We start from the raw sequence: 144,179 nt of genomic DNA on the forward strand, positions 1-144,179 counted from the left end.
ACTAGCACTTCATGTGATCTTGATTCTATCCCTCTGCTAATGCAGCCTAGAACTGTGTTGGCTTTTTTCACACCTGCAGCGCACTCTGGCTTATATTTAAGTGATTGGCCAAAAGGTCTCCAAGATCCCTCTCACAGTTACTACTATTGAGCCAGTTACCACCTATACTATACCAGTGCATTTTGTTTTTCTTGCCTAAATGTAGAACCTTGCTTTTTTCACCATTGAATTTCATTTTGTTAGATAGCACTCAATGTTCAAGTCTGTCAAGATCCTTCCATATCTTAAGACTATCTTTTGGAATATTGGCTGTTCCTGCCAGCATGATGTCTTCTGTAAATTTGATGAGTTCCCTGATCATCCAAATCATTGATGAAGATGTTGAAGAGTACTTGGCCTAAAACATTGGCATAACGAAGTAGGCAGGAATATGTTACTTAAGTAGCAGTGGCCAGAATACTTTGCTTCCTCCCCCCACCCCAGTCTGTTAAGAAGATGATTATCGAGAAAAGGAATCTTCAGTCTTCAATAGTATTGGGTATACACTGCAGTTTACATAGATTTCTGTGTTAAAATGGGAAGAAACCATCCTGAACTAATGTCACTGAAATATGGATGATGATTGGAAGAAACTCTGGGAAAGATGAAAAAGGCAGGATAGAGGATTGGATGTCATAGGGGCTTTGGGATTGAATATTGCTCTTTTATAGTTTAAATAGTTCAAAATGTGATTGGGAAAGATTAAATGCTGAAACCTATGACATTGTTTACTAACAACCTTATTTGCTATAAATAAGATTTAGACATCTGCATATATTTCATTGATCTGCCTAGGGAAGATTGTAAATGGATCCATTATGGAAAATTCAACAATCCAAATTTCCAGTTCAGTTCATTCATATCCATCAGAATTCCATTTGCCATTTGTAACCTGCTTCTGGCCAGAATATAATCACTTTGCTGATTTCCTTATAATTTCTATTATATTTGATATTGCTGCTCAGCGAGTCTAGCTCAATTAAAGGTAGGTTTTGAATGCATCAAATAAAAAAATAACTTTCACTAAATCTCTTTGGTTAATAATGTGATTTTAATTCTGAAGGGTTGCTTGAATCTGCTTTATAAGCATAATGTGAACGTTCCCCTGGAGTCACAAAAAATTAGCTTTGCATATCCCATATCTATTTAACACTATGTACGTTCCTTGACTCTTTATAATTTATTCTGGTGTGGCATGCATGAGAATTTAATTGGAAAAATAATGTAATATTGGAATCAACGATATGAAAAATCTGTTTTTCTCTATTTGAATAATATTACCATACATTTTAAGCACAGTGGATTTTCAAAAATTATATAGGTATAAGAGATGGCTGATGCAAAAAAAGTACATCCAGGAGAACCTTTGAAGTCAAACATTTCCTTTCTTGAATGTTTCAGAGATGAGTTTTTATATTCATTCTGGAAAATTCTGTTAACTTAAAGTTAGCAATGTAAATTAGTGCCAATGCTAATGCATGTAGCTTTCTGCTTTTAAAACAGCCTTCCCATCTCAATGCCCTTCAGTTTTTGTAATTATAACCACATTTCTATTCTTGCAGTTTAGTGGCCATAACATCTAAAGCTCTTCTATATTCACAAACTTGTTTTCCCCCCAGGCTTAAGTCCATCTTTACCATTGTTTCCTTTCTACAGTATATTCCTCACAAAGAGGTCTGAGATAACTATAATTATTTTCTATTGGCTTCAAAACACTGAAAATACAGAGAAAGTACCACTAGCCAGTCAAAGTCCACTTATGCGGCTTCCTGTTGCCCAATAGGAGACTGCAAATAACTTTACCCAGTCAGTATCCATTTCCTGATCACCAACCTGCAACAGTAAAAATCTTTTCCCTCCCCAAATAGAAAGTAAATAAATAGCTACTACTTCCTCCTCTTTGTTTTCAGTACATACGTTTGTGTGTGTTTTTCTGACATCAACATCGACCTCCATAATAGGGAGCTTATGCAAATGAGGACTCAGATTGTTGGGGGCAATATGCTGATTCTGTAAACCGCTTAGAGAGGGTTGTAAAGCACTGTGAAGCGGTATATAAATCTAAGTGCTATTGCTATTTAAGTTTTTCCAAGATTTCCTAATCACTTTGCTGCCAATCCTCCATTGCATTTAAAAGACCCTCTGATTCATGAATGTTCTCCTGTTAATGATTTTGAAACCAGGAGTTTTTCCTAATAGCTGTGACCATGGTTACATGCTGCTACCATGACTGACTTGAGAGGGGAGGAGATAATTTCTTCATATTATTTAGTGGGAGAGATACACTTCAAGGGCAGCTTGCTGAACTTCTCTGGTGACAGGAGGGTACAGTAATGGTTGACTTGAGTCTAGGAACCAGAAGGCAAGAATGGGTGAGAAAAAGGACCATCTACAAGGTTTGCAGGGCCAAAATAATTCAGAGGAAAAGAGCAACTTTGCTGCAGTTCCCAAACACCAGAGCTAGAGTCAGAAATGGCTTGGCCCCCAAAAGCAGAGTGCAAAAACTCCAAGTCCCCAAAACTCTAAATGCAAAGCGTTGTGTTTGTAGTTCTAGATCAGGGGAGTCAAACTTGATTTCATTTAGGGCCTCATCAGGGCTGTGTTTGATCTCAGGGAGGGGGGGAGTGGCTGGGAGGGCATGACCAGCTTGATGTCACTCATTGAGGCTCCATTTTCTGCTGCGATGGCTCGCTTGGGCTCCATTTTTGGCTGTGATGGCCTCTTGCAGCCCTCTGCCATTGAAAACTCCATTCACTGGCAGAGATACCATGGGCCAGTCCTTTGCTGTTTTCAGGGCGGGCCTGTGAGCCAAATCTAAGCACCCCGCAGGCTGGATGCAGGCCATGGGCCTTGAGTTTGACACCCCTGTTCTAGATGTTCTAATGTCCAATTGTGGTGTACCATTCTGCTTTCTTTCAATGTATACATGATATAACGCTGAATTTAGATGCCTCTAGGGAACAGTTAAAAATGCTGAAGTCTTAGCATTTCATAATCCTCTGGTACAGTCTTTTTCAAAAGGCCTCGTGTGTCATTCAGCATGGTAATTTGCACAATGTTCTTTGTAGAATTAATGATGTCTATAGGCCAGTGGGTAAATGAGGAGTGTGCTATCATTCCAGTTGTTTTATGTAGTTACAAACCTTAGTTGATCAACTGAACTCATTCTTTGGCTATGCATGCTCCAGATTTTAATGTCTAGCATCTTTGTTTAATTTGCAATATCTTCAATTAAACTTGAGAAACAGCAAAAATGATTCAAAACCCTGGCTGAAACAGCTTGCCCAAAATCTCATTCAATACACCTTCATGTATTTAAATATTGGACTGATAATCTGATTAATCATTATCCTTAATAGTACATGAAAATGAGGTTCTTTTATTTTATTTTTATTTTTTTATTTTTCCTTTTATTTTCCTTTCTTTTGGGTTCCTCCAACAAGCTGACAGATGGTGGCTATTAAATCAACAATGCATAAAAAATTAAAATTATGCTGAAATAATCACAGAAAAAATAGTGAAAACATCATGATATAAAATTATTCATACATTTAAATAATATATATATAAATGAATCAGTTATAATTTAATGAAATGACTGCCAAAATGCAAGCCTCCTCTTTATCTATAATAATATAGATCTATACAAACATTTTTATATTTAACTATAAATCTCAGTAAGATTCTGAAATCTTGTGATTGAACAATGCTTATAATAAAAAAAACCTCTTCTATAACCCTGTAATCCCAATGCTTCCCCCCCAAATCACACTGACCTCTGCTTTGATAGATTCTTATTGGTTATTGGTTTCATCCTAGAGCCTATCAGTTAAAACTAACATTATATTGATAGCTTGTTAGACCAACACTTTATTTTCGTTTAATCCTTTGTTTTTTAACTAATTTACTTGCGTTAGACTCCTCTGTCAATCATGTCTTAAACTGGTTTATTTCAAATGTTATTGTCATGCATTCTCCTCCCCTTACTGGTTTTCAAAAGGATTGCCTTTTGAAGTCTCAGCAATTCAATTAGAGTTGAAAATAAAGTTAAAATATCGCTACACCTGCATCCCTGTGCTTAGTCATTCAAACCCAAGAGTCATGCTGGATGATTGCAATGCACTCTACATGGGGCTACCTTTGAAGAGCCTTTGGGATCTTCAATTGATGCAGAGTGCGGTGGCACAGGCAGTCTTTGGGGCTTCTAGAGTGACCCATGTTACACCACTGTTCTGTAAACTGCACTGTCTGTCAGTTTGCTTCTGGTTACAATTCAAGATGTTCGTTATTACCTATAAAGCCCAGCATGGCTTGGGTCCAGGTAACTGGAAAAACCATCTCACTCCTATGGGATAGACACACCTCACCCATGCCAGCAGAGGAGCCATGATTCCATCAGTCAAGGAATTCTGGCTGGCAGGGTCCAGGAGAAGAGTCTTCTCTGCTGTGGACCTGGACCTTTGCAAGTTCTTACCCACTGAGGTGACATCAGATCCCACTGTCCTGACCTTCTGCAAGAGCCTGAAGACCTGCTAGTTGGCTTAGGGCCCCCATGCAGAGGTGGGTTTCAGCAGGTTCTGACCAGTTCTAGAGAACTGGTAGCGGAAATTTTGAGTAATTTGGAGAACCAGTAGTAAAAATTCTGACTGGCCCTGCCTCCATCTATTGTCTGCCTCCCAAGTCCCAGCTGATCGGGAGGAAATGGGGATTTTGCAGTAACCTTCCCCTGGAATGGGATGGGAATGGAGATTTTACAGTATCCTTCCCCTGCCATGCCCCCCAAGCCACGCCCACAGAATCGGTTTCTATAGAAAAGCAAAAACATTTGCTTTTCTATAGAAAATAGTATATAGGGAATATAGTATATGAATATTATATTAGCACTAAGTTATGAGAAAAATAAGCACATCACCACAATTATTGAACAAAATTTAGCACAACGCACAACTATTTTTTATGTGGAGGTGCTTTAAACAAGTAAAATACCCCCCCCCTTTTTTTTTAAATTTGATTTATATGCCGCCCTTCTCCAGAAACTCAGGGCGGCTTACAATGTGTTAAGCAATAGCCTTCATCCTTTTGTATATTTATACAAAGTCAGCTTATTGCCCCCACAAACTGGGTCCTCATTTAACCTACCTTAGAAAGGATGGAAGGCTGAGTCAACCTTGAGCCTGGTAAGATTCGAACCTGCAGTAATTGCAGGCAGCTGTGTTAATAACAGGGTGCTTTAAACCACTGTACTACCAAGGCTCTTGGTAATTTAATTGCTTGTTTTATTTATTTCTTTATTATGGATGCCTTTATTCTGCTTTAGTTATCCCAATTCTAAATGGCTCAAGGCAAAGATATAATACATCACAGGAATCTGAAGAAAAATGTATACAGTATGTCTTTGACATTCATTTAGAGATTGTTCAGTTACAAGAGCACTGAAAAAGTGACATCACCACTCCTCAAACTTACAACCATTGCAACATCCCCATGGTTACATCATCAAAATTTGGGTGCTTGGCAACAGGCCTGTATTTTTGATGGTTTTAGTCTGCTGAGGTCATGTGATCACCATGCAACCTTCCCACCCGGTATCTGTCAAGCAAAGTCAATGGAGGAAACTGGATTTGCTTCAGGACTGTTGGTCCTTAACTCAGTGATTTACTTAACAATCATGGGATAAAGAATATAACATCCAGCGTGACTCATGTAACAGCTTAGCAATGGAAATTCCAGTCCCAATTGTAAATCAGGGACTACTGTACTCACAGAATACTAAAATAACAATCCTATTCCAGATCTAAATTATGGTGAATTGCAATACGTTATCTTCATCCTGTCAAAGTTCAGAACAGCATCCCATTTTGTTGAATATCTCTAGGATTCATCATGCATCATAAACTTTTTCAAAGCTCCATATGTCTGAACTGAATAGTGAAAGATGCCCAATACTTGTTTTTTTTTTTTTAAACCATCTTTGGTACAGACTAGGCTCCTGGACATAAAACTTTCAAATCTCTTGAAAGTAATTTTTGATTTAGGCCTTTCTTGTCAGAGGAAAGTTCAGCTCTGCTTCAGGCTTCAGATTCTAACAGGTTTTATTTTCCAACAGATCTGATGGCATCCTTCAAGCATGAGTTTGGTTCAAGCTTCATTTGATCCATTGCTTAATAGGCTCTATCTTTATCTGATGTTCCTTGTTTACAACATCAACAAATGGCTAGCCTAGCAGGGCACTGACATCCAAGTCTGAGATTATTTTTGATATGAGCCATTTCTATCCTTTTCAGTGGTTCATAAAACTACCGGTAGTAATGTTATTATGTTTGCTGATGCCACCACTCAGGTGAAATATGGTGCATGACTCTATTTTCTATTAGGTACACCAAGCAGAAGACTAGCTTTTGTGCATGGTTGCTAAGAAGGCAATAAAAGGACAAAATCACAGTGTGAGGGAAGCTCCTGTAATCATGCTATCAAGTTATAGATATTAGACAAAATATAAGTATTTTGCAAAAGGTACTGCACATATTCTGCATTTGCAGTGCTGTGCACAATTCAGAGAATATAGTAAGAAATCATGTGTCTCTCCAGTCCCAATGATGCTCTGAATGTTTTTGCCCTTCAGAAGAACAGCCTTCTATTTCTCCACTCTGATTTCTCTCTGCAGTCCTACGTAGCCACCATCTCTCTTCAACTTCCATATACTGTATTAGCTAATAAAGCATTTCCCCTTTCTGAAATCTCAGGTCTCCAATGCTCTTGCTTGGATTAGGAACTGCCATCCCTTCAAAAGACTAATTGACACTTCATGTATGGAAGTTCAGTGAAAAATTGTCTAAAAGTTGGGGAAATCCTGTCAAATCCTGGTTTGATAGCAAAAACAGACATCTCTTAATTGGAAGGCATCAGCCTCATGGGTGAAAATATGGAACAATCAAAAGCTGATGCACTGGCCAAGAAAGCCAAGATGCTGCCTGTTGATAATATGAAATCTTTTCATAAGAGAAAAGATCAGTATCAGACCAGATGTGTGGCTGCCACTATAATCCGTGCTGGTTATTGTGCCGGATATGCTGCTTGTCAAATCACATCACTCTCGCTCTAAACCCAAGCTGACAGCTACTGAATCAAATACATCAGCTATTGAATTAAAGTTGTCTCGGAAGAAATCATACCAGGGTTAAGTGTAATATATAGGAATATACAAATTGTGGCATGAATCTTTAGACTGATTTTATTTTAAACAGTATCAAAGAGCATTAGTTGAAATTATAGAAAACTAGGGAAATGTCTGTCTAAAAGACCAGGTATATCTGTGTGGTTGAAGACCTATACAATATAGAATTATATACAGGGAGAATCAGGTTGACAATATCCCTAGAAATTCATAGAAGACCCCTCACCTAGTCTTAGGGAAGATGGACTTTCCCCCCTTATTGCACTATTGTTCTCCTGTGGCATCCTACATTTTACATTTTACAATAGGAAAAAAAGTAAAGTTGTGTAACAGTGCTGAAATGTGACATTTCTCTTCCTTCCCCTGGTGAATCCAGTGAAAAGGGAGAAGGGGAATTTTGGCTGATCTCACTATGAGCCATTTGGGAAGTCTTATCTTTATGGCTCAGCATCTTTAATCTGTATGATTCATCCTTTGATTAAGACTACTAGTTCCAGAAAAGAGGACATATTTACATATCGATTTGTATAAAGTTAGTTTGCATATTGATTTATGAAGCATTCTGAGTCACTTCATCCTATACTTTTAGTAAAGTGTTACTGTTTTTTTTTATTTTCAATCATGTACAATTGTATTTTTCAAAAACAAAATTCTTTATTTTACTTTGGTCTATTCCTAAGAGGCCATCTGAAGATGGACAGGGAGTCCAAGCAAAAAGAGAGAAAAACAGAGGAAACAATGATGGATGTCAATGTTCATTTTGATGCAGGTGATGTTCCTCTTTGGTATGATTCACTGCTACTGGATGATGTGAGGGACAAACAGCCGAAAAAGAAAGAGGAATGACAACAAAGAGGAATTAAGTTCAAACAGGATTGCAGATACTTTTCTCTTCACACCATTACAGTGATGGACTTCCTCATTATTTTGGTCAACTTCCTTTCACATTTTGCTTTTATACTGTGCTAGCAATATGTCATTGTACTACTATCGTGTACTACCTACAGTATATAGGTTATGTTGACATCTCATCTCCAGTCCAGACAGTTTCAGTTTCAAAATAGCATTTCCTCTCTTCTCTCAAAAGTGATTATTTTTCTGTAGTTATGATAGAAGAGCCATGGTGGCATAGTGCTTAGAATGCAGTATTGCAGACTAATTCTGCCAACTGCCAGCAGTTTGATTCTCGCCGGCTCAAGGTTAACTCAACCTTCCATCCTTCCGAGGTTGGTAAAAAGAGGATCCAGATTGTTGGGCATAATATGCTGACTCAGTAAACTGCTTAGAGAGGGCTGTAAAGCACTGTGAAATGGTATATAAATTTAAGTGCTATTGCTATTCATTGATCATGTGGTTACTGATTTGGTTAGGGCTGAGATACAGACAACTATTATTGGCTCTTTTAGGCTGCTACGGGGACATCCCTATCCAATCTCTGACCATCTTCCATGGCTTTTTTGGCTTGGATCCTTGGCTTCCAGAGAGGCATCTACCATATGATGATATATAGTTGCTTTTTTTAAAAAAATATTGTGGTCTTCTTTTAAGCATAAAGTTGTGGGCTTCTTATAAACATACTTCAATCCTCTTTTGAAAGAGGATTGTAATATTCTTTTGAGTGAACATTAGCTCTGTGCTGCAGAGAAGGCTCTTCTAGACTGGGAAAAATAGATATGTTCTATTATCTCTATGTTGTTGGTATTGTCACCATTGGTGGCCTGACAAATGTTCTGCCAAGAAGGGGTTTCATGTGGCTCAAATTTTTACTGTTTTATTTTTTTTAGTGGAGTGAGGAGTGCCATTTTACTTACTCAATTCCAGCTCCATAACTACCTCTGGATGCTGCCAGTTAGCACAACAGAACAGGACTGCCATTCCAATAATTGTGGATGGAGGTTACTCATTTTGAATAACTTCCTTCCTGCTTTCCTGCTGGTAGGTGACATATGGTGGGAGGGAAAATGAAGCCAGGCAAATCCACTTTTCCTAATTTGTCCTGTATTAAGAGCATGGCCAACACCAGTCATAGACCTTGTTACTGAGGCAAAATAAGGTTTGGCAATCATGGTATCAAATTTCATGCCAACATATTTTTCTGCTAGGTTGAGGACGATGGATAACACTTAGCATGGCCATCTGACTGTGCCAATAGACAACTCAGATACAAATATTCAGTGAAATACAATGAAATAATATCCCTTGTATCTGCCCTGTTTTCTTATTTTCTTTGCTATTGCTCTTCTTTCTGTTAATCAGCTTCTAAAATGCTTCAAAAAACTATTAAACAAAAAATAATGTAAGGTTAAAATAGCACAACATAAAAAATACTAAATGGAAGAGTTGAATAGGCAAGGCAAAGCAAAGCAAGGCAATGCTATGTTTCAGGAAGCTCCTTCAGCTGGAATTGGATAACTCTCCCCATCCAACTCTCCACGGCCAACTTTCCCCATCCAACTCTCCATGGCCAACTCTCCATGGCCAACTTGCCTCAACCAACTTGCCACAGCCAACTCACCAAGGACAACTCACCAAGGGACAATTCAACAATTCAGTTTAATTACTTAAAATAATTTTTAAAATATTTTATTTTTTGTCATTCACATTTCATTTTGTCTTTCCTTTTGCAGCCTTTCCTGATTCTATGCCATCATTTCTTGTATATTTATGTAACTCTTGTCCCATAGCGAGTTGTACTATGGTGAGTTGGCTGTGGCAAATCCTATGGTGGGTTGGCTGCGGTGAGTTGCTCTGTGGCGAGTTGGCTGCGGCAAGTTGCTAGGCATTCATAAAGAGAATATCACAGTGAAAACCATGGGCTATGTCATCACATCAACTTAAAATCATGTTATTCTCAATTCACAGAAAACAGATGTATTTTTGGGCAGGGTTAGCTATGTTTTTCATCCTGGTACACTATAGGTTGGTCATTAAAGAACCTCCATAAACTGTTTTTTTTAATTTAAAACAATAAAAGAGAGGCAAGCAATCTGTCTTACCATTTGGAGGGCTTCAGGATGTACGTCAGGTCATAATTCTAACACAGTTGCCCAAAGCCCACTTATGCATGAAAGCAGAATGGAAAATGTCTAGCATTCCTGTAATAACCATGGGAAAATCAGATTATCAGCTTGATTTTGAAACCTCCTCACAACCTCTAATGCTTTGGGTACTTCATATCTCCAGACCAACCTTTCATGAGTTATCATAGATTGTTTCTTGAGATGATTTCCCATTATGGTATCCATAGGTTTAATCAAATAACAATCATGATATTACAATGTAAATCCCACCTCTATTGTACTTGCATGTGAAGTTGCAATACAAATACTTAAGGGCGGAGCTTTTGTTACAATATCACAATGGACATTTCATCATTTTGGTATCATCATGGTTAGGAATAGCAACTTACAATTTTAAAGATTGAACCTGGCACATTTTATTACACTCTGACATGAGAGAGCAACCAATAAATTTTGTGCATGACTTTTTTTCATGTGATTTAAATTCCTGGCTGTCCTAATCATCTTAAAAAGGCAATTCTCTCAATCAAAATCATTTTAAAGACAAATGATATGTATATCATTTTACAGTATGGACCCTGACTATTGAGAAAAAAGTAACTATAAGAATGAGTATATTGAGATTTTAAACAGATTGACAAAACAGGTAAGCTAATATCTCTGGAAAAAAGTAGCATCCAGGATCCAATCTCGGTCAGTCACCAGGACCAGAGGTTTTGTCTTCCAAGCTTTCGGACTCATGATGGAGCCCATCAGGGGTAGTATTCACTTACTCTCCCTACCGGTTTGCAAATGTGAGTGCGCATTTATGACATTGTATCTGTATTCTCTTTTATATAGTGAACTGCATAGAGTTCCTCTGGGGCCAGGTGGTGTTAAGGTTATTTATTTATTTACTTTCCTAATGCAGATTCTGTGATTTGTCTGATAATTCAGAACGTCCTTTCTGATGTTCATCAGACCAAGGGGAGACTGAATATGTACAATGATCATGAGAAATTTTGCTAGCGGATTCCCCTACCACAACTGAGAAACTGACTGCAAATATTGGGGTTTCTCTCATTTAAGAGTGAATGAAGAAGTGGGACACATAGGGTACATTTTGGAAGCTGAACTTCCTTGTACAATGACATAAAAAGAACCCTATGACCAAGTCACAAGGCCCATCTATCATGGTGTTTTGTTTCCACAAGTAGATGCCAATGGGAAATGGCAAGTGGCCAGTGTCCACAAGTAGATGCCAGTGCTACTAATGTGACATGAGTTTAAAAGACCACACAGGTGTATGTCCTTCAGCAACTGGCATTCAGAGGCATAATGCTCCAATATTGAAATGCTGAGTCTATTGTCATCTTGAAGAGTCTGTATGTGTATACACGTATTTTAATATTGGGTGTTCTTATGCTTTGAATCCTCAGTGAAGATGCATGTATTATCTTTTGTTGACTAGGATCACCTGTTTTAATAATAAGGCCTTTCAAGCTAAGCATAGTAACAGAAATTTAGTGCTCAGCCAACACATTTAAGCTCTTTAGAAGAATGCCAATCTGTCTAGTGATGCAGAGGCACAAGCAGCTCCTGCTGGGAGTAAATGTTGATGTTATTTGACCCTTAATATCCATGCCCAGATTTGAAATAACATCTAAGATTTTCAGAAAAGGAGGCTTTATATAGTTTTGTTTCACTTTTTGCCTGTTCTTCAAAAGCAAAAGATACGGAAAATTCTACTTCAAATAGCCAGTCCTTTGGAAAGGTAGCTGATTGTGTTAACCTTGCCTGATGGAGCTACTGGATTATCTGAAGAAGGACTGATCTATGAGCATATACCATTTATTTGTTTGTTTGTTTGTTTGTTTCCCCCTTTTATAAATAATTCAAGATGTGAATTATCATATGTGATGTCCAACACATCTTCCTCTTCCTATTTTCCCACAACAACAACCCAGTGAGGTGAGGTGAGCTGAGAGAGTGAGTGACTGGCCCAAGGTCACCCAGATAGCTTTCATGGTTAAGGCAGGACTAGAACTCATGGCCTCCTAGTTTCTAGCCTCCTGCCTTAACCACTAGGCCAAATTTTTGAAGTTTTGAAAAACCACCTTTGCTGAACTTACTTTGAAGTATACAATGCAAGTATTGGATTCAATCATAATAATAACAATTTTAGTAGTGATATAGCAGTGGAACTGAAAAAAATCATCAAATGATTCAAAATGCAGATTGTAGAAAGAAGCAGAAGAAACAGTAGATCATATATTCAGCTCATGCAAAAAGATTGCAAAACTGATTATAAATAATGACATAACATAGACACCAAAATGATTCACTGGAACATCTACAAAAATTATCACATGCCAGTAATAAAATATTGGTGGAAACGTAGAGTTGAAAAAGAAGTAAAAAATTAGGAGATTAAAATATTGTGGGGTTTCTGAATGCAAACTGATAAAGCCACTCAGAGGTGCATTGAACTGTGCGATGGGCAGCAAATAAATGTAATAATAATAATAATAATAATAATAATAATAATAATAATAATAACAACAACAACAACAACAACAACAACAACAACAACAACAACCTGATCAGTGGGTGCAGCAAAATTTCACACACTGACTACCTACAATGCCATGACTGCGTCGCTAAGATCATTCACTGGAAATTGTGCCAGAAGTTTGGATTTGAGTACAGCAAAAACCACTAGGAACATCAGGTTGAGAAAGTTTTAGAGAATGAGAAACTCAAGATCATGTGGGACTTTTAAGATTCAGACTGACAGGCACTTGGTCCACAACACACCTGACGTAACAATAGTTGAAAAGAAAAAAAGTATGGTTCATTGACATTGCATTACCTGGTGATGCACAGATTGAAGATAAGCAGCAAGAAAAAATCACAAAGTACCGGGACTTGCAAATTGAAGTTGAGCAACTGTGGAAAAAGAAATCGTGTGTTGTCCCGATTGTAATTGGAGCCTTTGGAGCAATACCCAAAGGGCTACCCCGCTATTTAGAAATTCTAAATTTACCGGACTTGAACATTTTGACTCTACAAAAAACCACCTTACTCGGTACAGCTTACATCCTCCGACGATACCTTAACAGTTCCTAGGTCCTTGGTTAGGACTCGAGCTGCTGAGCTATTAACCAGATAGTGCTCAATTAGCTGGAAAAATAAAGCACCAAATGGAAGATGATGAAAGAACACGTTTGCCAAAGCTGAACCAAGTGAACCGGAAAGAATTGAGAAATGTACTAAAAAAGGTTAATGAGGCTGTGCAAACTATTCGAACCACTACATTAGCCGAAACTAACCAACTGATGTATGCAGCAGCTGTCATAACCACCAAAGAACTGGGGTTGAAAATACAAAAGAACCAAAGAGGCAAGAAGGGGAAGCCTAAATGGAAAATTCGGTTAGAATTGAAGATCAAAAAAGTACGTGGAGATTTGAGCAACTTGAAGAACCTAAGGCAAGGTCAGCTAAAGAACAAGCAGGTCAAAAGCAGCCTGGAAGCAAGATACGATCTAAGGAATAAGGAGATTGCAGTAGTAATTGAAGAGCTGAAGCAGAGGGTTGTTGCCATCGCTGAAAAGATTAAAAGATATGAAAACCGAGTAACTCAGTTCAAGGAAAACTCACAGTTCAGAGCAAATCAGCACCAGTTTTATAAGAATTTAGAAAATGGAAACGGAGTAACAACAAATGAAAAGCCTGATAAAGAGAAAGCTCTGAAATTCTGGAAGAATATGTGGGAAAACAACAAGAAGCACAACAGAAATGCAAAATGGATCAAACAGGTTGAGGACTCTATTAAAGTACATAAAATGGAAGACATGAAAATAACAAAAGCAATGGTGCAGAGACAGTCAAGAAAAGTGAAGAACTGGAGTGCACCTGGACTGGATGAGCTGCATGGCTTCTGGTTAAAGGCACTTACAAGTCTGCACAAAAGATTGGCAACCCAGATGAACCAGATCCTAAAAACACCTGAAAATGATGGATGGATAACAACTGGAAGGATATTTTTGATCCAAAAAGATAAAGAAAAAAGAAAGGACCCTGGAAACTATAGGCCAATCACCTGCTTGCCAACAACATACAAGCTTCTTACTGGTATCATTGCAAACCAAATCTATGGATACCTGGAAAGAAATAACTTGCTTCCTGTAGAACAGAAAGGATGCTGCAAAAACTCAAGAGGAACAAAAGATCAATTGCTGATCGACAAGCTAATCCTAAAGAACTCAAAGAAAAGACGAACCAACCTGTTCATGGCTTGGATAGACTATAAGAAAGCATTTGATTCAGTTCCCCATAGCTGGATCAAGAAATGCCTGGAAATCTTAGGCATCAGCAGCAACATACAAAAATTCATGGAATCTTCAATGAACCTCTGGAAAACAAAACTTATGGCTAATGAAGAAGAACTGGGTGAAGTTGAAATTAAACGAGGCATTTTCCAGGGCGATTCCCTTTCACCCCTACTTTTTATACTCTCAATGCTACCACTGACAATCATTTTGAAGAAGATGAACTGTGGATACGAACTTGTAAAGAAAGGACTGAAAATCTCGCACTTGATGTACATGGATGATTTGAAGCTGTTTGGTAAAACAAAAGCTGAACTGAATTTATTAATTGAAAACACAAAAGAATTCAGCCAAGACATTGGTATGCAGTTTGGAATTGACAAATGTGCAACAATAGCAACCAAAGCAGGCAAGATCATAAAAGAGGATGGAATAGAACTAGAGAATGAAGAAATGATAAAGGCAGTAAAATCAGAAGAAGGCTACAAGTACTTGGGGATTTTAGAAGCCTCTGACTTAATGCATAATAAAGTCAAGGAATTAACTTCAGCCAAGTACATTCGGCGAATTCGTAAGATATTAATGTCCAAATTGAGTGGAGGAAACATCATAAAAGCCATAAATACCTGGGCTATACCTGTGATTAGATACTCTGCAGGAATAATTGACTGGACCCAGATGGAGTTAGACAATTTGGACAGAAAAACAAGGAAGCTTATGACAATGAATCATGCCTTGCACCCTAAAAGTGATGTTGACCGATTATATTTACCAAGAGCAGAGGGTGGTCGAGGACTCCTACAAGTAAAGCAGACTGTGGAAGAAGAAAAATGCAGCTTGAATGATTACATCCAGAAAATTGAAGAACCAATGATTAAGGAAGTAAATAAAGGAGGCCTTTTAAAGACAACTAAAACAAAAGCAGAATATAAGAAAGAAGTAATTGAGCAGCGAGCTGAAAATTGGAAACACAAAGCTCTGCATGGCCAATACTTGAAAAGTATTGAAGGCAAAGCTGACCAGAAACTAACTTGGAACTGGTTAAGATCAGGAGTACTGAAAAAAGAAACTGAAAGCTTTATTTTGGCAGCTCAAGAACAAGCCCTAGCCACAAACTGTATGAAGGCAAAAATTCAACATGTTACCACCAACAGCAAATGCCGCCTCTGCAATGAGAAAGATGAGACAGTCGACCACCTGATCAGTGGGTGCAGCAAAATTTCACAAACTGACTACCTACAACGCCATGACCGTGTTGCTAAAATCATTCACTGGAAATTGTGTCAGAAGTTTGGATTTGAGTACAGCAAAAACCACTGGGAACATCAGGTTGAGAAAGTTTTAGAGAATGAGAAACTCAAGATCTTGTGGGACTTTAGGATTCAGACTGACAGGCACTTGGTCCACAACACACCTGACATAACAATAGTTGAAAAGAAAAAAGTATGGTTCATTGACATTGCAATACCTGGTGATGCACGAATTGAAGATAAGCAGCAAGAAAAAATCACAAAGTACCGGGACTTGCAAATTGAAGTTGAGCAACTGTGGAAAAAGAAATCGTGTGTTGTCCCGATTGTAATTGGAGCCCTCGGAGCAATACCCAAAGGGCTACCCTGCTATTTAGAAATTCTAAATCTGCCGGACTTGAACATTTTGACTCTACAAAAAACCATCTTACTCGGAACAGCTTACATCCTCCGACGATACCTTAACAGTTCCTAGGTCCTTGGTTAGGACTCGAGCTGCTGAGCTATTAACCAGCCTCAAAGGCTGTGAATCTCACTAAAGATTAACCAATAAATAATAATAATAATAATAATATAGAAATAATAAAAATTATATTATTATTATTATTATTATTATTATTATTATTATTATTATTAATGTGTGGATAATTGATGTGGCAATATCAGGAGATAGTAGAATAGAAAACAAAGAATTGGAGAAGAGCAACAAAATATCAAGATCTGAAAATCAGAGTTGAAAGATTATGGCATAAACCGGCCATGGTGATCCCAGTGGTGATTGGAACATTGGGCGCCATATTAAAAAAATCTTGAATGTCATTCAGAAAAATATGTGCATTGACAAAATGTCCATCTGTCAATTACAAAAGGCCAGACTACTTGGATTACATATATACTAGACAAACATTATGACATCCTCAGTTCTTGGGAAGAACTTGTTGTGTATGAAGACCAACACCAGCTAAAGAACTGGCAGCTGTGATTTAATATTTCATGTATATAAGGATACTTTATAATAGAAAATGAAGCAGCTAAAGTGCTCTGGGACTTTAGAATTCAAACAAACAAGCCGCACAACACTCTAGATTTAACAACTGTTAATAAGAAAGACAAACGAGTCTGGATAGTGGACATTGCAATATCTGGAGACAACAGAATAGAAGAGTAACAACTGGAGAAGATAACAAAATACAAAGACCTGCAAATAGAAGTAGAATGACTGTGGCAGAAGACAGCCAAGATGACATCTATAGTAATAGGCCCCTTGGCTGCAATCCCAGAACATCTGGAACACCATTTGAATGCCATCAGCATTGACAAAAATCACAGTCAATTGCAAAAGATAGCTTTACCTAGAATAGCTTACATCTTGCAATGATACCTTCAACACATCAAACAACAGCATCTGTCTATTCCAGATCCTTGGGAAGGGCTCAACAGATGGATAAAAATGACAAATCCAGTATAAACATCTGGCTGACTGTGTGAGCAATTATAATTTATATGCTGTCCGACTCATAGTGACTCTGGACAGTTTCCAATTGTGAAAACATTTAAAAGAACAAGTAAAAATCCCCAGAAAAACAGCACAAGACAAATAGCAACAATGGCACACACACACACACACACACACACACACACGATCCTTAGAACAAAGGAGGAAAGGGGCATCAGAAGAAATGTGAAAAGGTTACTGGGGTGAGGAGTGGAGGGAAATGGGAAATTGGAGAGGAAATAAATAGCTCCTGATAATTTTTTATATGTAAAAGGGGGGGAAATGCCAGCATTCTAGCAACAAAAATACAAATAGCAGAGATGGTTAACAGTGATTCATATGTATTTCTGTGTTTTGACAGGGGAAATTTCCTATCAAAAGAGGAAATTCTAAAAGATGATTTAATGGGTAGTTGATGCATTTGTTGTTGCTATTGTCATCACAAAAAAGCGTCCTTTTTTATACAACCAGGGACATCTGTTTTGTTTTTATTTTTCTCCACCTAATGTGCTTCTAATCTCCGAAGCAATTTTGAAAAGTGGCATTTTCTTGCTATTCAGCAGATCATCTCTTTGAATCATTCGCAACCACTTATTTTAGTACTAGGGAAACCTTTAACAACAACAACAAAAACCCTTTAACAAAAGCAAGATAGACTGCAGAAAGCACAAGTGAGGTTACTTCTCCTGTGTGTTGTGCGATGGTCCTGTGCTATAATCAACAAAATGGACAAGTGTCTTCCTAACTGTAATCAGTAATTTGAGGACTGGAGCCTGGGGGTGAGGGAGGCAGGATGGTCATTAGAGGAAGCCAGCTCGGTGACAGACTGCAAACTGAGGAGCTGGTGGTGGAGTGGTGGTTCCAGTAGCACTGCCAATCAGCTATTTGCTGATCAGCTGATTGAGAGCATGTTGTTGCAGGACAACGATATGGTTGGCAGCTGAAGAAGTAGATACTCAGCCTTGGAAAAAACTCTAACCTTCATTGCAATGTCAGCAGTGAAGATAGGAAAGTTGTGGGTAAATACCTCCATTAGGGACTCTCTTGAGGCACCAAAAGTGGTGAAGTGTACTTATTTTTCCACTTTTATTATATCTGCAGGTAGCTAACCAGAAACCCTGTTTGGGATGGTTCTGTCCCTCACAGATTGAGTCATATACTGGATAAAGTTGCTCAGATTTGTTGAGAGGTGGATTCTGACTGAGCAATCCTATGGAAGTGAGCATGGTCTGACTCAATTATCTGGGGGAATTTGAGCCTGTTAATCCCGAGAAAGTGGTCAGGGTCCTTGGGGCTCTGAAACCTTGACTCCTGTATTTTAGACGCGTGTCTCTCCTGATTGATTAAGGCTGCCCAGCATTGGTTCTGGGGGGGTGGCCAACATCTGTTTGTAGAAAGGGTTCACAGTAGCTTGAAGGAAGCTCTTTCTTCAAGAGGTAATTGTTGGCTTCGATGGTTTTGGACAGGGGTGGGTTCTATTTACCTTTACTACCAGTTTACAATGGGAGCGTGCGCGCATGTGCAGATTGTACCTTATGATGTCCAGGCAAGTGAGCAGAGCCTCCCGCTGCTTTTACTACTGGTACGCAAGAACCGGACAGAACCGGGAGCAACCCACCACTGGTTTTGGATTTTTAGCTCAATCTCCAACTTTCCCTTTTTACTGAGAAGATGGTAGACTCACAACTCTAAAGTACCTGGGGAAAACTCTTTTGGACTCTTTTCAATCTCGGTTCAGTTCAAGGGATAGTACTAAAGTAGCATTAGTCATGGTTGAGGATGATCTCTACAATGGTGGGTTTTAAATTTTTTTACTACCGGTTCTGTGGGTGTGGCTTGGTGGGTGTGGCATGGCTTGGTGGGCGTGGCTTGGTGGGCCTGGCAGGGGAAGGATACTGTAAAATCTCAAATTCCTCCCCACTCCAGGGGAAGGATACTGTAAAATCCCCATTTCCTCCTGATCAGCTGGGACTTGGGAGGCAGAGAATAGATGGGGGCGGGGCCAGGCAGAATTTTTACTACTGGTTCTCCGAACTACTCAAAATTTCCACTACCAGTTCTCCAGAACTGGTCAGAACCTGCTAAAACCCACCTCTGGATCTCTAGCAGGACAGAGAAAGGGATAGGAACCCCATCTGTTCCCTTTTGACCTTTTGGAGGTTTTTGATACCATTGACTGAAGTATCCTTTGGGTCCAGTTTAGGGAATGGAGAGTCTCTCTCTTTCTCTCTCTCCCTGTCTCTCTGCCCATGAGCTGTCCTTCAGTGGTTATCTGCCTTCCTCTGAAGCTGCTTCCAGTTAGTGCTGGTGCAGTAAATAGTTTAGCCCTAGGCTCCTCATTTGTGAGTGCCTCAGGGTTCAACTCTGCCCTCAATGCTATTTAATATTTACATGTACTGTATATCTACTGGTGAGGGTATTAGCCTCGTCTCACCATTATTACAACAATACCCAGGGCACACAGGACAATTCTACACTTCCCTGCTGCTTTCAGATCTTAACCCTGCTATAACATATAATGCTGTCAGGTTCTGCACAGCAGTGCTTAAAATCCATCAGATGATGATGTCCTGTGCCATAAACTACCTCTAATGAGCACTGAGTTGTCATACTAGAATGCTCTGTATTGTGATAGATCTGGTCTGCCATACATTAACTCTTATGCTTCCATTACACCCATCTAATGCTCCTGCTCCTCCTCCTTTTAGATTCCTTTTAGACTTTTGTTTTTTACTTTGTTTTTTTAAAAATGTTTTAGCTTTCTATGATTAGTTTTAGACTCTAATGTGTTTTCTATGCTTTTAATTGACTATACCCCCACTCCGATTTGCCAAATATATTCATAAAAACTAAAGCATATTCAAAATCAATTCCTTCAGAATACGTTCAAAACATGGAAAAAGTAGGCCCCTAAATTAACAAGACACCCATCCTGTCTTCAGTTCTTTACACTTCATTCTTATTTTTATTTTTTTTTGTAATGTATACTAGATAAAATTAATCAATTCCATGATTGGGAAATGAAAGTGCATTATAGTTTTAAAAAATTCTTTACTACCCCAATAATTTAATTAATTAATTATTAATTTAACAGTTCATGATAACCAATAGAATTTGGACCGCTGAACAGGCGAATAATGGGAAAGAGCTGTGAAAACAGAAAAATGGTTCCCAGAATGGATGAAATCGAGCAACAGCTTGGCATTAAAAAAAAAAAATGGTTTCATGCTGCCTCAGAACAAGTGAGGGAGAATTATTTCAGCTGCATCAAACACAGCACTTTCCGATGTTCTCCTCTGCCCATTTATTAGTCCAATTTGTTTGATGCAAATTGAGCGTTTAACACAAGCCATATAATTGAAGCCAAAGGTAAAGGTAGCACAGTTTGAGGCCCTTAAATATCAAGCTTTTCTGTTTCTTTTTTTGGCTGGTAGAATGTAACCTTTCCTGGGATTTTCAGACTGATAACTAAAAGCTGTAACTCATTGTGGAATGAGGAAGGCAGAGTGGAACGAACAGGGAAAGTGGCACACACTAATTGAGCCATCACAGTGCTGTGTTGCCAAGATGGCAACAACAGCAGCAGATTTTTGAATGATTTTGTTTGCAGATGAAAACAACGACCCTCATTCAGGTCAATGCTTTTAATAATGGCCATGCTGTGGCTTGAAAAGCAATTTACACCTAGGGAAGATCTCATGGATGCATTCAGGATGTTTTCAGTATATTACCAGGGTGAACGCAAGGTGAATTCGGGAAGCTGTTTTCTGTCAAGTAACCGCACTGCTTAATAACTGCAAGTCAGATGAGTAGGAAATGACAAAGGGCCAAGAAATTATCCCTTCCGCTCACACAACTGGAATGGAGGACTGCTCCATGTCCTTTCATCCTTTAGCAACCATTTCCTCCATCATTCATACCGTGAAATTTAGTATTCTCCTGTTAGAGACCCCTTTGTGCTGATCTTTAATGTCACACGACAGAGCCCAGCTTAAGCCATTGACTGCCGATCCAACAGACCACTGCTGGCTTCAGGGCTGTCCATAAGGCAGTGAAGGTTAAAAAAAGTACAAGAAGGCAGCTATAACCACACAACACTTGTTAAAAAAATCTTTGATCACACTGCTGTGGCCTTTTTGATTTTACTGACCCACCCAGATCTTTCTGCAGGCTTCAGGTAATAGCAAAACCACAATGCAATTACTAAGAGAAGGGACATGCAGGATTAAAAACACCAGTGAGGTGAGAATTACATGATCTGGGCTTCAATGACATCTGCTCATTTTTTTTTAAATTTAAAGGTATTCAAATTATGCCTCACTCAGTTCTTGTCTTCCTCCTCCTTCAGTGCTCTGTGTCAGTGGTGAAATCCATTTTTTTTTACTACCGGTTCTGTGGGCATGGCTTAGTGGGCGTGGTTTGGCTTGGTGGGCATGGCAGGGGAAAGATACTGCAAAATCTCCATTCCCACCCCACTCCTGGGGGAAGGATAGTACAAAATCTCCATTACAACCCCACTCTGGGGCCAGCCAGAGGTGGTATTTGCTGGTTTTCTGAACTACTCAAAATTTCCGCTACCAGTTCTCCAGAACCTGTCAGAACCTGCTGGATTTCACCCCTGCTCTGTGTTGATTTCCTGCATTGTATTTCCCCCACTTAATTAGTCCAAGGATTTCAACATCTGGAAGTAGAGCCTGGAAATAGCTGCATTCCCAGCTGTACTATTCAGCTACCTGTAATGTAATATACATAATATTAAGCTAGTCATTGTGGTTTGCAATCATGGTTTATAGCTCACAGATTGAGGTAAAGTCAGCCAATCACAAATCAGCCAATCCACAAATTGGGGAATTTAAGGCTTACCGCAAAGTTTGAACCAGGCAGTTCTGAATCTGAAGAAGTCTAATTTAAACATTATCCCATTTCCTTCCTTGGTCTTGTGTTTCACCTGGCTTAATTCTCTAGGCAGACACTTGATCCCCTCCCCCTTTTTTTAATATAGCTTTGTAAAATATTATGCGGTAACAGTGAGCCGAAAGGTCCCAGTGGATAACTTTTAGATTAAAACTGCAAGACAAGGAGCAGGGGAAAAGAAAAAGACAAATGTTCCTTCTTTCCTTCATCATGTTACAGTGGCCGTTTAGTAGCTATACAGATCCTACCTCTTTCCTAATTTGCATTGTATGATATAATTTCCTGATGAATTTCGGGAAAAGAAAATGGCTGGTGAACTTGTTTGTTGCCACCAGCAATTGTTCTCTCCAGTTTTACTGCACATCACTTTCATTAGACTTGCCAAGATGCTGCCTCTGAATGCAGGGATAAAACTACAGAATGACTAGCAGTGTGGTTTATCATGCTATTAAAGATATAAAATAGAAAAATACTTACAGCACAAAGGCAATTTGGATTGACTTCAAAAAGCTAAGCAGGATCCATCTTGGTTAGTAGTTGGATGGAAGAGTGACAGGAAACCTGAGAATGATAGACTAGACAGGGAATCAGGAAAAAAATATCCTAGATTAGAAGACACTAACTAACCAATTCTGTACTGCGGCCAATAAAACTGCCTAGATCTGTCTAGAAATCCACTAAGTTTGATTCCAGAAATCCGTTACCTTGACTTTTGCTGCAGACTGTACATTAATGGTACTATATAAATCCTCATCTTTAACCAACAAAACAGTGAAAAACAAGCACAAAAGTTAGAAAGTGAACAGCTAAAGCCATTTTTGAATCTGGGCAGAAATAAAGTCAGGCATTGGAAAACTACCTTCTTTTTCTTCATTTCCCTTGTATAAAACAGGAACAAAGACTATCTAAAAAGAAGTGATCTCATATTTATAGAGAGTATGTTCTTAAGAGTGTAGTGGTTAAAGTACTAGATTGACACAGGCTCATGTCCACCCTCAGCCATGGAACTTCAGTGGGTAACTTTGGGTTGGTCACTCTGTTTCAGTCCAGGCACCTCACAGGAATAAAATGAGGGGAGATGTCGCTGGAATAAGGCTTGAATTCTTGAAGGCAAGGCAAGAAGAAATGGGGAGGGGGGGGTAAATATGCAAACAATAAAAGGCTATAGCTAAGAGAACCACAGAAAAAGATACTGAGTGTTTTTCTGGTGAAACCTGTCTGTCAGGGCAACCTGGTCTACCCAATTATGGAACGCAGCATACGGCTTCTGCTTTGGCCTTTCAGCCCCAGTCCAGGAGCCTTCGCAGGCAGTCGCTTTCACCACAAACTATTTTTTTTGTGTTGAATTTATTTATTTCTTTTCTTTGTCGGTAAAAATATAAATTCAACACAGAAAAAGATACTGTTTGGAGAGGTATAAAGTTGCACTTTACAAACATTTTTCCTTCTTTGTAGTAGTGCTCTCAAATATAACCGAACAATTTCCTGGCAGCTGAGATCTCACTTTGGTTATTTTTATTTTACAAGAATGCAGCGTGAAGGATAATAAAGTCTCTTCTTGTTCACGCTCTTTTCCTTCTTTAAGCTTGTCCCCTCTGCCATTGCTATTTTTACTACAGAACTTTGTAGAGGTAATCCTCGATTTACGACTGCAGTATTCTGCAATTTAAGCAAAAAAGCAAAGCAAAATTAGAGAACATTTGCATGTGCACCTATACTTAATATTTGTTATTAACACTTCTGTATGCAGCACTTCCTAATTAATTTTAACACAATTGTATCGAAGTGTGCTGTTATAATTAAATTTTGCATAAACTATGCCTTTCAAAATCCAGCTTTCCAAATATATGCCATCTTTATGAAAATTTTGAGTTGGGAATGAGATGCTACAAGGCTCTTCATTTCGGCTATCTATACTACCTGGGAATCTGTATTAGTAGATTAATCTATTTTGCTTTTAAAAAATCATGGTAGAATTATTTTGTATTCCTAAGTCTTACTATGGATCGATTGTGAAAATACAAATCAGATTGGTTTCTATTTGACCTCCTGTTTGACCACTGTAAGGAATAATAGATTACTTCTGATCTGATCTGATTCATGACAAATCTTCCTATAAATAAGAGCACAACAAATATGGCATTTTGGAACCAATGAAAACAAGCTATGGATAGAAATATAAATGGAAATATGTAAAATTCAATATGATACCGGTTCAGATTTCAGCTGTTTGAAGTTGAATTCAACCAGTTAAGCTGCTTTCAGCAATCTTGAGGACTAGAAATTTACATTTAGAGAATAGAGAATAGAATAGAGAATAGAATTCTTTATTGGCCAAGTGTGATTGGACACACAAGGAATTTGTCTTGGTGCTTACGCTTTCTGAGTACATGAAAGAAAAGTACATTTGTCAAGAATCATAATCGCAACACTTAATGATAGTCATAGGGAAACAGTCAATATAAATCTTAAAGATACCAGCAACAAGGTTACAGTCGTACAGTCATAAGTGGGAGGAGATGGGTGATAGGAACAATAAGAAGATTAATAGTAATGCAGACTTAGTAACTAGTTTGACAGTGTTGAGGGAATTATTTGTTTAGCAGAGCAATGGTGTTCGGGGAAAAACTGTTCTTGTGTCTAGTTGTTCTGGTGTGCAGTGCTCTATAGTGTCTTTTTGAGGGTAGGAGTTGAAACAGTGTATGTCCAGGATGCGAGGGGTCTGTAAATATTTTCACAGCAGTGTCTAGAATCACTGGGAATGAGAGCTGCCCTGTGAAATGATGATACCCCTCCTGCTGTGCTGCCTCCAGAGAGACCAAGATGGTGGAAATTGAAAGTGGTTGCTGCCCTAGAGGTGAAGTAATTGCTCTCCCTTTTTCATTCCTAACCAGATATCTTATTATATTCCAGTTTGGATAAATGGAAAGCAGGCTAAAATGGATATGAAGAAAGGGTTATCCCTCCCTGAATCCAGTAATTTTCTTAGCGGGTGGCTCTTGAAACGAGAATAAAAAATAAAGTTTAAAATCAGCTCAAACCTAATTTTCAGGATTATATTGAAGTTTTTAACAGATGAACGTAGTTGAAAAATGCCAATGTATTAAGATAAAAGTTTTTGGGATGCAGATTTAAATCTGAGCCAAGAAAGAATTTTATTTCTCCTGTATTCAGTATGTGTGTGAGTGGGTGGGGTTATTTGCAAGCAGGAAGTTCTAGATTCAATTCTTAGCAGTCTATTTGTGGAAAACGGAACATACATACAAATAAATCCATTATGGCTGTAATCTGCAGGGGGGGGGGGTGACTCCAAAATACAACCAATTGTATGTAATGGCTCCTCTAACCTCATTCCCCAAATTTTATCAATGGCCCAAATTGCATGAGATTATGAAGTCTTGCAGAATTCTGGCAATCAAAATTCTATCTATAATTTTTGAAATGATTTTTCAACAATTTTTTGAAAAATTGTTGTTTAAAAGCTATCTTGTTCATGCTTGAATACACGCAAACATCTTCATTTGTGGAGCAAATGATCAAATGGGCATCATGACTTCATAATCAAACCTGCAAATTTATTTATTTCCATCGGGACATCACTGCAAATGTATAATAATCTTTTGTCATTGTGGCTAGTTGAGACTCAGAATTTGCTTTGCTGAAATATTCAATAGCATGGTGCCATGTCCAATAGTTGCCTCTTTCACCTCTGCCAAAGTAAAACATTATTTTATGGAAATCAGTTCCCCCCTCAAAAGAATCCCTACCCTGTTCCCAAATCCATACCCACCTAAAATGATATCTCTCTTTCTCAGACAGCCTGGTTTTACTTCCTGGCATTTTAAATCAAGGAAGGAATAAAACTGAATGCCATGCTTTGTTTGGTGCTATTCCTCAGCACTGGTGCTAATGTTTTAAGCAGAGCAGTAAGATCACAAGAACAAGGTTAATGTTTCATATCACTTATTATTATTTCCAGGTGTCCAAAACACTAAGAATTTGCAGCTTAATTCTTTTTTTGGAGTGGAATTTTAGCTTCAGCTGTGACTTCCTGTCCTTGCAAATGCATGCTACATTTGACCATGTAGAAGATGCACCCTTTTCTGGAGGATATGTTTTTCTTTCTCATTTGTATGTATTTAAAGGAAGACCAAACCCAGCTGGATTTTTGTGCTGGCTGCATCCCTGGAATTGTAAATCAAAGGGAAACCATGGAAAAAGGAAAACATTCCCAGCCTCCCACTGGTTGCAAACTTGATACTTTGTATAGAGAATTGTTTTCAAAGAAGAAATGATTAAAATGCTCAACTGAGATTTTGGATGGATGGATGGATGGTAAGAAAAGCAAACTGAAACCGAATTCTACAACATTCTACCCTAGACATACAAATCAGCAGATAGGGAAGAGAAAAGGTTGCACAGGATGTCAGCGTTCCAGAACAACCCAACTCCAATGAAAAACTATGAGACAGGCATTATCTCAAAACTTCCATATATTAGAGTAGGTATACTGGCACATCTGGGAAAACCCGAATCTCAGAGTTTCGGGTTTTCCCTCAGTAAATCAAAACCCCAAATCCAGCCCCCTGCACCTATCAGTCCATCACATGGCCCAATCACCATCCGTCCCAACTTGAGCCACCACTGCAACCACTCCTCCTCCAGATGCAGGAGCACCATGACTTTGACCGAAGAGAAGAATTCTGTTATGTCTAACTACAATCACTCCACTAAATCCCCCCTCCTACTTTCCCAAGCGCAAGAAGGTGGCAGGTGGAAGCTTCCAGTGTTAATATGGCTTCCAGCCAGACCTTTTCTAAAAGCAAAAGCAAATCAAAAAGCTTTCAAATTCAGTACAAGCAAACTTGGATAGGTGGAATTTAAAGGATGGAATTACGTGTGATAAGAACAACTCCTAGAAAGAAAGTTTTTCATACAGTATGTGGGCTTGAATGGAACCTGTGGTTCCAACAATTTGCTACTATTCCTACTGTAGTAATTCTTCTAGAAATGACCATCTACCAGCTTGTTACTTCTAGATTTTAGAGAGGATGGTGAATTTAGCATGGAGGAATTCAGGAGTTGAATTGCCTCAGTTCAGAAATTCCATTCCCAATAGGACCAGATAGAGATTAAATCTATCAAAACTTTGATCCTGAATCATATTACAAATTTCTGTCATGCTGTAATATGTGGCCACTCCCTCTCTGGGTTTTATCTATTAAGTCTAAGTGACTACCTCAAAGTAGAGGGGGTCAAATTATCCTCCAAAGCACCTGAAGTCAGGACAAGAAGCAAAGGATGGAAACTAATCAAGGAATGAACCAACTTAGAAATAAGGAGACATTTCCTGACAGTGAGAACAATTAATCGGTGGCACGACTTGCCTTCAGAAGTTTTAGGTGCTCCGACACTGGAAGTTTTTAAGAAGAGATTGGACAATATAGGGCAGTGATGGCGAACCTGCGTGCCACCTCTGGCACGAATGCCATAGGTTCGCCATCACGGGTAAAGGGTCTCCTGCTTGGACATGGGGTTGGACTACAAGACCTAAGACCTCTGTTATTCTGTTAAGTAATGCCACCTAGCAGAACCCAGGCCTTCTCTCATGTACCTGCCCTCTAGCACAGCAATGCCCCAGAAATTCACATGGCTCCCCCTTATCAACTTTTTTGAAAATATTAAAAACATGGCTCTTTCCCAGGCCTTGGGTTAGAGCAATGGTGGTGGTGGGGGGAGACTTTTGTCGGTTTTTATCTTCATGGGTGGAGTAAAGTTATGACTGTTCTGCTTTGAATAATGCTGTCTTCTGGGATTTTATTAGATTTTTATTGTTCAACTGCCCAGAGTCATTGAAGTTGGGCTGCCTAGAAGTTTAAAATATAAATAAAGTTAGATAAATAAAGTCCCACTTTATCCCTCCCCACCAGGCTTTTGTCTTTATAAGGCTTTCAACAAAGTAAGCCATCAGCACATCGGATTCACTAGCAGATTTATAAGCCTCATATTTGCCTGAGAATGGTTTTGTGTGCTTAGCTGAGAAATGTGACTCTCTGTAGGTTTCTACTGAAATGCATAGGATTTCAAATGTCCTATTCCCCCTTCAATGGATTTTTATTTATCTATTAAATTTGTAGGGTAGTCAGTTCCATTACAACTTTAAGCACTGTACAATACAAAACCACTTAATATGAAGCAAAATTAAACAACACCATAAACACTTGGGAAAAAACCAGCACACTCTAATATTCATCTGACAAAAAGAACACCACCACCCATTCTAGTCTAAGGCCTAGAGAAAAGTGGATTTTAAGAGCTCACTTAAATAAAGTCAGGGTGGACACCATTTGAAACTCTGGAAGGATGCTAATTCAGAAGGAAGAGTCCTCTTTCTGAGTCCTTTAGATGACACTGTTGAATCAATAGGACTGCAATATGAGGATCCTTGCCTAATTGTACAAGATGGACACCAACCATGGAAGGCAGGTGGTCCTTCAGATAACCAGACCTATAAGACTAAAACTGGATCAGAAGGCAGAAGAAAATACAAATTACTTGAATTCTGAAAGAAAGTGAATCTCAGGCATATTTACAAGTATTCAAACATTAAGGATGATGGCAATGATTACCAAAAACATATCACCTATACAGGCTATAATCAAGTAAAAAATCCTTCCTTGGTTTACACTCTGCTCCATCTGGTTACAGTAGGCAGCATCATCTGGTGAGGTTGTTTCATTCCCACAAATGTTAAGCAGGAGTACCTAAATCACCACAAATGCCTAGGACTCAGTGTTATACTGCAAAGTCAAAGATGTATCCTGGAATAAGCCACTTTCACATGGCTACTAAGAAAACTGGATGAATGGATTTCTAAGGATCAAACCTAGGTTGAGGGAATCATTAACTTTCTTGACCAACAAGATTCACATCAAAATATAGTGAATTTAGTAAAAACAACAACAACACTGTAGTTGTCAGAGTATCACTGATAATAATATATTAATATGTAATAATTCAAATTTGTCATAAAATGTTAAGAAATTAAAATTCTTCCCCCTTAAAATTGAGAAGAGTAACATTGTAATTAATGGTGTGCCTCTCAATTTGGGATGTAACAGCCAAATAAAAACAATTGTTAATTAAGAATGTCAAAGGCAAACAGGAAATACACTTTTTGTATAAGAAGATTGTAACAGCCTAGTAAAAACCAAATAATTTACAGTCATAAATATATTTTAATTTGTGTGCCTTCTTTGTTTGATTTTCTTAGTCACATTTTTCTTAATGACATGGTACATGTGTAGCCCTAATTATAATACCAAGATGGGATTCAGTTCTTGAATAAAGTTCAAGAACTCAAAGTTCTTGAAAATCCCTAATGCTGGCGGGGAATTCTGGGAGTTGAAGTCCACACATCTTAAGGTTGCCACCCTTGAAAAACAATGGATTTTTTAAAAAACAGAAACTCTTCCAACTGCTGTTCAATTTCAGCCTGTTCAAGCAGCCTGCTGCCTGCCTTTTCACCAACAGGGGGAGTTCTGAGGAATGAGTCCTGGATGATCCAGTAAGAAAAAGAATCTCCCAACTTCTTAATTCTGGATTTATTTATTTTTTTTTTTACAGATTTTACATATATCCAAAAAAAAAAAAAAAAAAACCAAGAAGCATATGAAAGTATACATGCTGGTACAACAAGAACTTTATACTAAATTATTGAATGAACAGCCCAGTAACTCAACAACCTACCCTTCAAATAAATGCTTTAATTGTCTATGTCAATCTGTCCTGTAGCTTGTTGCTTTGGTCTTCTGCTGTTTTTCCTCATCCTCTTGCTGCTTCTCATGGCAGTAGTATTTCTTTCAGAAAGCCCCATGTCTTCTCTCCTTTACCCCTTGCTTTGGTTTCTGAACTAATTCATTCTTGACCCCTTCCCAAACTAGCTTCCTATCCTCCATCCTCCTCCTCCCATTGCCTCATTCTTAGGGTTGGAGCTACTTAAACTTTAACTGAACATCAGGACATTGTGCAGGAAAATCTTATCTCTTTTCAAAATCTGTACCTTCGTCTTAGAGCATCCTGTTTCCTGTTTCTTATCTAGCGACTTCTTTTTCAACTTTGATCTTTCTGGCCTTGCATCCAACTTCCCTACAAACCTGGGTTGCACATGTATTGTCCTTTATTCTTGAACAGACATCCAAGAGAAACTATACACAATTTATTAAAGAATCATTGGTTACAATTGCTGGGATAAAAAAATCTCATAATTACGTATATCACCGTGTCTTTGAAATTCAAGTGGGCTATACAACTCTCTTGGCATTTGTCAAAGGAAAACATAAACCCTCTCATTTTATCTCCCCAGCTAAAATGTTGTAACATTATGGCCTGGTTTTATTCTGCACGCTCCTTTACACAATTGTAAAAATGATTACACATTCTCATATAACAAATCTTCAACTAGTTCCAAATTATAGAGGGGTAGTTTCGTAGAGATTAATACAAAGTAGCTATATCATTCATAGAAAGTAAAAATGTAGCTATAAAGTCATCGAATTATAACCAAAATATAGATCATATTGAGTTATAAACTATAGTTTATAAACTATGAACTATAGTTGAAAACTCAATATGATCCAAGCCTTGGTTATAACCAAAGATCTTGAAATATTGTGGATTACTGATTTTGTTTTGTTTAAAATTATTATTATTATTATTATTATTATTATTATTATTATTATTATTATTATTATGTTTTGTCAAATAAGCAGCCAGATGTTAAGACTAGATTTGCAATTTTTATCCACACAAGGATCTGGATACATACAGTAAACTGATACCTGATTTATTAGAAGTAAAATGGAAGCTTATTGTAATGTTTTGCATGGAACTGTTTTCTCCAACCAGAAAAAAATATCTAGGTATAGAGAATATTTTTGTAGACTGGAACAGTTGTGGAGAGAAACTGGGTCATTTTGCCTTATGAGCTATTTGTTTTGTGATTGGCCATGTCATTCTGGCAAACATTTGGAGATATATCTCCCTTACAAAACTCATAACATGCTTTTAAAACTCCAGATGTGTTGAAAAATTGAATAATCATGAATGAGACATTAGAGTCATTCTTTGCTAATTTAAAGTCTGCTAAAGCCTTTGAAGACAATGCAGGAATGGATATTTGTGGTAAGAGACAGAGTAAAATTAAAAGTATGAATGAGTGTTGTGTTTAAAAAGAGTACTTAAAAGCTACTAAATCGTCATTCTCTCTCTGATTAGATTTAAAGTAATGAATAAAATAGTTTATTTCTGTTGATCGAGGGTAGATTATGTATATGTTTGAAAGAAAACGCAGGAAAAATGTTACTAATATTAAATATATGTATGGGACAATAAATGAAGGCAGCAAATAGCTATAATATAGCTTTTCTAAATTGTAATAGTTATGGTTGCACATCATTGGTGAATCATTATGATAAAACCTCATTTTACCACAATTTCTACTGGTTGCTTGGAAGTCTGAATACACAGGCATCATGATTTGAATACCCAATGCAAGGAAATAAAGCACCCACAAATGTATTCTTTTTGTACTGTTAGCAATCAGACCTTGTGTGCAAGTTATTTTCATACTGATACAGTATTGATAATTCGTTCCAAAAATTATCATGTAGACTATGTTTTGATATATTTGGTCAATGGCTTAAACAGCTTTGGGTATAACCGTGCAGAAATGACCGCAGCCCAGATAAAAAGTAAGGGTGAGGGCAATGGCCAGCTCAAAGAAAATAAATCTAACTCAAGCATTAGTCATTGAAGCTGGTAGAATTTTCTAAGTAAACATGTTAAGATGTTTAGGACTGAGCTGTGCAAATTTCTTGACTAAATGGAGGTACACAAAGGTGTATGGATTTTTCCTAACCGCCAGACATAATACTTGCCTAAACAGGTCGACTTATATTATGTTGTTATGTTCCATCTCCTTTCATTGGCTGTTAGCATTCTGATGCAGGCCAAATAACATCGTCCACAATCTGATGAAAAATCTGTGTTGAAGGTACCTGTCAATTAATTGTGGGATGGCCTGATTCATGTCTCTACTGGTGGCACTCCTTCATGATTAAGATGTGATCTGAGAACTAACAAAACGAAGGCAATTGTTGAGGAAAATGTATAAAAAAAGAGGGCTTAGCTAAAACATGGAATGTTTTTGCAGTTAATAAACCACAACCACTTGCTTCAAGCTTTTTTGGGGGAGGAGAAGGGGTGGTAAAGAGAGAAGCATTCATTCTGATAGCAGGACATTTCTCTTAAGACTGGGGATTGTTGTGATATGAATCTTGATTGGCTGTGGACCCTCAGGACGATACTGGCATTCAAAGGAAGAAAGCAATGACCAACTACTTCTGGAAACTTTGCCTAAAGAACTGCATGGAGTTGTTCATTTGGTCACTAGGAGTCAAGATTGGCTACCATGTAGAATTTCCAAGAGAAAATACTATTGAGAAATGAACATCTTATATTTAGAAGGACGTGCTACTTATTCAGTCTTCCAGGGGAATTCTAAACATATTCTAATAAGGCACAACTGAATCATCCTACTTTGCAAACATATCCACATAACCAGGTAATGCCATATTTTTTTTCTCAGAGGACAGAAATAAGAAAGGTAGAAATAGAAGAACAATAGTACACCTGCAAAACACCCCAGCTAAATTTATCAGCCTGCACCTTTCACATGCTTTAAAAAAAGGCAATCCATTTGGAAAACAATACCGAGGGCTGGTCGTTTTTGTGAGCCAAAACTATAGTCTTAAATACTGTTAAACATGCTGAATCACGCAAAAATTACCAGGATTCTCAAGCAGAGTTTTGATGAAGGCTGACAAAATTGCATGTTTATATTATATGGCATTTGTTTTTAGCACCATGCCAAACTTTTCTTGGAATTTCTTGGATTTTTTTTTCTTCTGCTGCAAAAGATGCTTCTGGTTTCCACCATATTCTCAGGCTGCTTGAGAAATCCTTCCAAAATTCTTTTGTTGGTTTTGAGCTTAATTTATTGTTAAGGGTAGTGGAGGGTACTTTTCTGCTAAATAGCCTGACTAGGTGGCTCAGTGGCTAAGACACTGAGCTTGTCGATCAGAAAGGTTGGCAGTTCAGCTGTTCAAATCCCTAGTACGGGTCTCCTGTGTGAGCAGGGGGTTGGACTAGATGACCTCCAAGGTACCTTCCAATTCTGTTACTATTACTTCTATGAAGTCTACCTGGTTGCTCAGTCTCCCCAGCCTGATTCGTCCATATCCATGTCAAAAGCACCGACGAAACTAACCAAAGGATGCTTCTGGATTTGCTGATGACAATACTGTTACCCAGGAAATGCCCAATTGCCGAAAATAATACAGTCTTTGGGGAGGCTCCATTCACGTCCCTCGCCTTCCAGTCTGATAACATCCTTTGAAATAAATTTTGTTGGAATGTTTTCCTTGAAAAGTAAGTGAAGCCAGAGAGACTATAGTCTGTTGGAGAGAGGATGTACAATGAGAAACAGACTATTTACACACATCCTTTTTCTGCCTTGTAGATGCAAGAATATCACATTCCTTCAATAGGAATTTCACCAAAATTCTTTTTTTTCTTTTTTTTTTAAAAAAAGTAGTTTTTCATCAGTTTTAATGAGAACTAATTAAAAAACAAATTGGGGGAACTCTTCTTGCTATTTGTATTCCTGCTCCAATTGTTTCTGGTTGTCACTGAAATATTTATTTATTTACCAAATTTCTATCATGCCTTTCCACCAGAAACTCAAAACACTCTGACCTTTGATTCCCCCCCCCTTCAAAACAGCAACCATGTGTGGACAGTTGGGCTGACAGAGCAACTGGCCCAAAGTCCTTCAGTGAGCTTCCATAGCTAAGGATGGGCTTGAACCTCGGACTTTCTGACCCTATTTTATCAACTTAACCACTGCATGATGCATAGCTTGGGCAGTTATATGTGGGCAAAAAGAAAAGCAAAAGGGAAAGTGTCCATAAAAAAATGACATCGATTTGTATTAGAGATGCATGTCTTGTGTCAGAATGCTAATTTAATCAGAAACATTGTGTTGAAATTGAAGTACAACATACTTTTTGTACTAGTAGGGAAGGCTGTAAGCAGATAAAAGGAATGTTTGTTCAATCTGCTGCTTGAGCTAAGTGTTGATGGATAACTTCAAGTCTACTTTTGATATGTATAAATCAGCTTTGTACAGGACAGCCTTCAAGGAGATAATTGCCCTCTATTTATTAAGCACAAATTGTTGAAATCTGTTCCTTCTTTGCATAAGCATGTTGAATTCAGGATATAATAGCAGGGACATTGTATTCCAGGGTGCAGCAGGAAAGAGTTGGGGCTCAGGTAATTCCTGCATTTGCTATATCTCAGCATGAGAGAAGGGAACATTCCCCTTCCTTCCTGCTTCCTTGAAAGACCAGGTCCCTTTGAATGGAAGTCTTGGGGAACCACCTATAAAATCCATTCCATTCCATTCTATTCCACTCTAGCCACTTGTCTGGAATGGTAGAGGGTCTCCTGCTTGAGCAATGGATTGGACTAGAAGACCTCCAAGGTCCTTTTCAACTCTGTTATTCTGTTAAATAATGGAAGTGAACACATTAGTGAGCTCTCCTTAAAAAAAGAGCCCCTCCTCCTCTTTCCTTTGAGACCGTCTTCTGCCACCAATAGCCTCCCACCAACTAGTCCGCTCCCACAGGGAGGGTCTCCTCAGGGTGCCATCGGCCAAGTTATGTCGGCTGGCGACACCCAGGGGGAGGGCATTCTCTGTGGGAGCCCCAGCCCTGTGGAATGAACTGCCCCCGGAAATACGTAAGATCTCCGACCTCCGGGTGTTTCGCTGCGCACTGAAGACCCTGTTGTTCCGCCAGGCCGGGCTATTAACATAATAATTTTAAATTGGGGTATTTTAAATTTCTGGGATTTTAATTGGAGCCTAATCTATTTAATGATTTTAAATTTTAATCGTTGTTTTGTTGTGTTTTTAAATAGACTGTACACCGCCCTGAGTCCTTCAGGAGAAGGGCGGTATAGAAATGAAATTATTATTATTATTATTATTATTATTATTATTATTATTATTATTATTATTATTATTATTATTTCTCTTCCTTACAGTACTTCAGAACTGATTGTCTGCAGAAGTCTTTTGAATATAGGCATCCATCACAAGCCATCATGATGTCACAATGACCTCTGCATCATGACATCCTCTTGCAAATGATGTACTTATCCTCTTGCAAATGATGTGACTTACATTCTGATGCAGGAATGTAAATCACTTCATTGCATCACAACAGATATATGATCATTTGCCTCCCTTTCCTCCTTCCTTAAGAGACATTTGTTTTTGAAATTAGGTCAAAGGCCTAAAGTGGTGCTTTAGCCCCTGGTTGCCAGTCCCTGAAACTGAACTTCAAGAAGTAAATAAATAATTAAAGTCCTGCACCCCTCTTATATGGAAACTCTGCTTTCCTTTACTTCTTTCTCAACCTACATTTCAAATCTTTTATGAAGATATTTTCTCCATTACTAGATTTTGCAAGTGCAGAAGTAAAATTTCAAACCTTTGCTTATTTGGGAATTGCTACAGTTAAACATATATTTCCTTTATGCAATTGTGTTGCTTGAATGGCAGAATGCTATGGCTTTAGAACTGAATCTCAGTTTACTTTGAAGACAGAATCAATGGTTTGTAAGTGCTGTTCATTATACCCCTTTCTCTTGAACAAAAGAACCTTTCAGAGAAGCCATTGCCGGGTTAATTCCCTTTTCAGAAGAGAGTACTCGTGGCATTTTTGGGATTCAATTACTGAAAAGTATAGGTGGAACATGAGAAGTCGACAAGTACTTGGAAAACAGTGGTAGTCTTCAAGGGTGACCTACAAAACAGCCAGCCACATTTCCAGCCAGCTATAATGCTTAGATGTATTTTCCCTTTGTTGGCTAAGTTCCAAGGCCAGGCCTATCTGAAGAGGTGAGAGACATGTCAAAGATAGTAGCTACTAGCCATCAAAAGGCATACATTCTGCCTTTCAGAGCATATTTAACAATCTGGTTTTTGCTATTATCTGCAAAAAAAGAACAATAATAATAAATCATATTTTAATCATCGGACACCCCTTCAGGAGACCGAATCCACTAAGAAGCTTTGATTAAAAGAGTCTTGAAGCTTTTTTCCCCCCTTAGTTCTGCCATTCTGCTTTAAACATGCTGATGATTGTCAGCAGTTTGTTAGCTTTCAGTCAGATGCAGAGGGGGCTTGATCTGCAGTCTTCCCTGAGTCAGCTATATTTTAGTATTATGGATTTGATTTACATCTAATATTTATTCTCCCATAAGAGGAGTTTAAGAGGTCAGGAATTATTTGCTGACATTGCCTCCCATCCTAAGAAATCATGCTACTCCATTTTACCCTAATGCTGGGCAAATCAAGGCAATTGATGAACATGGCATAGCAAGCACTCAGAGAAAAGACATTACAGGAATACTTCTGAGGCTATCAGGAACATTAACTACCCAATCTACAACCCAGGTTCTTAAACTAAAGATCTTATCTTTAATTCATATTAATCCCACTATTTCAAATTTTAGGGTTTTTTTTAGATTGCACTCCAAACTTCTTGCAGATGGAGAAAAAGTGGGTATTTTCAGAAAGACAACATTTCATTTAATGCCTATCTTAGTAGACATAGTCCATTAATGTCCACAAGGCACACTTGCCTTGTGAATCTCCATGAAACCTACATCCATTTTCCTTCACAATTTCTCTAGCATGATGATGGTTAAGAAAAATTTCCCAAGAACCCTTTTAATACAAATTTGCCTGATGTCATTTGTTATTATGTAAGTTTACCTAATGCAAACTTTTCTCAATATAAGGTTACTCTTTTTATAAGCAATTTTCAGAACTATTGATTTTTTTTCTAATGCATTTCAGAGATGTATGTATGTGTGTGCGCATAAGATTTTGCTGATAGATATTAGCACGCATGGTCCATTCAATACTGCAGTACATCCTACTCTAGTAGATTATGAAAAATTTCTACACTAGAATTTCATATTGAAAATGATTTTTTTAAACTGCCCCTCATAAACCTGTCCATTTATTAAGATCTTCTTGTGACAGATTGTGAGAAAGAAGGGAAGAAAAGAGGACCATTGGAAAAGAAAGACCTCAGCTCCAGGGAGGGAAAGAAGCATGAAAAACGGACTCAAAGCAACTCCACCTTAATTATGCTAAGTATAACTTGAGCTGGAGAATTGCTTTGACAGGCTTTCAAGATTCTGTTACCATACTAGCAATAAAGTTCTTTCCAAAAACCCAAGTAGTATTTGTTTCTTAAGTACATGAGACTTGCAAAGCTTTGACACTTCTGCTAAGGTCCTGTTTGAAGTGCTTTAATAATAAAAAATATTATTCATATTCTCTCCCTGGTAATGACAAATGTCTCATACAGGATTGTCTGCAGGAGAGGTTTTAAAAAGTCAAACTGATGGCTGCAATGCACATAAAATAAGATTGGGACTTTGATCACAGGGTCATGGCTGCCATCTTAACTTTTTTTTCAATTCCCTGTGAATTACTTTGGTCTCACATGTCAGCAGTAAAATATATGCATATATATGTGTCTGTGTTTAATGAAGAAACAGAATAATGTAATAGATTGAGGGGGAAAGAGGGAATTGCTTGTATTTGTATGGTAAATCAAAACACATTCAATAACAAATCAATTGTGAAAGGAGGATTTTCATATATTTTAAAGTGTTGCCATCAAATAATTATGTTATCTGAGATACTTTAGGTAAATCATTCAGATTAGATTTTTTCATACTTTTGGATTTGGTGTCAGAACTAAATTGATTACTTCCTAAAGATTAATTGAGTCTGACAAGAAACAATTGAGCACTCTTTAAGACACTTGATGATTTTCAATATATATCAGTTTCTCTCAGCAAAAAGTCATCTTGAGCCATATGATCCCTCACAGATTTTACAGAGAGAAACAGATTCCTCAGCATTAAAACAAAACTGAGTGGGAAGGTCACAAATGGTGATCACATGACCCCAGAATGCTGCAATTGTCATATATGCTTGACAAGCATATATGTCAAGCACCCAAATTTTGATCAAGGAGGATGGTGCAACAGTTCTAAGTGTGAGGATCAATTGCAAGTCACTTTTGCCAGTGCCGCTGTAAATTAAAACTGTCACTAAACAAATGGTTGTAAGTTTATATATTCTTCCGATTTTCCTTTCTCAGTTTCTCAGTTTGTATGGTAACAATTTTCCCATCTTATTTGCTAACTGAAAATTCTTTTGCATTGCAAAATTCATTTTTATTTCTGTCTTTAATCATGAACATAGAAAGCAGGTACTGTATATGTTTAATTTGTTGTGAGATATTTTTCCTTCTTACATGTCTCTTTAATTCCCCCTCTTTCATTTTTATCTCCATTAAAATCTTTTGCATCTACTCTTTGTCTTTTCAATTTGCTATTTCCTTGTATAAATTGTCTCCTAATAAAGACTTTACTAAAATCCCTTAGTCCTTATATCAGTCCCTTTATAATGCTTAATCTCAAAGACTCCTTTCACAGTTTTTTTTTACAGCTCTCCATTACTGATTCTTTTTGTAGCAGTTTCATTTAGCCTCCATCTGTAAATTCTAGCTTTCCCCTTATATGTTAAAATCACTGGGTTATGATCTGAATAATCTGGCTTTATCTTCACTTTATTAATACACATGGCAAGTTTTTTTTAAACATAAAACATTTCTATTCTTGAGAAAGATCTGTGTCTTTCAGAAAAGTTTCATATTACAGTTTTTAGGTCCTCATATACCTATAAGCTCAAAATTATCCATCATTTCAAAAAAAAAATGTTAATTTGTCTTGTGTTAATTTAATTCTTTTCCCAGAGGTTCTGTCTTTTTGTAGACATCTCCTAAGAAGCACCAATTTTTGTAGGACAAGTCTATTAACTTTTTTCCAGTCCCTTGAAAATATAGTTGCCTTATCATTTGGGGCATATATTACCAATATCATTATTACAGTTTCATTCAAATTAATTTCAGTCCCTGCTGTTTGCCCATGATCATTACTCATAATCAGATTTGATTGTAATTGCAGATACAAAACAACTCTTTGGTTGTTTCTGCCAAAATAAATTCTTGTCTCAAATTTTTAAAAATCAGATATTTATTATCTGTTGTTTTAGTCTGTTTCCTCTAGACAAATTAACACCTTTAATTTTTTTCAAATAATGAAATACCATTTTTGTTTTTGTCCCATTTATATTCCATATTAGCATTTAAAATCCATCTTTATGTTGAAGTCTTAAAATAGCCTATACCTCAAGGTCCCAATGTAATAGTCTTTTCTTCATTTTTTTTTGCTGTATTTGCCATACTGTGGGCCAGTCACTGCCTCTTATCCCAACTCACCTCACAGGAATGTGGTAGGGAAAGTAGGAGGAGGTAGATGTGTTACATATGTTCACTGCCTTGAGTTGCTTGTAAAACTAATAAAGACGGGATACAAATAAATAAATAAGCAATTCCTTCCTTTGGCTCCACTTGTATCTCCTCCATTTCCTCTTCGAACCTTTCAAAGAAACCACTCATCTTTTGGACTGAATTAAGTTGGTATGTCTACTGCTTAAAAGTTAAAATTACTCTTTCTAATTTGTCCCAGGGAAAGAGTATCTTCTGTTAAGGTTTCTCAGTCCTTTTGTTTTGCACAGTATTCTGATAGATTTTTTTTTTTACCAGAATTACTTCTGAATTGTTTATCCTTACAGAACCTGGCCTTTTGTCTTCTTCCTGACAAAATGTGCAAGTATATCTCTTGGTGCTTTTCTTAATTTTACTTACAGTGGTACCTTGGTACTCAAGTGTTTTGAAACTCATCAATTTTGGTACTCAACACATTTTGACGTGAAAAATTTGCCCCGGTACTCATCGTTTGTTTGGCACTCAACACACAATCTAGAATTTGTCGGTGTCAACTGCTTTGTGATTCACTACGTTATTCCTTATGGGAAAAATTTGTTTGATACTCATCATTTTGGGTACTCATTTCGCCGTGCAGAGATTGTAATACAGGGAGATAAATCCACATCTTGACCCATGACTTGTGTCTTTTTCAGGCTGATTGTTAGCCAAAGTCTTGGCAGGCCTTGCTAAAACAGTCCATAAGTTGTTGAAGGTCTTCAGCAGAGTGAGCAGTAACAGCAGCATTGTCAGCGGAGAGAAAATCTCGTAAGCATTTCAGTTGGACTTTAGATTTTGCTCTCAATCTACAAAGATTTAAGAGTTTTCCATCTGATCTAGTCCGGAGATAGATACCCTCTGTTGCATGTTTCAGCATGACAGCAAAGCATGTTTCAGCATGACAGCAAAAAAGATCCCGAATAAAGTTGGCGCAATGACACAGACCTGCTTCACTCCATTTCAAATGTCAAAGGAATCTGATATTAAGCCTTCAAAAACCACAGTGCCTTTCATTTCCTCATGAAAGGACCTAATGATGTTAAGGAGCTGAGGTGGACATCCAATCTTGGAGAGAATTTTATAAAGGCTGTTCCTACTAACCAAGTCAAAAGCTTTCGTAAGATCTATGAAGGCTATGCAAAGTGGCTGTCTTTGTTCCCTGCATTTCTCCTGCAGCTGTCTAAGGGAAAATACCATGTCAGTAGTGGACCTATTGGCTCGAAATCCATACTGTGATTCTGGATAGACTCTCTCTGCAAGCACCTGGAGCCTCTTCAGTACGACATGGGCAAGCAGCTTCCCTATGACACTAAGAAGAGAGATGTCGCGGTAGTTGTTACAGTCACCCCTGTCGCCTTTGTTCTTATACAGTGTGACAATATTTGCGTCCTTCATGTCCTGTGGTACTCCACAGGACCTTTGTACCTCTATAATCATGTGTTTTTTCACAGCATCTAGTTTCCCTTATCTCTTTGTTTGACAAAGTCAGCCAATTATTCTCTTTAGCAAGATTAAACAACTCTCTTTCCACAGAGGGTTGTGTTATTTATTTATTTAATTCATAAGTACTTTAAAATAAACAGTGTTTTAAATTTAACTATCCCCTTAAGTCTGTTTTTTCTTAATTCAAACTCTTGAGAAGCTTTCTGCTTTTAGTTCCTTTTTAAAAAATTGTATAATTATTCAGTTTTACTTTAATCTTGCCCATGGGTCAAAGATACATTCACCAGGTACCTTAAGGTATTCTGTTGTTTTGAATACCTCTATAACTTTAAATTTTTAAATTCCTGTTCCAACGTGTGATAGAAAGTAAATTGGCTAAGACCAGTCTAAGCAGGCTCAGACCAAGGCTGTGAGTTTGATGATTCCTCCTATCATGGTTTACCTTCAAGTCACTTGCAGGATCACTTTGGATCTTGTGGATTTCCCTATGAGGACCTGACTTATGAATCACAAATGGGTAATCTTACAACTTCTTCTTGTCTAGAGAAGCTCTGCTGAAGTTCTGCCGGCCCAGGCTTGCTGCTAAGCTGCCACTCTTTGCCTCAGTGTCATCCCTGCTATGTGAAAATGTGTCAATCCACCATTTTCTTCACCCAAAATTGCAGACTTCCATGCTATGTGTCTAGAAGCTAAATGCTTGTTGTATGACACAACATCTAATGCTTTGAACTGTGACATGCTTACCAAAATTGACTGTGCCGTCATTACATTATGCCTTAGTATTAGTATTTTGCAAGTCTCAGTGGAGGAGAAGATCATGGCAGATGTATATTTGCGGTGAGACTGTCCTTTTCCTTGACAAGAAAACTTTTATGGCTGGCATTTTACTGTCTTATTAAACATGCTGATGCAGTATTTTTCTGACCAAAAGATTAATGATGTCAAGCTCAACATTATGTTGTTGTCTCCTGGGTCACAAACAATCCCTTCACAGTATTATCTGCTTTCATCTTAATGGCAACAGAGGTATTTGTTTTCATCAGCATTAGCATACAGTTAAGCTTAAGCAGACACAACTAAAGGCATCGTGTCTGTATCTTTTTGACAAAAACATGACTTACTGGAAGTAAATAACTTCCCAAACAAGAGCAAAATATATAATAATAAATCATCAAGAATTAGAATTTCTGAAATATTCCATCTTTTAATAAACAGTTGCTGAAAAAGACAGTTAGCAAGAATACATTATAAGAAGGTTATGATATGTCAGAAACTGGGAAAACTAATGGTAGCTGGTAGCAATGAAGGACATTTGAGAAGTCAGCATTAAGATGAAAAGTAACCACCAAAGAATGAACAAGGTAGCACAAGTTAGAAATTAGCATTAAACAACAACCTTGGATGTAAGAACATTCAGAATCCAGAAAGGCCATGCTGCCCAATCAAGGCCTACCTGGAACAAGAATCCCATTTATATCTCCTGTCCAGGAAATTCTAACACAGCTAGTCCTCAACTTACAACAGTTCATTTAGTGACCATTCAAAGTTACAACTGCATTGAAAAAAGTGACTTATGTCCATTTTTCACACTTACGATCATTGCAGCATCCCCATAATCATCTGATCAAAATTCAGATGCTTGGCAACTCACTCATATTTATGACAGTTGCAATGTCCTGGGGTCATATGATCACCTTTTGTGATCTTCTGATGAGCAAACTCAATGGGAAATCCAGATTCACTTAACAACCAGGTTACTAATTTAACAATTGCAGTGATTCACTTAACAACTGTGGCAAGAAAAGTCATAAAATGAGGCAAAACTCACTTAACAAATATCTTGCTTAGCAACAGAAATTTGGGGCTCAGTTTTGCTCATAAATCTAGGCCCATCTGTAGTAATCCTGGGAGAATGAAGCCAGTCTAAAGTTTAAAATACTATCACTCAGCCTATTCCAGGTTTAATGACTACATATCGATTTTTGTGGAAAGATCTGTTGTTCTTAACTGACTTTTACGGCAAATCTATTTAGGCAAATCTATTGCCTAAACAGCAATGATTCCAAAATATGAGATTTAATCCCCACTACAATCTCTAGTGCTTTTTTTGCTACTGTTGATGGGCTGATTTTACAGAGATATTCTATTCTCTTGCTTCATCTTAAATGTGAAAAGATAAATAAGGGCAATATGCATTTTTTTTTTAAAAAAAATCAGATGTCACTATATTTGACATTTGGAAAAAAAACCTTGTGGATGTTTTCAATCCAATATGTCTTTTAAAAAGGCAATGGGGAAAAAAGAGAGATCTTATGGATTTACAAGGATTGTTTGTTTCATTTAACCACCTTGGGATAACTGATACGAGTTGGAATTGCATTGAGGGCACAGTGTTAAAGTTACATAGAAGGCATATTTGAAATCCACTTTTTTTAAACAAAAGGGGGAAAAGTCACTTTGAGCAGAGTAATAAAATGGGGAGCAAAGTTCTTTTCTATCTTATTTGAATTCTCATCAAAACTGTCTTTCTAAAAAATCATTTTTCCCAACAGAATAGTGTTCTGTTACTTGTTCAGCTGTAGATACAAAGCAGAATGAGAAGACAATTTTAACCCAATCAGGGATAGAAAAAGACACATTTAAATAGCTATCTGCTTACATTTTCTTCAAATTCCTGATTTTCTTATTCCCAAATTTCTTTTCATTTTTTAAAATGCAGACACTTGGAAGAATAATGAGGTACTTCAGTGTAGCATCTAGTCTGATTTTCTTGCATTTTTGAAAGAGCTTGAGCCAGTCACTATCAGTTTAACTTATATTACAGGATATTTGTAAGGCTTACAACCTTACAACCTTTATCAGGGGGATTCTGACTTAAATTTGAAAAAACAAATGATGCTATGTGACCAGCTGTGGTTACCTCAAACCGAAACTGGACAAAACAGAAAATGAAATGTTAAATATGTTTATCTGAAGAAACTGTGCCATAGCTTTGATAGCACTGTTATTTGATCTACAAAGAAAAGATTCATATTGCTACCTACATTATATGGTCTTTGGTCTTTTGTTTTTACACACCCAGTGGAAATTCAGCAAAGAAAGTTTTTCTAAGGAACATTTTCTCTTTACGCGCTATACTAATTTGCATACTCCAATGAAATAAGTAAAAACCAATTGGCGTGCAGCTGGGGACAAGGAAAACTGCAGCTGATCTGAACATTTTTCTGCTAATCTGACAACCATACACTACCTATTTTTAACTTGATATATGAGGGATAACCTTGAAATGAATTGTTCTTCCTGTGTCCAACAGCACTCCATTAAAACAATGCTGGTTGCAAACAGTGGGATAAAAAGGCTTTGGGCCTTTAGAAGGATCTGCTGTGTATGGTTCAAATAATCAAGATGGCAGCCAGAATGGAGTGATTGATATTCTGTTTTTAATCTTGGGTGTTTTTTTTTAAATTGTTGACTTTTTGGACCATACCTTCCATCAATTCACAAGAAAGTTTTGTTTTGTATGAATATATTCTGTAAGCTTATAAGGTCCAAACAGCAGCTTTTTTTCAGTGTACAGTATAAAAGATTTCTCCACATATGAGGACCAACAGTAAGCTCTGGGTGAAAAAGGGAGTACAGGTAGTCCTTGTTTCATTATCACAATTGGGACTAGCAACTTCACCATTTAAAGAAGCTGTTGCTAAATGAAATTGTGACTGTGCTTGTGATCTTATTTTAGCTTTCCCTTGCTTTAAAACAAAGGTCATAAATGTGACGACTACTCTGGCCAAAAGCCGAATGTTCCTTACATTATGAAGGTGGAGTAAGATGAGAAATATTCCCTCTTCCACTCTACACCCCTCCCATCTAAAAAAAATGGCTGGAAGAGAGGGTAGAGACTAGGAAATGGAGGGGTTAGTAGTGGAAACTAGCCAGTTAACTTAATTAATTAAATCAATGCTGACAACATGGCATAATTGGGTTAAATACATAACAGAATAGCAGAGTTGGAAGGGGCCTTGGAAGTCTTCTAGTTCAACCACCTGCTCAAGCAGGAGACCCTATACCATTTCAGACAAGTAGCTGACCAGTCTTTTCTTAAAAACCTCCAGTGGTGGAGCACCCATAACTTCTGAAGGCAAGCTTTTTCCACAGACTAATGTCAGGAAATGTATCCTTATTTCTAGTTTGGTTTGTTCCTTGATTTTGTTGTTGTTAGTTGTGAAGTCGTGTCTGACTCATCACGACCCATGGACAATGTTCCTCCAGGCCTTCCTGTCAGTAACAGTAACAGAGTTGGAAGGGACCTTGGAGGTCATCTAGTCCAACCCCCTGCTCACGCAGGAGACCTGTACTAGGGATTCGAACCGCTGAACTGCAGACCTTTCTGATCGACAAAGTCAATGTCTTAGCCACTGAGCCCTCTACCATCCTCTACCATTTAAGCTCATGCTTACTGCTTCACTTACTCCATCCAGACTCCTCATTCTCTATCGTCCCCTTCTTCTTTTGCCATCAATCTTTCCCAGCATTAGGCTCTTCTCCAGTGAGTCCTTCCTTCTCATTAGGTGGCCAAGTTCCTTGAATAGTTTCCATTCATTGACTCTTGTCCTGCCTTCAGGTGCTTTGGAGAATAGGAGAATAGATCCAGTTTTTCTTAGGATAGAGATGCCAGTTATGTCAACAGATAGCTTTAAGACCAAGAAGTACATGGCAAAATATTTATTAAACAATGAGAGATATCCCCTAGTTGTTTAATATATGCATGCTTATGTTTGCTGATAGCCTGAATTATTTGCAGCAAAAGTTAGATTCTAGAATGCAACAAATAAGATGAAAATTTAGGTATTGAAGAAAAACACAGAGTAATGTTTAGCAAAGGAAATGGAGCAAACAATTGCAAATTAAACATAAATGTAAAAATATCAAAATATGTGAACACTGAGGAATAACATTTATTATGGTTGGGAACATAGGCAGGGACTTTTTAAAGCTATACAGAAGTTAAGTAGTGTTATAATGGTACTATATAGCCTGGGAACCAATGTTTGGAGAAGAAAGATATATTGAAAGAAATGAAAATGGATGTGTGTAAGAGCATGTTCTGCCCCCTTTGCTAATAGCATAGAAAGGTGGGTATGTCTGGAGAAACTGCCGTGCAAATAAATAACTGAAGAAGTGTGTGTGGTAAAACAAAAAGAAATAGCATCAAGAATAAATGGGTGATAACAAGTGTAGATTAAAAACAAAAGCAAGTGACAAGTACAAAAACATTATGTTGAAATAGTTTGGTCCTATAGGGAGAATACACAAGAAGGAACTTCAAAAGAAAGAAGAATGAATAAGTTAAGTGGTGTGGTTGGTTTGTACTTATCCACAGAAAGAAAGAAAAATTTAAAGAATAAAGGACATATTAGAAACCATGACATTTTGCAAGGATAGAAAAGCATAGAGATAGAAAAGCAAGTGCTACTGGTATCAATGAAGTTTAATTTGAAGTCCTTTCTTTTATCTTTCCCTTAAATTTTGTTTACTTATTACTTCTCACTCTTTTTTGCACTTTGCAAAAAATACTGATTGCCTTGAAAGAGAGTGGTATTGAGGTGTGTGTGTGTATAGTATTATCAAATAATGATGAGAATAAAAGCAATATAGTACAGGTAGTTCATTTAGTGACCAAAGTTACAAAAGCACTGAAAAAAGTGACTTAAGATCATTTTTACGCTTATGACCATTGCAGCATCCTCATTGTCATGTGATTAAAATTCAGGCACTTGGCAACTATCTCATATTTATGACAGTTGCAGTGTTCTGGGATCATGTGATCACCTTTTGTGATATTCTGACGAACAAAGTCAATGGGGAAGCCAGATTCACTTAAGAACCATGTTACTAACTTAACAACTCCAGTGGTTCACTTAACAACTATGGCAGAAAAGGTCATAAAATGGGGCAAAACTTACTTACCAAATGTCTCATTTAGCAACAGAAATTTTGGGCTCAATTATGGTCATAAGTCAAGGACTATCTATAGTTGTAACAGCTCAACCCAGACTAAAGATCTTCTAAGAGAAAAATGTGTTAGTTCATTTCACTTCCCAATTCTATTGACAATCGCTGATCTTCTTAACTGAGGAGATGCATAAATGGAGCCCACAAGTGGGTAAAGGTAAAGGTAAAGATTCCCCTCGCACATTTGTGCTAGTTGTTCCCAACTCTAGGGGGCGGTGCTCATCTCCGTTTCAAAGCTGAAGAGCCAGCACTGTCCGAAGACGTCTCTATGGTCATGTGGCTGGCATGACTAAATGCCAAAGGGGCACAGAACACTGTTACCTTCCCACCAAAGGTGGTCCCTATTTTTCTACTTGCATTTTTTACATGCTTTCGAACTGCTAAGTTGGCAGAAGCTGGGACAAATAACAGGAGCTCACCCCATTAAGCGGCACTAAGGATTCAAACCACTGAACTGACCTTTCGATTGATAAGCTCAGCATCTTAGCCACTGAGCCACCACATCCCTCTCACAAGTGGTTAAGGTCACCTAAAAATTCTGATTATTTTCAGCCATTGTGTTAAACTAAGGCTTGTTTAGTCATAATTTACAGAACTAATTTTAATTAACTATGCTTATGGCATACTAGTCCATAAATTTGAGTGGATTTATATAGCATATTAAATCATAATGTGAGTTTGTTGTTTTTGTTTTAGTGTATTGTATGAACATAGCTGGACTCTCCAAATGAAGGACCTAAAACAGCAACTTGTCATTGGGTAAGTTTTCAAACAGAAAACACTTGTCACTGGCCTCCTGAGAATTGATTATATAAATCAACATGGGATAAACTTGATTTTAAAAGCCCTGATCTTAATCGTTATTCAAAACACACACACAATTTCTTAAAGTCAAGCAATGTTTTCTGTCGTTACTTTTAAGTATGACATGTAATTATTTAAATCAATGCATTTGATAGACAGTGAGCTTGTGCCTCCCTGACAGAGTGACAGGAAAAGCGTTAAATTTTCCCCTGCTTGTTTTTGTTACAGCTCGTGCTACAGAGGGAAGCTGGATTTACTCTATTTCTAGTTAATGGAGGCATTTTGAGACATTCAATCTTTTGTTTATACCTGAAATGTTGGTTGGAGTGGCTTTAGTTTGCATTCAGCCATAATAATTGGAGTAAATTGAAGGCTATCTGTTTTAGTACATATCCCATACAAAATGGAGGGGCTATGGATATTTAAACCACCTGGATTCAGGGATATTCCATTTTTAGCATGGAAACTGGCCCCGCAAAACAAGCAAAGCCCCATCCATGGGATTCAGGCAGCACATGAAACCACACCCTCTCCGGTCTGTGGAAAAATCTCTCTCCACGGAACTGATCCCTGATGCCCAAAAGATTGGTGGTCGCTGTGCTATAGCACAAACAGTTATGAGCACTTCAGTTATGCCCATCTAGCATCTCTGCTTCATGGGCTACACTGGTTGCCAGTTTGCTTGCAAAGTTAGTCATCACCTCTAAAGCTCTCCATGGCATAGCCCCTGATTATTTGAAGGACGGTTTTGTTTCCTATGGTACACTTGATTTGTATCAGTGTTGGCATGCTTTACATCCCATCAATTTAACTGCCATTTGATCAAACTCAGAAAGCAGGCCTTCTGTCATGGTACCTATCCTGTGGAACAGTATAACCCCAGAAATGTGAATGCCTCCTATCTTAAAGTTTTTAAACCAAGCCCTGAAGACTTGACTCTTTTCTTGGATTAGAAAGCATGGCAGAACCTTTTGGGAATATGGGGAGTCGATGACTATGCTTTATTACTCATCCAGAGATTGATCACTTTCTTGTTGATTATGATGGGTTTTGTTGTACTGTGAAATTACAGGTTTATAGATTAACAGAGCTGGAAGGTGGTGAAGTTATCTATCCCGCTTTTTTCTAGCTTACAAAGAAGTAGATTGTGGTCTACTTTGTCAAATGCCTTGCTGAAGTCTAAGTATATTATGTCCACAGTATTTTGCTGATCTACTAATTTAGTCACTATGTTGAAGAATGAAATAAGATTGGTTTGGTATGATCTGTTTTTAACAAACCCATGCTGGCTGCTGGTTATTACTTTACAGTAATATAGAATACTGCTCAAACATGTTATAGTGGTATTAGAAATTTGACAAAATAAATAAACAAATAAATAGGGACCATCAGTACCCCGCCCCAAGGGTTTAGGGTGCCAGTACAGATTACTGGGGAATTGAATCTCAGGACTGTTTTTGCCCCAATAATTCCATATCCATAATTATGTTTGTCTAGCTTTTTTCTAACACAGAGAAGCTGAAAGAGAGGAGAGAACCAGCTGCTCCTTTCAATTTAAGCAGCCGTGGTTACTGCACCCTACTGCTGCTAGTGGAGGAAAAGCACCTTCAGTAATTTCATTATCTGAATGATGAAGTCACTGAAAGCATACCACCCACAAGATTATTTATTGCTTTTCCCTGGCTCTCATTTATTAGCATCAGATTCCACTTGTTATCTTCTCTGACTCTTCTGTTCTAAAGGACAGCTCCTTGCTGTTCTCAAGGCAATGCAGGAAAGGGAATTATGGCAGATTTAGTTTGCCAGCAGGAGGGAAATAAGATGTAACTGTCATAATTTCTTCACCAATATGAAAGACACAGAGGCGCCCTGTCCAATCTGCATCTAGTAATTTAATAGGGAATGCTGCTGATATAGATTCTCAGTGGGCGTAATAGTAAACTACGCTCTGAATCTGAATCTGAATCTTGCTTTTCCATTAGGTGGACATGGGACATCTTACCAGAAAAATATTGTGCCTGTTCTAGATGAGCCCCACATCCTGCAATCTCATCGGATGATGTATGTATATAGCACTACAATATCAGAGTATAGAATATTTATGGACTGAATCGGAATAAAATACAGTTTTATATTGCTGATTAGGTCCTCCTTTGAACTATAGATAGTCCTCAATTTACAACAGTTTGTTTAGGGACTGTTCAAAATTACAGTGGTACTGGAAAAAATGACCTATGATTGTTTTTTACACTTATGGCCATTGCAGCATCCCCATGGTCACGTGTTCAAAATTCAGACACTTGTCAACTGATTCATATTTATGACGGTTCAGTATCCCGGGGTCACATGATCACCTTTTGCAACATTCTGACAAGCAAAATCTATAGTCAAAACACATTCACTTAACAATTATGTTACTAACTTAGCAACTGCAGTGATTCACTCAACAACTGTGTCGGGAAAGGTTGTAAAATGGGCAAAACTCACTTAATAATTGTCTCATTTAGCAACAGAAACTTTCAGCTCAATTGTGGTCACAAATCAAGGACTACATGTAATTGAAAACTTTATTTAGGATTGTTCAGTGAAAAAAATGCTGATGTCAACCTTTTGGGGATGTTTTTCTGCCAAGTGGCTGCACAATCACCACTTTAATTTCTCAAAATGTCCTTGGCATGGATCATTTTGGAACTTAATATCATATAGTGCTAAAAAGGTTTGCACAATATATTTTTTCCATGGTTAATATGTGATGGCTGTATCATTGTATTGGGAATGCCTGTTTGGAAAAAAAAAAAATCCTACCACTGAAAGCCCAGCAACTGAAATGAAGAAGAAAACAGGTGAAATGAGGAGCCTGAGTGGCGTAGGAGGCTAATGCCTCCTACTAAAGCAGCATTTAACATCTAGCTGCCTGCAATTACTGCGAGTTCAATTCTCACCAGGCTCAGGGTCGACTCAGCCTTCCATCCTTTCTAAGGTGGATAAAATGAGGACCCGGTTTGTGGGGGCAATAAGCTGACTTTGTATAAAATATACAAAAGTATGAAGGCTATTGCTTAACGCATTGTAAGCCGCCCTGAGTCTCCGGAGAAGGGCGGCATATGAAAAAAAAGTTTAAAAAAAAAAAAACTTTCAAATTTTCTTCCTCCCATCTTAAAAACGATGGAGTTGCCTATTCCAGTACATGTGGAGAAGGGCCAAACATTAATAGACAGTCCTCCAGCAATCTCTTTCTTGTCGTGCTTTGACAGTTAAGCCTCTTTTAGCTGATGATAAACAAGTTTCTCTCCCTCTTTCTCTCTCTCTCCTCCCCCTGTACCCAAGAGACTCTTTCAAAATTGACAGCATGGAATTATGATAATATATGAGTACAGAATTACCTTTCAGCCCAAGACAATCTAAAAACTTTACATTACTTGACATTCACAACGCATCTTTGATTATACGTGGAATGCACTACCACCTCAAGGAAACCCATAAATGACCTACAGTTGAAAAATCAACTAAAAAATTTGCATACTGAAATACTTTAACTTTGCCTTCTGGCTGAAGCATATAATAACCTTTCATTTGTGTGACATCTTTAGGATTGTTTTGCAGGTACATTTATACACGATTATAGAGATGAAGGGTTAATAATCAGCTATTCACCTGAGGGGACACTTATTGTTCACTAGTTGCCAAGCTAAATTCTATTTTCCTTCTCATTTGCTCAAGCCTTTTAAGATATAGGGGGAATAAGTGACTCATTGAGCCACAGCACATTAATCCTTTCCCTGCTTCTGGGCAGTCAGTAAATTCGGAGAGCATATAGTATTGTTATTGAGTATCTATTTAACATAGTTATAATCCCTTCCTCCTCATTGCTTAGTGCCAGAGGAACAATATGATAGTTTGATCTGTAATGGTTGCTTGGAATTATTTAGAGAATACCAAAACTACATTGGTCATCCATGGGCATCCAAGGGAGGAAGGCAGTGATAACTACATGACCATTCGTGGGTATTGGGGTGAAGTATAGAGATGAAATGTATGTGACAATGTCACAGAAATTATGTGGCCTTATTTGCATCAGATGTCAGGATGCCAATACATAATGGTCGTATTTTCATAATGTCACTGAATGCATGTTATTCTGGGAGGACCATGACTTTGCTGCATATGCTGTGACCATCATAACCTGCCATGGTCCATGTGGACTATGCAACTTTTATCTCTTGAGGCTTAGTTTCATTCTTAGTTATAGTTATACCAAGTAAGTTATCCATATCCTGAGCAAATAGACATTTGACCCTAAAAAATTGCATAGTTAGAAAATCCGACATTCAGAACTGGAAATATTGAAGTTATGCATTGTAAAAATGGGACAAAACTCACTTAGTAATGGTCTTGCTTACCAATGGAAATTTTTGATTCAATTGTGGTCATAAATTGAGGACTACTGCATTATTCACAAGAGCCTCCTAAAACATGAAGCTAGTGTTTTTGGAAGGAATGTTTTAGTTAGCCTCATCCACAAATCTAAATAATTAAAATTTCAATTTAACAAAGTTGAAATTAGTATTGGTTATTCCACATCCATGGAGCGCTGCCATCTTCCCACCATCTTCCCCTATTTATCTACCGGTACTCGCATTTGTATGCTTTTGAACTGCTAGGTTGGCAGGAACTAGGGCGAGGATGGGAGCTCACCCTGTTGTACAATGCTCAGGTATCAAACCTGGGCTATCAGCTTTTCAGCCGACAAGCCCAGCATCTTAACTGCTGAATTATTGTGCTGGTGAGAAGGTAACAGTGCTCCATGACATCATACTGGCCACATGATCATGAAAACATCTTTGGACAGCACTGGCTCAATGGCCCTTGAAATGGAGATGAGCACTGCCCTCTATAATTAGTAACAATTAGCGGAGTAAAATCCGCAGAGACTTCTTTACCTTTTATTCTACATGCTATCAACAAGAATTAAGATATGAAAGTGACTGTATATGTGTGCCCACTGATGAATTTGAGTTGAAGAGCTAGCTCATCAGTTATTTTCATTTATAGGGTATTAGCTTGGGGAAGGCAAATTTAGAATTGGATCACAAGCTATCTCCTTGAACAAGTATTTATTTTGAGTAGAGTGTTTTTTCAAAGAGACAGATTTATTGAAATAATGATGCTAAGACTATGGCTCACATATACAAACAAATTTATATACAAACAAATTTCATTTGATACATAAAATATACAAGAATGCATTGAAAGAAGTTATAAAGAATGACATTTGAGTTTGCCATTCTAGTATGTGCACATTTATATAACAGAAAGTATTTGCACATTCTAAGAAAGAGTAAGCTAATTGTGCAGCAGAGGCAAATACAAATACATAACAAAGAAAAATCCATGATTTTCAGGACATAAATTTATATGAGATAAAGACCTTCTTTTCAACATTTCAGCTTTGCACTTCTGTTTCACAAGATTAGAAAGATTAGCTAAAATGTCAGCCAGCTTTGAATGGAATAGCTCATAATCCTCGTAAAATAAAACATAAATATCCAACAAAAAGAAATTCAGTGTAGAGAAAAATAAGGTTTTACACTTAGGCAAGAAAAACCAAATGTAGAGGTACAGATTAGGTGAAAACTGGCTCAATAGCAGTAGCCATTAGAGGATCTTGGAATCCTAGTGGACAATCACTTAAATATGAATCATCAGTATGTGGCAGCAGCCAAAAAAGCCAATGCAATCCTAGGCTTCATTAACAGAGGGATATAATCTTGATCACATGAACTATTAGTACCATTTTATAAAGCCTTAGTAAAACCACACTTAGACTACTGCATCCAGTTTTGGCCACTATATTACCAAAAAGATGTTGAGACTCTGGAAAGAGTGCAGAAAAGAACAACAAAGATGATTAGGGCCAGGGGTGGGCTTCAAAAATTTTAGCAATGGGTTCTCTGCCCGGTTGCTGGGTGGGCGTGGCCATGGTGGGTGTGGCCTAGTCAGCCTCCTGCACTATGGGGGGGGGGCGTTTTTGCCCTCCCTGGGCTCTGGAGGCTTTCCTCGGGCCTCTGGGAGGGCAAAAATGGCCTCCCCAGGCTCCAAAGGCCATCTGGAGTTTCCGGCCTCCCTGAACCTCCGGTAGGCCCATTTTTCGGCCTCCCCGAACCTCCACGCATGCCCTCCACTTACCTGCATCCAAAACGAGCTGTGTTGGGACTCCTGGGAGGGGAGGGGTGGGGTGGGCATGGCCAGCCAGGAATGGGATTTGGGGGTTCTCAGAACTGCACAGAATCTTAGCTAGAGGTTCTCCCCAACCCCTGCGAACCCCATCAGCCCACCCCTGATTAGGGGGTTGGAGGCTAAATCATGAAGAACCATTGCAGGAATTGGGTATGTCTAATCTAGTGAAGGAGTAGGAGTGACATGATAACAGTGTTCAAATTTTTGAGAGGCTGCCACAAAGAAGAATGGGTGAACCTATTTTCCAAAGCACCAACAGAAAAGACAAGAAACAATGGATGGAAACTATTCAAAGAGAGAAGCAACCTAAACTAAGGAGAAATTTCCTAACAGTGGGAACAATTAACCAGTGGAACAGTTTGCCTTCAGAAGTTGTGAGTGCTCCACCACGGGAGGCTTTTAAGAAGAGACTGGACAGCCACTTGTCTGGAACAATACAGAATCTTCTGCTTGAGCAGGAGGTTGAACTAGAAGACCTCTAAGATTAGATTAGATTTTAGATTTTTATTAGATTTTTATACCACCCTTCTCCCACTGGACTCCCACTGGAAGATACCTCCCACCCTGGTATTCTGTTATAAAATAAAGTGCTATGATTCTATCAGGATTGTAATGTGTGGAACAGCTTCAGGAACTGGGCCACGCAATGAAAAAATACTGTATAGATTGCTTGGCTGTTGACCAATACCAAGAATGTTTTTGGTAGGCAGGGGTGTCTACAGGGGGAGGCCAAAAAAATTAAGAGAGCATCCATCATCATTTTTTCACATATATTGTGTCTTTTGGTCACCTGAGACACAGAAGCAATTTCATAATATAATTTTCTTCTGGGATCAAGGTGATTCCAGCAGTTTAAAAGATACCAGCTTTTTTCTTAACCATTTGAACCATCTGGCCCTATGATTTTTGCACATTTTCCTTCTTATATTAGAAAGCTTTGCTGCATGGTAACGCTTGCAGAGTGAGATGAGTGACAGGTTAAATTCACTCAATACCAAGAGGCTCAGCCATATAATGGCATGTGTTCATTGCAGGTCACAGATATACTTGAGAATTGATAGAACTGATAGTTTTTGAGTCAGAAAAAAAATACAGTGTAAGAAAGGAGAGGGAAGCAGAAGAGGAGTGTGAAGAGGCAGACAAGGTAATGGAGGTGGCTGATTTTTTTCATTATAAACAATTACAGTTTTATTTAATAATTACATTATATGAATAATCAATGTAGAATCTGTTGTTTAAGGGACATAATTCTTCCTTAGTGCTTCTGCTCCCCAAAAGCCCATCTGTTTTTCCTAGATCCTGTTTTAAAGTGTTAATTTAAATCCAATCAGTTGTATTCTCTACTGCATTCCTATATATGTGCAGTGGTGGGTTGCTCCCGGTTCTGTCCGGGTCTTCTGAACCGGTAGTAAAAGCGGTGGGAGGCTCCGCCCACCCACCTGGACGTCATAATGAATGATCTGAGCATGCGCAGAAGTGCACAAGCCCATTGCGAACCGGTAGTAAAGGTAAGTAGAACCCACCCCTGTATATGTGTATATATTGTTAAAACTCTCCTGTTTGTCTCTGTGTAACATTTAACATCATAGAGCAACAGTTTTTGAACCATAGTATCTCAAATGGTCTAACTTAATAGAATGTGTCCAAAATCCAGAACTTCAATTTCTATAGAATTGAATTTGGGCAAATTTTATAAAATATTTAATGACATTATTTATTTTCTATAGCTACTCATTTCAACATGGGTCACTGGTGGCAAACAATAATGAACAAATAAAAACAATTACAATATCATACAAAAATAAATATATTTAGCAGCTGAGAAAAATGATCAATGTAGATATGAATACAGCTAGAAAATGGGGCCCTTCACACACTTGGGATTCCAGGCCTCACCAGGTTTTCAAGGCCTTACAAAAGGTCAACTGGGTCGGGGTCATCCTAATCCCTGAAGGGAGAATACTTCAAAGGCTACAGCAGAAAAGGCACGTTTCCTAGTTTCCACCAGCTGACATTCCTTGGCTGACCTGTCACATGCTCAACCAGGGAGAAGATCAGTGGTGGGTTGCTCCCGGTTTGGTCCGATTCTTGCGAACTGGTAGTAATGGCGGCAGGAGGCTCCGCCCACCCGCCTGGACATCTTCATGAATGATCTGCACATGCGTGCGCTCCCATTGCGAACCGGTAGCGGAGATAAGTAGAATCCATCCCTGGAGAAGATGGACCATCAGGTAACCCAGTCCTAAGCCATGAAGGGCTTTAAAGCTCACAACCAGCACTTTGAATTGTGTCAGAATCAATGCAGCTCCCACATTAATGGTATTACATATATTAAGCATCTGACATGCTCTGTGATCTGTGCAGTCACATTTCGTATCAGTTGAAGCTTCCAAAACACATTTCAAGGGCAGCGCCATGTAGAGCATGTTGCAGTAATCCAGAGAAGAAGACTTAAAATTATAAAATATTTTATGACACAGTGCAAAATGTTGTAAAATATTTCCCATGGTCAACTGCTGATATTTGATTGTGCTATATAGCTCAGCATGGGTTACTTTCAAGACAGATACATCTCTAAATAAACTCCCTGGATTTTTAAGAACTTTTTCAGAACATTAGAAGCCCTGTTATTGTTGAAGGTATTAAGGAGCCTGGTAAGGAAATATCTCTGAAATGATGGCCCAACGGATCTCAGGTTGTATAGTCCCGATAAGGTATAAAACTGCATAATGTCAAGTGTAGATGTCACCATTTCACAGAATTGCAAACTACAAAATTTCCCCTGAGGTTTGTTGAGGCTTGGAGAACAAGATAGTTTGACACATCCCCTATTATTTCCTTCTCTAGCCTTTTCCCAAGGGAAGATCCAAACTATTGCTGAATGTGCCATCTCTCAGCTAGGAGGCCCAGAACAACATGGTCAGTTCTTATAAAGACATTTCATCCTTCTCCTGAAGAGAAAAAGTGTCTCTTGAAAAATCACACAGGATTCAGACAAACATTATTTCTTTATTTTGGGTATCACCATTTTCCTCCACCTGCATTGCATGTGCCTTTTAAACTGCATTGCATATTAATTCTGGGATGCCTTAACAGATCTTTAGCAAAATTATTTTAATAATGATATTGTACTTTTTGACATTTTGCCTAGGTGGTTCTTTTAAATTCTCTCGTATTCTTTGGAAAGAATGTGATGGCAATTCTGTCACTCCAAACTTTTTTTTTTTTTTTGCAATTTTTTTTTTTATTTTTTTCCCAAACATACAAATTACATCCTTTCAGAACAGAGCTTTGATCCGGTCATCACTTTGTTCAATTTTAACAAAATCTTTAACAAAATTTTATCTATTCTATTTTGCCATAGCACTTATTTCTTAATCTTAGATCACATATTCAACTAATACCATCTTTAAAAAATTAACACATATTTACTTAGTCAAAACAATTACGCTTCTATTAACGCACCTTAATTCTTAATTCAATTAATAATTCATAATACAACAATTCTTACCCTAAATCCTCACTATTGACAATACAGTTCAAACATATTTATATTTCATTATGTTCATTAAATCTTTATTCCATTATTACTTTATCAAATTTAAATCTTATCTTTAACTTTAAAAATATAGCAATTTAACATTTAAACATAGTTCTTAGTTCAAATAATGCTCTTTAATGCAATTTCCCAATTATTGTCACTTCAAACTTAAAGCCATTCAACACGAGACTCCATCTGGAAATTTAAAAACTTCAGTTGATGGGTATATATGCAACAGAATTTTAAAAGAAACCCCCGCTGTTTTATAAAAGAATCATTATCAGGGCTCTTTAGGGAATGTCATGATAGTGCCATTGACAGAAAATTGTAATATAGATCACCTCAGAGTAGGAATAGTTCTAACAGAGGCTAATTTAGGATGACTTGCATGGAAAATCTACACCTAGAAATGCATTAAGGAGGGGGCAATTTACTGATTTCATTTTTTCCTGTTGTTCAGTTTTCCCATTTTTATTTGGTTCCATCCCATTTCTCTGTTAGTTTGCAAATACTGTGAAAAATTATGTTCATTTCTTCTAATATATTATTTATTAATTGTACTTATTCAAATTTGTTATACCTGCCCAACTCCAACTGACTTCATATACAGTTGTGCATATTTGTAACTGTCCTACTATACACAATTGTCTCCAGTATTATGTGTTTCTGAATACATTGCTCCTTTCTCCAGGACAGAAGATTTTGTCCATAGATTTTAAGTAACATCCTTCATTAAAAAAATAAAAAATAAAGTGTGGATAGCAATGCAAAACTATACTCAGGTGTGTATGTATGTAAGTTCATATAGAAAAAAAATCACCCCATTTATAGCATGGACAGATCTTGTCCCATGATTACATTGATTGGCAGGAAAAAGATAAAATATATGCAGTACACATTCAGTGAGATTTAATAGGTAACATACAAAAACTGAACCCATGGTTCAGTTTTGAACCATGGACATGGAGAAGCTATATTCCCCTTCCCAAAATACTAGAACTAGAGGTCCCCCAATGAAATTTTATCTTGGAAATATCAAGATAGACAAAAGAAAGTACTTTTTACAGAACATGTAATTCAACTTTGGAATTCACTCCCACAAGATGTGATCCTGCCCTATCAGCTTGGTTGGCTTCAAAAGAGGATTGGATCAATTCATGGAAGTCATGATCTGAAGGCCATCTGCTAGGAGACTACTGGGATTCCTTTTGCAGTTGACTGGTCACTGTGAGAACAGACTGCTGGATTAGATGGGGCAGGAGGCCGATCCACCAAGGCACTGCTTATGTTCTTATGTTTTTAAATTATATTGTTTTTACTAGTAGTTCACTGTTGAGTCAGACTACAGAATATTGCCTGGAACACTTATTAGGGCTCAGTGTAACGTTTATAGACTTGACTCTTTCTGGAAAAATGGATACACAACTGATCGTGTTATTTTTCTTTCTTTCTTGACTTTGTTCTCTCCTGTTGTGAATCTTCTATTTGAAGGACGTTGATTTATTGTGAAATATCCTTGCCTCTCATCACCTTTTACTTATAGGGAAGCAGCCTTGAAAAAAATGCGTAGGCGCATTACAACTACACATTTAGACTATCAACATAAATAAGATGCACTATACATGTCAAAACAAGTTATTATGTAATAGTGTTTGTGGGGTTTCATGTACTATCAGCGTTTTTCATCAGACTTACACATGTATGCACACACACACACACACACCAAGTATGTCATACAGAAATATCTTCTCCAGTGCTTAGTTTCAATTGTTTGATAAGTGGAACAATATTTTCTCTATGAAGTATTAAATATAGCAACAAAAGACACCTTCGTTTGCATCAAATGAAGTTTTCTGTATTGATGCAGATTAAAGTCAAAATGGGACAGAAGGCTTTGCTGCATGTAACAGCGAGTGAAACAACCTCTGAAAAATTCTTCAAGTTGTAGTATTGGGTAACTTTTCCAGTCATGACCCTCCAGATATTTTGGGATTGCCACTCCAAGAATTTTAAGTTTTCAGTGTAGAAAACATTTGGGGAGCTGCAATCTCAAAATGTCTGGAAGTTGCCAGGTTGGAGAAAATTATCATGGATCTACAGTATATCCTATTCAAGATGACTGAATGAAATCAAACCCCTTGTTTGATATAGGCTATGTGGATAGCACTGCAGTGAAATGTTGCTGCTTGGATTGCTCATGTTCCTTTTCTTCTTTAAAGTGTCTTGCATACTGAAACATGACTGAAATAAACACATGGACATTAGCTTAATATGTATCAAGTATTGGGAAACTGTTGTATAAGGGTGAAGAAGGAAAACCATTTTGAACTACTTTCTTCTATCCCATGATTCATCCTGTTGGCCCTTCTCACTTTTTGGTATTGTGATTTGAGGAATCCTATACTTTGAACCTACAATTTTCTGACAGATAGGACAGCTCCTGCCCCCCCCCCATGATAGCTCTTAAAGCAAGGGACATCTGGGGGCCATCATGACGGATGTGGGCTCTCTCAGGAAGCTTTGCTAGGGAAATGTTCCAAAAGGTCTTCTCCAAACATCTGTAACTCTCAAGTTGTCTGGGTTTGTTTGGGCAATATTATTTTTGCTTGCTCAGTTGCTCCTTCCTCTACCATTCTCCCATGTCTTCCTGCTTTTGTTCAAACTGGGGGAGGAGGCCCAGCTTGGATTGAAAAGAGGAAAGCACTCACAAGTGCAGTTCTGTTTATTTTTAAATGTCACTGGTGGGAATCACCCTCCTGAGACACATCACATTTTCCTGAGGAGTCAACCAAGTGAAGAAGCTGTGAAGTCTTTACAGAGCAAGCTTTTCTTTTTTTTAAAAAAAAGAAAGCATTCCAAATTTGGAAAGTCTGTTTAAAACTCTAACACATTATTATATTGAATTAATGTAAAACTTACAAAGCACAGACATGGCATTCCCATGTGTTTTATTTATTGCCTTAAATGTTGCATTATTATTGTTGTTGTTGTTATTACTATCTATTACTACTACCGTTATGAATGATGCCCTGATCATTATATTTTTGCTATATTTTTACCAGTTCACACACATACACATACACAACTGCTCACCATGCGAATCTATTTTAGAGTATGCAACATCATCCAGATCAAAGAAAATAAGAAAATTGAAGGCATAAGACAAAGGAAATATAGACAAAACTGCTTTATTCAAATACCATTCACTACATCCGCTTACTTTCTATCCTTGAAACCCAGCTTTGCTTCCACCATATCTATACTCCATTTCATACCTTTTTTCTTTCCTGTTCATTTTTCAGAGTTTCATCAACTTCCAGCCAGTCAATCTCAATCTTCTTGATCTCAACTCATTTACCCCTTTCATACATTTGTTCTGCAGTTTGATCCTCATCCATTCTCTCTATATGACCAAACTACCTCCTTTCATACTTGTGTCTCACTCTGCATTAATTTTGCATTCACATTCATTTAGACTACACTTTGGACATTGTTGTTTTACCTGTCTTCTCCAGGACCTATGGTACCTGGCAGCAAAATGCCCAGAACTGGAAATATAATTTTCCAGAGGAGGGGGTCAACTATCTTCCAAAGAACTAGAAGTCAGGACAAGAACCAGTGGATGGAAACTAATCAAGGAATCAACCAACCTAGAACTAAGGAGAAATTTCCTGACAGATAGAACAATTAACCCATGGAATAATTTGCCTCTAGAAGTTGTGGGTACTCCAACACTGGAGGTTTTTAAGAAGAGATTGGATAACCATTTGTCTGAAATGTGATGTATCATGACTTTTTTCCCCTTCGCTAAACTGGGGGTGAGCGTGGCCAGCACATGACGCATCCGGCCCCCAGGCTGTGAATGTGACACCCTTGGTATAGGGTTTTCTGCTTGAGAGGGTTGAATTAGAAGACCTCCAAGGTCCCTTCCAACTCTGTTATTCTATTATAAAGTTTTAAGTCCTAGAATAGCCTTAAATATTAAAACAATATTTTAACCACCCACTGTAAAGAACCATTCTAAAGTGTAGAAACTTGGAAATCAGAATTCCACTCGTTTCTATTTTGGGCCTTTTGGTGTCAGACATCTTGACTTAAATTGTAGATTTCCTGTCGCTTCATGGCTTACTGACTTCTTAGCTTGCCTTGGCAGAAAATCAGACATGGGGCTTGGCTAGATTAGAATCTATTCTGCAGACAAAAATAAAGATATATTCAATGATTGCCCATTGCCTGTATAAAGATATACCTTTAAAGTTTCTTTCTCTCGCCCTTCCAATTTAATGAGTAGCTGGTGCAGTGCTTGTTGGTCTTGAAATGGAGCTGTTATATGTATATTTACCAAATGGCCATCTCTGGACTAGGAACCAATGATTCCTATGCTATTTCAATCCTTACAACTGAGACTAAAAAAGAAACAGCTATCAGCCACAGAACTGTTGTCATTCCCTAAAATAAAAGAAAATTTTCTAGGATACAGCAGAACTGGTCTTTCCTAAAAATCTTCTGGGTTTTTTTTTTACCATATGACTTGGAAGAGGTTATATTACTCAAACACATCACTTGGAGGAAAAAAAAGATAAGAATGACCTGAGCCAGCAATTAATATAGAACACTGTCACTGCAGTTTGAATGCTCTATAGAATTTACAGTGATGATTTGACACCTGGAACCAACATTTTATGTGGTGATAATTTCATTTTCTGTGCTCTCCCTTTGGCAATGCTTCTGTGTTATCTTTTTTCCTGAGGAAAAAGGACACACACAAACATAACTGTTTCAGCCACCCTGTATTTGTCTATTGGGGGCCATGTTTACTACATGACATTGGATAATCAAGGCTTTTTGCTTGTTTTGCTCCCTGCTCTTGAATAGTGAAGCACCATATTTTGGAAACTTACAAATGCCTAATTAGTTTGACATTGAATCTCTGCCAATTAGTGTTCACTGTTCTTAAGAAATGCACATTGGTTTTAAGCATATTACAGAAAAGCTTGTTCAATATGCCTTTGGCTGCCTTGTTGGCAGCAGATCTCTTGGTATTTTGTGTGAGAGAGTATTGGCTCTGTCTCTGTATGTACAAAATGTGTGTGTCTGTGTGTATATAAAGAAAATATGCATTTGAATAACATTTGGCCACCATACTGTCAGTGGCTCTGAATTGTTGCTGGGTTGTAATTGTTTCTCATCAAAAAAAACAACAACAACAACTAATCTTATGTTTTCAGACCCCAGCCATTTCTCATGGCTAATCTATAAAAGGATTCCCAAACTAACTGAAGTGCTTTGGGCAGACATTTTATTACCAGCCGCCACTGCTACAGTGCTGGAAATGAGCCTACAATAACACATTACATGGTTGAAAGCAGCACTACTGGTGAAGTGTCTAAATTATGGCAGAGTGCACAAAATCTCTTCTCCAAAGTCTTAGCTGAAGTGTGGTCATCCGGGCTGAGAGGAGAATGGGCTAAAAACTTCAACCATGTATTTCTTTGTTTTCTAATGGTCTTGCAAAGAGTGGTTCTCGACTTATGACCATTTGTTTAACAATGGTTCAAAAGTACAGTGGCCTGGAATAAGTGACTTATGACCTGTACTCACAGTTATGACTATTGCACTATTATCATGGTCAATGATTGTTCATTCTTGTTCTAGCCTAAGTGATAAGATTCAATAAAGCCAATACTGTACAGATGAAAAGGGAAAATCATATCAAAAGGAAAAAATGTAATTCTCATGGTCTTGTTCAGTGTTGCAAAATTGGCCACAGTCAATTGGGAACATTTACAAGAAGAACAATTCATGCCTGACAAGGATTTGCATTTACCAAAATTAGCCCTCACTCTTGTACTGTCTTTTAGTAAATGGCCATGCTCAAATTTTATTCCAGTACAGGAGCCAAAACTATATGGCCATTTCCGCTATTATAATTAATAATATATTCCAGCATCATCCAAGCATTACTGAGGAAACGTAAACATCCTCTTATATTAGCAAAATGGAGATTGGAACATCTAGAAGATGTTCCAAGTCATTAGTGGGCATTAGTTGCCAAGTTACAGGTAGTCCTTGACTTATAACAGCCCATTTAATGACAGTTCAAAGTTACAACAGCATTGGAAAAAGTGACTTATGATCATTTTGTCACACTTATGACCATTGCAGCATCCCAATGGTCATGGGATCAAAATTCAGACTCTTGGCAACTGACTCATATTTATGATGGTTGCAGTATCCCAGGGTCATGTGATCCCCTTTAGCGACCTTCTAACAAGCAAAGTCAATGGAGAAGCCAGATTCACGTAATAACTGTGTTACTAACTTAACAACCTTGGCAAGAAAAGTCATAAAATGGGGCAAAATTCACTTAACAAATATCTCACATAGCAACAGAAATTTGGGGCTCAATTGTTGTCGTAAGTTGAGGACTACCTGTAATAAAGTCTGCAAATCGGCTCCAATCCTAGTGACATTATAGGGGACTCCATTTCTGCTCAGATCTCGGCTTCTGACTGCTAACGCATCTAGATAGCTCTGCTGCCTCTGCTGAAGCAGACAAAATGTAGCATTTTACTTTAAAAGAAAAACAAAAACCCAGATGTTATTATTACTTGCAATATAGCCAAACCTAGTTTTTCAAAAATAAATTTATCAAAAATGAAGTGTTTTTATCAAAGACATTATCAGGAAAGCCAGAAACAAAAATTTATTCAGAAAAGTTGTCAAGCTCAAAACATTATCTTCAAGATAAGTATAACACTATCTAGGACAACTTATCCCCTGGGCTCACACTCTAAGCAATTCTATCTTAACTCAAATTCTGTTTAATTCTTAACCCCTTTACAGCATCAATTATTTCCTTGCTTTTCATTCCTAGGGAATAAGCCATGTCCCAGAGTAAGCAAATCTATTTCAGTTTCAACTCTGAAATTCTGAACTGAACTTGAATGGATCTACAAGGAAAGGCTGGGATTGACTTGTCATGATCTAAGCAAGTCTTTTAAAGCAGGTCTTTAAAAAGAACATCTAACAAAAAAGCCAGAGTCCACTGAAGAAGATCTCAGTGCCTCCATATAGTAGAGAGTAGAGAACCAGTTTGGTCTAGTGCAGGGGTGTCAAACTTGTGATGACATGTTGTTGTCACGTGACATATCTCAACTTTTTCCCCTTCACTAAAATGGGGATGGGCATGGCCAGTGCATGATGCATCCAGCCCACAGGCCGCGGGTTTGATACCCCTGATTTAGTGGGTAAGGCATCACACTAGAAAAAAGGAGGCTATGAGTTCAAGTCCCACCTGAGCCATGAAAGCCTTTGCTGGGTGACTTTGGGCCAGTCACTCTCTCTCAGCCCAACCCACCTCACAGGGTTGTTGTTATGGAAAAAGGTTGTTGTAGTAGAAGAAATATTTCTTCTACTTCTAGGACTTCTTCTACTTCTAGGATATGCTGCCTTGAGTAATTTGTAAGAATAATAAAGGTGGGATACAAATAAATAAATATATATACAGATGCCTATAAAACATTTACTAGGGTCAAAAATATCACCTGATACTTATGAAATCCTTGGAAGATAGGGAACTCTTCAGTCAAATTTGACATCCAAGGGATCAGGTTCTAAAATAATGAACAGTATTGGAGAAGCCAGCCAGTGTTAATGTTCTATCAATGCTACATCCTGGGGTGTTAAAACAAAAATAACCTTCTTATATATTTCAAGCAGATCTAATTAATGTTAACACAATCTTTGCTAAAGAGACCCTCATATATGCTAAAGATAGCACTTAGCTACATCAAGCTACATGATTGAATGAGAGGGAATCATCCAAAAAATTAAGAGGGTAGCTGCAGCCATGTGATCAAAGCTATTTCACTATTTTTTATAAGGTCATGTGATTTTATTTTTGTTATAGTAAAATACATAACATCAAAATATAAATAATATAGTGAAAGAAAAAATATCAAGATACATTTAAACTAAATATAGCAAAGAGAGAGACAAAAATGTTAATTAACGGGGAAAATAGGAGGTGTCTATTTACATAAAATTATCCTCTTTGCTATGCCCAAGTGTCAATAGAGCCAAAGCTGTTCATAAGAAATAAACTGTATTTAGAAATATAGTTCAACACGATGTTAAGGTCTTTAGCTATATTTCATTCCAAAATTGTATTGATAGGTGTAATGATTTTAATTTCAAATGAAGCTATAACTGGAGAAGCCCAATTTATATGAGTTAAAGAGCTTTCAAATTCCCTGCCATGCCAGCATTTTTAAAAAAAAATCTAATGTCCAACCCTTGTTAAATCTTCATTGAGATGTCCAATATTCATTAAGTAGTCAGATTTTCTGATGAACTTTGTTTTTAATTTACAATAAGTACATTTTACACCTGAATCCACCTAAACCATTAAAACTTAACATTGTTTATCTTCAAAGCATGCATTTTAAGACTTTTTTCAATCCAACAAGATGGTTAGTTTTGTCAGTTCAAAAGTGAGTGCATAGAGGAGATTCAATACCCTGGATCTATAGCCAGTGCTTTCCAGATGAGGACTGAGTATGAGGTCAGAGGACATCACAAAGAATGGGAAAACATAACAAAATACAAAGAGTATAGTGTGATGTTTTTAGTTATCCGTGCAAATACTCAAGAACATGATTGGATCACTCAGCACCCAAAAGGAAAAAAAATGGTGAATATTTCAGTTCTGGCCCATTTCATGCAGTTATCACTACTCTGTGACAACTTCTACAACCTTGAAAATGGATTTTTCTTCTCAAAGTACAGATTACTCTCCTATTTTAAAAATTACAATCAGTATTTTGACCTGGATCTGTAAAGTGTCGCGGGACAGTACAAATCATACATGGTGCTTCCATCTGGTTGCCCGTCTCGTTTCTGTTCTCAATACCTTAATTTTGAACTACATCTTTATTTCTGGATAGGGTAGCATTGCCCCTGATAGACCCAGTGCACAATTTGGGAGTTCTCCTAGCCTCTTAACTCCTGATTGAAGAGTCGGTGGCTGTTGTGGCTAGGAGAGCCTTTGTGCAACTTCCTATTGTGTGCTAGTTGTGTCTTTTCTTGGATTGTGAATCCTTGTGTTCAGTCACTCAGGCTCTGATCATCTCTCAGTTAGACATCTGCAATGCGCTGTACATGGGGCTACCCTTGAAGAGTAATTGGAAGTGCACACAGAATGCAGTTGCAAACACAGTTCTGAGGACACCTCGTTATATGAGCTGCACTGGCTATTAGTTTTCTTACTAGTGCAACTCAAGGTGTTGATTATTACCTATAAAGCACTCTACAGAATGGGTCCAGGTTACCTGAGGAACCATCTCTCCCCAATGGGATTGGCCTGCCCCTATTACACCAGCAGAAGGGGCATGCTGCAGCCAAGGGGCATGCTGGTGGGGTTCAAAGAAGACCCTTTACTGCTTTGGCTCCTGCCCTTTGGAATATCATACCCCCTGAGGTGAGGTCCACATGCACCATTTTGGCCTGCCGTAAAGATCTTAAAACCTGGCTCTGCTAGTTAGCCTGGTGACAGATGGGTTTATGTTATCCTGAGGTAGTACCGGTGTCAGATGGTGTGTGAGGTAGTTAGCCTGGTGTCAGATGGGGTTGTGTCATCCTGAAGTAGTACCAGATTAAATAGACGATCCCATCTTCATACCATTATATACCCCACTATCTTGGCTATTTTTTTTTTGTTGTTGTTAATTTTACTGTAACATTTATTATCATATGAATCTTTTATGTTGTTGTTTTTTCAGATTGTATGCCACCCAGAGTTCCGTGACAGTGAGATGGGTGGCATATAAATTTAATAAATAACTGCAAATAAATTTTGATTAATAAAACATTCAGGGGCATTTTTAAGGGCAGTTTTCCATATATCACATTGCTGTAATCCAAATGAATGCTTACCAGAGAAAAATAAACTATCATTCTAACTCTGCTTTAACTGAAAGTTTATATTCCATATCTGTACTTTTTTTTTTTAATTTGTATGAAAAAAGGGCAAGGCACAGATTAGCAGGGACCACATATTGAAATGCTATCTATGAAATAATACAAAAATAAAAAGGATAAAAAGATAGGGGCGACTTCCAAGCAATTTCCCTGCAGGAAGCTCAATTCCCCTTAAGGTTTGCCAAGATAAGACATTGTCTTAAGACCTGAGGGCCTTTGGGAAGTTGTCTGCCTGGCTGTGACATAGTTATGGAGTGCTACGAAGTGTCCAGTGGATGCAGCAAATGATCCAAATAATGTGTGAATCTCTTTATCCCTTTGTTGTCTAGAGACAACAGGAAATGAAAGCCAGCTATAAGGTCCAGCTGCTACTTCCTCTGTCCTCCCTTCCTCTCCCCTGCCGATTTCCAGATCCTGAAGATCTCCCTGCTTCACTAATCCCTTTAAAGCAGTGTTTCTCAACCTTGGCAGTTTGCAGGTGTGTGGATTTCAATTCCCAGAATTCTAGCTGGGGAATTCTGGGAATTGAAGTCCACACATCTTCAAACTGCCAAGGTTGAGAAACACTGCTTTAAACAGGAACAGGTTGAATATTCTTTAGTTGTGTTGTTGGCTTCATGCATTTTGTTTCTCATTTCAAAAAAACAGCATTCCTTTATTTATGTGTTCTTGTTACAGACAAGTACTCACTTGATTCTGGGATGAAACATCTTGACAATCCTCCATTGCAAAACCACATTTGATTTAAGCTTTCCCTTATTCTGTGGTAAAGCCTTTTGAAATTGCGCCTGGCCTGGATTTGTTGTCCCTAAGCTTTCTTTAACTCCAGGTAACAGATTAGCTCCTTCTTCTTTTCTCTGAAGCACTCTGTTAATATTATCGGGAGGATTTTTTTTTTTTTTTGCCTTGCAAATACAATTTTCGTTTCTGCTCTGCTAATTCTCATCGAGCAGAAGAAAAAGAAAAGAGGGAAAGAAAAAGAAAGAGAAAATTCCCTAAGCTTCAATGCTTTGCAGCTGTGGAATCCTATAATAACTTCTGTCAGATTACAACTACATCAAAGGTATTATATATCCCCAAGTAACACATATTTACTGGGTTTTTCAACAGCTGTGTAATTAGTTCTGGATTACTACTTTCCTCCAACATGTCTTTAAATAACCATATTTCAAAAACTTGCATGTATTCAAAGAAATGGAGGGCTCCTCATTCCACACTGTGTTGTTTAATTCCTCCATTTCTGTAAAATGGTGAAATGTCTTCGGTATTATCTTTCAGATTTATATGCAGAACTATGTTGCAATAGTTTATTAATTAGTGGTGGGAGATTGGAGATAGGTCTATGTGTGCATATTTGTGTCTACACACACAGACACACTAACACCAGCATTAAAAATAGGATAAGCAATCTGGGGCAACCGATTTAGACCTAGAACTATATCTTGCTATAGTCTGGGAAAAATGCCCATCCTTTTTTGGCATGTTTAGGCCTCTCTGCTCATCTCTTCTTAGCTATATCATGACAAGTTCTCTCAGTAGGCCATCCAAGAGTCAGAAATGATGGAAACTGAATTCATCAAAATTTGGAAGCTCTTAAGCGTCTAATCTAGAGAATTTCAGCTTCTTACAGTATATTCTAATCAAGAACTGTTCCCTCATGTCATCCCCCTCATTCCTGGAGGTGATTTGGCAGAGATCAATGTGTGCTGGTTGCTACAGGGCAAACTCAGAGGGAGGTAGCTCCAGACAAAAAAATCCAATTCATGAGACTTCAGAGCACTTGATGTTTCCATTCTTGCTTGGTTCATTCATGCCAGCTAACTGTCAGAACTCTGAGATGATCAAGAGAATCTGATCTAAGTGAGAGGATGATAAGAGAACTAAAATTCATTCAGAAGCATTCCCAGAAGTTTGTTTTCTAATATATGTACTAAGAATTGAAACTATATTTAAGAAAGTTGAACTTGATTCTGGATTGTTATGCCTTTGAAGTCTGTGAGTATTTGTTGTGTTCAGGAGAATAAATTTTTGAATGGTTGAAATATGTACCATACTTCATTGATTGTTGCTGAGACACATTCTGGGGGATGCTGGAAAGTCAGACAAAGCAGAGCTGTTAACCCAGAAGTGGCAGCAAAACGGTAGCAGCAGCAGTGACAATAAATTTAAGAAAAAAGAATTACAATTACAATAGTAAGTCCCAATTCCAAAGAACAGTTGGAGAACTCCCTCCTCCTGGAGAAATCAGTGAAATGGTCAAATATTTCAGTCAATAACAGTCAAGACGTTTTTATTCCATCAAGCCGGCCTAGCCTAAATGGTTTTTAAATTGGGATTTTAAATTTTATGGATTTGGGGGTTTTAAATTGGAAGCTAGTGATTTAATTCTTTTTAATTATCTTAACTTTTGTATTTGTATGTTTTTTTTTTTAATTTTGGCTGTTCACTGCCCTGAGTCCCTTCTGGGAGAAGGGCGGTATATAAATTAAATAAATAAATAAATAAATAAATAAATAAATAAATAAATAAATAAATAAATAAATAATGCCCATGAACTAGGAAGAAAAATTGGAGAGACTACTTGTACACTAAGCTAGTGCTGAAAAACAGCCCTTTCGCTTTCATACTTCATCATAGGCAGCCTGGTACAAATGCACTGGAGAATCAACGCTGAGAGTTGGGAAAGCAAGTTCTTTCTTTCTTCTCAACCACCTTCTCATCTTCCTTTCTACAAGCTGAACAGATAACTAGAACCTTTAGCTTGTGTGAAATGCAGCAGCAGGGGCAGTTATGTATGCCTCCAGAAAAGTCATTACTGCAGAAGTAGCTTATCAGTCCTCAAATAGATGAAAGAAAAATCCAATGTATCAAAATGCCTTCCAGGAGCAACTTGAGCAGCACTTTTCCATTATAAGGACAATTAGGAATGTTTTGTTTTGTTTTGTTTTAAAGAAAAGAAAAGAAACAGAGATGTAGAAGCAGAAACTGATTGAATAAAAACAAGGAAGAAATAAAAAAAGAAAAATAAATGAGTAAGGTCTTAAAGCTAGTCTATGCTAAAATATAAGTTGCCCATTCCTGAAAACCTTTTTTTCAAATATTGTATATTTATTCTAATGTGTTAGGATTACAATTTCCCAAATTCCAAGAAATCATGGCTAAAAATCTGGAGATTAGAGAAGGCTGGTCTACATTCTACAGTTGATTTTATGAAATTTGGCTTTGCTCAGTGCTCATTTTCCAAATCTGAAGTTTGTTCCAAGCCAACTCCAGGTCACTTTATAGTTTTCTGAAGGAATCAAGATTGTAGTATGTTCTTAGATCCATTAAAAAAAATAGATAAATTGATTCCTTTGTGTATTTGCCTTGCTTCCAATTTTAAATGATTTTTACTTGTTCCTAGATCATTTATAATCCTATTTCAATATCACAGGGCAACAATGTTTGAATCAACATCCCTCAAATAGGCTAAATGCATCCAAAATGATAGAATGCACCCAAAATCTGGGACTAAGTGGGAATGAAATGTGGCAAATTTGTAATTGCTTTGGTGTTGCCATAGTGCTGCACAACTGTGTGGAGTTTCAGAATAGAATAGAACTGGAAGAGACCTTGGAGGTCTTCTAGTCCAGCCTCCTGCTCAAGCAGGAGAACCTATACCATTTCAGATAAGTGACTGTCCAGTCCTTTCTTAAAAACCTCCAATGATGGAGCACCTATGATTTCCGGAGGCAAGCTGTTCCACTGGTCCTCACTGTTAGGAAGTTTCTCCTTAATTACAGGTTGCTTCTCTCTCTGATTAGTTTCCATCCATTGTTTCTTGTCTTGCTTTTGGTGCTTTGGAGAATAATTTGACCTCCTCTTCTTTGTGGCAGCCCCTCAAATACTGGAATACTGTTATCATGTCACCCCTAATTCTTTTCTTTAGAATTCTTTCTTTAGGTTCTTTCTTTAAGTTCAGTAGACCACCTCAACTATCTGGAGGATGAGTAGAGTCCACCATCATCTGGTAGAGAGTGGTCAGTCATGGTCAAACTGGCAGGAAATCAGCACTACTCCTGCTCCTACTGCTTTTTTTGCCTTTGGTCATTCTTTTTCTTTGTTTAGGTAAGGAAATCTCTCTGAAACAATGACTCAATGAGTCACAATTGTCTAGTTAACCTTTAACATTATTCATGGCTTAGGACTGTAGTATTTTACCAAATATCTCTTCCTTTATGTCTCTACCTCTACCTTTTCAATTTTACCGGTAGGCCCATTTTTAGAGGTCCTGCTCTTGCTCAGGTGTGGCAAATATATTTATTTATTATATAACTTGTAACCAACCAAACCCAAAAGTCTGCAGGTGGCCTACATGAAAATCACAAATAAATGCAACCTTAAATAAAAATTGAATTAAAATTAAATTAAAACAAAAAGTAAAAGATTAAAAATTCAGTAAAACACTAAAAACAAGAACTAAAGATATTTAAGCCTCAAAGACACAATGAACATTGAAAGAGGTTTTGCTTTTTCTAAGTGATAAGAGTGTGGGGTCCATCTGGACTTTGGGGGACAAGATCATCCACAGCCAGGACTGCCACAGAAGAACCCCACCTAAATCCTGGTTCCTGCTTCTTGGGAAGCAGGGACCCAAAATATCCCTTCCTTGGCCAAACACACTGATTTTATTTAGTAAAAAGATAATTTGGGTGCAAGCCAGAAAGGGCTTATGGATTTAACCAGCATATTGATTTTTTTTCTTTGAAACATGTAAGCCAATGCAGTCCTCACAGTATAGGCAGCCGACTGGAAAAATAGTTTTCAATCTATCAGCAAGCAAACTGTTACATTCTGCTGGAACTCAAGTTTCATCTTCAAAGGCAATTCGAAGTAGGGCACTCTGGAATAGTCAATTTACAGTTGGTCGTGAGTCACTATGGGCTATGTCTTCTAAGTAAATGGTTACTCAGCAATGGTCTTTCCAGCTGTAACATCTTGATTTGGAATGCCTTCTGCAGCAAGGATCACCTGTTGCTAACTTTTATTATCTTTGCAGCATAAGACATTTTCTTCCTCGTGTATTGTCATCAATTCATGGCTAAATTTTCATCTTTGGTACTTTAAAAATCGTGTTACTTATTTTATTGTGTCCATTGAAATTGCTTGTAATGTCATTGAGTAATTTCATATGTGGTAAAATCAGAGAAATTTAGTTTTACAGGCTTTGTATCAAGTTTAAAAATATACATCCTGGAGATTGAGAAGTTCCCTGAGGATGGGCTCCAGCATGAGTCCGAAAGGGTTGGAAGAACAAACCTCTGATTCCAGTGACCGACTCAGATCGGATCCTTAAAATAAATATCTGAAAAATGTGCAGCTGGTACATATACAATGTTTATGGATTACTTTCATTTTTGTAAGTAATTTTCTCCATATATAGATTTTGTACACATACTTCCCAAGATATGTGGGTTTTGTGCGTTCTTTTTCTTACTGTGTGCATTTCTGCCTGCAGAGGCTGTTTTACAACACTCAGGGAAGTGTGAATATAAATCTGTTTTCCATTAAAATGGGAAAATGTTTTTCTCACCTGCCCTTAAAGCAGAAGACAATGTCCGAATAGGCAGCGAAATGGGTCCAGTCCAAGCTAGTTGAATTTAATTCCTAATAAAATAATATGCATTGTAATCCTAAGCATATTTATTCAGAAGTACACCGTACTGTCTCCCATATAATGTAACTCCTACAAAATATGCTTTGGCTGGCTGCATTAGCCTAGATTATCCTCAGTATGAATGAGTGAGGATGTGTATATATTTCAATGCAGTCCCGAAATCAAAACAAATTTATTTCCACTCTATTACTGCATTAGCTTCAGCCATAAAATCCAGAATATGCTTGCACAACATATCTAGGCTGACTCGTTTTGCAGAGAGAATGGCTTTCATCTTGCTGAATGTGCACAACGTCCTAATCATCTAAACGGCCCGTTTGCTCACGTAAGACATGCCTGGCTCCCAGCCTGCCCCAGACTCAGCAGGAACGGCGTCACAATCAAAGGGCAAGGCTCCATATGGAGACGGGGGTTTATATATTCTTGTTTTAGAACAACACAAAGGCCAACTGCAGTCTCGTGGGATTATGGCCCACCTTTTTCACTGCTTTCAGTACTTCTTGATTAGGGCAGAGTTAGCTGGAAGTGGGGTGGAGGGGAGACCCCCTTCCATGCATTCCTGTCAGTGGCAAATCTGCAAAGGTCTTTGAGACAGCAGCTGTGTCTCGTTCCCCCCCCCCCCCACGCCTCCTACTTTAGACCTCCGTATTCTCTGGACACAATGAAGGGAGCGTAAGATAGTGCTTCCCCAGGGAAGGATAAAGTTTCCATATGGCTCATGCCTCAACAGATGCTCTTTCAGGGTGACCCCCTCAGCCCCCCTCCTTCCATTGCCTGCCCCTCAATCATGGCACACTGGACAGGTCTTATTCAGCAACCCGGCTCCAGGGAGTGCTTCTCATGGGCCCCACTGAGCATGACAGAAAGTCTCCAGGGAAAGCATGGTGGGTCTGGGACTGACAGCAGCATTGGTTCCCCCTGCCTGCAAATCCACATATCTTCACCATCATTCTTCCACAAGCCTTTTTTGTGGGGTGGTCCTTTTAATGCTGAAGACAAAGGAGAGATGTGACACTTGGAAAATGCTATTAGTTTTGCTAACGGCTGCTTGCTTCAGATGCTCTCATCCTTACTTCCTTCAAATTCTTAATGGAAAGTCAGAACCGTGAAAAACAGATGCATTTCTTAAGCCAAAGGATTCCTTCAGCTGACCAGTTTTCTGCAACTTCAAACATCTAAAATAGGACAAGCATCTTTTCATTTTTTTTTCTTTCTGTATTCTGGCGGCCAGGCTGATGCGGAGATAAGCACAACAGTCTCTTTTTTTCTCTCTCTAGGCCAGTTGTGTATATTTTCGCTCCAAATCGTCATTAATAAAATTAAAATTTTAATTTAATTATTTACTTCAATAAACATTTTAATACAATTTCAACAATACATATTTTAACGAACATCTTACTTTTTACACATATTTGGGTATATTTTCTGCTAGATCTGAACTTGGGTGAAATCTGCAGGATAATTATATTCTAATCTGCACATTACCCTGGGAGAAAATGGAACCTAACTATAAAGAGATACATTCCTCGCCTTTCCTTCAGGAGCTCAAAGTAGTATCCTCTTCAATATTAGGCAGTGAAAATCTTCTGACATTTCTTCCTCCGGTTCTCATGCAGTTGAATGAAGGAAAATCTACTTCAAACATTTCTTTCACACTGAGTCACAGTGTGGGAAGGGATCCTGGAGGTCTTCAGTCCAATCCCATATTTTATGGGCAAAGTGTGATGTAACTAATTATGTGCCAAAACAAGGGAGCCAAAGGAATAGATGTACACGTCTGCCAAGAAGCATCCAAAATTTTTGTCCAAATGAAGACAAGTGTTTGTGCTACATCTTTTTTTCCGCTTTTGTATTTGCATGTGACAGCCCAATATATGTACAAAAAGGGCGGATTAATGGTGCTTTAACTCATTGGATCCTCCTTAAAACACAGTTCCCACCCCCACCCCACCAAATCCAAGACTCCTGTCTGCTGCTTTTCAAGGAACATTTTGGTCTACAGCTTCTATTCTTCTATTAAATTTAGGAGGGAGGGAGGGAGGGAGGGAAAAAAGAGAGAGAGAGAGAGAGAGAGAGAGAGAGAACGAGAACATTTTCTCCCTCTGCTGGCAATATTTTGGAGATTTTTTTTAAAGCAGAAAGCTGGCTTACTGTAAAGCAAAGCACTAGCTTCAAGCATACTTTGTATTCCCAATACAGTAAACTCTCCAATCCCTGTGGAGGCATTTTAGACAATAAAATAGTAGGTAGATGTGGCATGTTGTTGCTTTTTCTGAGCAGGTAGACTAATATTTTAAAAAATGAGATGGTAGAAAGCATCTTTCTCATCCAGAAAGCTAGAGAGATCAGTAGTGACCACCTTACTAATTTGCATCCCAGCTTCTGCCAACCTAGCAGTTTGAAAGTACGTAAAAATGCAAGTAGAAAAATAGGGACCACCTTTGGTGGGAAGGTAACAGCGTTCCGTGCACCTTTGCCATTTAGTCATGCCGACCACATGACCACGGAAACGTCTTCGGACAGCACTGGCTCTTCGGCTTTGAAACAGAGATGAGCACCACCCCCTAGAGTTGGGAACAACTAGCACATATGTGCGAGGGGAACCTTTACCTTTTACCCAAAGGGGTGGTGGTATTGCTACTAGCCACACCCACAAAACATCTACGGTATTTTGTGGCAGCACCCATGGTTTCAAATTCCAATACTTCTATTGGCCCAAAAATGTTGGGCAACATTTACACACTTGTGTAAAATAAAGCTTTTAGAGCTGAAAGCCAGCTTCTCATTCCTCTCTTATCTGTGTTGTCTCCCCATTCTAGAAGAGCCAAGTGCTAGCTCCTTGAGACACAGCCTTAGAGCTATGCAATGCTTTGGCTTCAAAGGCATTATGAGGTTTTTGGAATAGGTCTGCGCTGCACCCACCAGCAGCTCCGTAAACCAAATGTCTTTTTTTTTTCCTTCCTGGGTTGCATGGCAGCTGCAGAAGACAGCATGGGAGCATGCAGCCTTACTACATTGCCTTCTGTTTTCTAAAACATGCCCACCAATTGTCCTCACTCACAAGGTAACATGCTACTACACCGATTCAACTGTATCTCTGTATTGTTCAACATCCTGCAATCCTATTAGGAATCTCCCTAACCCGTCATAAGGACTTCTTTTGTATATATTGCTAAATACTGTAAAAGCCCCAAACCTGATGCAGAAAGCCCTTGTGTCTTTCTTGGCACAGGAGCACACTGGATTATTTGTTTCCTAGATTGTGCCCCAGGTTTTAATTTGGGATGATCATAGTCATTAGGAAGTTCTTTCCCTCCCGCTGCCCTTGCACACATTTGCATTGGCTCGCATTCCTGTTTTATTCTTTTCTCTTTTTTTCCTGATGTTTTTTCCTTTGTTTGAATTTCAGGAAGTACAGTTCCAGCAGGGGGCTGTTTGATTTAAATTTTGTAAATTGCCACGTGCATTAAAGGATGCAATATGCATAATTGCTAACAATAGCAACAGTTCGCAGATTTTCTTTCCCTGCACTGCGCTAGTTTGATGGATTCCTACTTTGTCAGCAGAAATGGGGGGTTAAGGCTGAAGAAAACCAATGGACGCTCAGGCCTAAACCTCAAGAACCACTAATCGCTCTGAAATAGGGATATGTGGATCCAGTAAATTACCATTGATGCACCAATTGATGAGCCATTCATTCTAATTTCTCAGGAATCAAATTTTAAGAAACATTTACAGAATCCACAGTTCCTGCCACATAATTGCATGTGTGTATTTTCCGTAATTCCCATATCCCTATGTGATTGTTGGAAGAAAAATCTGGTCTGGTTCCAAGCCGGGAATAAATCGCTGGAAATAAAATAGAGGCAGGCTGCAGGAAAGGAAGTCTCTGTTTATTTGGTAGCCAGAAACTAGTGACAGCAGCATGTTTTTGGGGTGGCTGACAAAATGAGGTTGAGAGTAGGTGGGTTTTTATACATTCTTTAGGGCTTTGTGATTGAGATACCTGTTCCTGTATAAGAATATGTCCTTTAGTATTTTAATGGTTGTTGACAGATTCCTATGGGGTCATGTAGGGGTCATGGCTGGTTCTATAGGCAAGAGGGAAAATATAAATCATAGGTGTTTTGTTTGTCTGAGCTAATCTTGTCAGTTTGGACTCCTTACCTGTTGGGTTGTTTATTTAGGGTTTCTGACTGCTCTTTGCTTAGATTGTTAGATAGATTGGCCCAATCTTTCTGAATGGATACAAAATCTCCATTCCTAAAGACTAGCCTATTCAGGCTTCTGCTTGAGTCAGGAAGACTGGGGTTGCCTTCCACCTTTCTTAAGATTTTTCTCATCTTCTCCTTTAGGGCAAATATTCTATTCTGCCTCTTTTTAATATTAAGAATAAAGAATATTTTAATCTGGGGAAGGGGGACCTTCCTGCATGATTATCCCTAATAGTTTCTCCTTGCGATTCCTTAATTATATGGGGCTCCCCTTGAGGAGCACCCGGAGGCTCCAACTGGCACAGAGTGTGGCCGCGCGGGTAGTTATGGGAGCGACATGGCGCTCCCACGTAACACCTCTCCTGCGCGAGCTGCACTGGCTCCCGGTGGTCTTCCGGGTGCGCTTCAAGGTTTTGGTTACCACCTTTAGAGCGCTCCATGGCTTAGGACCTGGGTACTTACGGGACCGCCTACTACCACAATCAACCTCCCACCGGCCGGTACGCTCTCATAGAGAGGGGCTCCTCCGGGTGCCGTCGGCCAAACAGTGTCGACTGGCGGCCCCCAGGGGAAGGGCCTTCTCTGTGGGAGCACCTACTATCTGGAATGAGCTCCCCCCGGAGATACATAGGATCCCAGACCTGCACACTTTCCGCCCCGCTCTAAAGACCTTTCTATTTCAGCAAGCCGGCCTGGCCTGATCTTTCCCCCCTTTTAATTTTTAATTTTTAAATTTTAAATTGAAATTGAAATTTTAAATCTGTTCTAAATTTTGGGGATGTTTTAATGCATTCAATCCCCTGCTCAGTACACCCTCTACAGCAGGGGTCCCCAACCTTGGGCCATGTCCCAGTACCAGGGCCGTGGACTGTTGGGAATTGGGCTGTGCAAGTGGCAGGCGAGCAGACAAGTGTGCAAGACTCTATTTGCACAATTGGAGCTTCGCGCATGAGCACGCTCACTTGCATAGATCCATCCCCTCTTCTCCCCCTCACTGCTGCCATCGCTGCTGCCACTACCAGTCCGCAGAGCCAGAAAGGTTGGAGACCATTGCTCTAATGAGATGGAAATCTAGCTTGCTTGACAACATCCAGTACAGGAAAATCCACACACTTCTCTGAACAATGAGTTCCATTGTCAAATGATTCTTGCTACTCACACTTTTTCCTAACATTCAGAGTCTGACTTCATAGAACTCAAACATTATATATTGTTCTGTGTCCTCATCAAGAGTTAGTCAGATCTTGAACATATTCTGTGACTTCCTTTCAGGTACTAGAAGACTGTTAGAATGGTATTCTCATGAAGAGGTCTTTTCTAAAGGCCAAACACAACTGGTTCTTATTATAACAGCCCAGGAACTGAATTTGGATTGGAAAAAAGGATAGGATGGTGTACTTGTAGATTTAAACAATAAAAAAAAAAAACCCCAGGAAAAAGCAGTAACTCAGGAACATAATATTATTTTAAAGGATTTTCTACCCATAAGGAAAGTGTTATAATTGCTGCATTAATAAAGAAGACAGGTAGCACTTGTTCTTCAGGAAAAGCAGGGGAAATGTAATATCAGGCATTTCTGTCTGCAAAGTAGCCAATCAAAATGCAGAGGTTGAACTACAATAGTGTTTCCCAACCTTGGCAACTTTAAAATATGTGGACTTCAACTCCCCAAATTCCTCAGCCAGCATGTATCTGTTAAAAAGCTGCATTATTTTAACAACACAGCAAGCCACAACAATGTCATTACAATTGAGATTCTTAAATCCTGCAGTACCATGATCCCCTAAATTTTCAAATAGGATTAACCTCTCTGATATGACAAATTTAGGAATCTGCTCTAAATAAATCTGCTGAAAATCCTTGAAAAATGCAGTGGTTTTGAAAGGTAAGATTTCATATAAAAATAATAATAAATAGATAAAATGGACAGAATACACATGAATATTTGGTAGAAATTTTCTACCATTATTATTATATGTATTATTTCTAATTACTTTAATCTATTGCAATATACTGTACTATATGTATCTTATGCTGTAAACAGTTACATGCTTAAAGTAACATAGAAATGTTTGTAATAAATAAAATAAATAGTTACAGCATATTAAGTTATAGTAAACAGGTATTAATAGAACATAAATTTATTGTTAGATGCTTAGGTCTTAGCATTTTCAGTCCAATTATAACCATTAAATCAAAACTTAACAATTTTCCTTCTCTGCCTGAATAAACTGGCTGACCTGAAAGTTGGAGCAAAATCCTGTTCAGTCTACAATTTTGCCTTTTCTTGTGCAAAGCCCAATCCTTACCAAACAGGGTTCAGTCTTTCCTTCCTGCTCTGCTTGGACAAGCAGGAAAAACAAACCTGAGTGTTTTGTAGACTTACTCTAATGCATGGAGACATTTAGCAACTGATTCTCACAAACCCAACTGAACTGGTTAACTAATTCCTCTGAAAGTACAGCATCAACATTGCTTCATGAAGCAGGGTGAGGAAGGAAAAGGGCCCCAGCTCCATTGCTTCCTTGTGCACTGGTCTGAAACTTCCTGCACAGCCTTCATTGCTACTTGCAAAAGTGCCAGTTGGAGTTTCAGGGTGAAATGAAGTGCCTTGTCAAGACCATCATGTTGCCTCTTTGCCTCAGTGAAGCACATCATGTCACAAATGACATTTTTGCACTAAATCAAAGTTGCCTTGCTCAGATCTAGAAAACACAAACATGCAAACCTTACGCACGGTCACTCATGCTCTCGTCATGTCCCGCCTGGACTACTGTAATGCTCTCTACATGGGGCTCCCTTGAAGAGAACCTGGAGGCTCCAACTGGTACAGAATGCGGCCGCGCGGGTGGTTATGGGGGCGACTCGGTGCTCCCATGTAACACCTCTCCTGTGCGAGCTGCACTGGCTCCCGGTGGTCTTCCAGATGCGCTTCAAGGTATTGGTTATCACCTTTAGAGCGCTCCATGGCTTAGGACCTGGGTATTTACGAGACTGCCTTCTGCCACAGATAGCCTCCCACCGACCAGTACGCTCCCACAGAGAGGGGCTCCTCAGGGTGCCGTCGGTCAAACAATGCTGACTGGCGGCCCCCAGGGGGAGAGCCTTCTCTGTGGGGGCACCTACCCTCTGGAATGAGCTGCCCCCGGAGATTCGACGGATCCCGGATCTATGCACCTTTCACCGTGCCCTAAAGACATTTTTATTCCAACAAGCGGGCTGGCCTAAACTCTTTTAAATTGTTTTAATTTTTAAACTGTTTAATTATGGGTTTTAATACAGGGGTGCTTTTAATTGTGGGCCAAATTAATTTAATCGGATTTTAATACTGTTTTTAAATTTTTTATTTCTTGTGTTTTATCTGTTGGCTGTTCACAGCCCCAAGTCCTTCGGGAGAAGGGCGGTATATAAACAATAAATAAATAAATAAAGTTTCAGATAGAAAACATTAACAGATTAACAGAGTTGGAAGGGACCTTGTAGGTCATCTAGTCCAACCCCCCACCCAAGCAGGAGACCCTACACCATTTCTGACAAATGACAGTCCAATCTCTTCTTGAAAGTCTCAAGTGATGAAACTCCCACAACTTCCGAAGGCAAGCTGTTCCACTGGTTGATTATTCTCATTGTCAGAAAGTTCCTCCTCATTTCTAGGTTGAATCTCTCCTTGGTCAGTTTCCATCCATTATTCCTTGTCTGGCCTTCAGGTGCTTTGGAAAATAGCTTGACTCCCTCCTCTCTGTGGCAGCCCTTCAAATATTGGAAGACTACTATCATGTCTCCCCTGTTCCTTCTCTTCACTAGACTAGCCATACCCAGTTCCTGTAACCGTTCTTCATATGTTTTAGTCTCTAGTCCCCTAATCATCCTGGTTGCTCTTTTCTGCACTTTTTCTAGAGTCTGGTCTTACTAAGGCTTTATAGAGTGGTATTAGTACCTCACTTGATCTTAATTGTCTCCCTTTGTTAATACAATTTAGGATTGCATTGGCTCTTTTGGCTGCCGCTACACACTGCTGGCTTATATTTAGCTGATTGTCCATTAAGACTCCAAGATCCCTCTCACAGTTACTGCTATTAAGCCTGGTTTCACCCAGTCTATATGTTACTTTTGGTTTTTTCTTGCCTAACTGTAGTTTTTCTTGCCTAAGTATAGGACTTTACTTTTCTCTACACTGAATTTCATTTTGTTAAATAGGGCCTAGGGCTCTGTCAAGATCAAGAACATAGCAGTGTATCAGTTGCCATATACTTTAAAAACATTTAAACAGATTTTATGTAACATGTAGCATACTTGTTGAATATCTGAATACTTATGTATGTTGAAAGATTGCCATCAAACTTTCTCTGCAATAGAAAGTTTGCAGAGGAAATAAAATTGAAGATCATTTCTGTTCGTCATTTCTTGTTGCATCTCATCTAAATTGACCTGTTGCATGTAGCCAGCTTGCTTGGCTCTGCCATAATTTCTTCAGTAGAAATTATAGCTGCAAAAACGGTGAGGACTGAATACGAGGTCATGCCAACTTCTATTGTAAGTCATCAAGAAATGACAGTTCTCATGCACTAGAAGCTCTTTTGCTGTCTTTGGCATCCATTCTTTCATTTTAATTGGCAGGAAGTTGCTGTGAGGAAAAGTTTGTTCATGACATGGAAGCTTGCAATGAATACTTGTTGGTGGGGCACTTTAACCAACATGCCGTGATTGAATTTTTGGTTCCCAAAGGACTTTATACAATTGAAAGATACCACGAAATGCAGTCTGTTTGTGATTATGACTATGTTGACATGAGTATTGTGTATCACTGGGCCAAAATATGGTAAAGATGATAAACCTGGAAGGCTGTATTTGTGTGTTCTAGAACAAAATGAACCATCTGAGATAGCAACTGATGAGTTTCATATGAGCAAGCTTCATAAACTGATTAAGGACAATCAGCAAATCATTCAAAGGGAAATTGCTGTCAAGCTTGGCATTTTACAGCAACGATACAGTTATATTATTGATGTTCTTCAATAACAGAATGCTTGTGCAAGATGGATTCCTTACATGCTGATGGCAGAGATGAAAATTTCAAGAGTGGGAATTTGCCAGCAGTTGTCACAATGAGAGTGAAGTGAGGAAATTCTTCACAACAGCCTGACAGCTGATGAAACAAGGGGTCATCATCAGTGTGTGAATCAGCATCACAAAGTTTCAACTGTAGAGGAAATAAATCAAAATCTAGGCTTCGGCAGAAAACTAGCTTTCCTCTCTCTTTTTTATGCAGATGGCATGAATTCACGTGGATTTTCGTCAATCTGGCACCACTGTCAATTTACAGCATTACATTGCAACACTCAAAACTTTGAAACAACGGTTAAGCTGAGTTTGGAAGCACAAGAAGGAAATTTTGCTATACTGAGATAGCCTCATACTGTACCTCGTGAGCTACCCAAAAGGTACCCAATTGTGAAGTTGGATCTCTCTCTCTCTTACACCATCTGCCATACAATTCAAGCTTGATACCAGTTGACTTTCATCTCTTCTCAGAATTGAAGAAATACCTTCATGGGCCTCTGTTTGAGTAAAGTTAAGAAGTGGAATGGACTGTCAGGACTTACAGTAATTGAAGAGATAAAGTGTGGAGTTCTTTCATAGCAGCTTTAAAAAGATTGTCAGAAGTATGTAGAAGTTCCTGTATATTCTTGGCAGAAGGACATAGAAAATAAGGGTGATTATGTGGAGAAGTAAATAAATAAATAAGAGCTAATTCAATAGATTATTTCCTTGTTTTGATGATGATGATGATGATGATGATGATGATGATGATGATGATGTTATCCATTCAGTTGAGTCCGACTCTTAGCGATTCTATGGTCTAGTCTTACTACATCTTCCAATCTTGCTTTATTTATTAAAATATACCACTTTAAACAATAAAGTTATGGAGGTGGAGATATCATTTTCCATTCAATTCTCTTATGCAATGTGATATTGGATAATTTGAGCTCTAAGGAATATTAGAAAATCCTTATAAAGTACATTGAAAACCCACCGAATATATATTTTTAAATCTCCTGAGTAATGTTTACAGTGAATCTTGTCTTTCCAAGAAATGAATGATCAATCACTCCATCTTTCCCTGACTTCAGTTGTTCTGTCTTTGATTCCTTGATGCTTCTAGGCTAAGATCAAGCTGATGGCATCCTTGAAGAAGCCCTTTAATGAATTAATGCCCTCCCAAGTAGATCCTAATTCACAAAAAGAAGATGTATGTTTGATCCTAAATCACTCCAAGTCATCTTATGCAGACCCTATTGATTTCAAGTGCCAGGAAGCTTCACTGCTTGCTTGCTTCTGATGGATATTGCATTATATAGCCTTCACAGCACACAGTGGGATTTAACAGGGCCAGAAATGTAATTTCAGCATGAACTTGAAAGGTCATTAGGACTTCATTTTATTCTTGCCAAATGTAGCATCTATGTTTCTGCCTAATCGACAGTCACTAAAATAATAATGAAAAACCCTTCCTTCCTTCCTTCCTTCCTTCCTTCCTTCCTTCCTTCCTTCCTTCCTTCCTTCCCTCCCTCCCTCCCTTCCTTCCTTTCCATTTTATGGCTACAATGATATGTGCTTCAGGAATTAGTTTAGTGTCTGGGGGCATAAGCAATTAAGGGTGTAAAAGAAATTTGCCTCAGATTCCTATGGAAACTGATTTGTAAAATTCCACAAACTGAGATCACCCATGACGTGAAATGGACTTCATCAGCATTCATTTTTCTCTAATCAAAAATTTGCCTTGAAATTTATTTATCAATAATAAGTCTTCTGAAAGTTGTACATACAGACACAAATATGGGGATATTGTATTGTAAAAAAGCCTATGTTGGAAATCTTCAGCAGGTGGCAGCACCTGGCCAAACTTCTCTGGCTTGGAAGTTAAACAAGGTCAGGTTGTAGTCATAAGGCTGGGAAGTCAAAAGCATTCAGGAGAAGTCAGTGAAAAACTATTACCACAATATTATAAAAAAGCTAGGTAGATAAGTCCATTTAGTTATTATGATGCAAGCTAAGAGAGCATCTTTATTTTTGTATGGATAAATTCTCTATTATAGCCTTTGCCCATCCATCATAAAATACCAAAATATGTAGGGTAGACAATAGAACTATAAGATAACATATAGTTTGATGCTGGTATATTCCCCCTTGATGAATTTTATTGAGCATAAAGCCACATTTTTCAACATTTAGGGAATATTTGCAATATTTAGGGAAACACATGTATATATATGAGCCCTGTGGATTTTGTTATGAGACAAAAGTGAATATTTCTGTAAAATTGACAGTGTAAAACAAAACATACATCAGTGTATTAACAAAACATACATTAATTTACATTAAAAATTATTAAGGTGAATATATATACAGAAATCTATCTATCTATCTATCTATCTATCTATCTATCTATCTATCTATCTATCTATCATCTATGAAAGAGAGAGAGGGCCTAGAAAAAATCCACATGTATTATAGACATTTGTGAAAGAGAAGTGGATGCAGCTATTTTTATAGCATGTTTAATTTTTTTTTAATTGTCCTATTAAAAAAGGATAAGAAAGCTGAGTTTATACTGACTGGGACATCCCTAGGTGGTTTTGTTCCAGAAGATCTTTACATTAGAGAATATTTCTCAGTATAGCCAGGTTCCTGTCCAGTCTATAGAATCAGGTAACAGCGCTCCATGCGCCTTCGGCGTTTAGTCATGCCAGTCGCATGACCACGGAGACATCTTCGGACAGTGTTGGCTCTTTATCTTAGAAATGGAGATGAGCACTGCCCCTAGAGCCAGAAACAACTAGCACACATGTGCAGGGGAACCTTTACCTTTACCTTATGTACTTGAGTGTTTGAGTTGCCAAAGTACAGTTGGTTGGGAATAAAATGCTCCTTGAAGAGAGACCTGCATTGTAGGAGGAAAGCTTCGCACCCTGATTGTTGCTTAAAGATTTTTTGCATGGCATTTGGTTCAAAAAGCTTTGAAGATGCTTCAGTTTGTACACAGTCCTCCACGGAGTTTTGGAACTGATACTGATTTAATCTTTGCATTACATCAAGGTCACTGTATTAGTGCTGTGTCATCAATGTAAGAAAACTTTCTAAGCTTTTGCTTGAGGAAAGGATTGAATTAAATAGGATTAAATGATTTTTGAACTCTATGTGACAGAGCAGCATTGACCTCCTTGGACGTTTTCTATTTCTCCTTTTTGTTTCCACCATTCCTAATATGTAAATGGATCTTTCACAAACAGATCTTTCAAATATGGAACCCATATTCTCATAAGTTTATCTTCCAAAAATTGACCTGTGAAATTTATATTGAAGAACATTTGAAAGATACATCAGCCACAAGAATATAAGAAGCTGCTTTGTACTGAGTCAGGCCAATGGGTCATCTGGCCTAATATAGTCAAGTTAAGTCAAGAAAGACTACAATATTTCAGATAGTTTTCTAGCCATGCCTAGACTGGCTGGGGATTGAGGGAGTTATGAATTCCACCCCACTTCAATATTATTTACTGTATTTACTTTATCTTTTTTTTTTAATCAATTGCATTGGAATAAACTGCAAGTACAATTCTGCAATTTTATTTCTTAAAGCATGCAAAGAGATTTCGTGGCTGACTGGTATTGCAAGGCAGCTGGCTGCCATGCCAAAGTGTGTTGAGAACACAGACTTTGCATAGCTAGGTTTGGATATCTTATCTTTCAGGAGAATAATACTGTGTTCCCACTGCAAGCTTGATAGGTTGAGTTTGGGCCCCCAATGAGTCAGTTAGATTTAGTGTGTCAGTGCAAGCAGTCAGCTCATTAAATCCTTGCCTGCTGGCCCTGGCCTCCCAAATCCGCTGTTCTAAGGATGCTATTTAAAATCCTATTGCCATAATGGAACGCTTTCCTAATCAGAGAACAACAGAAGGAGATGCCAATATCTTATATGGAAACTAGGGATCCAGAAAGACCAGAGGAAATGTGTGCAGAAGGGAGCACAGTTGGCCACTAAGGAAAGTGGACAAAAGAAATACTGTGTAAAAAGTGGTGTGGCTTTGTCTTTTCTTTTTTGTTTAGCATAAAAGAAGTTCTTACTCTTTAAATCTGTATAAATAGTTTGAGATTATTTACACAGAACAACCGGATAGTGAGAATATATTAAAAATGGTTTCTGGAATTCTTTTCAACCTCTTGATTGCAGCTCTACTCTGGGTCATGTGACCAGGAAGGAAAAGGGAGATGGGCTTAAGAATGGAATAGTTGGCAATATTCTAACTCACTGCCCAGCTACTTCTTCCATAATATTATATTGGAGAAGGATTTTTTTTTCTGGTTTTTTTTTTTCTTTGAAGCTCCTGGCTAGATCTGAGACGTTTTCAGGTACAATCTTTTATCAGCTATTTCATCAACATCAAAATTGGTCCTGTTCTTTTCTAGGAGTTACGGTATCTTGCTAACACCCAGACAAGACAGACAGATGAACCGATAGATGGAGAGTTCTAAGCAACTTTACATCATTTTTTAAACATTGCATTGGTTCAGAATAAGATGCAAAATAACATGTTTTGAATGCAAAAGATCCCAGGTTCAGCATCTGGCATTTCCAATAGTTTCAGGAAATTCTCCGGCAGGTTCCTAATTTGATACCTTTATGATTTGCCTACACATCTGTTTCTGTTCCTTCTGGACCTGGATTCCTTGTTTTTGAACATGAGCTCTGTCAATTTTGGATCACTTACCTGCTTTGTAAGTAACTGTAACTTGTAACTGCTGGATCCTGAACTTGATGCATCTAGATGCAAACTTTGATCTATTATTGCATTGCCACCTTTCTCCTTGTTGACTCTTTGCAGTAATTCCTGAGAATCCAGTGATTTTCCGTCCTCACCTGAGAACAAATTCTCTAGTGTGTGTGGCTGCTGTTCCTATGGGGACATTCTCTGCTGGAGGATGTAGCTTGAACCCCTGGCTCTTTACCTTCTGGCTTCTAATTAAACACTAGTGCAAAACTGAGGATTGGAGGATTTTTCCCCCACAGCTAGCAATTAAAGAGCAGAAGGCTTTCAGTAATTTATGAACAAGCCCCATTAAATCTGGTTCTAATGTAGCTACCTTTCTGTGCTCTCTAATTGAAGAGAAAATACTTTTTTTTCCCAGTAAGGCCCATCTTGCTGCATGAGATTTAGTTGAGTAATTTAAACAACCCTGGCCGACATTTTTTTTTCAAAGGTTTTGCTTCCTGAAAAACTTTTGGTGATTATGATAGACCCCTCCAAACTGAACACAAATAGAATTTCAGAGTGACTGTATCACATAGGAATCCTTAAAAATATGAAATTAACTTTGAATGATTATACTTTAAATCATAATGTTTCCGACATACTGCATGAGTTTAACAGGAACAAAACTGTTTTGCTGTTGGTTTTTTTTTGTACTTAGTGTCTGATGCATCTCACTATAATGTTCAATAATAGTCAGCATTTATGGATTCCAGTTGTCCTGTTATCGTTTTTCCATTGTGGCAATGTCCTGGTGAAACTTTTCACCATCTTTGTTCCTCATTTTCCTCCCGTTCTTCAAAAAGCCTCCTGTTTGCCTCCCAAAAAGAGGGAAAAAGCAAAGCAGCTGGCTGCAGAGCTGCCGGCTCAGGGAAGCGCTGTGCCCAGAAAGAGAAGGGCAAAAGCATTATTTGCGCTGCCGCAAGGGGCCAGCAGGCTGCAGCTGCAGCCAGACAGTCCCCCTCCCGCACCCACACCACCATTTGTGCTGGCGATGCCCATCCCCCGACTTATTTTTGGGGTAGTGGTAATGTTAGGCCCACCCCCTGAAAATTAGGGTTGGGCTTATTATTGGGGTGGGTTGTATTTTCAGAGAAACACAGTACCATACTGGGCTTTTCACACTATCCATCTAATTATTAACATTATCTAGCAAATTAGTAACTGTAATGAGCTTCTTATACTTTCCAGCCCCAACTAATCTTTAGTTTGTAATTATCACCCTAATGAATTAAGATAATCATTTTAAATGTATGTTTGTTTCCTCTTATTAGAAACATAAACTAAAATAAAGTCACACACAGAATATATATGTAAGAGTTCCCAAGATCATTAATAATGTAAATTGTTAACTACCAAGAAGGAAAAAGAAGATAAGCATGATTCATTATGCAAATATAATAAGTACAAAAGTGAGTTTTCATGCTAATGTTATATATATATATATATATATATATATATATATATATATATATATATGTATGTATGTATGTATGTATGTATGTATGTATGTATATGTATATATATCCAAATTGGGGCTATAAATAGTGACTATAAACATCAACTAAAACATCTGGTTTGGACTCTAATTTCGTATTCAGAAAAAAAAATCAGAAAAATCAATTTTTCTCAAACCAATTCAGGAGCTATATGGTTCAAATCAGATCCACATATGAACAAGAATCAGAAATAACTATAGTTAAGAATGGAGTGAATTTGCAGGCACAGAAACCTTCCTGAATACATGCAGCTTTCCAAATTTCAGATCAATAACACGTGTGTCTGTCTGTCTGTCTGTCTAGTTGTTTTCTTGCAGATATTTCATTACCCTTCTAGGTAATAGTATCAGTGCTAGAAGGGAGTAGGGTTTGCCAAGTAATGAAATGATTGCAAGAAAACAACTAAGCTCAAAAGGATCTCACAGTTCAACCCAGAGCTACAAATATTCTCTTCTGTTGGAACCTATGTTTGTTTTGCACTTCCGTTCCAGGGGTAAGCATTTGGGAAATGGAGGTAAGGAGTAAAAAGGGAAAGTTGCAGTGATGACTGCAACTGCAAAATTGAAGTCAGTCAACATTTTGGCATATGTTACATGGGTGATACATGTAAAAAAGAGACAAGGCATCAATGACACAGTCATGACTATCATTTTAACTTTTTTGACATCACCTGCAGACCCCATGCTATAGTTAATGTAATTCCCAGGAATACCGCACCTTACTTACAGTTTAAGGAATAATGTAGATTAGGCGCAGAGTTTTACTTAAAGGAATCCAAACATGCAGGTTGGATGAGTGCAACATTTTTTCAAACTTGGCAACTTTAAGCTGTGTGGACTTCAACTCTGGGAGTGGATGTCAGCACATCTTAAAGTTGTCACATTAAAGTTGTCACATTGGGTAACAGCTGTAGTTCTTACCAGAAAGATGCTAATATGAAGTTGGTGAAGAGCGAAGTAAGAAAGGGACTACATTAACTAAAAGCCTGTAATTTTTAGAGCTAACTGAACTTAATACTAAATACTAACTCTCCTTGATACAAAGAAAATGTACTCTTTTGGATGCATGGATGCTCTTTCACTTTTGGGCAACCTCTGCACCTCCTTTTTTGCTTTGTGCACATCAAAGGACTTCCTTTTGCACCTCTTGTTGCTTGCTCTGCAGGTATTGCACAGTTGAGCAGCAATGTGCAAGCAGCAGCTTTTCCCCAGCAAGCCAGCCAGGGGGCTCCAGTTTGAGTGGCATTCACCAGTGGTAATTCTGTTCAGGTTCACTGCCTTTTTGCCCAAGGGACTTGTTCTGTTTCCATTGATGCTCCACTGATGCTGAAAGAACAGCTTGATTGACTCATGCCCTGACCATGGATATATTATCTGCGGAATTCAAAGGCTTTTCCCTGTCTACCTTCACACGAAGCCTTTGTATGGTGAGAATATTTGCATGGAACAGAGCCAGGTTGACAATGGAAACAGCTTGACAATAACTTCTTTGGAAAGTAAATTAGTAAGCATGTTGAATGGCTTTAAGATTTTGCCCATGTACCTATTATCTATCTATCTATCTATCTATCTATCTATCTATCTATCTATCTATCTATCTATCTATCCCAACTTTATTATTTTTATAAATGACTCAAAGCAATAATAATATACCAGTTCACAGTGCTTTACAGCACTCACTGAGTAGTTTACAAAATGTCAGCCCCCAACGATCTGGGTCCTCATTTTACCGACCTTGGAAGGATGGAAGTCTGAAACAATCTTGAGCTGGTCAGGATTGAACTACTGGCAGTCAGCAGAATTAGCCTGCACTACTGCATTCTAACCACTGTGCCACCATGGCAACAAACATACCTAATATTCTTTTCTCCTCTTCCCCATGATTTACAACAACCCTATGAGGTGGACTGGGCTGAGAATCAGTGACTTGCCTAAGGTCGCCCAGCAGACTAGAACTTACAGTTTCCTGATTTCTAGTCTGGTGTCTTAATCATTAAATGAATCTGGCTATTATCTTTTTTTTTTTTTTTTTTTTTTTATTGTAAAAGTTTTACAATTACATTTTCACCCCGTTTTCACCCCCCTAACCCACCCCAAACTCCCCATCCCATCCTCCCTAACCCCCCCTATCCCTCCCCTCCCCCCCGGACTTCCATAGAGTGTTCCCCATCATTATCCCCTTTATATAAAAAAAAAACCCCTTGAACTTTAAACCCCCCCAACCCCCATATCATTTTTCATCTTCACATAGTTCAAATATTTCTATCTTAATGTAATATAATACTATCAATAAAAAGCTATTTGATACTTCCTAGTTTGATATTTGTTCTGCACATAATCTATCCATTTTTTCCATTCACATTCATAAGTCTCTTGTGAGCGGTCTTTTAAATATGCTGAAATCTTCGCCATCTCAGCGAAACTGGCCATCTTCAAAGTCCATTCTTGAACGGTGGGCAAAGCTGCATTTTTCCAATATTTACCTATCAACAATCTCGCTGCTGTAATCATATACAAAATCAACTTTGTTTCATCCACTGTAAAACCCTTAGCTATACCCAATAAAAACAATTGTGGAGAAAATTGAATTTTTTTCTTCAAAACATTCTGCATAACCCACCAAATTTTTATCCAAAAAGCCTTAACTTTCTTACAGGTCCACCAAATATGAAAATATGTAGCATCTGTACAATCACACCTCCAACATTTTGGCTGAACATTAGGATACATACACGACAATTTCTTAGGGTCTAGATGCCATCTATAAAACATTTTGTAAAAATTTTCCCTCAAATTCTGCGACTGTGTAAATTTAACATTCTGGACCCAAATTTTTTCCCATGTTTCCAACTTCACTGGTTCTTCAAAATTTTGTGCCCACTTAATCATACAGTCTTTAACTAATTCAGTTTCTGAATCCCTTTCTAGCAAAACATTATAAAGCCTTTTAATATGCATTGGACCTTTCTCTCTTATATGTCTAACCAATTCTTCCTCATGCAACATAATACCAATTTTTTGGTCCTCTTTCCATCTCAATTGTAATTGATTATATTGTAACCAAGTTAAATTAATCCCTTCGTCCAACAGTGTCTGCAAATTCTTCAACTGCCATCTGCCCGCATCTGTAAAAAGAACCTCTTTGTATAAAAACCCCCCGAGTGACATTATATTTGTATTCCACAAAGTATGACCAAGATCCAACCATAGCGGTATTTTATAATCCCATTTGAGTCGGTGCTTCTTCCAAACTCTCATCAAGGAGTCTCTAAGTATATGACTTTTAAATATTTTATCAACTTTGTCATCATAAAATAAGTAAGCGTGCCATCAAGATCAAAACTTTCTGCATTCAATATTCCAGCCTTTTTACTTCCAAACCAATCACTTGTTAAAGTTAAAGCTAACTGTAGGTTTGGAAGTTTAAGACCTCCTCTTTCTGGAACATCTTGCATAATTTTCAATTTCACTCTCGGCTTCTTCTCGTTCCAGACAAACTTATTCACTCCAAATTGCCAAACTTTCAATTGTTTATCACTTTTGAGCACCGGAATCATTTGAAACAAAAAAAGAAATCTTGGCAAAATATTCATCTTAACTGCTGCTATTCTTCCAAGTAGAGACAGCTGCAGTTTTTTCCAAGTCTCCATATCTTTCTGCACCTCTCGCCACAACACCTCATAATTATTTTGAAACAATTTCATGTTTGATTCTGCAACCTGAACTCCTAGATATTTTACCTTAGGTACAATCTCAAAACCTGCCCTCCTTTCAAGCTCATGTTTGCGATCTTGTGTCATGTTTTTAACTATCATTTTAGTCTTTTTTGGATTCAATCTGAAACCTGAAACTTTACCATAATCTTGTATAATGTCCTTCATCAAGATTATTGATTCCATTGGTTGTGATAGGGTAACAACCAGATCATCTGCAAATGCCTTTATTCTGTAATCCTCTTGCCTAATCTTTATACCTTTCAAGATATTAGAGTCCCGTATTGTATTTAACAAGACTTCTAGTGTTAAGATAAATAAAAGTGGGGACAACGGACATCCCTGTCTTGTTCCTTTTTCAATTTTAAACTCTGTTGTCAAACTTCCATTAATAATAATCTGTGCCTTTTGCTCTTGATAAATTGCCGAGATCGCCTGTATAAATTGGTCCCCAAAGTCCATCTTTTTCAAAGTTTTTACTAGAAAATTCCAATCCACTCTATCAAAGGCCTTCTCTGCATCCAAAAAAACCAGCACTGCAGGGATCTGTTTATTCTTCTCAAGATATTCCAGTAAATTTATTACTTGCCTTACATTATCCTTCATATATCTGCCCTCGATAAATCCCGCTTGATCATCATGAATCACCTCTTGAATTACTGGCATCAATCTGTTGGCTAATACTTTTGCGTAAATTTTATAGTCATTATTTAAAAGAGATATTGGTCTATAATTTTCCGGTTTTTTAGGACCTACATGTTCTTTTGGTATCAAAGTAATATATGCTGATTTCCATGATGGGGGTATTTTACCCCCTTGTTGTATATTGCAAAATAAGTCTCTAAGTTGTTCCACCATTTCTGCTTGTAAAGTTTTATAATACACTGCAGTCAATCCATCTGTTCCAGGAGCTTTAGCTGTTTTCAATTGTTTAATTGCTGCAATTATTTCCTCAACTGTTATAGGATAGTTCATTCTTTCTTTTTGTTGACTAGTAATTTTTGAGACTCTTTTCTCTTCTAGATATTTTTCTATAAGTCCATTCTGTATATCATCTTTGGCATATAATTTAGTATAATATTCTACAAAGACTTCTTTAATCAATTTTTGTTGAGAAATTTCTTTCCCTCCAATGTCGATACTCTCAATAGTCCGTATACTCTGCTTCTTCCTTAAGGTATAGGCCAACCATCTTCCCGGTTTATTAGCATTACAAAACGTATTATGCTTCGCATATTGTAAATTTGTTGCAGCTTGCTCCGCCAAGAGCATTTGAAATTGATCTTTCAAAAGTTTTATAGCACCAGATATTCTTTCATCTGTTGGGTTTTTAATGAGTAGCTGTTCCTTATTCTTTATTTCTACTTCCAATTCAAGTCTTTTCTTTTGTCGATTCTGTTTATGTTTAGAATTCATATAAATGAGTACCCCTCTCATATACGCTTTACTCGCATCCCATACAATTTCGATTGGGGTACCCTTATTCAAGTTCATCTCAAAAAATTCTTTCATCTGTTTTTTAAGTTCTGTTATATTTTTTTCATATCTAAACAAATTTTCATTTAATCTCCATGACCTTCTCTCAGTTTTTCCCATCTCAATTTCTATCCATACAGAACTATGATCAGTTAAAGTTCTTGGAAATATCTTTGTTCTTTTTGTTTTAACAAGTAAATCATCTGATAACAAGATAAAGTCAATCCTGGAAAAAGATCTATGTCTGTCAGAGAAAAAAGTATAGTCCAATTCTTTTGGGTTGTAAATTCTCCAGATATCTTTTAATTCCAAATCTTCTTTCATATCAAAAAAAGTCTGTGGTAGTCTGATCCTTACTTTCGCCAAACTCTTTTTATCTAGTTTAGAATCAATTACTCCATTCCAATCTCCCATTATTAAAATAGATCTATAATCCCATTGCAATATTTTATTATGTAAAGTCTTATAAAAATGATCCTGTTGTTGGTTCGGAGCATAAATTCCAATCAAAAGAATTTGGCCAATTGCTGTATACAATTCAATTGCAATAAACCTACCACCTTCATCTGCTTCTATAATTTTAGCAGACAATCTTTTATTTACATAAATAACCACACCATTCTTTTTTTCCGAGTTTGAAGCTATAAAATGTGTTCCTAATTTAGAGTTTATCAGGTATTTGTGATCTTGAGTTCGAATATGAGTTTCTTGTAGACAAATTATGTCATTATTAAATTGTCTCAGATATGTAAATAACTTGTTCCTTTTTTGTGGTGAGTTTAATCCGTTAACATTCCAAGATAAAAGCCTAATTATCATCTTGACCTTTCTGAAGCGATGAGCTGCCTTGCCTCGCTTCTTCTGAGGTCTTCGGCTTTGCTCCCCCCATAGCTTCACTTTGTGTGGTGCTTTTGGCTCCCCCTTTATGTTGGCTTGCTTGTTGTTGTTTTTCTTTTATTTGCTTGGAGACTGCGCGAGTTATACGTTGGTCCTTAACTTCAGGTATCCGAGCTGGATCCAAAGCAGCATCTCTTGTTGACAAAATTGGTGAAGATTCTAGCAGGGATTCCTCCATAAGGCCTCCTCCTCCTACAGCTCCCTGCATTTCCACTAATTCCATCTGCTTGGACTGTTGTTCCCGCTCATGCTGAAATTGCTTTTCCTTATCACTTTTTATCTCCAGCATTGTAGATGTACGTGGGGATGATGATCTTTCTTTAAGAATATTATAGTAAAAATATTCCGCCTTCTGAAAAGTATTCAATCGGTGTCCTTCTCCATTGTATTTCAAAATTATACCAGTTGGGGCATCCCACCGGAATGGTATTTCTTGTTTTTGCAATTCATTCACTAGAAACCTATATTCTTTTCGATCTTTTAACATCTTAGGTGGCAGTTCCTTATAGACTCCAATTTGAGCTCCCTCCACTTGCACAGAGGAAAGAAAGGATCTTTGCAAAATATCATTTCTTATTCTTCTGTCTGTAAAATATATCACCACATCTCTGGGTAATTTTCTTTGTCTAGCCACCCATGAATTTACTCTATAAATTTTATCTATTTTATAGACCACGTCTGCTGGATCAATTTTTAACAATACAGCCAAGGCATCTGAACAAATCTGTCTCAAATCTTGCCTATCATTTTCTTTTATTCCTCGAAGCCTAATAGCAAATTCCATGGATCGAAACTGTAACATTGTAATCTCATTTTCAACTCTCTGCACTTTATTATCCACATCAACAATTTTAGAATCAGTATCCTTCATTTTAACATTTACTTCTGATTTAAATTCTTCCAGTTTGGAATCCACTTTGCTGATGGTTTCTGCCAGATCAGAAACCACATTTGTCAATTTGTCAGACACCTTGTCATAATTCTCTTTCATTGCCTCTTTGAATTCATTAATTTCTTTCTTCATTTCCTGTTGTGATTTTTGAAATTTATCATCCAGAGCCTGGGTAATAAAGTCCTTCAAATTTTGAACATCAAAGTCCTTTCCCTCACCCTGCTGGCTGGGAGGGGGCTGCTGTTCCGGCTTATGAGTGGGAGATCCCTCCCCTACAGCCTTTCCTTCCTGTTTCTTTGAAGCCATTCTGCCACGTAAATTAACTTTTCTAAAAAAAGGAAATCTTTTTTCCTTTGCTCCTCCACAAAGTCCTTTGAAAAAGTCCCCCAGATTTAACCAAATTAGAAGTTAAGTAAGCTGAAGCAAGCTCAGGTTTATGTTAAAAGGAATTTTTTCTTCCACTCTTCTCTGTTCACTTGCTACAAGCAGTGCTACAATGTAGCTTGTTCAAATAGCTTTGCAAGATCACTCTCCCTTTCAGTTCGTTAACGCTGGAACGGCGCCATTTTTTTTCAAGCCGTTCCGCTCACTCTAGCCTTTTCCCAAATCAAAAGTTCAGAAACAAAAAGTTACTTGCAGTTTCTTGGTTTGGGGGTTGAGGTTGTTTTGTAGTAAAATTATTTTTCATCGATTTGAATGTTTGCTGCAGCCGGCTTGCTCTGACAAGCAGAGTCGTCCCACGCCGTCCGGAGTCTCCGCAAGTTGAAAGGGAGCCGCGCCCGTTTCCTCCCCAGTAGCAAACTTCTGGGGGCTCACAGGGGCTCGACCTGCCTCTTGCTTCCCTCTTCTCCACGAATCCTCAGGATTTAGGAGTTTTCAAGCCGCTCCCCTCACTCGGAGCGGCTCTACAGACGGCTGGGCTGGCGGTCCTTCAGAAGCGACCGTCTTCGCCGGTGGCAGACAAACCCGGAAGCCAATCTGGCTATTATCTTGATTGGGCTAAAATGGGTTGAGTATCTTAGATTTTAGCATATTATGGAAACCTAGTAATTATTTTTGCAGGTTGTGTGAAGTGGGCTATTAATTCAAAATTTATCTTAATTGTTTGGGCATAAAAGACTATGCTAGCACAGCAATTGTGTTTTGTTAGGGTGTTTGTTTTGTGATTCCAACTTTTTAGTCTTGGGAAAACTGAGATAAACTCAAAAAGAAAGTAATGCTAACCCTTCATTCTAGGAACTAAGTCTTTGTTTAGAGAGATTTAGAGGATGGGAAGATTTTTCAGAGGGGATTAGGAGTGTTTCCCTTCTATTTTTAGTGCTCCTTTATTTTAAGTTTTGCAAGAAATTCTTAGTTTAGGCTAGAAAAACTTCCCAGTGAATTCTGGTGATGAAATTGAAGTGATGGGGGTCAGGATGGGGAAAAAGGGCATAGCTTGTCCATGCCTGAATTAAAATCATCTACCTTCTTAAAGATAACACATTAATTGTTACAGAATCCATCCATAAATTGAGTGAAAGGTAAAAGTATATAGAAATAATATAGGACAGGGAATACAGCCGTGTTGTGACATTGTATTTCTATTCAATATAAATGTACGGTAATATTTTTTTTCTAACTTCTCCAGAGCTGCATCCATTAGGATCTTCTTTACTTTTATCCCAACCTTCAGAAGACATCTCTAATTGAGAAAAATTGATGAGCCCCAAATCACCATGGTCTGTGTTTGAATGGAGACTTGAATTGATTCTTCCTAGTCCAAGACCCATCCCTATCCACTAAACTACAGAGAAGACTCCTTCAGAAAGGGTTATGGCATTATCCATGTAAGCTTTTCTTCCTTCTGCAGTCCTGAATAAGAAAGGCTATTTTCATTTCACCTCAAACATAATGGTTTCTTGTAACATCAATTCACACATTCAGCTATCAGCCAAGCACATGATAATGAAGAGAGATAAGTTGGTCTCTTCTTTTAGCTAAATAAGTGACCCAACACAAGGGATACTATTTGATAACTATAGTGATTTTTCTTTGGCAGATCCTGTCTCTTCCTATCTATGGTCTTCAGAAAAGATGAATGCAAAGAACTTGTCATGCTGAGCCAATAATGAAGTCAGTTCCTTATCGGTTCTGAGTAGAGATGCTGCAGATGAAAGTGCAGTGAACAAAAATGGTAAGAAACCAGGATGAAGAATGTCTTCCAATGTTGCCTAATGCAACTTTTGAAGTACATTTTTGGAAAAAAAGCTTCCAAGGAATTTCAGGGGAAATTAATGTTCTGAGAGGATTCATGAATTTTCTTAGAGCCTACAAACATGGTAACAAAGAAACAAAAACAAATTAAAAAACACATTTGGGCAACAAGGGACAGTATACTTCGAAATATTAAATGCTAGGGAACAAATAACAACGCAGATAAGATATATAGCCTTCTTGCCCTGCTTTCTCCATCCTTTTATTCATTATAAGAGGTATGTTTGTTCCTCTCCACTTTGATATACAAGCATAAGCTATAAAGTATCTTCAAAAGATGACATGGGCAGATGACAAGCCGATCTCATGGAATTGGCAAACATCCAACAAACACCAAAAGTGGACCAATTTTCCAGACAGTAGGGAACAAAGATCATCCTATGGAAAAGTTTTGAATTAGATTTTTAGGTCATTCTTGTAGCCTTTTGAGAGACTTTGAAGGTGGAGGCCAAGCAGGAAACAGCTGGGATTGGGGAGGTGGGGGACATCCCAAGCTAATTATTACTTACAAGGAAGGAACAGCAGTTTGGGTTTGCCAATATCTTAGGGATTAAGGTGCCATTGTTCCTCAGTGAATAACTCTTTACTATAGAACCTTAATTGGAGAGGATATTGTGTACAGGCATTCATTCAATTCAATTCCCTTTTAATTTCTTAATGCTCCCATTTCTGAGACTTGGTAGAAAACTGACTTTTTGAGGTCCACGTTCAAAACAAAAGCAAGCATACTAAGGTGGAAACAAGTTTGAATGGCAGTAGACTTCAGAAAAGTATTCACTGTGTGCTGTTATCAATGGAGATTGTCGATCATCCAGGTCATAGTTGTCCCAAAAATGCTTTTCAAAAGGCAGCTGTACTTTCTTAGTTTTTTCCTTGAAAAAGTTTCACTTCTCATCCAAAAAGCTTCTTCAGTTCTGATTGTCAGAACTGAAGAAGCTTCTTGGATGAGAAGTGAAACCTGGGGAATCCTGGGGAATATTATTTGGGGCTGGCAAAACTTCAATAAAGATTTCAAACCCATGTGTGTGTGTGTGTGTGTGAGAGAGAGAGAGAGAGAGAGAGAGAGGTGGTGGTGGGGGAAACAGGACAATAATGTAATGTATTTATTTATTTATTTTTATGCTGCCCATCTCTCCTATAAGGTGACTGTGGGTAGCTTGCAGGTTATAAAACAAATAGAAAAATAATTAGAATATTTAAACATTAAAAACTACATAGATTAAGATTTTAAAAACTAAACTAAAACCAGAACTAAATATTATAACAATCTAATCTAATCTAAGGGGTGTGATGGCTCAGCAGTCAAAGACTCTGAGCTTGTTAGCTGGAAAATTGACAACCCGAGTTTGAGGCCTAAGCACCACATGACAGGGTGAACTCCCATTACTTGCCTCAGCTCCTGCCAACCTAGTGGCTCAAAACCACACAAATGCAAATAGACAAATAGGTATCACTTTGGTGGGAAGGTAACAGCATTCCGTGTGCTTCAGCATATAGTAATACTAGCCACATGAGCACAGAAGCACCTTCGGATAACACTGGCTCCCTTGGCTAAGAAACAGAGATGATACGTCCCCTAGAGTTGGACACAACTGGCAGAGGAAACTTTTACCTTTACCTAGTCTAATCTAGTATAAATTGATAAAGGAAAATAGCACAGGTTTATAAGAATATAAACGATAAATAATACCTCCAAATATAAACAGTAAAATACAGGTGAAAGCAAACAAAACTTAAAATATCATATACTTAAAGACAACATTTGAGAGCTTATAATACTATATTTCATTTCTTTTTTTTTAATGAAAGCATGTTTCTATTAAACTTTGTTCTTGGTTAACACAATTGAAGTCATTAAAGAACAAAAACTAGGTGAAAAACAATACATTAAGACGCTACTATAAATTATATATAAAGTCAGAAAATAAACTCTAAAACCTAAAATCTGAAATTCATGTTCTGTAAGTATTCGTTCTGATTTTTACAACTCTATCTATATGCACATAACTACCGGTAAACGATCACTTAGGATCTTTAACCAAAGCTCATCGTATTCTTCAAGAGAAGAAGGACCAAATGGTCACAGGATACAGATGAGACAAAATTCTGAACATCTGTTTATGTTTTTCATAACCAAGTGAAAAAAAAATGCTGGATTGCATTCAAAAGGGACCAACAACTAATTAGTTAAATCTATATTTAAATTGGGAAAGAGAGAGGAAAGACCAAGAGACATATAAAACAGCATATTAATATTTTGAAAATGCATGAGTTGAAATATCTAATAAGTAAATTGCTGGTTCTGGATAAATATGCGCAGGGTTCAAATTAAGTATAAATAACGTCAGTAGCCAGCAGGGATTTTAAAAAAAAGGTTTTACAGGTTGAGAAAGAAACATAACACCTAATATTATATAACCTTATGTAAGGATAATAGAAGAGGATTCTTCAGAGGTCCTGTAAACATCCAATTTCTCTATAGGGCTGCCAAATTATTCCTTAGGAAACATGGATGCAAGTTATTGAGGTTGTATTTCAATTTGACAAAGCTTTGTTCAAATCACTCCATTGAGACAGATTTGTGAATCAGAGTTGTGATCTACCTTGAAGAGACTTCTTGTAGCTCCTGAAACATTTTGCAATTTTGATAGATTTACTGTTGTTTTTGAGATTATTGCAGTTTCATTTCTATATAGGAAGAATGTTGGGGAAAGAACTGAGAACAATAATTCTGAAGGGCTGTCTGACATAGGCATGAATCAATGTCTTTGATCCCTTCATTAAACTCTGCCTATCAGAGTTACTTCGCAGTGATGAAGTTAACATTACATTGGGCTTTCTTGTTTCATTCACTTTTCAGTTCTCAGCTGTGCTCAGAGTTGTACTAATGGCATGCCACATTTTTGTGCTGCTCCTGCTAACACAACCAAAAGTTATTTAATCACCTCTCAGCCCTCTGAATATAGGCTAAAGGTTGTTCTGGCCAGTAGGCAGTCGTGGCTTAAATTTTACATACATTTTTCATCTCTGAACAAATTTCAGTTTTGACAAGTGAATGGGTGCCAGGGTAATACACCGTGAAGTCCAAATGTTTATTACTGTAGTTGGAAGAGTAGTGGTGAAGAAGTATAAGCAAAGAATGGCACTTTCTCTATGCCACCTTGTTTTTAATACTCTGCCTATCTCTAGTAGCATGTCATTGTGCCAGCCTACTTTTCCTGGCTATGCTAACTAACAGACTATTGCCAACAAGTTACAACCCTGACCCAACAAATTCTGCATAGAGTTAGCTAAATTGTGCCAAATTGCCCTGCAAAAGCAGGCTGTCCACTGAAATTGATGATGAGGTGTTCTTCCCAGGAGGAGCCAAGCTTGCCAACTAGCTATGCCAATCCTCCTGGCCTCTAAAAAATACAGCAATCAAAGGCAGTGAAGCCACACCATCCCAGAACAGCAAACCAATGTTCGTTCTTCTGAAACTATTCAAAAGAAACTTAGCCCTGCAAAATGTCCTGGCTAGTTCTGGCACATCACTCACTTGATGAAAAGCCTTCCTTTTCATCAAGAGCCATGCTTGCCAACTAAGTGTGCCAATCCACTGACGTGTCATTAAATCCAATGATCAGAGTCAGCAAAGCTACACCAGCCACAAGGGGCAAGTCAATCCATTCTTCAATGTCATGCCAAGCTGGGTCTCCCAAGAAGTGCCAATGGAAAAGAGTTTGTGAAACACTTTTGGAAAGTTTTACTTTTATGTTGGAGTGGAGCATTTTCTGTAGCAATTCAATACAACTTTTTATAGGTTCTTTACTGGACAATTTAGAAGCTGCTGTGCTGCTGTGCTGTCCTTTCCTCATTCCTATTACCACCTGTTAAAAGAGGTAGAGGGAAATATTCTAATAATTTATTGCTCAAAATTTATTTAGGTATTTATTGATTATCAAATTTATACAGCCACCCATCTCACATAATGTGAATGAGTGGTGCACTCAATTCAACAAAACAATTCAACAAAATAATTCAAAACTATTAAAAATCTATATAAATAAAAATGTAAATGTCCGTTTGTACATAACCGCACATCTCCAAAAGTTCTTCACCGATTGCTTTCAAATTTTGACACAACGTTGCATTCGACTACGGGCATGTTTTTATATACCTATATTATATACATGTCACACCTGTGACAGGTAAAAACATGAAAAACATTGGAAAACATTGAAAGACATTGACAAACATTGACAAACATTGAAAAACAGTGCCATCTGCTGGACGTAAAACCAACATGGCAGCCTCCCAGCCCTGATTACGCTCAACAGATTTCTGCTCCTTATATTTAGTCTCTCCATATTGCTTCCAAGGAACTGCACATTTGGAAAGCAGAGATGCCCAAGGGCCATATCCTGCCACCAGGCTCAGCAGGTAGGCAGCCTGCTCCCCGCCGGGAAGCCCTCGCAGCCAGCACTTGTAGGGCTGGGCGGAGCCCGCCCGAGCCTGACTCTGACCTCCCCCTCCCCCGGCCGCCCCGCAAACTAGCCTCGCCCACCGCTGCTGCCCAAACCCCTCGCCAGCCGCTCTCGGGGCTCCCTCCAAAGAACACCTGGCAATGAGGCTGCCTGGGTCTGCCAAGCAGGAACCCTCTGTCCCTCGCCTGGCCCAAATCATGCCTGGCCCAGCGCTACCATGGGCCCTGAGGTCAGAGAGACCAGCTGCTAACCAGCGCTATGCGAATCTGGTCGGTGAGCGGGAGATGGAGGCAACTGGAGCCTTGGGGTCACCTTTGACCAGTGCTGCCTTTGAATCCTAGGTGGGCACTCTAGCAGTTCACGGAGCCTACATGAAAATTTTGGCCTCTGGAAGAAAAGGGGCTCCGGGGAGGCTTCGGGGGGTGGAAACGGGCAGGAGAGAGGATGGCCGGCCCTCCGTTTCATCTGGAAGAGTGGCGGATTTAATCATTCCCATGCCCTTGGCAGGCGGGGAGAAGAATTACATACCAGGGGTCCAGTGGGGTGTGCGTGTCTCCTGGCTTTGCCGCTTTCTTCCTTTGGGCGGGAAGCCCCAAACCAGCCTCGAACCCCCGCCACACCCCCTCCCTCCCTCCCTCCCTCCCCTTCCCTTCCCTTCCCTGCTATGCGTCTCCCCGTCGAACCCCCAGAGAACATCTGTGTAAGGAGGACAGAGGGGGCCTCCGAGTTTCTGCTGTGGTGCGGAGAGCTGCGAAGACCTGGCCTGAAAAGGTAAGGGCGATGGCGGGGGATGCAGAAGAGGCCGGGCCAGAGACAGAGATAAACAGAGAGAGAGAGAAAGAGACATAGAGAAATATAGAGAGACGTGGGGGGGAGAGAGAGACACATACACAGATACAGAGAGAGGAGGAGAGAGAGACACATAGAGATACAGAGAGAGGGGGAGAGAGAGAGACATAGAGAGATACAGAGGGGGGGAGAGAGAGAGACATAGAGAGATACAGACGGGGAGAGAGAGAGAGAGACATAGAGAGATACAAAGAGAGAGGGGGAGACAGAGAGGGAGGATTTTGTGGTTCCCATTGTTTTTTAGCAACCGGTTCTCTGCCCTAATCACCAGCTGGGTAGGCGTGGCTCGGGGGCTGTCATGTGACTGATGAAAGTGAATGACATCGAGTTGGCCACGCCCACCAAATGTTCGTGGACAGTTTGGAACTTCAGCCTTGCTCTTTTAGCCCAGCGGAAGCACCAGACTGGGCCACAGCAACGCATGGCCGGGTACAGCTAGTTATAAATATAAACAAAAGAACAGAAAAGTTCATTCAAAACCTTACATATATCCCTTGTCAGGGCCTCCTTATTTCCATGAGATTCTCAAGCTCACTGACCGAACCAAGTTTTAAGGCTTTTCCAGAAGGAGGGATTAAAGGTTCTTTAAAAGGATCCATCAGCCTTCCCTATTTTCAGCCAATCCTGCCAGTTTTGATGTATAGCCTGAGGACTTATTTTATCAAATAGAATCCTGAAGCAGCTTGAATTGAATCCAGTTGCTTCCAGCTCTTGAACTGTAATTTCCAGCTTATTCGTGCTTTCTTCACATCTCAAATTTCCACTTTAGATTGAATCAGATCTGGTTTGCATGAGCCTAGATAGGAAAACATGATGTGGGGAGCCAATTCCTTTATACAATATGTTCTTGTAAGATCCCTTGAACTATTACAGCACTTAAGATTCAATTTCAAAATTATTCTACCATCTAGAAAAAGATTCAAATATACAAACAGAATAAAACATATCTAATTAAAGAAATTGACAGTTTATGGCAGGGAGTAGTGACCTTTTGTAGGCCATGGATACTGTTAAATGAGCTAATGCAATGGGCTTGGCACTCCTCCTTTTGCTAAATTAGTGATTAATTGAAGAAAACTGAGATTCTTATGAAATGGGACTCTAAGGTTCATAATTTTTTACTCTGTTTGTGCAGATTTATGGCATAGCAGCATTTTCCAGTTTAGCCTGCTGACATAGCACAAATTATGCAAATGAAAATATTTTCCTATGCAGGAAATAGAAAGTGTTTATTGTCCGTTGCTCTGTTTTAAGTCAAGTTAAATTGTTTTAATATGCCATATGTTATTATCATGATTATTTTAATTTCAGGAGTTATTTACTGCTATATGTTCCTATTTTAAAACATGGGAAGGCTTTGCAAATTATGGCAATGTATCAAGGTAATAGACAAATATGTAAGTGGACTGGTGTTTATGTTTTTAAATCAGGTAAGAAAAGCATTTAAATCTGATACCTTGCAGTGAAATTCAACTGCATATATCAGCAACAATTTAAGCAGTCTTGTTCCTGAATTGTACAACCTGTTTTAACTGCTTAAATGTTTCATTCCCCTTAAATGTGCCTGGCAGCAAAGGTCAAATGGGACAAGAAAAAGATTGTGGAATAATGTAGATAAGCCTTGGAAGACATTGCTGTGTTTGTGTGCTCTTGCCACTGTTGGAACAAGAGTCACAAAAGAAGGTGCAAATTATTTATGAGTGCCCTTACCCAACAGACGATATTCACTCGTGTGAACAATCCATTCATTGTCTTTTGAGTATGTTGGGAAGCTTTTTTTTGTTTTTTTGTAACCTAGTTATCTTTTTTTAAAAAAAACTGGGAACTTTTCATAGCTCCTTCTGTGGGTCCTTTACTCAAATCTTGCTACTTATAGAACTGCCATATGGAGCTGGAGGGGAAAAAAACGGCTGCCAAATTTACAGCCAGGCGTAAAACGTAATTGAAACATAAATAGACATTTGGTCTGTAACTTTTTTCTTCATAGACTTTTTCTTTGAAGAAGAAAGGTGGTAAGCCTCACCGACAGCTGTGTGATAGATAAGCCTCATTCAGGCATTCAGGAATCCTAGCCATGAAGGGGAGACAGAACATGTGCTCCTGCCCCCCTCTAGCGCCCTCGATTGACAGGAAAGTTCTGAAATAAAGCTGTAAGTGTATTCAGCTGAAAGAGCTCAGTGCTTAACACAAGCACTTTCTGGAAGGTGCACAGATGGGGTAGGCTGGACTGAGCTGAGGACTTCATATAGTGAATTGCCTTGTCTGTAATTCACTCAAGACTAGTGGTTGTGTTGCCCTAATAGAGAGAATTGTCTCACCTCAGTTGCTTTTATAGTCAAGAGTTAGGCAGTGCATAGTCACATGAGGCCACCCAGATCATGAAATCGTATGATAAATATTAAAAAGATCAGGAGAATTTGTTTCCGCTTTTTTTTTTTTTTTTTTTGAGGTGGAAGCAAGAAAATTATCATGTGAACATTAAAGTAGCCTTAACATAGTTAAAAGAAAAAACAAAGTGAACAAATTTCTCTCAGAAATTTAGGAAAAACATTCCAGGGTACAATCCCACCTAATCTGAATCATCAGCTCTCCCAATGTCACCCTCAGGTCCCCTAAAAATAATAATGGCAGCTCCCAGCCACAAAAAGGTTGTTGATTCTTTTTATTATTTATTTCTTTAAGAAATTTCTATGCTGCTCACTCTCTTAATGGCTGTGGATGGCTTGCAAAATACCATTAAAGCATAATAAAACCAACATTAAAAGATAACAGATATAAAATAGAAATGCTAAAAAAATATCATTAAAAGCCCTGGGAACAGTAATATGACCTGAGTCTTCTCTTGAACTGTAATGAAGAGGAAGCTTACTTGAATTTTAGTGGCAATTTATTCCATAATATAGGTGCAGAAAGTGAAATTGGTTATTAATGTCAAATTGTCTTTGGTGGGATCCACAAAAAAACATCTTGGATGATTTAAAGATGCAGCACAAACTGTACAAGAATAGGTGTATATTGGTTATAGAACACAACCCAATCAAAGAAGTCCAACGTTTTAAAAATCAAAAGAATCATTTTCAATCTTCCAGATTAAACCATATTTCCTCTCTGGTACAAAAGAGAAACAATGCTTTTAACATTCTACCAGAATCTAAGGCTGTAGCAATCTTTTGCTATTATTATAGCAACCTTTTAAGAGAAGTCACTGTTAAGGAATAACCCTTGAGTAGCAAGGGTGTGCACATGAAAGCGGTTGAGAGTAGTTATGAATAAGCACAGTCACCACACAGATACACTGAGTCGTGTTATAGCTTACATTCAGGAAAAACAAAGCACAGTCCAATAAACAAAGTCTTCATACCAGTCGTATTAATCATACACGGTAGACAGTTCTTCTGGAGTTGCAAACAGTAATACAATAAGCCAGATAGAGATATCAGAGAGTAAGAACAACAGAGAACAAGCCATGTTTCTAGCTCCCTCTTAAGGACATTGGCAACAGAGCTAACCAATCAGGACACAGTATGATGCAATACAGAAGTCTTAAAGCTATACAATACAATACAATACACTGCAAACATACATTGATGGTTTATATATTGCCAACTCAACAAGTTAGGTAATAGTCATATTCCTAACAATCACCAAGTATCCCTATATAGTAGTTAATGGGATGAAAGGTGTTAAGAGAATAATGATTTGCCAAAGTAGATTTCATTCATTCGTTCATTCCCCTAAAAGATAGTTTATTGCAGGAAATAAATCAATTCCATCCAGGTAGTCCTTGACTTATGATCAATTGTTAGTGACTGTTTGAAGTTACGACAGACCTTTCCATGGCTATTTACAACCCAGATTCAAAATTGTGACAGCTGCTATTATCACAACCCCCCACAGTCATGTGATTGCATTTTGGATGGTTGGCAACTGGTTCACATTTATTGCCATTTGCAGCAGTCCATGGTCACATGACTGCAATTTACAACAATTTTTTTGGCCAGAAACAGGTGTTAACTTCTGGTTTCCAGAGCCTGAGTGTAGGAGGCTAATGCCTCCTAAAGGCAGCATTTAAAATCCAGCTGCCTGCAATTACTGCGAGTTCAATTCTCCCCAGGCTCAAGGTTGACTCAGCTTTCTAAGGTGGGTAAATTGAGGACCCAGTTTGTGGGGGCAATAAGCTGACTTTGTATAAATATACAAAAGTATGAAGGCTATTGCTTAACGCATTGTAAGTCGCCCTGAGTCTCGGGAGAAGGGCAGCATATAAATCAAATTAAAAAATAAATAAATAAAAGAAGAAGAAGAAGAAGAAGAAAACATTCATGGTTTTGCTTAAGAACCATGCCATTCACTTTACAACTGCAGCATTCAATTAACAAAGTCATAAAAAAGTCAAAATCAGTCATGTCACATGGTGACTTGCTTAACCATCATCATCACAATTTATGTCTGTAATTACAGGCTCAGTCATAAATTGAGGGCTACTTGTAACAGTAATGAATCAGGATTAAAAGTAATGTAGCATAAAGGTATAAATTGCATACAATTTTTTTTTTTAAAAAAACTGAAAATGAAAATAGTTTAAACTTCCTGAGAAACGAAAAGGCAAAACATGGCAAAATAAATTATCCCAAAGTCATCTTCGGATGAATCTCTGAAGGGAGGGCATTTCATATAATAGGCATCAAACATAGAAAAGAGCCTCCAGATTTGGTCACTCACTGCATCTTGCTTAATGATGGTATTTGAAGTGCCACCAAATACTATTTTATACTACATGTAAGTAAACATAGAATAGAATGAACAATCTGTGTTCATTTAGACTGCGTGCAACCCCACCCCCCACCCCCGGCATATCTGCAAGTAGGCAAGATTGATTATTTTGTTATGTTTTCTGCACTTGGGGGTGGTGTCAAGGGTCAAAAAGGCCTTTTTAGTTCTCAGAATTGGGTGATTCCACCCCAAAAAGCTAAAACCTGTAAGCTTTAAAAGAAGAGGCAGAACATTTTGGCCTTCCTCACTGTGACAATATTGTGATGTAACCAATCATGCTCCTTACATCCCCCAGGCAGAACCCAAAGGAAATGAGCAGGGAGCTTTCCTCGTGTAGATAGATGGGATCCTATAAATATCCTGGTTCCAAATTTAACAAATAAATGCAGCCTGGCACTGCCTGTTGAAATTCTTAAGACTTCCAGCTCCAGTATTTCCTAACTTTGTGTGCTCCCAAAGGAATCAATCTGTCATTTTCACCACCTTGTGAGTGAGATAGGTGGTATCTAAATTTGATACGTACATAAATAAATTAAAAAAATATTCATCTTGCTTTCGGAAACCTTAGCAGCCAAAGTATAGTTTATGAAAAGACCATCTTCTCTTTCCATAAGGTTAGAGATATTATCAAGAGATGGCTGTGCTATTTATCTGCTATTTATCTAAAGAGCCGAGGTGGCGCAGTGGTTAGGGTGCAGTACTGCAGCTACTTCAGCTGACTGCTAGTTCAGCAGATCAAATCTCACTGGCTCAAGGTTGACTCAGCTTCCATCCTTTCGAGGTGGGTAAAATGAGGACCCAGATTGTTGGGGGCAATATGCTATTTAGTATACTGTCTTTGGTGTAAGCCACCCAGAGTCCCCAGAGAGTGGGTGGCATAGAAATATGAATAATAAAATAAATAAAATAAATCTGTATTCTGAAAAAGGAGAATTCTTAAAAGGTGGGGAAATGAACTGTTTGCATGTGGAGAATGATCCTTAGTTCAGGGTAAAAGCAAACTTTGAGTCAGGGACTTATTGGCATATAATTCAGACTGAATTGAATGGTATTTATTTCTCAGTAAACATGTATGATATTATTCCTACTTCTAAGTGCTGTAGTGCTTCCTTAATTGAAAATAAGAAAAAGCCAAATAATAAATCTTTAATAAATAAATCCAATCTCTTACATTTTCCCATCATTTTTGTGTAGAATTCACTTTATTCTTCTATTATAACTATAGGAATTCTGTGTACTTGATAACACATTGTTTTGAACAAGCAAAATGTTCTTTTGCCCTATTTTTATCTTTACCCTTCTTACATTCTAGATCTTTCTGGAGGAAATAAAGTACAAAGTTGATAGCTATAGTCTAAAGTGTAGATTGCAATTTCACAAATGAACAATGAAAGAAACGTAAGCAGAGCACTGTTATTTGTGTCATTGTTCATCCAAAGGAGGAAACCACCCTTCAGTTGGCAGAATGCCTGAGCTAACAAAGATTCATGATAAGAATTGCAGAAACCTCTCTTAGAACTGTCAACTATGGGCCCGTTTAATAAAGAGTTCTCAGCTTGAAAATGCATTGAATTTAAAGTGAAAATCAGAGATGAAACATGTAAAAGAACACAAGCATAAATTAGATAAATCTCCAAGGTATTCAGGCTGAGATCAAAAGAAGATAGAAGAACAAATTGTGTAAATGTAGTCAAGCAAAAAAAAAAAAAGCACTTTTGGTTGGTTTAAAAGAAAGCTGGCCCAATATAGTGAATAAAGTACTATAAGGCAATTAAAATGACCTTCATGCATTGAAAGAAATAAAAACTGAGAGAAGGACATAAGAAAGCAGTGTGGCCACCTGAAATCTCTCTAATCACCCAAGAAGGCATCCATCGATAGGGTGTTTCTTCAAGCCCCATACAGGAATTCTGTGAGGTCAGAGAAAGAATGATTGACCCAAAGGAAGGATATGTATATTTAATGTATATTTAACTAAATACAGCAGATTGAGATGCATGGATGGCATAAAGATATGGTCCCTTGGCTCATGGACAGGTTAGATCTGACAGACACAATTCCTAGACTCAGTTTAAGAATGTCAATTTATGGGGAAGAGACTGTCTAAACTCACTAAGCATTAGTTAAAGAAATCCTTGGTTGGTATGGTTGATTTAGTCTGCTTAGTCCATGTTCTATTTTCATATTTATCTGGTCATAGTCTTCATTGACAGAATTTAAATAAAATATGATACATCTCAGCATGTATCTACCAGGGGTAGAGCGTTCTCCGTGGGCACCCCTGTCCTCTGGAACGAGTTACCCACTGAGCTTTGGATGGCGCCTGATCTCCGCTCCTTCCGTCGGGACTTAAAGACCTGGCTGTTTCAACAAATGGGTTGACCTTGATCCTTGGGTTTTTCTTATTTTGATTGTCGTTTTAACTGGGTTTTAATCATTTTGATCTTTTATTATTGTATGTTTTTAACTTGTGTTCGCCACCCTGAGTCCTTAGGGAGAAGGGCGGCATATAAATTTTTGGTAAATAAATAAATAAATAAATAAATAAATAAATAAATAAATAAATAAGAAAATGACTTTAAGGCTCCTATATTTCTTTGATGGATATTTATATTTGTAATAAACCCAAACCAGATGGTCTTTCACAGACACAGACAATTGAAATACCTTCCAATTGATGAGCATACCAGAGAAAGGTGTGATTAGGCATGAGGCAGGAACCAATTTTGTTTAAAACTCAAAAGCCTGAAGTGAAGTGGTAAACTTCTGAACAGTCAGTTTCACTGTCCTTCATTAGAACTAAATTTGAAATGGCTCTAGCATTTTATGCTGCTATCAAAATACTTAAGAAATCAGGCCAGAAACCAGGAAATTGTAAGTTATAGCCTTCCTCAGCTGGATGATTCTGAGCCAGTCACTCTCTTTCAGCCTACCTCAACTCATGATATTGTTGTTGGGGAAAATAGGAGGTGAAGAAGTATTGGATATGCTTGCTGTCTGGAGTTATTTATAAAAATAATGAAGCTGTGATAAAAAATGAATACCTATGTTGCAGGATATATGCATTTATAGATAGGGGGGCCTTAAAGAACTCAAAAGAGTCCACTCTGAGGATGCAACCACCAATTTTAAGGCTATTTTACATGAACAAGCATTCAAGATGTTACTTAAAATGGTCAAGTTCTGTTTGTAGATTAGAGCAAACTTCTCATTTTGAGTTCAAGACACATGAAATGCATTGAGCACACAAACTAAATTTTACACCCAATCAATGAGCAGAGCTCGAAGGTCCATTCCAACTCTCTTATTTTGTTATTCTAGTTCTCTGCATCTTTTTCTGTTTGGGTACCAAATTTTGACAGGCAAATTCAATAAGAGTCCCTGCTCCCCATTCTAATGGTTCTTAACTGGCCTTGCTTTCAGAGTACTGTATGCTATGTTAGATAGGATATGCATTACCTATTATTTATATACTTTAAAGTGGCAAAGCAAGAAAGGCGTTTACAATATACACTTCGAAAGGAGGAATTTCAAAATATCTTTTTAGACTAAAACTTATGCCTTTTAGTGAGATTTATTAGTGCAAAAAGATGCTACCACATTTCTACTGACACTTGGTTTTTCAGACTGTGTCATCTGAGTTCTCTGCCCTGGATGATGGCAAACTTTTGAAGGCCATCTAATGACTCACAGAATTAAAAGCTTGCAGTTCACAAAGAAAACTGTTAGCCAGACCCTTTTCAATCATTAGTAAGGGTGTGTGTGAGGGGGGGGGGAGAGAGAGAGAGATAATGTTATGTGAGTGCAATGCAGAATACAATATGTCCATGAGAGCCTATATAAACCCTTTGACTGAGTAGGTTGTACCTCCTGCTAAGACACATTAGCAATTCAACTGTGATGGGAGAGACAATGGAAACTTAACTAAGTTGAGTGCATGGCAGCAAATAATCATTTTAATGGGGGAGTCAGCTGTTTGGAGCAGATGTTTGACCTGCCCAGTGTTCATAGGGGAGGGATAGCTTACAGGAAACATGGCTCCAGTCACATACTATTAAAGACATGATCTATGGCACTAGTAAGATAAACTACAACAAAGAGACAATAGAAGTGAAAAGGTCTTAGCTTTGCTGGCATGTTTTGTGGTTGGGTTGCTATGCACTAAAGCCCCAGTCTGGGCTTTAGACTTCAAAGCCATGGTGTCCAGGTGAGAACAAGGATCTGATGAGTAAGATTTATTGAATGTGGTCTCTTTTGATGAATTTTTGCAAGTGGCCATTTCTGGACCATGGAATGCTTAAACCACTCTGCTGTCAACAGAGCAGACTTTTTTTAAAAAAAGGTTTAGTGGTTAAATGGATTTTTAGTTCTTAAATTCTCCTTTGTGTCTGGTTCCAGAGTTCTCTAAATGTCAGATCAGATTCCTTGCAGAAATATTTAGAAGGAGCCTAGATACACTGATGTAATATGCATTGTTCATTTTGGACTAGTGTTTGCTTGTCTCTTTAATTTGCTTCTCTCTCCCTAAATGTGCTCAGGTCTGTCTATCCTTACTATTGCCTCCAATCTTTTCCACTAGACCGGATCAAAATCTCCCAGAAGGAGAAGAGAAGAGATATGAAGATTACCGTACTGCTGTTACACCTACTCCTTCATCTACGTCTGGCTCACAGACATGTTGTGAATTGTATACAAACAGAATGGAAGAGAAGCAGAATTAGAACAAACATTATAATATTGTGGTTAAAGTACTGGACCAAGGCTGAGAGACCCAGGTTTATTTATTTTTATTCATTTATTTATATCCCACCTTTGTTATTTTCACAAATAACTTAAAGGGGCAAACCTATCCAACACACATTCTTCCTTCTATTTTCCCCTGTGAGGTGAGTTTATGCTGAGAGTGAGTGACTGGCCCAATGTCACTAGCTGAAAGACAGATCTAAAGATTCCCTAAATCCTATTGTACTAATGGGCTCTTATACCTCATGGCCACTTAAATACAGAATTTCATAGTAATAATCTATTTTCACTCAGGTTTCTTGGACATGCTATCAGAAGGGTGAATACCTCAGCTATCTATCCTTTCCTGCCTGGGCAGGGGGTTGGACTAGAAGACCTCCAAGATCCCTTCCAACTCTGTTATTCTATTCTATTCTATTCTTTCTGTGGGCACTGAGAAAGTCTGAGCATATGGCTTCCTCTCATGTAGCTGTTGCAGTTCATGTAATCGAACTTATCAAGCCTGGTGCTCTCCATGGCTGTCAACCCCATTTTTTTTTCTAATCCAGATATATATGCAAACAGAATGTCCCTACTACTAGTATACCTCCAAAACTTGGTATTGGTTTTGTCTCCATCATCTCCTTACACTTTGCAACTGTCTTCCCATTCTGTCAGTTCTCTAACATTAACTGCAGCCTATTGAGATTTCCCCATCTCTCATATAGAATGAATGAGGATTCAGCTGTTTTAAAGAAACTTCTCTTTGTGTGCCTGGCTGTGCAGTCTGCACTATTTTGTTAGTGATAGAAAACAAGCTTCGCAGTGCAGCTTTCAGCTACACACCAGTAAAGAGGAAAAAAGAATGTGCTTCAATCCAGAACAGATGTCACACAAAATAAAAAGTCTGTGCCATCGATTGTATAATTGATTATAAAAAGAACCCATGTTTGACCATAGTCGTGTTTAAATAAAGATAAAGGTTCCCCTTGCACATTTGTGCTAGTCGTTCCCAACTCTAGGGGACGGTGTTCATCTCCGTTTCAAAGCCGAAGAGCCAGCATTGTCTGAAGACGTCTCTGTGGTCATGTGGCCGGCATGACTAAACACCAAAGAAACATGGAATGCTGTTACCTTCCCACCAAAGGTGGTCCCTATTTTTCTACTAGCATTTTTTTATGTGCTTTCGAGCTGCTAGGTTTGCAGAAGCTGGGACAAGTAACGGGAGCTCACCATGTTATACGGCACTAGGGATTTGAACTACTGAATTGCCGACCTTTCGATCGACATCTTAACCATTGAGCCACCGCGCGTCGTATTTAGGCTGTGCTTTTTCCTGGAGAAGGTAAATCTGGCCATACTGATTTGTGCCTTTTGTTTTCTGTAATGAGCTCAAGGCAGGGATGCCTTAGATAAGTATTACTGCACTTGCCTTTTTGCAAATAAAGGTGGAAATACAACTACCTGAATCATGAAACATAACCTTTCCAACCATATTGTCTGCACTCTGTCTGAAGAACAATTCCAAGAGGGTCAACATGTAAAAACATTCCAAGATATATTTGCTGTGAATACTATAATGGAAAACAAAACACCCTTCTTCTCTTTTCAACTATAATCAAATATGGTAGTGATGCTACGAGATAATGTTTGCTTTACTTCTACAGTTCCCTTTGCCTCACAAGTTGGCCTTTACTATCTCTAATTTGATCTAGTCTGAATAGCTTGGAGGTACCTTCTATTTGCATGCATGTACTGCATGTGTGTGTGTGTGTGTATTTAGATATGTATGTATGTTATGTTTCTCTGCCTTCCCCCCCCCACCAGAAACAGTGCTATTTACTATTTAATATTTAAAAGAAGGAAGACTGCTTAGAGAGGTTCTGAGAGAGTGTCCCGCTAAACAATCATCACTAACTTTGATGACTCAAAGCCTAAACTCTGATTGAAAACAGGAATATTATAAATCCAGATGTGGAAAGGAAGGGACTAATTTGATCCTTGGAAATTTAAGGCCTACACTATCCGTTAGAGCACGGGTGTCAAACCCGCAGCATCACGTTGCCATCATGTGACATTTCGTGACGTTTTACCCTTCACAGAGCTGGGGTGGGCATGGCCTGTGTGTGACCCCTCCGGCCCATGGGCTGCCAGTTTGATACCCCTGCCTTAGAGCAATAGTGGGGAATTAGCTCACAAAAGTTTTCAAATCTATCAGCTGGTATCACTACACAAAATGTGCACCGCTAATTGACATATCCCCATATATGCTATAATTTTAAATACATCCCTTTATCTGGCTTCCATCTCAGTGGAATAAGAGTACTCCAGTGAATAGTTTGTCCTTAGCAGTAAAAAAGACTGTTTTACTTCCTAGAGTCTCTTGGCCAGGAGAGATTTGGGGAAAGGACAACCCACCTTGAAACACTAGAGTGAAACTGCAGTTAAGACAGAGGTATTCTGCCAAAGGGAGCCAATCAGAGGTGGGTTTCAGCAGGTTCTGACCAGTTCTGGAGAACCAGTAGCAGAAATTTTGAGTAGTTCGGAGAACTGGTAGTAAAAATTCTGACTGGCCCCACCCCCATCTATTCTCTGCCTCTCAAGTCCCAGATGATTGGGAGGAAATGGGGATTTTGCAATAACCTTCCCCTGGATTGGGGAGGAAATGGAGATTTTACAGTATCTTTCCCCTGGATTGGGGTGGGAATGGAGATTTTACAGTATCCTTCCTCTGCCACGCCCACCAAGCCACGCCCACCAAGCCATGCCATGCCCACCAAGCCACACCCACAGAACCGGTAGTAAAAAAATTTGAAACCCACCATTGGAGCCAATGTATTCCCATAACATATCTGAAGCCCAGTGCAATAGTCTAACATAGGGGAAAAAAATGTTCTGTACTATTTAGGAAATCTACTTTTAAATTTTCCCATTGAAATAGATAAAGTTCTACAGGTGAACTTTAGCAAAACAGTGCTCTAAGTATTTACTTATTATACAACACAGTGCATAATGCCCAGCAATTGTTCTGGCCAGGTGGTGGCTGCTTATAATTTCAATATCAGGTCTGTGACTGTTGCTTTGTCAAAGGGAAATGTACATTCATGGAATCCATCAAACTTTCAAGAAAGGAAAAAAAGAGGGGAGAGAAAGACTGAAAAATTCAGCAGCCTGATTTGCTTATGCAGCAACCCAATTTGCATATGCAAATGTCAGTTTTCTACAATCAAGCTGGGTGATTGCACATTATTGCCTCCTACCTGCTGTGTCTTCCTTTGAAAATTTGTCTCTTATCTGCCTTTTTTTTTTTACTATAATATACATCATTTGCAACTTGTAGTGTGTAGTTTTTGTGTTTTGCCTTCATTCAGCATAGCAACAAAGATTATGCTTAATATTGAACCTTATGGGGAAATGTTATGCTTCAAAGCTTTGCAAAATCAGCACTTAAGCTTCATACTGAAGAAATCCTTTGGATTTCTATAGGATTTTTTTTCTTCTTCTCAAAAGTTTCTAATATTCATAATGTTGGCATTATATCCTTATGAGCCTTCTTCTCATACAGTACATCAACTTTACAGGACCCTTTAAAGATAACCACAAAAGCTAGCAAAATTAATTGTTATAAAGGGCTATATTTTAAAGTGAGCTTTTCTATTGATATCTTGGGTAAATTGCATACACAAAAGTGTCTTTATAAGTAACCAGCAGAAATCCCACCATAGCCAAAGCAGAAGTGCCTCGTTGCCTTTACTGTCTCCTTCTCACATCCTTTTCACTCTCTTTGCTGTCTGCCTTGGGCAGAGCCTCTCCCATAAACATGGCTAAGGCTGTGCTGTGCTTTGGAAAGATTTTCACTACCTTTGCTGTCTCTTTTTTAGAGCCAACTTCTCCCAAGAACATTTTCATGCACAGAAAAGAAAATCTTGCTGGCATTTGCTGGAGTGGCTGAAGCTTCCTGTGGCAGGGCAAGCAGCCACAGAGCCATGCATTTCTAGAGCTGCTTGCGGGCCCCTCAAGGCAGGATTCAGAGTAGCCAAAAGGGCAGTGGTGGGAGGGAGATAGTGTTGTGGCCCACCAGTGGCCTGCGCGGATCGTGGCTGATCCCGACGACAAGGAGGCTGGTGTGGGGTTGCGCCAGCAGCCTGCGCAGCCGGCGCTCACGTCGGACAGCGAGGAGGCTGAAGAGGATATGGTGCCAGAGGCAGAGACTCAGCCTGGGCCTTCAGAACCTCCAGAGGCTCCTTCAAATGGAGAGAGCGAAGTGGAGGAGCCTCTCCTCAATGCTCGAGCACGCAGGGCTGCCAAAAGGCAGGAGTGGCTACTCAGGAGGAGGAGGTCTCCTCGAGAGTAAGGTTTGAGGATAATTGGCCACTCCCTTAGCCTATTTAAGTCGCACACAGTAATTTCTTGCTAGAAACAACTTGTAATTGTCATCAGAGCATTTTTGGAAAAGTCTTATCATATTTTGTTTTCTGGGCTAGTTGCCAACCTTTGCCGGACTTTGGTTTATTCTTGCTACTTAATAAATTTGATAAGGACCGTTGGTGTGTGTCAATATCCTCGGGAATCCGGAGCTGGGGCAGAACAGATAGGTGTGGGAGGGGGAGTCAAAGTAGGCCTGGGATTGTAAATGCAGGCAAGCTGATAAGTGCCCAAATTTTGATCATGTGACCATGAGGGCACTTGTAATGGCTGCAAATTTGGACATAGGACATCAGTGCATTTTTTTTTCCAGCACCGTTGCAATTTCAAACAGTTGCTGAATTAATGGTTGTAAGTTGAGGATTTCTTGTAGCTATGTCCATGTTGCCACCAGAAGTTGATCTCAACTTCAGAAATATTTGAACCTCTCTCTCTCTCTCTCTCTCCCTCTCTCCCTCCCTCTTTCTCTCTTCATTTGGAGACAGTGACAAATGGAGGATGATGGGATCTTTAATGATCCTGTTGAAAAGAAAAGTGATTTTCAGAAGGACGTTGAGAAGAAGACAATGTGAGATGAAAGAACAGTGTAAAGGCCTACACAGTGATCGGTATCCCTATGCATTTTTGTTTTGGATCAAGGTGATGAACAGATTGCTTTAATATTCTGTTGGTAGATTCCAGCAAAGACTCTCCCCATCCTTACACACACACACACACACACACACACACACACACACACACACACACGAGAAAAGAAGATTTGACCACCATAAATATCTCAGCTGTCCTAATGGCCAGTTCCCATGGCATAAATTTTGCCAAAGCATTCTCTCCCCTGCTCCACCCACCCACCCACCCCGCTACAAGTACATTGAGATAAATGCTGTGCTTAAAACTGGATTAATTTTAGTCAAGGGACAAATAGATTTATATCAACTGTAGCTTTCTAACAATTAATGTGACAAGCAGCAGAAGATTAGCTGCACCGTGTATCAACACCATTTATAGAAGCAGGTGCTTTTCCACTCTACTTCCCTCCCTCCCTCTCTCCCTTCCACCCCCTCACCCCTTCCTATTAACATGATAGTTATTGTATCACTGTGAAAAGAGCAGCTGCTGCTCCTGAATTTTTTCGTCATCCTCTGTTTCTAACATTGATGGCGAATTAAGGGTATAATGTTGAGTCTTAATTACCCATAAGCTTCACATCAAAGTGGCGACATTTGGGTACCCTTGGAGAAAACATGTTCAGAATGCAGATTTTTCCTTTTGCTTCTACTCCATCTTGGCAGTGGGGAAAAGAGGCATTTCTAATGTTCAAGGAAACCCTGTGGTTTTTGCCAAATTAAATAGAAACCCCTCGATTGACTTCTGGCAGCCTTTGCGGTGATAAATCAACACAACATCTTTCAGCCAAAACTTTAAAATTTAAGCAGACACCTATTGCCTAAGAAAGAGAAAGAGAGAGAGGCTAATCTTGACAGGGCACACAGTTTGACACAGAGCTCTGCTTTGGCTGCCTATTTGAAATTGTTGAAACTAGAATTGCTTAAATAGAACCGAGCAAGACTTTTCCAATGTGGGCTTTGGTTGATATGATATTATGAGCAGCTTGTTGGGCTCATAAGCTTGGAAATTCAGATTTGGGTTTAGTTCTATTTTGATAAGGAGACAGCCTTAATTATCTTGATGATGCTCCATACCTGGAGAAAGACTCTGGGATCTCCCAGTATGTTATTGATGCCATTAACTATATCTTATTTATTTATTTATTTATTTATTTATTTATTTATTTATTTATTTATTTATTTATTTATTTATTTATTTATTTATTTATTTGGACTTATATGCCGCCCTATCTCCACAGGACTCAGGGTGGCTCACAACAATAAACAAAACAAACAGACCGTTAAAAACAAAGTCCATGACAAAATTGACAAAAAATCCAATAAAACCCCATTAAGTTCTATTAAAAACCCCATCAGTCTAGGGTGGCTAGATGAAATAGCCACGTTTTCAGCCCACGGCAGAAGGAGCAAAGGTCGGGGACCACCCAGAGCTCCAGAGGGAGTTGATTCCAAAGGGTGGGTGCACCTACAGAGAAAGCTCTCTCCCTGGGGGTCACCAGCCGACATTGTCTGGCCAACGGCACCCTGAGTAAGCCCTCCCTGTGAGAGCACACCGGGCGATGGGAAGCTGTTGCTGGCTGCAGATGGTCCGCCAAATATCCCGGGCCTAAGCCATGTAGGGCTTTATAGGTGATCACCAGCACCTTGAATCTCACCCGGAGGGCAACCGGCAACCAATGCGAGTCACGCAGGAGAGGTGTAACATGGGAGTTTCGGGACACTCCCATCACTACCTGCGCGGCCGCATTCTGCATCAGCTGAAGCCTGTTGGGGATTTCATGTTGGGGATTTGGAAAAGCTGAGCACTGATTCCCATCTGTCTTTCTCTCCCTCTATCCCGCCACCCAACCCCAATTCTTAGGAATTCTGCAGTCTTGTTTTCCTTATAATATGGGAAGCTGGGAAGCATCTATATCAGTGTTGGCGAACCTTTTCGGCACCAAGTGCTGAGGCGGGAACTTTAAGAGCAGTGCATGCACGTGCCAGGCAGCTGCTCTTCCGGTTTCTGGCACGCGCATGCACACCGGCCACCTGATCTTCCGATTTCTGGCATGCATGCACATGAAGACCAGCTGGCAGGTGCGCATGCGCACCAGAAACTGGAAGAGCAGCCGCCCAGCCCGCACATGCACTCCGGGTGGTTGCTCTTTCTGTTTCCGGCGCTCCCTCGCACATGAAGACCAGCTGGCTGGCATGCCAGAACCCGGAAGAGCAACAGGCGACAGCTCACGTGCCCGGAGAGATGGCTCTGCGTGCCACTTCTGGCATGTGTGCCATAGGTTCGCCATCACAGATCTATATGAAGCCTCTGGGAAGTATCATTTGTAGGTCTGGAGCTAGTTGCAATTAATCTGCTGATGATATTTAAATTACACACCCTTCTCCTTTCCTGCAAGCTCAGGATTAGATGCCTTCAGGGCCAGTGAATGTCTTCTGGCTGTAAAGGAATTGATGTCTATCTTGGGAAAGCACAAATGACTGCAACTTTTCTTCTTTTTCACTAGCAGAATGCTAGAAGTTTATATTTAAAATGGTCATCCAATCTGGTGCAGATGTTGCAAAGTGCACTTTTCTGAAACCTTTCTTTTTAAATAGAAATATTCCTAGAAATGTGGTGATTGATATAGGGTAAGTTTTAAGCTAAGGTGGGTCAGGTCTCGTTAGTACTTGGATAGGAGACTTATGGAAAATATAATATTGTAGACTAAAATGGGAAGTTAAAAAGAAAAAGTTAGTGGAAGAAACTTATGAAAAACTACTTCTATATTGTTGCCAAGCAAAATATATTGGGTACCTCTATGTCACTCTCCAGGAACTGAGCATAAATCAAGAAAGAGTCTTTTTTTTTAATCTGCATCATTTTTGCTCATAACATGCGATGCCTTTCAAAAGAGTACAGGGTGGATTGGAAGAGATAGGTCAGGTGAAGATAAATGAATGGTGTTAGTGGAAGTGGGAGCAGCCAAAGTATTCAACAGGTAGACAAGCGGAGGCTGAGTATACATGGCAGGTGGGTCAAAGGGAGAAAGCGCATGTGAACAGTACATTTGTACACATCACACAGTGTCCAATGTGCATTTTAGAAGGAAAGGGCAGAATGCATAATGGATGGGTGCATAGTGAATAGATGTCTATGAAAGAGTGAAGAAGTGATGAGTGGGAAAAGCCATCCAGCAGGTTGATTTTATAGGACAAGCATGCACAGCAGCTCGGAAAAACAAGCTGAGCATGCCTAATAGGTAAGAGAGAGAAAAGCTGAGATTGTATAGGTCACTTGGAAGAAGGCAAACAGGTAGAAGATGGAGAGACTCTAGTGCAGGGGTGTCAAACTCAAATGACACGTTGTCATCACATGACGTATCACAACTTTTTCCCCCTTCACTAAACCGGGGTGGCCATGGCCAGTGCGTGACACATCTGGCCTGCAGGCTATGAGTTTGACACCCCTGCTCTAGTGTCCATAGTATTTCTCATCCGTGGCAGTTTTAAAGATGTGTCAACTTCAACTTACAGAATTCCCCAGTCAACATCTCTAGCTAGGAAATTCTGAGAATTGAAGTCTACACATCTTCAAGGTGCCAAGGATGAGAAACAGGTTAAAAGATTCAAGGTGCTGGTAATCACCTATAAAGCCCTACATGGCTTAGGCCCGGGGTATTTGGTGGACCATCTGCGGCCAGCGACAGCTCCCCATCGCCCGGTGCATTCCCACAGGGAGGGCCTCCTTGGGGTGCCGTCAGCCAGACAATGTCGGCTGGCGACCCGTAAGGAGTGGGCCTTCTCTGTGGGCACACCTACCCTGTGGAATCAGCTCCCCCTGGGGCTCCAGGTGGCCCCTTCAGTCTTTCCACCGTGGCCTTAAAACATGGCTATTTTGCCTGGCCGGCTTGGACTGAAGGGGTTTTAGAGGGGTTTTTATAGTTTTATTGGATATTTTTTTAAAAAAAATTGAACTTTGTGTGTTTTATTGTTGTGAGACGCCCTGAGTCCCTTTGGAGATAGGGCAGTATATAAGTCCAAATAATAAATAAATAATAAATAAATAATAAGCACAGGTATTTATTTATTTATTTATTTATTTATTTATTTATTTATTTATTTATTTATTTATTTATTTATTTATTTATTTATTTATTGCTACTTATATGCTGCCTTTCTCCCTAGGGACTCAAGGCGGCTTACAAAATGACAACTTCAATACAAATCACAATACAATACCAAATTAAAATCAGTAACCCAATTAAAAAACGATTTAAAATTATACCAGTGTACCCCCAAACGGATCAGTTTAATTGGCGGAAGAGCCACGTCTTCAGCTCGCGACAGAAGGAAAGAAGGTCGGGGGCTGTCCTGAGCTCAGTGGGCAATCCATTCCAGAGGGTCGGGGCTCCCACAGAGAACGCCCTTCCCCTGGGAGTCGTCAGCCGACATTGTTTGGCCGACGGCACCCTGAGGAGGCTGACTCTGTGAGAGCGCACAGGATGATGGGAGAACGGCTGGAGATGGTCCTGCAAGTACCCCGGGCCTAAGCCATGAAGGGCTTTATAGGTGAGCACCAGCACCTTGAAACGTATCCGGAGTGCCACCGGTAGCCAGTGCAGCTCACGCAGGAGAGATATTACACGGGAGTATCTAGACGCCCCCGTAACTACCCGCGCGGCTGCATTTTGGAGTAGCTGAAACCTCCGGACACATCCCAAGGGCAGCCCCATGTAGAGGGTGTTACAGTAGTCCAACCTAGAGGTAACAAGGGCGTGAGTGACCGTGGCGAGGGCATCCCGGTCTAGGAACGGGCATGTAGGTATGTAGGAAAGGATAGGATATATGGGTAGGTAGGAGAGGCACCTATTTTAGATGCATCTACTCCAACCAATGGGCTCTTAATGTGAAAGATCCTACTAGGCTCTGTTTAATGCAGCCATCCCTTAAATGGATTGCTTTTGTAAAGTTGCTGTAGAACAAAATATAATGCACTTTTGCCCTTTTTGTGAGAAACACAAATTAGCTAATTGAAACAGAAATACAAATTGAAGGATTGTTCATAAGGAATATAATGCTCCTTCCTGAATATAGGAGCTGATTGTTGAAGTTGAAGCAGTGATATAGCATATATACAGTATAAGAGATTAAGTGCTGATAAATGTGGGCTGCAAAAACAATGATATCCTGATTTTCTGACATAGATTAGTAGCCAAAATAGACATACTTGCCAACTGAATAAATAATAGAATCCTCAGATATCATTCAGAGTTAAAGAAAGATCAATTAAAGAACGACTTGGTAGAGCAAAGAATAAAACTAAAGATCTCTGCTCTCCCACAAGCTCTTCATTTGAAATCAAAGATAGATAATTACAAGAATTATTCTGATTTGGGAATAGACCTATCAATCACTGAAACCCAATTATTTCTTTCCTTCTCCTCCTCTCACTTCACATAATTTTACAAAAATAACCTGCCAGCTAGGAAAATCAACACTCATTGGAATTGTGGATTCAGCTGAATTGAGTGTCTGCTATTATTATTTCTATTTACTTTTGTGTATTTACAAAATAGAAGTGTCAGGAGTCCTGCTCTTAAGGGTGGGGAAGTCTTTTCTTGTTCTACCATTTAGAATTACCAAATTATGAACTTAAAATGTAAGTGCTTAAATGCTTAAGCATTTAAAATGCTTAAATTGTAAGAGACAGAACTGGGGGGTGGGGAGAGTAAAACAGGAAGGTCAGTTTTCAGCGTGGAATGTACAGGATCATTATTCTTCCAAAGTGTGTTACTACCCTCATTTGACTGTTATCACTATTGTAATAATGATTAGCACCAAAGTTTTGTTGCTGGTGTTATTTTCTGAAGCCTGCAGAAAATCCTTTGGGCTGGATCTCAGTTTCCTATACACATAAATCTTATCTATATTTAATTATTTTAACTTTGTCACGAGCAGAGTTTGTACCAGTGGTGGGTTGCCCCCGGTTCAGACCGGTTCTCAAGAACCAGTAGTAAAACTGGCGAGAGGCTCCACCCACTGACCCCGACGTCATCAGGAAGCTTCTGCGAATGCGCACATGGCCCCATTGCGAACCGGTAGTAAAGGTAAGTAGAACCCTCCCCTGGTTTGTACAATGTATGTTGTGCAATAAGAATTGTGGCAACTGAACTCTGGGGCATTGTTTGAAATCATACCATGCGTACAGCTACGTACTTACACAAATTCATAGACACATGAGCTCACATACGCACCTTGTCTTAAGTCAGCCTGTTAATAATACCTACCTGCTGCAAACCCAGCTGATCTCTTAGGCAGATGCTCTTAGTCCAAGCATGCCATTGATTATACATTTTTGTCTAGAACATTGAGACACATAGTTTGCCTCTAATGATTGCCTCTAGTTGCTGTTCGGAGGCTTAACTGACATCACAGGCAACCAATCAAATCAAGTATCTTAATGCATCTTTATATTGCTGACCTTCATAAATGTGCTTCAAAACTGACCTAGCTATGGCACTATTGCCCCCTAGTCTCCATTTTTCTGAACTACAATGTGTACATAACATTACATCTGTCATATTGTCCCTTCTGAATGGAATGTCTTCCAATTAGTGTTTGATACTTAATGCTAATTTGCTTTAAAACTATGAAAGAGCCAATGATATGGGTCTTTCATATGGTGAATATCATGGCATGTTAAATATCATGATATATATGCTCAGTGCCTGGATCTGACATGCAGGGGCACATGCATGAAATGTGGTGATGGTTGTTTTTTTAAGTTTACCTATGATTTTGTGCCCATGGTAGAAAGAGGTTTCCGTACTCTGAACCTGCAGTTGAATTTCAGTGATAGGTAATGCTGGGGGAAGACACGTTGTAGGGAAAATGTCAAATGAGAATCTAAAGCATTTAACTTTAGATGCCTCAAAGTATCTTTATTGCACGAAACAGAGTACAGGAGTCCCAACCAAAAGAATACAAAAGAGCCCCAAACTAAGAAAGGTTATAGGGTGATATACCCCAGAAAGATTACATAGAAATGATAAAGAAAACAATGTAAATCAAATTGTGACCTTTATAGGCAGAATGAATATATGGGAACATTATGGGATGGCTTTACTATGGCTATCTCAGCATCTTTACATTTTTGTCTACTAACACTGACCCTCTCTGATTCCAGATACTGAACAACAACAAACAGTGGTCTTTATTGGGCCTATATATTGCCTCTCTTCAACTGAAGGAAAGCCAACCCTTCCCTCCCTCCCTCCCTCCCTCCCTCCCTCCCTCCCTCCCTCCCTCCCTCTCTCTCTCTCTCTCTCTCTCTCTCTCTCTCTCTCTCTCTCTCTCTCCAAGATTTGGTTTGCTTGTCCCTTTGTTTCAATGGGACTTTCCTCATGCTTATTCCATGTACAAGCCATCAGACATTATAATCTTCCACCTGGAGTATCGGGGAAGCAATTTCAGCTAGGTATTATAGAATGATCATTTTGGGAGGCCAAAAAATTGACAAGTCATGCTCTCCTATTTGAAATGAGGTTCTAAGCATTGGTGGGATGATCATTTCCGCCAGGTGCAGTGCCTTATGGACCATGTCTAATCTCAGGAGCTAAGTAGGGTTGGGTCTGGTTAGTACTTAGGTAGGTGACTACCAAGTAATAACAAGACTTTAGGGTCTCTAAACTATGGGAAATCAAAAGAAAGTTCTAGGAGAAAACATTTGCAAGATCAATAATAAGACACTAACTATCAGACCCACAATGTAGACCAGCCTAAGAATCAACTCCATAAGAAAATTACTTTTATTGATTCTACCTAATGGTAAAAAGCATGTCTTCTAAATAAATGTTCTTTGTGTTATGTTAATAGAAGCTGCTTCAGTAATCTGTTCTCTTCCCCCCACCTTTTCTTCAGGAACACTCGTATACACCCAGAGAGAAGTTCAACTTCTGACCTTTAACCTTTCTCCTCAATCTCCAGTTGGCCTTATCCTTATCACATAGGTCAGTGTATTGCTTTTCAATGCATAGCCCTCTCATGTGTTATTTTGAGGACCCCTATAAATCAATGTCTGTAGAGTGACTTGTTAGTTGCCAGCTGGAAAAAGGTAGGAAAAAAGATCCATGAGAAACATGCTTTATGCAGTAAAAGTATGCAAAACAAAATAAAACAAAAAAGGATAGTAGATTTAAAAGGGGGGGGAGGAAATTAAAAAGGAAATTAAACATACAATTATGCTTTCTGCCCTTCTCTCTATTGAATAATTTTCACCTTAATTTTTTCCCATTCTCTTCATCCTTTTTTTAAAAATCTCAAATCTAAAAAACATCAATTTGATCTTTTCTTCTTTCAACAAAAATTCCATATAAAATTTCCAGTCCTTCAGATAAAATACTGCTTTTTTTCCTAACCAAATGGGTCAATTTTGCCATTTCTGCAAGTTCAGATAATTTTATATACAATCTTTCACTGTAAGTATTTTATTGCTTTTCCAACTTTTTGCATACAGTAATCTTGTCATGGTTACCATATACAATATAAATTTCACACATTGCTTTTCCAGTTCCTTGTCCATAAAACTTAATAGGAATAATTCTGGTTTCATCATTATGTTAGTCCTTAATATCGTTGGCATCATTGTATGGATCTGCATCCAAAATTTCTTTGCTTTTTCTCAAGCCCACTGTGTATGATTAAAAAAAATACCCTCTAAAATTTAGTCTTCTTTATCAGTCCTTCAATAAGTGAAATAATATCATATAGCATGACTATCTCCAAGCAGAGATTGCCATTTTTTTACAGGGAGGCTCATGGATTGTACAAGAAGACAAGCTAGGTTAGGTACCACTAGAGAATATGATCTATAGCAAGATAGATAATATTTGTTTCCTCTCAAATTTGGGATTGAAGTTATCAATCTTGATGGGGTGGAATATTTGTCTGAAAAATACAAAATATATGTTCACCATTCCAGCCTGCTACACTATTACCTGATTGTGTGCCTTCCTGTTTCCATTTTGATATTTCTTCTTCTTCCTTTCTGGATCAACCAAGTGATGCAACCTAATCAGAGAGAAGTTCATGTATAATGAACAAGTCAAGGTCACAGTGCTACCTAACTAATCAGATTTGTCTATGACCCTGAAGACAAATGGAAAAACCCCCGTTCAGGTTAGCTATGGATATGCCAGCTTTTCTCAATCTGATACCCTATAGAGAAGTGATGGCTAACCGTTTTGCCATCACATGCCAGGAGGGGGGGGCTGGGGGAGGCTCGCATGCATGCGTGCCCACACCCATAATTCTATGCGCCCCATCCTGCGCATGTGCACACAACCCCCCTCCCCCCACTCCTGGCACGCGATGGCCCGGTAGGCCCGTTTTTCTTTCTCACCTGGCTCCAGATCCTCTCTATGCATCTGGGGAGGGCGAAAACAGCCTTCCCCACCCCCTCGGAGGTCCTCTGGAGGCCTGAAACAGCCCATTTCCCAACTCCCGGTTGGACAGGAAGTGACATTTTTTTGCTGTCCCCAGCCTCCCGAGCCTTTAGGAGTCTCTGGAGGCTGGGGACAGCAAAAAACGTCACTTCCTGGTGGGCCCAGAAGGCCCAAAAATCAGCTGGCCGGCGCACGCATGTACGCCAGAGCTGAGCTGGTGTACCGATTGATATGGCTATGTGTGCCACCTGTGGCATGTGTGCCATAGGTTTGCCATCACGGCTATAGAGTTACAAACATTGCAACTCTCAATTGATGCCAAGCTGGGAAAAATTATAGCAAAGCAATATGTCATTCATTCAGTTTATACCTCTCCTTTCTTCCAGGATGATGTAGATAGCTATTATTCTTTCACTTTTTACCACAAAAATTCTGTAGGATGGGTTGAGTAAAAGGATAGTGCCTGGCTTCCAGTTACTTAGTAGGCTTCAATTTTCCTAGTTTTAATCCAAGATCTTAATTATTACTATAACTACATTGTACCAGACATACCTGGAAAAAGAAGACATTTGGACACTTCTGATCGTTTCACAAAAATACCCTAGAATTGTGTTTGTTCAGTCTTCCCTGCAACTGAATAGACACGCATGCATGCAGAAAAATAGCCAGGATTCTCTGTTCTATTCCAGTGCTCTGAACTTTGAGTAATCCAAATCCCCTGGTGGGTTGCTGATTATGCTTTCATCTTTCAAGAAGGTCACATTATACAAATCAATTGCTAATTCAATTAGTCATGAAAAAATGTACAAGAATGTCCATCAGAGATTATTTGAATCAGTTACATACAGGTGACTAAGCAAAGAAAGTTGGGTTAGGAAGTTTGATTTTTAATCCATAACGTTGCAATTCTATCCCTTTGAACTAAAAAATTCCCTTGATTTGCAATTTATTTTATAGTTTTGAAGCTGCATCGGCACTGATGTGTGTGGCCATGTGTGTGATATGTGCTCCTTATGCTTAATTAATAAGAAGCTTTAAGTATGATCTAATCACTAAAGGCTCTTGATTATGAAAACTCTTGGTCTAATAGTATCTCCCTTTATTAAAAAGCCAGGAGCCTCAATATACAATCATATGGGGTAAACTTTTCAATCCACTGCCCCTCTCCCAATAAACACAAATCTGAAATGATACCCAGAAATGGCACCCGAAAAGGACAATATTAGAAAAGCAACAGGAATATATAGAAATTCTCCAGGTCTGCCTTAGGACAGTTTGCCTTGGGCAAAGAATTTACAAAAGCTATCTTGGTGGAGAAACAGCTATGCTGGAATATTTAGGAGATTTAGCAGATGGAAATGTTCGGCTGAGTTTATCTGGGATTGCGAGCCTGGTTGGTATTTGAATGGGAGATTATCAGGAACAGTGAGGTTGTAGGTTAGACTGGGAAGTAAAAAATAAAATCTCCCCAAAAGAAGGCAATGAGAAGGGCCAAGAAAATGGCATGCATGTGTCCACAAAGTCACCAGGAATCAAGCTCAGTTCAATGGAGACTTGATTTTTAATCATGTTTCACAAAAATTGAACTGAAACCAATGGTGAAATCTTTCCTGGTTTGCCACCAGTTCACTGCCTACACAGGCACAGTGCATGCCAAATGCATCCTGCGTGAGCGCATGCACAGTGCTTGCCAAACACACGCTGTGCATGTGGGCATGTGCAGTATGCGCCAAATGCATGCTGCACATGGAACAAAGAGGCTTGGGAAGATAATAGAACTGCGAGGGGGGAACAGCTGTGCCATGAGATTTAGATTCACTAGAAAGCAGGATTTCCTGTGTCAGCGCCTCAACGCTGGCATAGAGAGCAGAGGAGAGAGATAAGCTCTGAACTTTTGCCTGCTAAATCCTTTTGAAGTCGGGTTGTCGTGGAAATGAGGAGGGGAGACATTCCTGGGAAATGACGAGACAAGAAGGCTGGAGAATGACATGGAAGATAGCCAATGAGAAGCAGAGATTTGGGGATCGGAAAGGGAGGGATTGGGGGGCAAAAGGTCAGTCTTGTCTGCATCGAGTCATGATCCGGTTGCTGTGCTCAATTAAAAAAAAGATTTCCTTAAAGATTGGCAGTTTGGAAATTCATTTATTTTGAGATAGCATCGAAGTCTGACATCCTGCTTTTAAATTGCACGGCACAGCTGATCATTGGAAATACCAGTTCAGACCAACCGGTAGCTTTTTTTTTACTACCGTTTTACTGAACAGGTAACTTTTATCACTTATCGGTTCACCCGAACTGGTATGAACCGGTAGGATTTCACCACTGACTGAAACCATTTGTTTTCACATTCTGACTATATTCACACAACACTTAACTAGATGAGAGTGTTGTTTTATTTGGTTAGCATGCTAATCTTGCATAAGTTTAAATTTGATTAGTTTTATGTCTAGACTAGTATGTGATCTTAGGCTATTATGGTTTGATTATTGTTCAACCCAACCCTCCCCAGAGGGTCATTTTTTATGGGGACACAAAATCAGTTATTCAAGTCACCAGTGCAAAAATGTCTATTTCACACCCAAGAACAGTTTTGTGAATGGGCATTTCTTATACAGTAGTATGTGAAGCGCCTAAGTCTGATTATCTTCTCATAATCCTTTTTACCATATAGGTATAGATAAGGGGTGAAATGTAAAATTTGTTACTACCGGTTCTGTGGGCGTGGCTTGGTGGGGGTGGGGGTAATGTGACTGGGTGGGTGTGGCCAACTTTTTTAAAAAAAAAACTTTTCAAAGCATTTTTTCTAATGCTTTGAAAAGCCTCTGCTGATCAGGCAACTCAGCTGGGATGGTCAGAGAGGCTTTTTAAAAAATACCTCTCTGCCGATCAGGCAACTCAGCTGGGATCATCAGAGACTTTTCAAAACATTTTTTTTACCACCTCTTCAGCCAAGAGGTTGCAGAAAAAAATGCTTTGAAAAGCCTCTGATGATCCCAGCTGAGCTGCGCAATCATCAGAGGCTTTTTTTTTTACTTTTAAAAGCATTTTTTTGTCGAAAGAGGTTGTAGAAAAAATGCTTTTAAAAGTAAAAAGAAAAAAAGCCTCTGATGATCGTGCGGCTCAGCTAGGCATGGGGGGTGTGCGCAGGGATTTTTGCTACCGGTTCTCCGAACCACCTGCTGCCATCGCTACCGGATCGGGCGATCTGGTCTGAACCAAGAGCATTTCACCCCTGGTATAGATATAGCAAAATATATAGCAAAAAATATCAGCTAGAAAGCTGGGAAACTAGGCAGTCAGCATTTCTTGTCTATATGAAAAAGGAATGGGTAGGAACAGAAAGTGCTGCTAATAATTCAGCATCTTTTGTGTGTGTGTGACTTGGAGTGTTTCCAGTTGTGTTCAACTCTGCTTGGAACCTAGAAAGAAGCCTAGATATGGTCCTGCAAGCAGATTTGCCCTGTGCCTGATACTTTGCCTACCAGCTGGATGGCCTGCAGAACAAGGAGGACAGGAAAGCTGAATCACCAAACAATTACTTTGCCTATCAGATGCTGCACACTAATAATTAGGATAGGAGCATTCGGCAGTGAATCAGAACAGATGCAATGGAGGCAGGATAGGGATCAGCAATGGGGCAGCAGATTTCTTGCTTTTGTAGGATTCTGCTGACTCAAGAATAGGTGGATAATAGCACTTAACTCAGCAGTGTTGTTAGTAGCTAGATCACTGGAGCAGTAAGAGTTGGAAATTGATGAAGACTCCTTCCAAACAACAGTCTTTTGTTTGCTTGTTTTTGTGGGTTTTTTTTTTCTCATTTAACTGATTAATCGTCATTCAATACTCTAGGAAAAAAAGGATGTAATATGAGGCATAGCTGCTAAGGCCAAATCATGGAATTTCAGAGAGCCTTGAGATATGGGAGCAGTCTCCATTTTAACACATTGCTTACTTGCTGATTTAATATTGAAATAATACATATAGCTAACTTTTTTAAAGAAAGAAAGACACTCAAAGCAGCTTAAAATAAAATATATAGGGAATGAAAAAAAAATCCATAGAATGTAATAATCATATGAGAAGAGAAATGTTTTTCTAGTCAGGCTCAGGCCATTGAGTGCTCAGGCACATCCCAATTTCAGCTAGGAGGGCATTTTACGGCTTGGTGCCACCACAGAAAAGGCCATGTAGATGTCTCCAAGGTTGAAAGTCAAGGTTGAAAGTTAATCTTGGACCACAAATTAACTTGAGTGAAGTCAAAATTGGATTCATATTTTCATAAGTTTCTATGTGTTCATTTAAATGGATAGATGAAAGCACATTAATGCACTCTGATGGTATGATTTTTAAAAAAGGCAAGGGAAGGGAGGAGTTGAAAAATAAACGAGAGGAAAGGAATGTGATGTACTATACTGATTTTCTTTCTAGTCTTACATTATCTCAGCTTCATCCACACATACATGTACAGGTAGTCCTTCACTTATGACCCCAACTGAGCCCAAAAATTTCTGTTGCTAAATGAGATATTTATTAAGTGAGTTTTGTCCCATTCTATGACCTTTCTTGCCACAATTGTTAAGCAAATCACTATACTTGTGAAGTTAGCAACAGAGTTGTTAAGTGAATCTGGCTTACCCCATTGACTGCTTGTCAGAAAGTCACAAAAGGTGACATGACCCCCAGGATACTACAACCATCATAAATATGAGTCAGTTGCCAAGCATCTGAATTCTCATCCCATGGTCATGGGGATGCCACAAAGATCATAAGTGTGAAAAATAGTCATAACTCATTTTTTTTCAGTTCTTTTGTAATTTCAAACCATCACTAAATGAACTGTTGTAAGCCAAGGACTACCTGTAGAAATCTGGCATACCTAATTATTTCCTTGCTAGATGGTAGCAATAGCACTTAGACCTATATATCACTTCAGAGTGCTTTACTCTCTGAGCAGTTTACAGAGTCAGCCTCTTGCCCCCAACAATCTGGGCCCTCATTTTACCCACCTTGGAAAGATGGAAGGCTGAGTCAACCTTGAGCCTGGTGAGACCCGAACTGCCAAACTGCTGACAGCTGGTGATCAGCAGAAGTAGCCTGCATTCTAACTACTGAGCCACCGTGGCTCTGATCCTTTTAAGAAAAGCACTGTGGACTACAATGGTACTCCCCCTCCTTGTCTGTGTGACAAGTGTCTCTTTGTGCTCTGTGTTACTTGTCTGAATAGAAATGAGAAGGGCAAGAGGAAAAGAGGTGACCTCTGTCACTGGGCTGCTACCCTTTGTCTGTGGCTCTTTGAGGATTCTCTTCACTCTGCAGATCAAGATGAAACTCTCATTTGGATTTTTCCACTTCTTTAAATGTTGATACTCTTGGCCAATCCCAAAGGTATTTGGATAAAATACTTGTAGGAATGGAGACAGTAAAAGAAAATATATTTAGAAACACCCCTTCTTGTTGAGCATGAGCCTCCATAAGAGACTAATAATGGCAATCCCAGTTGCGTGTTCCAAGTCTCACCCCTTTTGTATGTGTCACACATGAAAAATGGCCATCAACTCAACTTTTTAGCCCTCTCCAGCAGTTATCTCTGACACTGAGTACACTCCCAGCCCATTCTACATCATAGGGATACAGTGTACATTGCTTTGAGCTCCCAGGGGAAAAAAAAGGCAGCTACAGATGCAATAGATATGCATTTAATATAATATAATAACAGAGTTGGAAGGGACCTTGGAGGTCTTCTAGTCCAACCCCCTGCCCAGGCAGGAAACCCTACACCACTTCAGACAAATGGTTATCCAACATCTTCTTAAAAATTTCCAGTGTTGGAGCATTCACAACTTCTGCAGGCAAGTTATTCCACTTATTAATTGTTCCAACTGTCAGGAAATTTCTCCTTAGTTCTAAGTTGTTTCCATCCTTGATTAGTTTCCACCCGTTGCTTCTTGTTCTACCCTCAAGTGCTTTGGAGAATAGCTTCGCTCTCTCTTGTTTGTGGCAGCCCCTGAGATATTGGAACACTGCTATCATGTCTCCCCTAGTCCTTCTTTTCATTAAACTAGACATACCCAGTTCCTGCAACCGTTCTTCATATGTTTTAGCCTCCAGTCCCCTAATCATCTTTGTTGCTCTTCTCTGCACTCTTTCTAGAGTCTCCACATCTTTTTTACATTGTGGTGACCAAAACTGAATGAAGTATTCCAAATGTGGGGAATGCATTAAAAGCATTGTCACATTTCTGTGTGAATTTCCATTCGGATCCCATTTTTAAAAACAGCTCAGATACATGAAGACCACCCCAATGATGCCCTTGATGTGATGTCTCGCTGCCTGGAGGCCGTGCAGGTCTGGATGGGGAGGAACAGGCTCAGACTCAACCCATCCAAGACCAAGTGGCTGTGGCTGCCGGCATCCCGATATAGTCAGCAGGTGCCATTGCTGACTATTGGGGTGAATCTTTGCCCCCCACAGAGAGGGCTCGCAATCTGGGTGTACTCCTGGATGCACGGCTGTCTTTAGAAGAGCATATGACGGCCATGGCCAGGGGGGCCTTTTATCAGGTTCGCCTGATTCGCCAGTTGCAGCCCTTTCTGGACCGGGACGCCTTGCGCACGGTCACTCACACCCTTGTCACCTCCCGGCTGGACTATTGTAATGCTCTCTACATGGGGCTCCCCTTGAAGAGCACTCGGAGGCTCCAACTGGTCCAGAATGAGGCCGCGCGGGGTGGTTATGGGCGCAACTCGTTGTGCCCGCGTGACACCCCTCCTGCGCGAGCTGCACTGGCTCCCAGTGGTCTTCCGGGTGCGATTCAAGGTGTTGGTCATCACCTTTAAAGCACTCCATGGCACAGGACCCGGGTACCTTCGAGACCGACTTCTGCCACCAATAGCCTCCCACCGGCCAGTTCGCTCCCACAGAGAGGGTCTCCTCAGGGTGCCATCAGCCAAGTTATGTTGGCTGGCGACACCCAGGGGGAGGGCCTTCTCTGTGGGAGCCCCAGCCCTGTGGAATGAACTGCCCCCGGAAATACGTAAGATCTCCGACCCCCGGGTGTTTCACTGCGCACTGAAGATCCTATTGTTCCGCCAGGCCGGGCTATCAACATAATTTTAAATTGGGGTATTTTAAATTTTCAGGGTTTTAAACCAGGCCAAATCTATTTAATTATTTTAATTTTTAATCATTGTTTTGCCTTGTGTTTTTAAATAGGCTGTACACCGCCCTGAGTCCTTCGGGAGAAGGGCGGTATAGAAATAAAATTATGATGATGATGATGATGATGATGATGATGATGATGATGATGATGAATAAAACAGAATTTATAAACCAACTCTTGACCTATCCACACACCTCAGCAAAGGTCAGGGAATCTAAGCTGCTCGATCTCCAATTCTCGCATTTATTTCTTTGTAAATATGACTTTTTCTCAGCAAAAGAATGAAACTATAAAACTAAAAATAATGGAGAGGTTTTTCTCTCTTGGAGAAAAAGAGCAAGTCGCAGTGTTAATTCTCTTTGATCAAACTTCAAATCCATTTCCCTTTGAAGCTCTCCTGCTTTGGGAGTTTAATTCAACAAAACTTCCCAAGGTGCAGGATAATGCTAGTCCCTCTGCCTCCATCAGACACTGATTCCTTAATAGAATCCATCCTGTTTGGTTAAGAGCTGTTTCGATCAAAACAGTCCAAAATTCAATCCATTCTAAAAGGGTTTCTCTGCTGGATATTAACTGGTTGTGTAATTTTAACCACTCTCTTTATTGTATCTGCAAAAGCCATCATTGGACTTGTCTGTCTTACAATAACTTATCTATAGGCATCTGAGAGTTCAGCGAGTCAGACGCTAACAGCACTGCTGTCCAATTCTTCTTCTAGAAGCATAACTTTCATTAGGAATTAAAGAAAGTTGCTTTAAACTCCATAGTCCCTCCACCAAATGCTTTGAATTCTGACAAATTGAAAACACATGATATAGTAAAGCAAATGAAAGCCCACTGCTAGATTACTGATCTCCTGAGAGGTACTGAAATGTTGCTTTGAGCACCAAAGGAGAAAGTGGCAGAGAAAGTAACACAAATAAATAAATAGGTGCAGTAAAAATGGGTATTTTAATTCCCCCGGGTTCATATTTTATTGAGGAGCACTTTGGTCCATTTTCAAATCAGTTTGTGGATTTGGGAACAAAACAAAAGCCTGCATAAAAATTCCTATTCCATCTTTTCCCCTTTTTCACTATGAATAGATGGACATTCACATCTCTACTTTCCCACCCCCACATGAAGTTGTTCTCAGCCTTTTGGAATTTTTTTTAAAAAAGTTAATATACGTCCTAGGATTCTAGATCTATTGGCAACCTCAAAGTTCTTCCTGGAATTGATGAATCAAATATTTACTCAGCTGAAGAGCTACTTGTCCTCCTGGAAGAAGAGGCTAAAGTTGTATCCCTGGCAAACCAATTTAGTCAAGCAAAGAGCTTAACCATCTTGCTGGAACCTTTGGTCAGATGCTGAAGTATTAGCTGGAAAGGATTCCAGATTTCTGCCTGATGGAGTCCTGCCCAGTCAGTGTATGTGTTCAATTGAGCAGGCAAATAGATTGGCTGGGGGAAAAAGTTTTAAGCCTTTCCACACCTGAGAGGATAGTTGAGAACTTTCATTTCCAAAGAGTGACTTTCATTTAAGTGTATGCACTCAACTTACCTCAGTTCATTTAGTGACCAAGGTTACAACAGCACTGAAAAAAGTTATTTATGACCGTTTTTCACGCTTACCATCATTGCAGCATCCCCACAGTCACATGATCAGAATTCAGATGCTTGGCAACTGACTCGTATTAACGACCGCTGCAGTGTCCCAGGGTCACATGATCATTTTTGGGTGACTTTCTGACAAGCAAAGGCAATGGGGAAACCCGATTCACTTAACAACCATATGACTAACTTAACAACTGCAGCGATTCACTTAGCAACTGTGGCAAGAAAGGTCATAAAATGGGGCAAAACTCACTTAACAAATGTCTCGCTTAGCAACAGAAATTTTGGGCTCAATTATGGTCATAAGTCGAGGACTACCTATATCCTAGTACAAGGGTCACCAACCTTTTGGACCTCAGGGACCACTAAATTCATAATTTTAAATCCCACGGACCACTAATATGATCTGCCTAATAACCTGCTGGGTGGGCGTGGCTAGGTGGTCATGTGACTGGGTGGGTGTGGTCAACTCAATGTCACTCACATCGAGGGGTGCCTCGCCAGCCTCTACTTGCTCCTCCCCACCCACCCGGGCTCCTTAGGGCCCCAACAGGAAGCAGTTATTGGAACTAAGCAGCCACCACGAGAAAGAGTTGACAAAACAGCTCAGTTCAAATTGGATCTGACCAAGAAGGAGGCTCAGCAGAAGTACCTCATTGAGAACTATGAGCATAGGCTTTCCAAGCAGAGGGAAGACCTGCGGGAGTACAAGGCCAGGTATCAGTGCCTGGAGGCTCAGCGGGCTGAGATGGTCAGCCAGTTCCAAGCCATGATGCAGGCCCACTGGAACAAGGCCCTCTGGCTCTTTGCCATCAGCAGCACTTCCCTCCAGCCTTCGCCCAAAGCCCCGCACCAGGAGGCTGAAGAAGACCCCAAGTCAGAATTTGTGCTCCCCCCCAACCCACACAAGAAGACCCCGAAGGGGAAGACTCTCTGCAGCAACACAAAGGTTCATTGCATGTATTCAGCCCAGGGGCCGTAGTTTGAGGACCCCGATTTGGTGCAATATAAAAAATGCAAATAATTTTTCTGTGGACCACCAAAATTTTCTCGCAGACCACCAGTGGCCCACGGACCACCAGTTAGTGACCGCTGTCCTAGTATGTCTGATTTTAGAAATGAATGTAGTATCCCTAATTGTACTTCCCTTTTGAGACAAGTGCACTTATGCTAAGTAAGCCACAGAGCCTGCCACAACTGATCTTAAAATAAACTCTGTGTAACTTGATCTTCAGAATAGGGCAGGTGCTGTGCCTGCAGTGTTCCACATATGAAGATGGCATTTTGGATCCCAAGTATTCAGCCACTTCTTTTGCCCAGGCTCGTTTACACCGCTTTAGAAAGTTTTAAACAACAGATTTAATGGATTTACATGAAGGGTATATATCACACGCATTCCTTTGCTCCTTCAAAGTCTGCATTAGTCTACTTGCCTTAAAGAACTTCAACAGCACTTGCATTACATCATTAAATCTGGAAAATCGCTACTTGAAAAGTATATCGGTAGTTGAAGCTGGATACTATCCTGCAGTCTTACATTAGTGACCCTGATACAGTGAGTTGTCCTGGGACATGGGCTCCTCACCTGCAGAACACATCTTCTCAAAGAGCCACTTCACTGCCAATTAGAAGTGACAGCGAGGTATTAAATGTCACTATTATTGATTCTATTTACTGGCAGTTAACTTCTCTCCTTCCTTCCTTCCTTCCCTCCCTCCCTCCCTCTCTCCTGCTATTTGCTCAAAACTCTGCATGCCAAGGGGAAGATAAAGCTGCCAGAAATGCTATGGTCCCTCTCTGGAGTTTTATGTTTTGTCAGAGCCTGTCAAAAACCAGGTGCGAGGTATTTCCTGGCAGCAATGCCGTCACTGATGCTCTGCTGAGAGTTTCAGGCAAGCCTTACAAATAATTTCCCGTTAATTAGAGCAGATTAAATGGCTCTCTCCCACTTTATATTTCTTTGTTCTTTCCCCTTATATGCAAGCAGAGCCTCATTTCATCAACTATCGTTGTGCCTTGCAGAAGTGTTGGACTTTAGCTCCCATAATACCTAACCAGACTGGGGAAGATATAGATCAGTGTTTTTCAAACTTGGCAACTTTAACATATGTGGATTTCTTAAAAGACTGGATGGGGAATTCTGGGAGTTGAAGTCCACATATCTTAAACAGTGGTGGGTTTCAAAAAATTTTATTACCGGTTCTGTGGGTGTGGCTTGGTGGGCGTGGCATGGCTTGGTGGGTGTGGCAGGGGAAGGTTACTGCAAAATCCCCATTTCCTCCCGATCAGCTGGGACTTGGGAGGCAGAGAATAGATGGGGTGGGGTCAGTCAGAGGTGGTATTTACCGGTTGTCCAAACTACTCAAAATTTCTGCTACTGGTTCTCCAGAACTGGTCAGAACCTGCTGAAACCCACCTCTGATCTTAAAGTTGAAAAACTCTGAAACAGGTTGATAACAATATGTATTCTCCTTCAAGAAGAGTGGAAAAAAATATCATTAAGAATATATTAGGACCAAGAAAAAGTTAGCAGCCTTTCTGTAAATCTCAGTCTCTGTTCAAGGTCTGAAAGAGACAGATCCAATCTTTTGGAATTTGGGTAGATTGATAGACAAAGCTTGGACCAAGAACATACATAAGGAGGATTGAGAATAGTCCCCCTAAAGTTGTTACCAAAATATGTTTTTTAGTATGAAAATTGAATAGAAGAATATTATTAAATATATGAAGAGAACATGAACAGCTGTGGTGGTGCAGTGGTTAGAATGCAGTATTGCAGGCTAATTCTGACAACTGCCGCCAGTTTGATTCTGATTGGCTCAAGGTTGACTTAGCCTTCTTTCCTTCTGAGGTTGGTAAAATGAGGACCCAGATTGGTGGGGGCAATATATTGACATTTATAAACTGCTCAAAGAGTGCTGTAAAGCACTATGAAGCAATATATAAGTCTAAGTGCTATTGCTATTGCTGTTGCTTATTTGTAATCACTTGTTTCCTCCAGTAAATTGTTGTAATATGCAGTTTGCTGGTTTCACACTATAGGGGCTGGAATAGCTTAATATCACTGATTCCCCTAACTGGTTCACTGCAATGTGGTCTAGGTATAGCTATCTTGAAGATAGTCCTGGAACTGGAACTGGAACTTTAAAATAGAGCTGTGTGATCTTGTGATCATTAAATGTGAAAGCTAAAGCAATTTGGCAGTTCAAATCTCACCAGCCTCAAGGTTGACTCAGCCTTCCATCCTTCCGAGGTGGGTAAAATGAGGACCCAGATTGTTGGGGGCAATATGCTGACTCAATAAACTGCTTACAGAGGGCTGTAAAGCACTGTGAAGCTGTATATAAGACTAAGTGCTATTGCTATTGTTATTGCTATTCACTGGCTGCCTGTGAGTCACTAGATCCAATTTAAGACCTACACATATAAATCTTAAATAAATTCCTAACACAAATAATTAAAAGTTTGAGTTCTAAACTCAACCAACCCATTTGGTAAGATAAGGGGCCTTGTGGTCTCTGGCTTCTTGGGAGGTTAGAAGTAGGGTTTTCCTGGTGGCAATACCCCAGTTAGTGAAGAAATGATGTACATTTGGCTCCCATGGAGATTTTGAAAAAAATCATTTAAAATTGTATTCTTACTGTTTTATTCATTTATTTTATGATACAGAAAACCTAATGAAAACATTTAATTGTTTTTATTCAAAAAGTGTTACTTTTGTATACTGCTCTGCCTTTTTTAAGAGGAAAAGTGTAATATATAAAGTATAAATAATGCTTATAAAACATGAATTGGGGGCACATCAAGTAGTTCACATTGTAATGCAAACCTACCTAATTTTGCAATGCCAAACCAATATATGACCTTCCAAAAATGTGAATTCCCACCCACCCACCCACACAATACATAGAATTGCATTGTATTAGATAAAAGTATATAAAAATTTGTATCTTAAACAGAACAATATCTATAAAACAAAGCAGGGAAGCATCTTTTCCTAGGACAATCTAAAGAAATGTAAGAAAAGTTTGGAAAAAGCTGATTGTGCAGGAAAAAGAGAAAGTAGAAAAGGATGGAATAGGCAAAGTACTGAGCGTGACTTTCATGGATTCTAGAAGGGTTATTACTCTGGGGTCACCTGAGGACAGCAAATGAATCTAAGAAGCTGGCAGCAGCTTAAGAGCTGATTAACAGCAAATGAATCCTAAGTAATATGGTTCCCCTGTAAAGTGATGTGTGGGTGGGGGGGACAGAGTGCTATTTAGATGAAAGCGCAGTGTTGCCCCACTGCATCTCTATATCTGTGGTTCTCCCTAATGAAATTAAGGCAGGATGCATAAAAAGGCTGTGATTGGCAAAGGAAAAACTGCTGATCCACTCCTTTCCCTCTGCAAATTGCTTTCTCCATTAAAAACTTGCAGTGAAAAAGAGGTACGTTTAGGCACAGACCCCTGGCCATGCCTCCTTTGACACCAGCCACTCGGCTTAGCCCATTTAAAGCCAACTTTCCTCCTTTGCTGCCCCTCCCCCAGCTATTCCCCATGGCCAGTGGGCCCCTGCCCCTCCGCCCCTGCCCATTCACCCAAACACTGTTTGACCTGGGCCTTTGGCTGCACCAATTGGGTGGCAGACACAAGCAATGGTATTGCGGGGGCAGCGTGCGATGCAACATTTTTTTTTTAAAGTACCTAGGATGCTCGGCAAGTTTTGGGGCCTTGAAGATCTGTCATCAGGATCAGAGGGAGGAGGAGTGGTGGCAGGAATAGCAACCTCCAGGGCCACTCTGGGGGCAGACAGGCGAGACTGTTTTGGGGGGATTAGGAAGGGAGGGAGGGGATCTAAACCCCTGCTAGATTGGCAAAAATGTACCCAAATTGTAATCCGATATGTTGGAAATGCAGACAATCACTGGGGACCTTTTATCATCTTTGGTGGCTTTGCCCAAAAATTAAAAAATTTTGGATGAAAATTAGAATATGGATAACAGAAATAACAGAAAAAGAGATTGACCTAAAACCTGAATTTTTTTTATTAGGCATACTCAAAAAAAGTAGTAGAAAAGAAATAAAATATATCACATTACATATAATTACGGCGGCTAGATTAACCCTAGCTCAATCCTGGAAATTAGAACAGTTGCCAACAGAACAACAAATAATCCAAAAAATATTTATATGTGCAGAAATGGATAGATTAACTTTAAAATTAAACAACAAGGAAGACTCACAATACTACAAAATATGGGACAGATGGTATGAATGGATCAATCGATGGAAAAAAAACTAAAGTCAAATACAGTAAGAAATTAAGGGTAACAAATCTACACCGTCATTAAGAAATCAAGGTTAATGTATATATATATTTACATGTTCAAATATAGATAGATAATCCTGTTTGTTAGTTTTAGTATATATGTAATTTAGTATTGTACTTTCTTTTTTAGAGGTAAGAACGTTTTGTACAATCTTTTATCTTTTTATATTGAATAAAGTTTGCTTTTAAAATTAAAAAAAAAAGGAAAGGAGGGAGGGGGGCCTCAAGGGGGCTTCACAAAGACAGCTTGGCTTGCAACTTAGTTGCAACTCCAATGAAATTCTGCAATTGCAGAACCAGGGGTGGGTTCCACTTACCTTTACTACCGGTTCGCAGCTTCTACACATGCACAGATCACCAATGATGATGTCGTGCTGGGTGAACGGAGCCTCCCGCCAGTTTTACTACCGGTTCTATAGAACCAGACACAACCGGGAGCAACCCACCACTGTGCAGAACCCATGCTGGCCTTGGCTTTCACCTGCACAACTCCCCAGGCTCCCACCTGCAATGCCAGAATCTGCGCCGGCCTTGCTGTTTGCCTGCATGATCCCCCAGCCCCCCTCCCCTCCACAATGCCAGAAGTCGTATCGGCCTTGTTCCTTGTTACTCCTGCCACCACTCCCCTTCCCTCTGGTCCTGGTGACAGATCTGCAAGGGCCCAAAACTTGCCGAGTATCCTCAGTACTTTTTTAAAAAAAAAACCTTGCAGCACACGCTGCCCCCGCAACACCATTGTTTGGGTGAATGGGCTAGGTGGAGGGCCAGAGGCCCATTGGCTGTGGAGAATGGCCAGCGGAGGAGGAAAGCTGGCTGTAAATGGGCTGAGGTGGGTGGCTGTAGCAGAGGTGAGTTTCAGCAGGTTCTGACCAGCTCTGGAGAACCGGTAGCAGAAATTTTGAGTAGTTTGGAGAACCGGTAGTAAAAATTCTGACTGGCCCCGCCCCCATCTATTCTCTGCCTCCCAAGTCCCAGGTGATCAGGAGGAAATGGGGATTTTGTAGTATCCTTCCCCTGGAGTGGGGTGGGAATGGAGATTTTACAGTATCCTTCCCCTGCCACGCTCACCAGACACGCCCACCAAGCCATGCCACGCCCACCAAGCCACACCCACAGAACCGGTAGTAAAAAATTTTTACTAGGACTTCCGGTTTGCGAGCTTCGGCGACGGCGGTGACTTTTTAAAGACCGCCAGCCCCGCCGCCTGTAGAGCCGCCCCGCGAACGAGGAGCGGCTCGAAAACTCCGAAATCTTGAAGATTGCAGGAGCAGAGACAGCAGGGTACAGGTAGAGCCCCTGTAACCCCCCCAGGGAATTGCTTCTGGGGGTGAAAACAGGTGTGGCTCCCTTCCAACCTGCGGAGACTCCGGGCGGCGTGGGATGATTCTGCCTTCAGCAGAACAAGCCGGCAGCAGCAAACTTTTAAAGTGAGAGGAATTAATTTTAACAAACAGCGGAAATATCAACTTGAATCCAGAAACTTGAAAACTGCAAGTATTGGTGCTTTGTTGACTTTTTAAATCAAAAGAGAAAGTGAGCGAGTGAAAGTGATTTGAAAAAATATGGCGTCCAGCGTTTGAGTTAACGAGCTAGTGAAAGTGGATTTGTGAAGCCTCCCTGCTTTGCTACAAAGTTGTAAAATTGCTACAAAGTTGCTCTATCTAAAGAAAAAATTTCTTTTGCTAAAATTTGACTTTGCTTTACTTTAGTTCCACCTGATTAAATCTGGGGGACTTTTTTAGAAGTTTCTGTGGAAGAGGGAAAGGAAAAAGAACCTCCCTCTTCAAAAAAACTAGCTTACGTGGCACGATGGCTTCAAAGAAGCAGGAAGGGAAGGCATCAGGGGGGGGATCCCCCACACATAAACATCAAACGCAACTTCCCCCTGCTCAACAGTTACAAACTCAGAAAAAAGAATTTGATGTGGCAGATTTAAAAGAATTTATTTCTAAAACTTTGGATGATAAATTTCAAGAATCACAACAGGAGATAGATGATAAACTTCAAAAATCACATCAGGAATTTTTGCAGGAAATTAATGAAGTTAAAGACATGGTGAAACAGAATCAAATTATGGTGACCAAAAAAATATCAGAAGTGGCGTCTGGCCTGGCAGATTTTATTGGGAAAGTTGATTTTAAAGTTGAAGAATTTAAATCAGAAGTTAATGTTAGGATGAAAGACAATGACTATAAAATTGATGAAGTTGACAATAAAATGCAGAGAATTGAAGATGAGATTGTTATGATACAATTCCGGGCGATGGAATTTGCCATACGGCTTCGGGGAATTCGAGAGGAGGAAAGACAGGACTTGAGACAAGTTTGCTCTGAAGCCCTCGCTAAGATTTTACAAGTTAATCCTGATTTGGTATTTCATAAAATAGATAAAATTTACAGAGTGAACTCTTGGGTGGCCAGGCAAAGACAACTACCCAGAGATGTGGTCATATACTTTACTGAGAGAGAAATTAGAAATGATATCCTGCAAAAATCTTTTCACACTTCTGTACAAGTGGGGGGCTCACGGCTTGTAATTTTTAAAGAATTACCTCCTAAAATGCTGAAAGCTAGAAAAGAATTTGGTTTTCTTGTTAAGGAATTGAAAAATTTACAGATACCCTTCCGGTGGGATGCACCAGCTGGGGTA

Source organism: Pantherophis guttatus, chromosome 1 (genome assembly GCF_059756535.1).
Source record: "Pantherophis guttatus breed Tessera chromosome 1, ASM5975653v1, whole genome shotgun sequence".
Taxonomy (NCBI): Eukaryota; Metazoa; Chordata; class Lepidosauria; order Squamata; family Colubridae; genus Pantherophis; species Pantherophis guttatus.